Consider the following 123,315-nt stretch of genomic DNA (forward strand, 5'->3'; position numbering starts at 1 on the left):
TGGCCTGTTATCTGGGCGCCTGGGTCAGTGAATCTTTGTTTATTGGTTCCTCCATGCTGAGTGCCTGGCTAGGAAAAAATCAAGCATAAAAGAAAAGGATTTAGCCCTGAGGAGTATCAGAAGATATTATGATAAGTGTCATAAGACATTATGATATTCCCTCCCTCCTCTGTGATGTCATCCTGAGTGCAGGATGGAGTGAGGTGTTCCCTCCTTCAAGCCCGCATAGCGCTTGTTAGATTATGCTTAGGTCTTCACATGTCTCTTTTCCCCACCAGACAAGGCTGTGTCTCATTTAAAAAAAGTATCTGCTGGTCCTGGCCAGTTGGCTCAGTGGTAGAGCATCGGCGTGCAGGAGTCCCAGGTTTGATTCCCAGCCAGGGCACACAGCGCCCATCTGCTTCTCCACCCCTCCCCCTCTCCTTCCTCTCTGTCTCTCTCTTATCCTCCTGCAGCCAAGGCTCCATTGGAGCAAAGTTGGCCCAGGTGCTCAGGATGGCTCTATAGCCTCTGCCTCAGGTGCTAGAATGGCTCTGGTTGCAACAGAGCAATGCCCCGGATGGGCAGAGCATCGACCTCTGGTGGGCATGCTGGGTGGATCCCGATCGGGCGCATGCAGGAGTCTGTCTGACTGCCTCCCTGTTTCCAACTTCAGAAAAATACCAAAAAAAAAAAAAAAAATGTATCTGCTATAACACAGGCACTCAGATGGTTACTGAACCAATGAAAAACTAGCTGTAACTATTACAGGAATTTAATGCTAGAAGGTATTGCTGTGGGAAGGGAGGAGAAAGCAAGATTCATTTTAGCCTTGTTGTCAGAGGAGAAGCCCCCTTGCATACTTGAAAATAATGGACCTGATGCTCCGGAGACAGTTTAGAGCTAAAGCAAAGAGGTAGGACCACTGATGGTCAGGAGTTAAAGAGAATGACAGAAATGGGTGAGATCACTTGAATATAACGTATCCAGCCAAGAAAAATGGCTTGTATACTTTTCTCCATTCTGGTTTGGCCCTGTGGACCATTAAAAATATCAGTTTGAATTAACATACAGAAGTCCATAGCCTTTCTCTATGCCAACAATGAAATATTAGAAAACGAACTCAAAAAAATAATCCCCTTCACGATTGCAACAAAAAAAATAAAATACCTAGGAATAAACATAACAAAAAATGTAAAGGACCTATATAATGAAAATTACAAAGCATTGTTAAGGGAAATCGAAAAAGATACAATGAGATGGAAAAATATTCCTTGTTCTTGGATAGGAAGAATAAATATAATCAAAATGGCCATATTACCCAAAGCAATATACAAATTTAATGCAATTCCCATCAAAATCCCTATGAGATTTTTTAAAGAAATGGAACAAAAAATCATCAGATTTATATGGAACTATAAAAAACCCCGAATAGCCAAAACAATCCTAAGGAAAAAGAATGAAGCTGGGGGCATTACAATACCTGACTTTAAACTATATTATAGGGCCACAATAATCAAAACAGCATGGTATTGGCAGAAAAATAGACACTCAGACCAATGGAACAGAATAGAAAGCCCAGAAATAAAACCACATATATATGGTCAAATAATCTTTGATAAAGGGGCCAACAACACACAATGGAGAAAAGAAAGCCTCTTCAACAAATGGTGTTGGGAAAACTGGAAAGCCACATGCAAAAGAATGAAACTCGACTACAGCCTGTCCCCGTGTACTAAAATTAATTCAAAATGGATCAAAGACCTAAATATAAGACCTGAAACAATAAAGTACATAGAAGAAGACATAGGTACTAAACTCATGGACCTGGGTTTTAAAGAACATTTTATGAACTTGACTCCAATGGCAAGAGAAGTGAAGGCAAAGATAAATGAATGGGACTACATCAGAATAAAAAGTTTTTGCTCAGCAAGAGAAACTGATATCAAAATAAACAGACAGCCAACTAAATGGGAAATGATATTTTCAAACAACAGCTCAGATAAGGGCCTAATTTCCAAAATTTACAAAGAACTCATAAAACTCAACAACAAACAAACAAACAATCCAATAAAAAAATGGGAAGAAGACATGAATAGACACTTCTCCCAGGAAGAGATACAAATGGCCAACAGATATATGAAAAAATGCTCAGCTTCATTAGTTATTAGGGAAATGCAAATCAAAACTACAATGAGATACCACCTCACCCCTGTTAGATTAGCTATGATCAACAAGACGGGTAATAGCAAATGTTGGAGAGGCTGTGGAGAAAAAGGAACCCTCATTCACTGTTGGTGGGACTGTAAAGTAGTACAACCATTATGGAGGAAAGTATGGTGGTTCCTCAAAAAACTGCAAATAGAATTACCTTATGACCCAGCAATCCCTCTACTGGGTATATACCCCAAAACCTCAGAAACATTGATACGTGAAGACACATGTAGCCCCATGTTCATTGCAGCACTGTTCACAGTGGCCAAGACATGGAAACAACCAAAAAGCCCTTCAATAGAAGACTGGATAAAGAAGATGTGGCACATATACACTATGGAATACTACTCAGCCATAAGAAACGATGACATCAGATCATTTACAGCAAAATGGTGGGATCTTGATAACATTATAAGGAGTGAAATAAGTAAATCAGAAAAAAACAAGAACTACATGATTCCATACATTGGTGGAACATAAAAATGAGACTAAGAGACATGGACAAGAGTGTGGTGGTTACCAGGGGTGGGGGGAGGGGGGACAGGGGGAGGGTTGGGGGGAGGGGGAGGGGCACAGAGAACTAGATGGAGGGTGGCGAAGGACAATCTGACTTTGGGCGAGGGGTATGCAACATAGTTTAATGACAAGATAACCTGGACATGTTTTCTTTGAATATATGTACCCTGATTTATTAATGTCATCCCATTACCATTAATAAAAATTTATTTAAATGAAAAAAAAAAAAATATCAGTTTGATATTTTATTGATTTAAAAAACATTATATAGGGCTTGCTAACCACCTGTCCATAGTAAGGTTCTCGAGAATAAATAAAAATCTTGGTTTACACAATGAGATATCACCTCACACCAGTCAGAATGGCACTCATCAACAAAACAACACAGAATAAGTGCTGGCGAGGATGTGGAGGAAAGGGAACCCTCCTGCACTGCTGGTGGGAATGCAGACTGGTACAGCCACTGTGGAAAACAGTATGGAGATTCCTCAAAAAATTAAAAATTGAACTGCCTTTTGACCCAGCTATCCCATTTTTAGAAATATACCCTAAGAACACCATAGAACTTTTGGAAAAGGAGAAATGCACCCCCATGTTTGTGGCAGCATTGTTCACAATAGCGAAGATCTGGAAATAGCCCAAGTGTCCGTCAGAGGACTAGTGGATTAAAAAGCTTTGGTACATATATACTATGGAATACTACTCAGCCATAAGAAATGATGACATCGGATCATTTACAATAACATGGATGGACCTTGATAACATTATACGGAGTAAAATAAGTAAATCAGAAAAAACTAAGAACTATATGAACCCATGCATAGATGGGACATAAAAATGAGACTCAAGAGACATGGACAAGAATGTGATGGTAATGGGGGTGGGGGGATGGGGGGGGTAGGGAGGGGGCGAGGAAAGAGAGAGGGGGTGGGGGGAGGGGAGGGGCACAAAGAAAACCAGATAGAAGGTGACGGAAGACAATTTGACTTTGGGTGAGGGGTATGCAACATAAATGTCAAAATAATTTAGAGATGTTTTCTCTGAACATATGTACCCTGATTTATCAATGTCACTGCATTAAAATTAATAAAAATAAGATAAAAAAATATCTTAGTTTAGATCCAGGTTAGTACAAATTGACCCGGCTCAGCTGGCTGGTCTGCCTTGGATCTCATGGAGGAGATTTTAAAACTGAATTAAAGGACTTTTCAGCCCTCCCATTTAAAAGGCTATCTTGTGGTACTAACCTCAAGAACAGTATTTGCATCAGGTTTACTGTCATTTTGTCCTAGGCCCAGAAAAGGCACCAGCTGCCATCTTAGGACTGGAATGGGTATTAGAGGACACCCACGGTCAGGCGATGGTTGAGTGTCTGCCACGAGCCGGGGCTGGCCAACGTGGAAAAGGACGAAGACCAGCCCAGAGCAGCAGACATGGTTGTTGCACCCACTTCACTCCTCCAGCATCAGCTAGTTTTGCACTAGCTCTGCCTACCTATAGTCTTCATCTGTCAGAGCTGATTGTACTGTCTAAGCAAGGAAAGGGAACTTACCCTAAGTGACAGATCCATCAAATACCTATAGCTGTTAATGTCAGAAATTCCCTTGGCACCTCACCTTTAATTTCATATTTAAATATTACAGTGGTATGTTGGACAGGTAAGTAAAAAACACGAGTTATGTTCAGTTGATTTTGGATCCATTTTTGTCCCTGTAATAGAAACTGCAGTCTTTGGGTGTCTATACTGAAGAATTTTTTAAATTGCAGTAATCCATTTCACTAAAATACTCTGCCTCAAGCAGTAGCATCCCTTTTTTATATGGAGTTGTTTGCATAGGGCCATGTTTGTAGTATCGGTTTCTTTGACATAAGTCACAACAGTCTTTTTCAGCATAAATGCACAAGGCCTAGTTGGCTCTGCAGTGAACAATGTACAGTTCTCATAAAAACACCGATTATTAACCTAAAATCATAACATAACTGGGCCGATAGTGAAACACATGTTTGTATGGTAGGGACAGGGCAGAAGGATGAAAGCTGTATTTCATTTCATCCAAAGCAAGAAGTCATTTTAATGTGTAAAACGGATTTTTTAAAGAAGCCACTAAAATAAAAGCATGACCTAAAAACATACATGCATAACTATTTGGAGACGGACTGCAAGGGAAAGAGAAGGATTGAATACATGATTGAATTAAGGAAGAAGTATTACAAAGATGAACTTGGAGATTCTTGAACAGAAAGCAAGGATGTGGAGATGTGTTAAGAACACAGTAGGCTGTGTGTGGGGTTTGGAAGTGGAGGAATGTTGCTTGCTGTCAGGGAAGGCAAAACCGCACTTATTTAACCCTGAATGGAGTCTGGAGCAGGCAGTAAGCTAAAAGAGCCCAGCGTATTGTTACGAAGGATTTTGTCCACGGGAATGCCTCTTGCCCCTTCACCTCTTCACTGGTAGCTATTCATACAGTGCAAGCTTACCTACTTTCCAACCACAGCAAATTAACAACAGTGGAGGTTCCCTCTAACGGGATGAAATCAGAAAGGATAGTAGTAGCCACAAGCAAATGGACTAACAGCTACAAGAAATGTCAGCTGGCAGCCTGGCCAAGAAAATAACCCCAAAGCACAGCAGATGTTAGAAATTGAACAGTACAGCTGTCTGAGGCTGTTTGGTGTAGAGACCAGTTCATCCAGGTGTCACCAGTGCAGCATAGTGTACCTAATTATCATGAAGAATTTGTGTGTGTGTGTGTGTGTGTGTGTGTGTGTGTGTGTGTGTGTGTGTGTGTGTTAAGCATATCCTAAGATAAAACATCTTTTTATTTCATATTTGTTATATGAAGTATATTTTAAATTTGACTACATTGTCCCTGACTACATTTTAAGAGACATTTGAGAATATTCCCCTCAAAATAATACCCCCCAAATATTTTGTTTTTGTTTAAAAGGGTAAAGTCCTGTGGAATGTTTAGCTGTCCAAAATGTTGCTTTTCCTGGAAGTTTTTCTTTGGAGGAAGAGCCTGTCTTGCAGGGACAAAGAAAATAAGGAAAGGAAAAGATAAGAAGGCGACTCACCATGGATAAGTTCTAGTTGGGGCAGGGTGGCACCACCTAGTAGAGGCCCTGAAAATAGATTTGGAGTTGAAAGTAGATGCTTCTGAGATTGTTTGTTTCTAAGCGAGGTGTTTCTAGCTGTTCATAACACCTACGGAGATGTGGGGCTTCTGAGATTGTTTGTTTCTAAGCGAGGTGTTTCTAGCTGTTCATAACACCTACGGAGATGTGGGGGAGCCTAAGAGCAGGGACTCCATCTTAAGCTTTGGATCCGACAATGTGCTGTGGTAATGGGAAGAGAAGGACAGCACACGGGATGTGAAAAGTCAAAAGCTGTCATGAGTCAGAACTCAAAACGCTCAATCTGGCAGCTAGTGGTGGTGATGTGTTAGTCACATTGCCATTAGCTCTAAACACAAAACAGTTATCTCTGGAGATGGAGTGACATTTCTGAGTGAGGCCCAGTCTGGTAGTTTTCTGCTGATAAAACTGGTTGAGGTCAGAATTAGGGAGAGCTGATGAGATTCGGAATATTGTCAAAAGAAATAGACTCTACATTTCCTTTCCTGCTTCCATTCTTATCCACCCTTGAACTCGTAGCAGGTTAGATGGTCTTGTCAAGCTTCGTTTCTAATTGGCTCCCCAAATCAGAACCATCAGGTGCGACAGTTTTCCTAACTACATCTTTTCCTTCAAAATGAAAACAGTCACAAGCAAAAGGCCCACTGCAAGAAATTGTTCATCAAAATTTTATGGAGTCTAATTACATGACAGTTCTCCATTGTATGACCAATTAGCACATACTTGTTAATTCGAATCTTTAATATTTTGATGACATCAATTATGAAAAATTAATGAGAATATCAAGTCCAAATTGTCTTCAAGAATACTATTTTGTTATTTCAATCATGTTATTACACTTACACTAATAAACCAGAAGACCACTGTGGTTGTCTTTGTGGTCAGTTTGGGGTAAATGTGTTTTCAGACGGACTCGAACTCACTTTGCCAGGCTGAGTACCTTTGAGTCAGACTCTTTGCTGAGGGCTTGGTGTGAGCTAAAACATCCAAAAAGTCGGCGGTGGTCACCGTGTCCAGCTGGATCCCAGGTAAATTGCTGCTCTCTAGATAAAAACAAGTAACAGCACAAGATCGACCTTGTGTGATCAATGCTCTTGAAATGCTAATAGACCCTCTTTCAAGACAATGCATAATGCAGCATTCTTAATGGTTAATGCAGAAGAGGCACGACTAAAGAGGGCTCGGGAAAAAATTCTTTAATGTACAACTCAGCCCCTGAAGTCCAGACAAAAATATGTGACTTAAATGTACCATCAAAGTTTTATTTAATATTTATATAGTGCCTCAGTGTATCCAGCCCAACATCATAGCGTGCCAGAGAAATAAAAGCCCAAGAGCTACGGAGTTTATCTTCTGGGGGAGTTTATCTTCTGGGGGCATAGTTGGTACAAAACAGAACACCAGAAGAGGAAGTGCAGGAAGGGCGATTTGAACAAGAGCATGTGCAAGTGTAAAGAGCTACCAAGAACAGGCACAAGGCTCCATCTGCTGGTGAAAGTTGGATTTTTAAACACAAATTTTCCTCCCAGCAAAGATTCCAGCTTTACCTGACTGGTGATTTTCAAGTGCACTGAAGATCTTCCTCACAGGCCTCATAGCTGCTTCCCTGCAGACCAGCTTAACGTCTGAGCCTGAGTAGCCCTCAGTCTCCTGAAACAGCCACAAACCAGCCCGATGGTGGTGATTACGTCCTTACAGGCAGGACTCAGTATCAGAGCCGATTTAGATTCTATATCTGCCCCCCCCCCCATGGACACTATACAAAGATTCCCAGATAGATATGCTTGAGGGAAGAGAGGCCTCCAATTTCTTTGGGTAACCTAAGAAGCTGGGGATAAACTTCTTAACTCCATCCAAAATTATGTTACAAGATGTTGGTGAAGGAGGAGACCACCCTCATTAGTCTAAATGGGCCCTCGTGCCAAATCCAAGGATCAAAGTTAGTAGATACTTTTGCTCTTGTAAATAAGACTGTAGCTGCTTTTGAGGAACTTCAATGAATGTCAACTTCAAGTGTCCACTTAAATGAGGCAATGAAAGTGACAAAGAGGGCAACAGACATGTACCTAGAGCTTTACTATTTGTGAAAGACTTTCTTGAATCATCACAGTAATCCTTGTGGTGTATCTGTTGTCTGTTTTACAGATGAAGAAGCTGAGCCTTAGAGAGTAAGTGATTCTGCTGAGGTCACACAGCTAATAAGCTGCTGGCAGGGCCAGGATTTGACCATAGGTTCTCCAAGTCTAAACCCTATGCAGTGTCTACCTTACCTTATTCTTTCTCTCTGCTTGAGTACTTCCAAGTGACCGAGTTCATTCTTTCATGAAGAAGAGGCCCATTGCAATGCTGGGAGCTTGGGTCTTTTCTAAGGGACTCAAGGAGGGGCTCTGAACAGCTCATGAGAAGACCCTGCCTAGAAGACTGTCATGTGTTGGCTGCCCGGCCTACGGATGCCCCTCCCCAGGGCAGCTTACTTGGCTGAGCAGGCTGTAGTCCAGGTCTGTGCGCAGCTCCAAGGCCATGCTCTTGCTCACAGGGGGCAGCCAGTGGTGGATCATGACCTGTCTGGCCTCCCGGCTGGGGAGATCAACGAGAATCCTCTTCTCCAGGCGGCGTAACATGGCACAGTCCAGCTCCCTGAAGTCATTCATGTCAGAAACAGAGGAACTGGTTGGGGCAGTAAACTCACTTCCTAAGCAACAAGTACAGTTTAAGAACAATTTTGCACTGCAGGAAGCCATTCTGCATTTTAACTATTACTCTGCATCTATGCCTGAATGGATAGGGCAATCACTTTATGTTGTTTGGGAGAAAGAATTGGTTAAAGAAAAGAAAATACACCCTAAGCATACCTTATGTAAAGAAGGTAATTTTAAGTGACTTAATTTGGGGAGAAATAATCTAACAACCAAACGAGGAGCATTTCCATTGCAGCTGTAACATAAATTATTCAATCCAATCCTGCCAGTGCGTAAATTATTCCTCACAATAACCCGGGCACTCTGGGAAGTACATTAATTCTTCCAAAACTCTCATGCATTCTGGAGCGAATGACTGTCTCACTCCACTGCTCTGGTGAACTCAGAGAGTGAATGCTCTTTCCAGGGTGCCCAGTGCAAATGTGGCTCTTCACACTCCCTCCTGCTCCTTCCAAAACACTGTCAGCCCAGGTTTATGCAGTTTTGTGTCTGCAGGCTATTTCCTTAAGTCTCTTAAAACTTTCAAACAAATAGAAAATAGAATAAAACAATGACTATCCATACACCTACCATCTTGATTAACAACAGTTAATGTTTTGCCATATCTGCTTCATATCTATTCAGCTAAATTATTTCAAAGTAAATTACATCATGAAATCCCACCCCTAAATGCTTCTGCTGGGATTCCCCCCCCCCAAATAGGACATTTTCTTACATAGTTACAGTACTATTATGACACCTGACAGAATGAACATTGATGGCATAATATGTCTAATGTTCATTCCATATTAAAATCTCTCCAATCATGCCAAAAATGTCCTTCATAGTTTTTCCAACTGAAAATCAAAAATTGTGCATTACGTATGGTTATATCTCTTAAACCTCATAATGGAGACCAGTCTCCTTGCTTTGGCCCATTTTTGAAAAAGTAAGGCTAGTTGTAGTATGTCCCACGTCTGGATTCACTTGACGTTTTCCTCATGGTATCATGTAGTTGGGTCCTCTAGGAAGTCAGGTCTAAAAGCTTAGTTATTAGAATTAGGATAAATATTTTTGGCAAGTATAGTGCATAGATGATGATATTTTCATATTTGATATTGGAACCCACCTTTTGGGTTGTCTCAATATTAGTGATGTGGTGTTTAATTACTGGGATCATCTGGTGACAGTGTATCTCTCCATTGCAAAGAACCCTCTTTGTAAATAGTAATAAGTATTTTATGTACAATACTTTGGAACCATGTGAATACTTCTTTCCCTGTCCCTTTCAGTAGTTTTAGTATCTGTTAGTGGTCTTTGAATCAATTATTTTACAAGAGTGGTACAAAATGGTGATTTTAAAATATTTTATTCTAGGTCCTGGCCGGTTGGCTCAGCGGTAGAGCGTCGGCCTGGCGTGCGGGGGACCCGGGTTCGATTCCCGGCCAGGGCACATAGGAGAAGCGCCCATTTGCTTCTCCACCCCCCACCCCCTCCTTCCTCTCTGTCTCTCTCTTCCCCTCCCGCAGCCAAGGCTCCATTGGAGCAAAGATGGCCCGGGCGCTGGGGATGGCTCCTTGGCCTCTGCCCCAGGCGCTAGAGTGGCTCTGGTCGCGGCAGAGCGACGCCCCGGAGGGGCAGAGCATCGCCCCTGGTGGGCGTGCCGGGTGGATCCCGGTCGGGCGCATGCGGGAGTCTGTCTGACTGTCTCTCCCCGTTTCCGGCTTCAGAAAAAAAAAATGTTTTATTCTAAATGTATTATTTGGAATTATTATTTAATATAGAGCTTTCCCTCATTAACTGGGGCTCTTTGGTTACCCTGAATTATCATTCCTATTATTACTAGATTGTTTTGAGTGTAAGTCCGTGAACTCTTTATATGTTAAAATTTCAAGTTCCTAGTAGGAAAAATAACATTGGTTTGACTTCCCAGTATAGAAATTAGAAAATGCATGTGGGTCAGTCCAGCTTAACCGTTAATAAAGACTAACAATGAAAGCATCATTACCAGATATTTCTCATCCATAAAGATACCGAGAATCTCCAAAGCATCCTCCCATTTTTCTTACTGTAATTCTGAATCTATGTCATGACATTTCCTTTTAAATTGAAAAATGAAAGCACCCTTCCAGAGAGCATATGTGAATTATAAATTGGAATTACCAAATTTCCTCAAGGATTGTCTTGTCTTTCCCTGTTATTCTTCCAATCCTGGGCTGAGTCCAGGGGTTCCTTAGCAGCAGTTACAGTTACCTGTTTCTTTATCACCCTCCCTGTGTTGAAATTAATCTCAGGTCAGAGACTCAACCCTGTCTCTTCCCCTGTACAACCACTGCCCCTCTCAAGACCAACATTCATACTCCAGGCAACCGGGTCGAGGAACCTTTGCAGAACTCTTAAGAGATTTATTTTCATACTTGAATATTAATAAAAGATAATGCTTAAATAACACTTACTAAATGGTAGGCACTGTTTTAAGCAGTTTAGAGATAGTTGTTTAATTCTCTCAACGACCTATGAGGTAGGTACTATTATAATCTCCATTTTAAGATGAGGAAACTGAGGCACAGATGTTGAGCAGCTTGCTTGAGGTCAGAAAGCTAGTGAATGATGGATTTGAACCCAGAGAGAGAGCCTGGAGCCTGTGCCTCAGTCACTGGCCTGCAGCCAGCGTAGTCATGGCAGGTAGACTCCTAAGTGGTATCATGGTGAAATCGCAGAACCCTGCGACAAAGAGAGGATCATAAAAGCTTCCAGAGAGAAAAATGCAGGTACATACAAAGAATTAAGAATAAGACTTCTCATCAGCAACATGAGATACTAAAAGAAAATAAGGCAATGCCTTCAAAATTCTGAGAAAAAAATCTTGATCAAACCATGAATTAAGTTGATAGATAGAATGACAATATTTTCAATATACAAAGTCTAAAAAACTTTTACCTCTCATATACCCTTTATCAGGAAAGAATCGGAGGACCAAAGGGAGACAGTAAACCAAACCAATGGGCTGCAATGGGACCCAAGAAACAGACGATCTGACACAGAAATAGAAGGAACTTTCCAGGATGTTGAGGTGGGGTGCCAGGGTCTCCTCTCTGTACTGGGTGAAGCGGGCAATCAGTTCTGTCTGGAGCTGGTAAGAAGACTTTAGAAGAAAAGTCTCCAAGAAGATAAATTTGGTAGACCACCTGGGTGCGTCTTAATGAATCCACGGGTGATTTAGACAGCGGAGAGATGGGGCTGAGTCAGTGGGATGGGAAGGTGAGGTGAGCAGGGGAAAGGAGAGGAGAGAGGGCAGTGGGAATTCCTAAAACTCACATTTTAGGAATTAGTTCAGTTCAGCAAATATTAACCACCTGTCAAATGTACTGTCACTGCTAAGTCTCCAGTATTCAGCAATGATTAAGACAAAAATCCTCCTTATAAGTAAATAAAAGCAATAACAAGGTGTTTTGGGGCTTGAAGTGCAGGACTGTTGGTCCTGTAAACTTCAAAGACAAAATAAGACTTGAGATCACGCTGAAAACCAGGAAGGAAGAGTGAATAAGTTGAAAAAATGGCACAGCTAGTGACCAGCCCTGTTTCCTTCAAGGCCTTTCCTTGGATCGGCTGCCCCCCGAAAGGCAGGGGACAGCAGGAGGAAGGTTCTGTGGGGGCACCTTCCTCTCGGTCTCCCCATTCCATCTAGAGTGACTTCATGCAGAGAGAGGTGGGAAAACAATCCCTCACTGTAGATGTCTGTATTGATCAGCTAATGCCCTAAAGCAAGAGATTTACCTCAAAACTGCCTGTGGGCACAAAATAAGTGCAAGTCCCTGACAGCCAGGCCTGATGAATGCACTTTTAATGACATCAATAATAATAGAATCATACAAGGGAGGAAACAAAGGACAAATGAAATGTACCCAGGAATTATTCTTTATGCCAATACATTTATATGAAAAACTTTAACTTGTGGCAACCAGAAAACACTCCCTTTAGCTCTCATATCTTGATTGGTAACTGGCTATTCGGTTCTCCTGTCTTCTTTATTTTGGTTATCTGGTACTTCCATCACCTCGAAGGTTAAAAGCAGCCAGTGAGAGTGACATGGGACATACAGGGAAGGTTCACAGACTTCAGAACCTGGCCACCGAACATATGCCCACTGCTATCTATAAGGTGGTAAAGTCCACTGGCCACCCAGACAGTTTACATGGGCTATAAGGCCTTGCACCTGAGCTCCTGTACCAAACCTTCCAGAGCCTTCTTCAGCCCCTTGGTTTGTCTCCCCATTAAATCATGTGGCTCCTGGGACAGAGATCATTCCAAATTTTACAAAATTTGGAAACCACACATAATTCTACTTTAGTCATTCAATAGTTCAAACATATTCAGTTCAAACTATCTCAGCATGATTGGAGAAAAGCAAAGTTTTATAAGCAAAGTCTTTGCATTTACATCCATAACCAACATGAAGTGAGTGGTCATGGCAGTTCTTGAAGAGTAGGTTAAGGAGTTGTAGTATTCTTTGGTAGATGGGGAGCCCATGAGTAAGGCTTTGAAGGTTACCTTGTCTTCCACAGTGAGCCCTGTGTAACCTAACTCCTACATACCCTTCCCATGGGGCCAGCTTCTCCCTGGAGCCCAGCATGCACAGAGTTACTGTGGAAAGAACTGGGGTTATGTCTGCTGAGCTCTGCAACCACATGTAGACACTTCTACAGAAATGTCATACCAGAGAGGAGGAGATGCGAATGGGAAGAAGTGGCTTACTAGGTATATTTCTACCCACTCCCAGTGTAGTAGTCTCTTTGATTTTATGCTTTCTTCTAAACATTAGAATTTGGGGTGTGTTTTTTTTTTAATCCAGATTTTGGTCACAGCAGGTGTCTGATTTTTGAGAGGGATAGTGAAATTTCTAGCCCTTTTGCAAACAGGAAGGAAAAAAGATGAGTTTTAACATGCTTTACATATACAGTTTTCACACCTTATTTGTTTAAACTACCATCAAATTAAATAGATAGCTAAAGATGGCATTTGCCTGAATGGCCTTGTTCAATATTGTGTTTCCCTCTGGACTCCTAGGCCTGAGTTTCTGACTACTCAACAATCAGGGTAGGTCAAATTAGCCCTAATTGTGCTCACTAAACATTTCTTATATGGCTGTTACTTTAAGTGGTAATATTAATGATGCAGCATTTGTTATTCTTCTCATTGCTTATTTACACATCAAATGATGTGGATGTGCTGTTATTTCTTGCTTCCTTTTCATTCTATCTGGGACGCTATAGGTCAGGGAAGGTGCTCCTTGGAGAAGCACTGAATAAGCAAAGATGCCGCATGCTATATCACTGCTGAGAAGGGAGAAGATGACTGCTCCTATGAGACAGAATGGGTTTGTCTAGGGAAACTGATAAGTTAACAAGCAGTAAAGGAGAGCCTAGTGCTCTGAAAGATGCTATAGATGAGAACTTCCATAAAGAATTTCTCTGGGGATTTTTTTGGACTGGGTTTAACATTGCTTGAATCAGGTAAGTTTGTTTCCTCTCCTAAGACTCTGAAGCCAATATGAAGATCTGTTCCAATATTCTTGATAAAAAATACAACTACTTCCTCAGAGAAGGAAGTAGGAAATATGTAGCCAGAAACTTAAAAAATATCTAGACCTTTTGATACAGTAATTCAACTTCTAGAAATCTGTTCTGAAGTAATAACCAGATTTTTGTCAAAGATTTTTTTTTCAAGGAAGTTGTCCCAGTGTCATTATAATAGAGAAAAGTTGGGAGCATCATATATGTTCAACAGGAAAGGAATGATTAACTAAATTGTAGTATATTCACATGTGGGAATTTTGGGCAGCCATTACAAAATCCAATTTTCAAGGATTATTTAATGACATTGGAAATGTTCTTACTATAATGTTAAGTAATGAAAGCAGGACACTAGTGGGAATACAAAATGTACAACCTCTATAGAGGGAAATTTGGCAATCTCTGCTATAATTTCATGCACATTAACCCTTTGACCCAGAAATTCTACTTCCAGGAACCTACCCCCAAGATACACTGGCAAATACACAAAGTGCTACACGTACATCATCACTCATCGCAGCACTGTTTGTAATAGCAAAATAATAGGATTAACCCAAATGCTCATTTTTAGGTGACTGTGATAGATTACCATATGCACTGAGTGACACATATGCATCTATAAAGAAAGTAAGGACAGATTTTCTGGATTTATTTGGGAAGATTTCCAGAACCTTTTATTAAGAAAAAATTAAGATACAGAACAATCTATCTAATACGTTTTTGTGTGTGTGTTTAAGTAAATCGAGTTCAGTTATTCTGTGGAGTTCTTTAAAAAAATAACCTTGAGAATTCAGCTGTGGGGCATGTGACAACTTATATCTACATAATGTCTGTCAATTCCTACTGTTAGTCCAGTGAATCTCAACTAGCGATGATTTTGCTGCCCAGGGAACATTTGGTAATGTCTGGAGACATAGTTTGGTTGTCACAACTTGGGGGGTGTTTCTGGCATCTAGCGGGGAGAGGCCAGGGACGCTGCTCAGCATCATACTTAGGACATACAGTGCACAGGACAGCCCTCAAAGCAGAGTTATCTGGCCCCACACGTCACCGGTGCTGAGATGAGAAATCTGATTGTCCCTTCCTCCTCAGTCGGGCTAGGTTGGTACCATATTCCTTATCAAAATGTTATAGGTGGCCTGACCTGTGGTGGCGCAGTGGATAAAGCGTTGACCTGGAATGCTGAGGTCGCCAGTTCAAAACCCTGGGCTTGCCCAGTCAAGGCACATATGGGAGTTGAAGCTTCCTGCTCCTCCCCCCCCCCTCTCTCTTTCTCTCTCTATCTCTCTCTCTCCTCTAAAATGAATAAATAAAAAATAATTAAAAAAAAATGTTATAGGCATGAGAGACTGGCATTATGACTGGAAACACTGTTACACACACAAATGTAAAATAGGTTTATATTTTAGGGAAAAACAATATTAATCATGTTAATGTTATTAAGAACTGAGATTGCCTGACCTGTGGTGGCACAGTAGATAAAGCGTCGACCTGGAAATGCTGAGGTTGCTGGTTCGAAACCCTGGGCTTGCCTGGTCAAGGCACATATGGGAGTTGATGCTTCCAGCTCCTCCCCACCTTCTCTCTCTGTCTCTCTCTCCTCTCTCTCTCCCTCTCTGTCTCTCTCTCTCCCTTTCTCTCTCCTCTCTAAAATGAATAAATAAAAAAATTTTAAAAAAAAGAACTGAGATTTCACAGTTAGAAAAAGCATACAAATATAAAATCAAAGAATTGACTAAAAATCTTGTACTTTTCCATTTGAATGAGAAACTAGTATGGACTCATTACCTGCCTCCTTTTAAAACTATGTACTATGCTGTAGAGCTGAAATTAATACAAAATAATATGGGATGTAAACTATACTTGAAATTTTTTTGTATGACAGAGACAGAGAGGGTCAAATATAGAGACAGAGATCTGTGATAGGAAGGGAGAGAGACGAGAAGCATCAATTCTCGCTGCAGCACCTTAGCTCAATGATTGCCTTCTCATATGTGCCTTGACCAGGGTGCTACAGCAGAGCGAGTGACCCTTTGCTCAAGTCAGTGACCTTGGGCTCAAGCTGGTGAGCCTTGCTCAAACCAGATAAGCCCATGCTCAAGTTGGCAATCTTGGGGTCTCGAACCTGGGTCCTCCTCATCCCAGTCCAACGCTCTATCCACTACACCACCAGTTGGTCAGGCTATACTTGAAAATTTTCTAAATTTAAAATAATAGTTAAAAACCAATGCAGGGAATATTCCAGTCCTTACATGGGATACTGGGTTCATGGATATTATATTTGGTGTTATGCTTCACAATATGACATATTTATATGTATTACATCTTTCCTAATTAAATTTTTTAAATAACTTTAAAAATAAGATGTTGAAAGAATATACACCAAACTATATAGTAAAAGTGGTTATCCTGAGGGCGGGAGAGAGGATTATGGGGGACTTTTATTTTCTATTTTATATACAATTCTAATCATTTAAATCCCTTAGAGTAAATCAGTTACAGGTTGTATTTGGGAAAACAGAAGGGCTAGTAAAGTTTAAAGATAGAAAAAATAAAGAAAGCTAAAAATTAAACTACCGAGTCAGTGACCCATCTGAAAAGAAGCAAAAAACTGTCCACTAAGAGCCCAAGAGGGCTCCAAAAAAAAAGCACTAAAAAGACTGAAACAAGAAGACATTCATCATACAGCTCCACACCCCTGTCCCATTACCAGCCACATTTCCCATGTTGCGTACAAGGAATGAAGTATTTTTTTAAAAAAACTATGTATTTCCTAGCTCTGCCCAATCAAAAGGCCAAGAAGTAATGGTAATCCAGTAGCAAGGATTGTGAGACTAATTGTGAGACCGTGATTCTCTGAATATCATTTCCCATTAAAGGAAACCAGAGCTCTGTGAATCAATGGCTGATTCTAGGACTGGTGCAAAATGTAAAATGGAACTTGGGTCATCTTGTGCAAATAACAAAGGAGCTTGGCCATGGTCACACCTAATGGCAGAAAGACTAAGAAATAGAACCCCCAAATTTTATTTTGGATAAAGTGAACATTGGGAAGCAATTATCAATCAATATCTGTCACAGTGGCATAGAGGCAAATTAGTCTCTAGACCTGCACTCTCCAATATGGTAGCCACCAACCACAAGTAGCACTGGGCACTTGAAGTTGGCTAATCCAAATTGAAATGTGCATAAGTGTAAAATATAATATATGCTAGATTTCAAAGATTTATTATGAAAAATAAAAAGTAAAATATCACAATATTTTTATGTTGATTACATATGGAAATTATAATATTTTAGATATATTGGATTAAATAAAATTTTATTAAAATGAATTTTAGCCTGACCAGGTGGTGGCACAGTGGATAGAGCATCGGACTGGGATGCAGAGGACTCAGGTTCAAGACCCTGAGGTCGCCAGCTTGAACGTAGGCTCATCTGGTTTGAGCAAAAAGCTCACCAGCTTGGACCCAAGGTCGCTGGCTTGAGCAAGGGTTACTCGGTCTTCTGAAGACCCACGGTCAAGGCATGTATGAGAAAGCAATCAATGAACAACTAAAGTGTCACAACGAAAAACTGATGATTGATGCTTCTCATCTCTCTCCGTTCCTGTCTTTCTGTCCCTATCTATCCCTCTCTCTCTGTCTCTGTAAAAAAAAAAAAAAAAATGAATTTTATGTTTCTCTTTATTTTTTATGTGGCTATTAGAAAATTTTAATGTGTATGTGTGCCTCACATTGTACTTCTATTATACAGCACTGCAGTAGAATAACCAGTTATAGGGTCTTCTGAATGGCTCAGGCCTAGGAAGAACAGACATGGGAAGTTGACCAAGGACAGCAAGAGAGAAAGAGCAAAGATGTTTAGAAAGGAAAGAAGGGAGAGAGGACGGAAGGGGAGAGAAAGGAGGGAGGGAGGGAGGGAGACAGGCAGGCAGACACATAGGTGGGCAGGCCTGACTGATGGCCACAGAAGGGGAGAAAATACAGTGTGTCCGAAAGTCATGGTGCACTTTTGACCGGTCACAAGAAAGCAACAAAAGACAATAGAAATGTGAAATCTGCACCAAATAAAAGGAAAACTCTCCAGTTTCATACCTATTCAGTGCAGTTCGATGTGGGCTCATGCACAGATTTTTTAGGGCTCCTTAGGTAGCTATCCCGTATAGCCCCTACAGACTCGTCACTGACTGATGGCCTACCAGAACGGGGTTTCTCCACCAAACTGCCGGTTTCCTTCAACTGCTTATCCCACCAAGTAATGTTATTCCTATGTGGTGGTGCTTCATTATAAAAGCTCCGATATTCACGTTGTACTTTGGTCACGGATTCGAATTTAGCGAGCCACAGAACACACTGAACGTGCCTTTGTACCGTCCACATCTCGACTGGCATGGCTGTGGGCTGCTCCACTGTATACACGGTGTTATGTCATCATCTGCGCATGCGCACATGCTGCCACATCATCCTACAGAAACTGGGAGGATTTTCCTTTTATTTGGTGCAGATTTCACATTTCTATCGTCTTTTGTTGCTTTCCTGTGACTGGTCAAAAGTGCACCATGACTTTACGGACACACTGTATCTACAAATAATATACCTGATAGTGGACTTGTATATATATAAAAGAGCCTATATAAAACAAATCTTATAACTCAGTGATGAAAAGACAAATTTGAAAATGAAGGATTTAAAAAGACATTTCTCCAAAAAAGATAAGCAACTGACCAACAAGTACATGAAAAGATGCTTAATATCATTAGTCATGAGAAAAGCAAGTCAAAACTACTGAGCTACCTCCTCTCATCACTAGGATGGCTATAATCAAAAAGATAATAACAAGAGTTGACAAGGATGTGGAAAATTGGAACCTTCACTTATTGCTAGTAGGAATGCCCTTTGGAAAAGAGTTTGGCAGTTCTTTATGATTAAACACAGAGTTGGCATAACAACTGTAGTGTAGTTGTGGGGATAGAAACAAAAAATAGATTACTGGTTGCCTAGTGCTATATGTGTGTGTGTTGGGAGGGAGGTGATTGCTAATGGGTATAAGGCTTTTTGGAGGGTTAAAGAAAAACTGTCTAAAATTATGGTGATGGATGTACAACTATATACAGTTAAAAACCATTAAATTTAAATGAGTTACTATATGGTATGTGAGTTTATCTAAACAAAGGTTTTTTTTTAAAAAAAACTGATATGGCTATACTTAACAAGTCATTTATCAGAGGGAGAGGGGGAGAGAGGGAGAGAGAGAGAGAGAGAGAGAGAGAATCCTGCTTTTCTAGTATGAACTGTATTTCAGGGTAACCAAATAACCCTATTGGATGACAGGAAGTTCTATTATAGAGAATAATTTCAGCTATCAATCAGAAGGAGTGATAGACTCACCCCCCCCCCCCCAGTGAAATCAGTGATTCAGGCAAAGATCATCAATGGATGCTAAAATTACTGATGGGGACTGTACACCTGAATCCACTGACAGATCTTGTCATTACCCAAAGCTAGACAACCGGACATTACCTACCTCAGGATGCAGTGTGATGTGATGTATGCAGCTCACCTAGGAAGTATGTTTGCCAAAAAATTATATTGATCCTGAATCTAATCCATCTAACTTTTAGTCTAGAGTAATTATAGGGGTAAGAAAAAGAAGCTAAATACTACCATGAGGATACAATGAGCCAAATCCCAAAAGTTTAATAGACATTCTCAGGACAACTCCCTGACAGTCAAGTGGGTGGCAAGAGGGGGAGGGGGCATCTGTCTGTTCTGGGTTAAAAGAGACTTAAGAGAGCAACCAGTTACAAAACTCAAACCTTGTTTGGCTACCAGCTCAGTAAATCAATTGTAAAAAGACATATTTGGAACAATATGGGAAACCTGAATATAAACTGAGTATTAGATAATATTAAGGGATTAATATTTTTATTGATTTAAATTGATTGTGCTTACATAGATTCAAGTGTCCCACCGAATACATCCCCCCACCCCCGTGTCCCCTCAACACCCCCTTTGCCCCCCTTTCCCCAGTGCCCTCCCCCCTTCCCTCCAGGATTTGCTTTCCTGCTCTCTCTAATGCTGTGTTATGTATATATAATTTCACCAATCTCTTCCCTTCTCTGATCCCATCCTCTCATCCCCTTTCCCTCTGTCTTAAGGGATTAATATTAATTTTGTTGGGGGTGATAATGGCATTGTGGTAATATAAGAAAATGTCCTTATTTTTTTAAAAATGTATATTGAAATACATAAGGGAGAAACAACAATCTATGATACAATTAAGATATTTAGCAGAAAAAGGGGGGCAGGAATAGATTAAATCAGTTGGATAAGATTGTTAGTTAAACTAGGAAATGGTGAGTTCATTGTGCTTTTCTGTCTTATTTAGATTTTGGTATTTTTCATAATAAAATGTTTGGTTTTTTTAATCCCAACCATGCTCAAGGATATATGGGTTAGAACGTATTGGTTTCAAGGTACATTGTAACAAAGCAATCTGTGATATAGAAGAATCCAAGCTTAAAAGCATGTATGTATTTGCCATTTGACACGTTGAGAGGCAATTCTTTTAGAAAAACCCTCCTAAACTTCTTTAATTTGACTTTTGATTGTTTAATATCCCCTTCTCCTCTTCTTCCTTCTTTTCCTCTTCCTTCTCCTCCTTCTTCTTTCTTCCTCTTCTGCCTCTCTGAACCATTTTATTTGGGGCTTACCAAAAACTGATCACCTTAGGAAAATTGTGGCAGCACGCCAACTTCCTCAACAAAGTCCTAGGTCTCCCTGGGAGTGGAGAGTTCACTATTCCTCTAGACCAGGGGTAGGTAGTCAACCTTTTTATACTTACCGCCCACTCTGTATCTCTGTTAGTAGTAAATTTTCTAACTGCCCACCGGTTCCACAGTAATGGTGATTTAGAAAGTAGGGAAGTAATTTTACTTTATAAAATTTATAAAGCAGAGTTACAGAAAGTTAAAGCATATAGTAATAATTACTTAGCAAGTACTTTATGTCAGATTTTCGCTAAGTTTGGCAGAATAAATCTTTATAGCCCTGGCCGGTTGGCTCAGCGGTAGAGCGTCGGCCTAGCGTGCGGAGGACCCGGGTTCAATTCCCGGCCAGGGCACACAGGAGAAGCGCCCATTTGCTTCTCCACCCCTCTGCCGCGCTTTCCTCTCTGTCTCTCTCTTCCCCTCCCGCAGCCAAGGCTCCATTGGAGCAAAGATGGCCCGGGCGCTGGGGATGGCTCTCTGGCCTCCGCCCCAGGCGCTACAGTGGCTCTGGTCGCAACATGGCGACGCCCAGGATGGGCAGAGCATCGCCCCCTGGTGGGCAGAGCGTCGCCCCATTGTGGGCGTGCCGGGTGGATCCCGGTCGGGCGCATGCGGGAGTCTGTCTGACTGTCTCTCCCTGTTTCCAGCTTCAGAAAAATGAAAAAAAAAAAAAATCTTTATAAAACAACTTACTATAGTTAAATCTATCTTTTTATTTATACTTTGGTTTCTCCGCTACCGCCCACCATGGAAGCTGGAACACCCACTAGTGGGCGGTAGGGACCAAGTTGATTACCACTGCTCTAGAAGGTGTGTAGGTCTCCCTGGGGTCACAGACCTTGGAAGAGCCAGGCACAGTTACTATGTTCACCAACATCCCCTAGGACATAAGTAAAATGCTATGATCAACTGTGTTTCAACTAGATGAAGGAACAGAGATTATTTCTCTGAAGGAGTCTACAGTTGTATTTAAATGACCCATCTCTGTTTGAACCCCCACTTTAATATTGTCTGTAAATAACCTGTATCTTCAAAATGTAAAATGCTGATCACCTTAACATGTTAGAGAACATCTTATAAATTTGAGGGGAGGTGGAACCAGGTTTAAATTATAAATATATTTTAAATAACAGATTATACATGGATGTCATGATCTCTTTTCAGTGGCATCTGCTTTGGGAGCCCAGATGGCCAGCATGCACTACAGAAAGGTTTCGTCTTTGAATGTGGAAACAAATGGAAGGACAGGGGTGATGAAAGAGTGTCACAAGTTTGAGCTCTGTTGTAGATTCGCTGTTGACTTTGGGTGGATTGACCTGTCTTGACCTTGGTCCCCCTCTGCCAATGGGAAGGCAGCATTGCCTTATCTGTCTTGTGTCTCACATGCATTTCAAAAGAAGTAATGTGCATGAAAATATTCTTGGAACTATAAAGAGATTATAATTATTTTTTTAAATATAATTTCCATGTAGATATTGTTTTTCCCCAGTCAACATCTCTTATTTCCCAATTCCACTTCTAGAACTGTTCTCAAACCGCTCTGGGATACAGTTTGAATAAAAGACGATGGGAGTAGATTTTATTTTTAATTAGAGATTATTTAGCTTCCTATTTGCTGTGCAACATTAAAGAAAATATTTTTGTCCTAACTTAAAAAAAAAGTTTAATTTTAATGCTGTTAAATTCCAAACATATTACTTTGGGAATATTTTTTAGTCCTGGAGATTTTAGCATTTTATAGTTCTCTGCCAAAGTCCTGTTAAAACATAGTAAATTGTCTTTACACTTACAATGCCCATTTTAAATATTGTCAGTGGCAGCCCAGGCCTACGTTCCTTCCATTAAGGCAGATTCTTTCATGGTACAGATAGCAAGGATTGAGGAGAGGAACAGGAAAGCCTCCTAGTTCCTCTTCCAAGGCTGGAACCAAACAATGCAGCACTTGACCTGGAGTGGTCAATCTAATATCTTTGTCTACTCAGTGGTTCAGGAAAATGTATTCAACATGAGCTTCCTAAATCTCTTACCAGGGCAGGTTAGAAGCTGCTAAAACAAACACGAGATCCTCTGAGCGAGCCAGCCCATCCATCTGCACCAGAAGCTCTGTCTTCATCCGAAGGCTCCCTTCGTGCTCTCCCCTGGAGGGAGACAAGGAGGTGAGCGCTCCTGGCCCAACCCTCGCTGCTCTGGCAAGGGCAGCATTCACAGCGCTGACTCCGTGACTGGAATGGCTTCTCTTCTGCCCGCTAACCCCTCCCCTGCCTCATTCTCGGAGCCACTCATACTAGAGTTGGAGGAAACGAGCCTGGGTATTACTTTCCCAAAGGGAGTAATAGAGAGGAGGTAAATGAGTAGAATGATGATATTGAAAAGGACACTAAAGGTTGGCAGCAATCTAGAAAATAACCAAAGGAGAGACAGTGCCCCTGGTACAACCTGGCTCTGTCCGCCTGCAGTACTATTGACCCTTTTTTAAATGGTGAAATTGAGAACAATCCTTTTCATTTACATATATAGCAGGCATAAAAGAACTTTCACAGGAAGTGTTTCTTTTACTATAATTTATGAGTATAAACTATCCAAAAAGAGAGATCAACTAATAGTCTGAATCTGTTTCATTCTCCTTTATAAGAGGCAGAATAATGACATGGGACCTATGCTTTCCTTGCACAGTAGATTGGAGGCAGTATTCTGTGCAAATTCATCCTCCAGTCCTCCCATCACCACTGCCAAGGCTCGTTTCCTCCAACTCTAGTATGAGTGGCTCCTTCTCACCAAGAAAGAGCTCCCTGTAGGGTCTGAACATCACCTAAACTGGCTCTAAATACTGACCATATCCGGCAGGCTCTCCTTCCTCTTCACTTGTACAGATGGACATAAGGGGCAAAAAATGTCTATCTTGGACAACATGACATTCAACTTCTCACCTCTGCCTGTATATGGCGGCAACCCAATGAGTTATGTGGGTTTTAAGCAACTATGCCCCTTACTATGTAACTACCTTTTCCTAAGAGAGAAGAGAGCCTCACAGTATCATTACATATTCATTCAGCATTTGCCCCTAATAATTATTCTAACATAACAGAACCCAAGAAGCACCTGCACCAGTTCCCTGACTATTTGACGTTTCCAGTTTTAGATTTTAAGTTGCAGACAAGGAAACAGACATTCAGTGCAAAACCTGGAGCACACTCAAGGATAGTAGATGAAGAGATTCCGAATGCGCTCAATCAAAGCTCTGGGGGCCCTGGGGATGGAGACAGACAAAGCGAATTCAGTCTGTGCACAGGTCACTGGGGGAAGGCAGACCAGGCAGGCAGGGGCTTTCCTGAGGGAATGACCACTAGGGTGGTCTGCAGGGCTCCCAGCCTGGGCTTAAGTAGTCGCCTGCTCCCGTCAGGCCCTTTCTGGACAGGCCGAGTGCCCCAGCCTGGGGCTGGCAGCATCCAGTAAGCCATGAAATCATACTGTTCCAATCAATGGCAAGTCCCATGGACCTTAATGGTTGTTTTCCCTGCTGGGAAAATGGTTTTCAATAAGTAAAATTTCATAAATTATATTCTAGTTATACTTTCAACAAGCTAATTATTTGCTTTTTATTATTATTAGTTCTGCTTTGTTGATAGACCATTAGAGCCCATTAATAAACACAGTTGTGTTGAAATTTGCCAGAGACCTGTTTTTTTCAAGACAGAGGAGCCAAGTTTAGAAAAAGATTTCAGAAAAAAATACATCTGATCAAGATAGAATGGCATTCTTAAAACACACATACACACGCACACACACGCACACAGAAATCTCGTTACAGTCTGAAAAGTAAACTAGAAATGAATAGTCTTTCCTGCTGGGGACATTAGTGGACACTTAATCTTTAGAGATAACATATGTGACATATTTAAATTCAGACGTGCTGAGCTACAACCTGATGTCACAGAGAAGCAGTGGCTTCCCTGGCCTCACACACCTTGTCAAGGACTGCCCCTCTCGGGACCTGGCTCTATGCAGCCCCGTTCCCCACAGGCAGCCCCTCCGGCTCCAGAGGAGGCGGTCACTGGTGGCTATTTTAAGCCATCAGGACTGTTATGTGATGGCAGCCTGGGACTCTGGGGCTGGGCAATCTTCAGGCCTGAAAACCACTCTGTGGGGAAGGGGGGAAGGGAGGATGACATTTCCTCCGGTTATAAAAACTACTTAAATCAGCTGTTCAGTTAACAGGATCTAATTTAAAGACCGTTCCGTGTGTCTGCAGAAAATTTGTGGGCTTATTAATAGGCTCATTCTGCTGGTAAATGTCGATGGGCTTCCGACCATCAAACACACTTACAAGAGGGGAGAAGTGATGACCAAACACACCCCCCCAACCCCCCCACCCCCGTCTGTTACCCAGGAGCCGTGCCTCTCTGACTCATCACTGACTCCAGCTCATCCAGGAAGATGGTGGATGGGGCGTGATAGCGAGCAAGTTCAAATAACACCTGGGTGGGAGAAAAGGAACCACGTGTTCAAATTCATATATTAAAAGTGCTCAGATGGCCCCAGAGATTAAAAGCTTAAAGTATACTGCACTCTTATTTCACTAACAACGTTAAAATCATTACAATTATTTCTCCCTAGAATACCCCATAGGGTTGGATAGTCCGATCATTTCCATTTATCACTTGGTAAAATTAGAGCCAGAGAGAGTAAGTGGTTATCTCAAGGTTACTAATCATAAATAGGAGAGCTTAAGATAAAACTCAGTTCCTGAGCTTTCCATCTGTTAGCTAATCCCTCAGACCACCTCTCTCCACCCACCCTCTGACCATCAATGACATATTTCTTAGGGGCACAAGAGTCTTGGAATATGCAAAATCATTTGATGGATTTTTTCCTAAACCTTTAGGGACAATGAGAGGGTTATTGCTGGAAGAAAGAATTGCTGGGAAAGGACAGAATTCCATTCATGGGTAAAAAAGACCAAAGAATATTTCCCCTTTCTGCTCCCCAAATTACTCCTGGGGTCCCCATACTGCTCTAATATCGCTGTTTGGTAGGTTCAGGTCCTTGAAGGCACTTCCCAGTTGAATAAGATGTCCCATCCCAGAATAAAATGTTATAGACTGAACAAGAACAGGAAAGCAAGCAGCAGAGGAACAGCCATATAAAAACAAAATAAGGAGCTCTAAAGGGAGAAGTGGTGGTGATAAAATAACATAAAGAACTAAACCTTTTTTTTAACCCTGTAAGTGATCTCTTGAGCACCATATACAACTCTTCACTGGTTGATCGGAGACAGCAGTAGAGATTTAGAAAAGAATAGAGCAAGGGTAGTCAACCTTTTTATACCTGCCGCCCATTTTTGTATCTCTGTTAGTAGTAAATTTACTGCCCACCAGTTCCACAGTAATGGTGATTTATAAAGTAGGGAAGTAACTTTACTTTATAAAATTTATAAAGCAGAGTTACAGCAAGTTAAAGCATATAATAATAATTACTTAGCAACTACTTTATGTCGAATTTTTGCTGAGTTTGGCAGAATAAATCTTTATAAAACAACTTACTATAGTTAAATCTATCTTTTTATTTATACTTCAGTTGCTCCACTACTGCCCACCATGAAAGCTGGAATGCCCATTAGTGGGCGGTAGGGACCAGGTTGACTACCACTGGAATAGAGGCTCTTTAATAGGCAGAGGTGATTTACTCCCATGTCATTTAGCACCAGCAAAGCATCACAGAACAAATAATAAGGGAAGGGCTCAGAAAAGGCAGGTTGCGGTTTTCAGGAGTAAGCAGGTCATCCCTTATAGGGCTCCCTGGCACCATGTAGAAAACTGTTTACATGTGTGATGCATCCATGCTCATGCTCAAACAAAAGCATTTTCCTTTGCAGGATCCTATTTCATTTGGCTGAGATGATTGGCGCAGTCTAAATGAACTGAGAGAACAGCATCAGTGCTGGGACACTCACCATACATGCCTTTTGGACACAATAGAGACCACCTCATTAGAAGCAGGCACCTTGTTCTCCTTGTCACAAAAAAAGTGTCCAAATATACCTGATATTAAGGATGATTACAGTGACAGCAATCTTCCCAAAGAAAAACCGAATAGTAGAACTCTTTATTAGAACCATACATGTTTCTGAGGAGCTCCCTAAGGTTCAGAGAGACCAAGAGGCAAGACAAGACCAAACATCCAGGTGGAAGGAAGACCACATCTGGAGCCTACATCTCTATATAGACCACGCCTGTGCTCTCTCCACTGCCAGAGAATATATAGAATCCTGGGTAAGTGCTCTAAAAGCATTGGTCTAAAATTTTCAAAAGTACTTGGAAGAAGTTAAATCATATATTGGGGGGGGGGGTGTTGAAAGATGTAAGTACCAACAGGTGTGTGCATTTGCTAAAGAGACCACTCAACTATTCAATAGCTTCAACTCCTAAGAGGCATGAACATTAGGAGGGGAGGGAGCAACATAACCCAAGGGTTCTCTATAAATAACTCTTAATTGGAATAGAAAGATAAGTAAATAGTAGGAAAGCTTCTTTAGGGAAGGTCCCAAAGGCTATCTTCATCTGAAAGCTTCATAGTAAAGAGCTTGACAGCATGACCAAGATTTTGCAGCTGAAGATCTTTTCAAGAGCTCAGAAAATAAAGAAGTTTCTGAAAGGATAGAAGGTAAGACCCTTCAAGGTTAGCAGAGTCTCTTTTCCTCTTGAATTATTTTTTTAATATACAAAATAAAAATGCATTTTGAAGAAATAAAGAAACACAAATTCTTCTAAACCTATAAAAACATGCTCAAACTTATTCAGAGTAAAAGAAATGAATATGTGAGCACTGAAATCTTACTTTCATTATCAGATTGGCAAAGATTACATATTTTGGGTACTGCACAGTGTTGGCCTGGGTGTGGGGAAGCAAACACACTCACCATTGGTGGGAGTGTAAGCTGTGTGCCCCTGCTGGCAGGCAGTTTGGCAATCAGTGATGTTCATCCCTTCTAGCCCAGCAATTCTACTTCAGAGAAATTATCCTACATGACTACATATGCAAAGTTGTGTGTATGATAAGACCTTTCATCCTTTCATTGTAGCTTTGTTCATAATTGCAAGAGACTGGAAACAACCTAAATGCCTGTCAAGAAAAGACTGGTTTAATACATTGCTGGACACACCCATGCAATGAAATGTCATTCAGACATATAAAAGAACACGTCTATCTGTCTATAATAGTGTGGAACAATACTGAAGTGAGAAAAACCCTGCAAGATATAGAAGGGTATGGATAGTATATTCCTACATGTGTTTAAAAAGAGAGAAAATTATATATACAGTTGTTGATGTTACTATAGGTATAAACAAGTGTTCTATAATGACATTTATTTATATAAAACATTTATTCATATCTATATTAACATATAGATATATGTGTTATAGTAGTAGTTGCCTCTGGGAGAAAGCTTAGAGGTCTATAAACCCTTTTGTACCTTTTTTCTCAAAAAGATTAGTTACTTTTTAAAATATTTTCAAGTAAAAGGAGAAGTTATGTGCTCACTCTTAGAATTCTAACAGAATAATTCTGAAGCAGAGGAATACTTAAAATTCTCACATGGAAGGAAGAGTTCTAGCTAAATGACTTTTCTGGCTATTCAACATTGAACAAAGAAATCCATTTAGTTCTGATCTTTGTTGAGAATATTCATAAACTATCTCAATTTATTCTTCTGTCTGGGTCAGTCCTGTCCAGGGAATACAGTGTAATCTTTCTTTGAGCACTTTGGCATTTTGTAATAGTTTTGTTGTTCCTTAGTACACAGAAATGAAACTTTAAAAAAAAAACCTTCAGGCTGATAAGGATTCTAATTAGTTGGATTTCAACATATTAAAATCCAGCTAGGCCCTGGCCGGTTGGCTCAGCGGTAGAGCGTCGGCCTGGCGTGTGGGGGACCCGGGTTCGATTCCCGGCCAGGGCACATAGGAGAAGCGCCTATTTGCTTCTCTACCCCCCTCCCCTCCTTCCTCTCTGTCTCTCTCTTCCCCTCCTGCAGCCAAGGCTCCATTGGAGCAAAGATGGCCCGGGCGCTGGGGATGGCTCCTTGGCCTCTGCCCCAGGCGCTAGAGTGGCTCTGGTCGCAGCAGAGTGACGCCCGGGAGGGGCAGAGCATCGCCCCCTGGTGGGCAGAGCGTCGCCCCTGGTGGGCGTGCCGGGTGGATCCCGGTCGGGCGCATGCGGGAGTCTGTCTGACTGTTGTCTCTCCCCGTTTCCAGCTTCAGAAAAGAAAAAAAAAAAAAAAAAAAAAAAACCCAGCTAACTGGAATCACACAGAACCCAGGTTCAGGACCAGCAAAATTCAAGCCCCACCTTTGGATATGGTGAGTTAGACTCAAGATGAAGAACAAAGGATAGAAGATGTTGACTTAGATTTCCATGAATTACAGTCTTGAAGGGGTGACAAAAATTTATTAAAAATGTACATATTTGAAGCATTTTGAGAATATCAAAGTAGTAAATAATAGGTTACTTTAGGTAAATCAATCCTTTAAAATATTCTATTATGCCTTCCAATTAAGCCATAATGTTTTGAAAATGAGTCATCAAAAAAATGTGATTTAAAGATAGTATTTTAGAGTAATTTTTTCAGGAACTATATAATATTTATATTCATTCAGTATTGATTACTTATCAGCTATTCTACAAAGTACAACATTTAACAGGATTTCTGAGAAGGACTCGCCTTACATTGAGGTATAAGTCGTAAACAGGTATTCTCAAAAAAGTAAAATTTAAAAAAAAAAAAAGTAAAATTTTATAATATAAAATATACCATAGACTATGAATGAGATATTATAAAGATGGAAACAATCTCTTAATGAAAGGAAAACAGCTCTGGCCAGTTGGCTCAGCAGTAGAGCATCAGCATGGCGTATGGAAGTCCGGAGTTTGATTCCCAGTCAGGGCACACAGGAAATCACCCATCTGCTTCTCCACCTTTGCCTCTCTCCTTTCTCTCTGTCTCTCTCTTCCCCTCCTGCAGCAAAGGCTCCATTGGAGCAAAGTTGGCCGAGGCGCTGAGGATGGCTCCATGGCCTCCGCCTCAGGCTCTAAAATGGCTCAAATTGCAGTGGAGCAATGCCCCAGAGGGGCCGAGCATCGCCCCCTGGTGGGCATGCCGGGTGGATCCTGGTTGGGCACATGTGGAAGTCCGTCTGTCTGTCTGATTCCCTCCTCCCCCCAACCCCCCCACTTCTCACTTTGGAAAAATTTTAAAAAGAAAAGAAAAACAAAACCCTATAGGCTCTGAGCACTATGGAGGAAAGTTGCCCAGAGCATCTGAACAAATAATTAAGTTTTAAGTTTCCTGATTCTTCCTTTGAGTACCTAGTACAGGGACTAGCATACTATAGTAGCCTCTCAATAAATGTTAACTGAATATACTGCACGTGCTTAATTATAAATGCTTCTTGAATGAAGGAAAAAATAGGCCACTTCAGAGACAATTTTTTCCAGCTTCCATTCCTAAGTTGCATGAATTACAAAAGGGCTGTTGGTCAAATTCCCAAAGGAAGGGAGATCATGTTTTGCTGATGGAGGCATAATTAATATCCACATATAATAGTTAATCCATCTCCTGGGATTTGGGTAGTCAAGATCCAGGATAAAGTCTAACATATAAATCACTTAAAAACAAGTAAGCTGTAACATCATATTGTACCACTGTATTCTGCTGGAACTTGCTCTAAAAAAACAAAATCAGGAATTCCTGTATCTATGAAACTGGTGGTTACCAGAGAGGGAAGGGGTTGGGGGCAGATGAAATAGGTGAATGGGATGAAGAGGTACAAACTTTCAGTTGTAAAATAAATGTCACGGGGATGCATTAGACAGTGCAGGGAATAGAGTCAATAATATTGTATAACTTTGTATGGTGATAAATGGTAACTAGATGTATTGTGGATATCATTTTGTAATGTGTATAAATATCAAATCACTATAATGTACACCTGAAACTAATAGGATGTTGTATGGCAATTATACATTAAAAAAAGAAAGCAAAGAACTCCTACCCGAACAAGTTTTTCTGAATCGCCTCTCCATTTGCTGACAATGGTAGATGCAGAAATGTTAAAGAAGGTTGTTCTGCATTCTGTGGCCACAGCTTTGGCCAGTAAAGTCTTTCCTGTACCTAGGGACACACGTGGAGAAAGTATGAATGGCACTGGAACATCCTTTCTCTGCTTACAGATAGAAGTCAGTTTCATAAGCCAAAAAAAGAGGTTCCTCAGCTCTGATGTGAGGACAAATGGGGCAGCTCATCCTGTACATGCACATTTACTACCAGACCAAACCATAAAGCCTGTTTACCTGGAGGGCCGTAGAGCAGTAGTCCTTTCCAGGGGGAGAGAATTCCTGTAAACAGCTGGGGGTACTGTGGGCACAAGGAACAGTGATGAGGTTTGGTGTCAGTATTTCACTTATGCTTAGCACAGGTGAGCCCGGGAAGCCAGGTTATACACAGCACAGCTCTGAGAGTCAGGCTTTCCTGTAATTAGGACTGGCTGCTTATATACATGCACCTTCTCCATCCCTACTTTACTTTCACACTTGATAGGAATGCATGGCTTACTTTCTGTGGCTTTTTAAAAGAGCAACTTTTTTAAGGAAAGAAAGGCATACGCAGTACTTTTCCTCTCCATTACAATAGTTATTTCTTTTTTTTTAATTTATTGATTTTAGAGAGATAGGAAGAGAGATACAGAGACAGAAACATTGATCTGTTCTTGTATGTGCTCTGACTGGGGATCAAACCTGAAACCTTGGTATATCGGGATGATGCTCTCTGTCTAATCAACTGAGCCATCCAGCCAGGCCAATAGTTGTTTCTTAAATGCACAACATTGTTCCCCCTCCCCCCAAGTTCTATATGCAGAGCACTTGGCAATCTTTTGAAGACCTAGCAGGTATGAACTTAAAGAGACACACTAGAACCAACAACTAAAGGTGTATGTGACTAAAGCACAAAACTATGGTGAAGCCCAGTTTAGGAGATGGGAACATTCAGTGCTGAATGCATTAGGAGACACTGGCTCTAAATGGGACATGCATGGACTTCAGTGAGTCTCTCCCATTAGTTCAAATTCAAACAATCTAGAGGGTGGGTAGCATTGGTAGAGAACCACCAGAAGGAAAGATAAAATTATAACTAGCTATTAGTTTCTTGCTTTGCTGATGTCAAAATCTCTATGCCATCATATACAGGGCTTATAATACCATGGAGATAACACATCCAGAGAGTTTCAGTGAGATGTTCTATCCTTTCCAGAAGTATAGAGCCACTCAACGGATATGGTGAGTAAACGTCTGCTAATTCTGAACATCAGTGTATTTCTTACCCACCTGCCTAACACAAGAAAAAAGGGGGAAAACGTAATACAAATTTATTTATTTTGTCTCACTATAATGGAAGCATCCAAAAATCAGGGGCTGCATGAGCTCTGTAGTAAAAATAAATAGATTATGCAATAAATTTGTAATCCTGACTACAGTAAATTGCAGAAAATGGCCACAAATTATGTGCAGCTTCTTTTACCAAGAGTCAGGGTATATTTTTCCATGACTTGGATCTGGACCTGGCATTGTGATTATGGCCAATGAGACATTAGTAAATATAAGAAGAGACTTAAAAATATAAGACTAGCTAATCTGAGGAATATAAGAAAAGACATGGGTAATGCTCATGGATTGGGACCTGCCTTTTCTTGCTTCTGTCTGGGAACTGTCTGCCACCATGTGAACAAGACTGGGCTTGGCTGCTGGAGGACGAGTGGCACATGGAGAGAGGCCTCAGCTGGCTGTTTATCCCAGCTTTCCCAGCCTCTCCCTCTTTTCCAGCTGGAATGAGGCCAGCTAATAGCACGTGAAAAAGATGAGCCAGCCCAGCTGAGCCCTGCCAAAACAGCCTGCCCACAGAACTGCAAATCAGTAAATGATTCTTGTTTCAAAGGCACTACATTCTGGGGAGGTCTGTTACACATCAAAAGCTATGTAACACACTAACCTTCTCATCACCACATTTGTTAACCAAACAGGAGAGTCTTGTTTCTATTTTTCTTCCTGTCTAGTGAGCTTCTCTGCACAAAGACTTGTCAGGAGAAAACAATGAGCACAACAGGCTGGCCTTACTGGCCGGTGCCCTGGAAGGGGCAGTCTAGTCTTTACAACCAGCCAAAAGCAAAGCCCCAGGTGATGGGGGTTGCTGTGCCTGTTGGGGACAGTGATTGATGAAAACAAAGTAAGTGGCCCTCTCCTATGGAGGTAGTTCTACTATAGTATTTTTTAAGGGGTCAGGCTAATTTGAACCAATCTATAGGACTAACAATCATATATGTTACAGCCTTAGGCCTAATATTACCACTTAGAGCAGACACCTGCCCTGAACCTACATGTAACATTTCAGACTGCCTATAATGGACTGGGCCTTGGTTCTCCAGTATTGACAAAGTATTGTGACAGGAAAAAAGTTAACCTGTAGCCAGAAAATCACCCCATGCTTCTCTCCTCAATGGTGTATGGGCCACCTCAATGGGTGTATGACATACAGTTTGTCCAATGGATAATGAACAGAAATAACCCCCAAGAGGCTTCCCCTCCTTACCCTTATAGGATACACAACAGCTTCTTTGACTAACTGCTTGGCTGCATCAAGTCCAATAATGTCATCCCACTTTATGTTTGGATTATGGAGATAAATGTCCTGCAATGCACATTTGGTCATTTTGTTAAAACTAATATTTTCCTCCATAGCTGTAATAAACACAGGAGCTGCAGGATAGCGGACTTACAACAGGACATAAAGAGCTGGTGATAAAAGTTTTTCGTGTTAGATATATGTATATATATGCACATTGTAATTTTGGATTGGTTCACCAAAGGAATGCCATGAGAATATTAAATGATTTTCCCTGAAGAAGATATTGATAATATAATATCGTACTTTGGGGAGGGGGAGCTCCTAATGATGGACTATACTTTTCTTCAGTCAATAGCAAACCATGCTGATTTATGACCATAACCAAGAAAGCTATACAATATGCCTCCAAATTATATTAGCTTTTACTGCAAAACGTAGTTACTAGCTGGTGCCTGAACTCTCTCTCTTGCTCCTTGTTACAAATACTTTCTTAATTTGTTGCATAAAAGAGATAATGCTCCTCTGAAACCAATTTTTCCTTTTCCCCAGTGATCACTCCCCACTTCCATCAAGAGCAATTGCTCCTACCAAATTCAAGGAAGCCAACAACCAAGCAAAAGTGAGTTTTCCCCTTTCACAGTAGAGCCCTGTTGCAACCACCCAGGGTAATCAATGAAGGTACTGTCTACAGATAACTCATTTACAGTTTCCAAACTTCAATTTCACAGGACGCCTCAAGATTGTCACTCGGGGGCCTTTCTCAGTAGGAGCTGTTTCAGGCAAATGAGATATCTAGAGTGTTACATTAAAAAAAAAAAAAGCCTCCAAAAAAAATAATAAAATAAAAAAATAAAAATAAAAAAAAAGCCTCCTTTCCAAAGTCATTCTGATGACTACACAACAATCTGGAAACTATGTTTATAGTTATTTAATTTTTAGATAAGTAATACATGTACGAGTTCAAAAATATAAAAATATCTTTTTTAAATGCAGGGAAATGTTATGCTCCCATTCCTGTCTTCCCAGTTCCCTTCACCTGCAGGTGATGACTTTTATTAGAGACACTATTCATACAAGTGATTTTGGTCATGCATAATATGCATGGGCCATTCCTGGAGAGGATGACAGAGAAAGGACTCAACCTTACAGGACCTTGGGAGAACCAAGCTCTTCAAAACCTGGGTCTGCCTGCCCGCCATCCAGTCATAGAGAATAGCAGTATTTCTTGCCCTCTTCTAAAGTTGACATTGAATTCCACATAGTAGTGTTTAAGTTCCCAAAAGTAAGTTTTTCCTGATAGCAATCAAACACTATCCATCAGCACTCAACAGGGCTGTTTCATGCAGTAGTGAGCTCCCCATCCCTGTAAGAAGTCAAGCCAAGGCTGAACCACTGTCTATCATGGTACTGTGGAAAGGATTCCAGATGGAATCACTTCAGGCCATTTCACTCTACAATTCTATCATCACTAGTCCTTTTACAAAAACAGTAATGAGACTATTGATCTTTGTGGCCATAAAAAACATTTTCCTCTGCTCTCTTATGCATCCGAATTCTTACAACCTGGCTCAGTCCTTCATCTTCTCTCACTGATAAAAACCTCATAGCTGCTCTCCCTATCTCCACTTTTGTGATATCCATCCATCCATCCACCACACTGTCATTAGAACAGCCATCTAAAAGCACATTTGAATATTCCATTCTCAGTGGACACTTCTGAAAAATTCCCCACCCCCTACAGGCAGGTTTCTCACTGGGGACCCTGTTCACTGTTCCCTTACTCAGGAACCCTGGCCTCTCTCTCTCCAGCCCCATTTCCCAGCATTCCTTGCACCTTACTTGGCTCACAAGAAGCACTGCACAATTGGTACAAATTCACGGGTGTGTACCATTGCCCAGAATGCTCCCCAGCATCTGTCTAATACTTTTTTTTCATGTGGCCATTTCCTGGATATCTTTTTCCCTAACACTTGACCCTCCCTTTGGCACAAAATGTTCCTCTTTTGTGCTCTCAAAGTCCACCTTGCCCATGGGACAAGAAACTCTTGGCACAGGACTGTGTTGACTGGTTCACCTTTGTATTTCCAGCCCCCAGCACACACCTGATACATAGTAGGCATGCAGGGAACAACGGCTGGACTGCAATCCAGAGCTGGGGAGCTGAATTACTCAATCACTGTGCAGTTTTCTGCATCAATTTTTTTAAGTGAGAGGCAGGGAAGCAGACAGACAGACTCCCACATGAGCCCTCACTGGGAGCTACCTGGCAAGCCCCCTACAGGGTGATGCTCTACCCATCTGGAGTTATTGCTGAGCTACTTTAGTGCCTGAGGCTAGGCCATGGAGCCTCAGCACCCGGGGCCAACTTGCTCGAACCTTTTCAGCCATGGCTGTGGGAAGGGAAGAGAGGAAGAAAGAGAAGGGAGAGGGAGAGGGTTGGAGAAGCAGATGGTTGCTTATCCTGTGTGCCCTGACCAGGAATCGAACTGGGGACTTCCACACTCAGGGTCGACGCTCTACCACTGAGCCAACCGCCAGAGCCTCGGTATCATTTTAAACATCTGCCTGAGCCTGCCTAGCTTTTAGTCTTTCGTGAAATACAAGATCATTAGAAATTAGGAAGTCTCCCATAACTCAGGAATCTCTTCTGTTCCCAAGGAACTTGCCCAGAGCCACACAGCTAGAAAAAGAAAGATCTAGACATCAAATCCAGGTCAACCAATTCTAGAGCCTGTGTCATTAACCAAAACACTTCCCTTCCTTTAGATTCTGGGGAGCAGCCTTGAAACATCAGTAGTCTGGATGGTAAGCTCCTTCCTACTAATCTTGTTTTTCATGGAAATTTCCACTTATGAAATCATCAGACTCCTGACATTTCTATTTCTAGGCTCTGACTGTTTAAACAAGACGCAGACGTGCTCTTCCCTTCTCTAGGAGGCTCTCTTTCCTTGACTCTTGGCTCAGATTAAAACCTTTCACCTGTCCCTTACTTTCTAAGTCTTTTTCTCTTTCAGTTTTCTTGGCCTCTATAGTGAGATGGTGGGCTTTTTATATTGTAATTTTATGATTCTATAATTTATTTATCATGCATTATTGTGCCTCTAAACAATATGAGTGCTTTTGCAAGTGGGGGCACTTTATAAATAAATGATCATATTTATTGTTATTAATAAAGAAGCAGCCCGCAATGCTCCAGGAGCCCCAGTCCGCCTCTGTAAATTTGTGAATTGAGTATCAGATCTTACCCGGCTCACTATGGCTGCCAATTCTCTCATCTCACTGTTCATGCCAATAAATGCACTCAGAGGTTTCAGCAATCGTTCCTGACGATGAGAACAGAAAGCCTCATGTTATCATTATTGCTTCGTAATTTAGGAAGAAAAAGAGGGCATGGACCATAGCGACACAAATGATGGCAGGTTGCTGTGACCTTCTACCCAATCTCAAGGTTTCTCTGGACTCAGATTTATATTTCTAAAGTTCTAGATTTTGGCAGTTTACAAAATGAATGTCACATGTTAACCACTTACTGAGGGGTCTGGGTTACATTCGAAGCTGTTCAAGCCAAGGTCACTGGTTGCTCCTTTGATAGCATCTGTGAGCAGCCCTCGGAAGTCAATGATCGGGCGCTGAAAGGGAGCAATGGTTATTTACAGCACTGAAACTTGAGGGAAGACTATCCTTAATAGCTCGGCTTCATTAAACTAGGACACATTTATGTTCCTTGGTGTGTAGGGCAAACTTAAAGTGAAGCTTTAAAAAGAACCTGCACTCATAATGAACAAGGTAATTTCCTGACTGGGGCACTCTAGAAAAAAGAAAAAACAAGTTGTAAATAAATTCTTCAGAATGAAGTTGGTTTGAATAGAAATTCGCAGTGTTTTTCAGTTCCTGACACATACCATGTGCTTCCTTACTGTCTGTTTCCCCTGTACTCTCCTCCCTTTGAAACATTCCGCACTCAGGAAGAACCCATTGGCACAATATTACCTTGTGTTAATTTCAGGTGTACACCACAGTGGTTAGACAGTCATATACTTTACAAAGTGTTCCTTTTCAGTAATCACCTGGCATCATACATTGTTGTTACAATATTATTGACTACATTTCCTGTTCTGTATTTTACATACCCATGATTATTTTGTAATTACCAATCTGTACTTTTGATTATTTCCAATTCTTAAAGCACTTCTGCTAGTCAGGCATAGTGTCCTAGTTTCACAGATGTGGAAGTAAGGCCAGGGAAGTTAAGTGATTTTCCCAGGGCCACACAGCTAACAAGTGACTTTTTTTTTTTCTTTTTTTTTTTTAGGGAGAGAAGGGCAGGCACAGACAGACTCCCACATGCACTCCAACAGTGATCCACCTGGAAAGCCCACTAGGGGGTGATGTCTGCCCATCTGGGGTGTTAGTCCATTGCTCAGCAACCGAGCTCTTCTTAGCACCCGAGGCGGAGACCATGGAGCCATCTCAGCACCCAGGGCCAACTCGCTCCAATGGAGCCTTGGCTACAGGAGTGGAAGAGAGAGAGAGAGAGAGAGAGAGAGAGAAGCAAGAGGGGGGAGGGGTGGAGAAGTAGCTGAGTGCTTCTCCTGTGTGCCCTGACTGGGAATCGAACTTGGGACATCCACATGCCAGGCCAACGCTCTACCACTGAGCCAACCGACCAGGGCAACAAGTGACTTCAGGTGAGAATTCAAACCCAAATACATGTCTTTATACTCCTTCCAATGCCACCTTGTCTTCCCTCTAGGAAGAAGGAAAAAGTAAGGATATGTGCAAAAACAAATAACTGTAGCGGGCATTTATTGAGTGTTTGTTATGTGCTGGGCACCGTACTAGGGCCCTCCACTTATTATGACATTTAAAGAATTTCCATTTTACAGAAGAGAGAAATAAGGCTTGGAAAAATTAAACAACTTGCTCAAGGTTACATAGCTGGGAAGGTCTGAGCCGGGGTTTGAACCTTGGCAAGCTGACTCCAAAGCCATTATCTTTAAGAGCAACACACCTAGCCCTGGCCGGTTGGCTCAGTGGTAGAGCGTCGGCCTGGCATGCAGAGGTCTCGGGTTCAATTCCCGGCCAGGGCACACAGGAGAGGCGCCCATCTGCCTCTCCACCCCTCCCCCTCTCCTTCCTCTCTGTCTCTCTCTTCCCCTCCCGCAGCGAGGCTCCATTGGAGCAAAGATGGCCCGGGCGCTGGGGATGGCTCCTTGGCCTCTGCCCCAGGTGTTAGAGTGGCTCTGGTCGCGGCAGAGCGACGCCCCAGAGGGGCAGAGCATCGCCCCATAGTGGGCGTGCCGGGTGGATCCCGGTCGGGCGCATGCGGGAGTCTGTCTGACTGTCTCTCCCCGTTTCCAGCTTCAGAAAAATACAAAATAAATAAATAAATAAATAAATAAATAAATAAATAAAGAGCAACACACCTACTAACTTTGCAAGGGGACTTGGAAATCCTGAAGCTAGAGGCCCTGCTGTGGCGATGAGAGACACATTTTGGAGATCAGCCCACTGACCATACCCGGCTCATTCAGCTGTGAACATTTGAAATGCTAGGGAGAAAAATCATCTACATTTTACCTTAAGGACATTTCTGCTAGGAGAGAATTTATAGCCAGACTCTTTCAAAGGTTAAGTGCTGGGTTAAATAGTCCCTTCCTGATGACCTAATCAGAAACAACCATTCATATGAACTTGAGACAGTCAGGAGAGAAACTAATGCCACAAAACTGCTAGGCACAAAAGTGACTAAAAATATGATAAAAGTAGTAAAGTTGAACAGGGAAATATTTCTCCTGCAAGGCACTGATTCAAATGGTATCATCTCCAGCAATCACTCATATGATTAAGGCCCTTAAAAAGAGCCAGTTCAGGCCATGAGACAGCACCTTGGATTTCCAAGGAGATGCTCCCAGCTTCCCCTCCAAACACATACAACCCAGAGTTGAGTCTGGCTGAGAAGAGTTGGCTGGAAGTGAGCCAGCAGTCCTGGAGTTTGAGAAAATGGTTCATGGTTCACAGGAAATTATGTCCCAGCTAATGGCATACCTCCAAGGAGAAAGGTGATGCCACTAATCAGCAACCGCTGACAGGGCAGAAAAGAATGAGCATGCGGCCACACCTTAAATAATTTAAAAAGTCATGCCAATGTTCATCATTTTAATCACAGAATTTTAAGCTAAAAGGAACATTAGAAGCTTATTTTAAGCCTGGCCAGGCAGTAGTGCAATGGACAAAGCGTCGGACTGGGACGTGGAAGATCCAGGTTCAAAACCCCAAGGTTGCCAGCTTGAGCACTGGGTTGCTGGTTTATGCATGGGATCCTAGTCATGATCCCATGGTTGCTGGCTTGAGCCCAAAGGTTGCTGGCTTGAAGCCCAAGGTCACACTGGCTTGAGTTCAAGGTCGCTGGCTTGAGCAAGGGGTCACTTGCTCTGCTGTAGCCTCACCCTGTCAAAAGCACATTTAAGAAAGCAATCAATGAATAACTAAGGTGCCACAATGAAGAATTGATGCATCTCATCTCTCTGCCTCCCTAACTGTTCTGTCCCTCTATCTCCCTCTCTGTTTCTGTCACCCACACACAAAAAAGCTTATTTTAATGTAAAAAATGACATTTTTATTTATTTATTATTTTACTTTTTTTTTTTTTTTTTGTATTTTTCTGAAGCTGGAAACGGGGAGGCAGTCAGACAGACTCCCGCATGTGCCCGACCGGGATCCACCCGGCATGCCCACCGGGGGGCGATGCTCTGCCCCTCCGGGGCGTCACTCTGTTGCAACCAGAGCCACTCTAGCGCCTGGGGCAGAGACCAAGGAGCCATCCCCAGCGCCCGGGCCATCTTTTGCTCCAGTGGAGCCTCGGCTGCGGGAGGGGAAGAGAGAGACAGAGAGGAAGGAGAGGGGGAGGGGTGGAGAAGCAGATGGGCGCCTCTCCTGTGTGCCCTGGCCAGGAATCGAACCCAGGACTTCCACACGCCAGGCTGACGCTCTACCACTGAGCCAACCGGCCAGGGCCATTTTTATTTTTATTTTCATTTTTAAAAACCAAAAGAAATTTCCACTTTCAGTGTCAGGTTCCTGGGTTTCACTTACTCTGTGTGGGTGGACATGTCCTTCTCCACTGCTCCTGCCAATTCCTGACACATTTAAGCCAAAGTCAGGACCCTCCATGTGAGCGTTATTGACAACCTCCTGAAGAGAGAGAAAGACAGGTAGAAGTCAGCTATGGAAAGCGACGCAGATGCTGGTTGTCACTGCCCATTCCATCATCCCAAATCAAAATTTGGAGATCACTTCTGTAAATGGGGAACCCCACGTATGATTTGGCCACTTCTGTGCAGCCCCAAGATGAAATAATTTAACATCTGCCTGTGCCACATGGAGGCAGCGGGTCTTGGAAGCCGTGGGGTCTCAGTAGCGTTTCCAATGGAAGACATGGTTGTGCCTCAACTCATCCCCACTTACTGGTTGTCTTTTCCCTGTGACCAGAGGTGTTTGTGACCAGGGGTGGCTGAGTGTGGGGAGGCAGCAGTCAGCCAGCTCCTGTGGGATTCATCCCGCTGCCCCTCCCCCTCCCTTCTGCCTGGGTCAGACTGCAAGGCCAGGTACTCCGTCCACCCTCTCTGAGGCTGACAGAGTCCTTTTGACCAACTGAGTTTCATGATTCTTTCTTTCTATCCCACCAGACATATTTGACATTAATTCTATTTCACAATTTCTGTTGGGTCTCTTTCCTGGGAAACCTGGTATGTTTGTCCTAAACCAGGAGGTTCTAGGCATGGATCTCCTGAGTCAGGGGTTGGTGGCTTCACCCGCCTGCTGGACTGTCTCCTTTTGCTTCCCATCTCCTCTCCCAGAAAGTCTGGTGTGGAGGTCTCAGGTGGGGAACAACCGTGTGCACTTGGAAAAACCTAACAGGAGACTCTGAGGTTCAGCCACACCCAAGACTACCCCTGGCCTCTATTTAGGAACCCAGAGATGTGCTTCAGGACAGGAAGGCCCGCCCACTACAGTCACCTCAAGTGGAGCGCTTGAGCTCGGCAGGCTCCAGGCCCCCCAGCTCTGCCTGGGCCCCGGGCCCACCCCTCGGGGCCTGTCACCCAGTGCTCAGACCCCGGGAAAGGCTGGGGCAAGAAGGAGCCCTCCCACTCACATTTAGAAACAGTAGGAAGACTAGGGATTTGTTTGTGGCTTTAATCTGGCGAATTGGAAGAAAATCTACAATTTAACGAAATCATACAGCAGTTTAAAAAACATAGGTCCTCAAAAAAATAAATAAATGTGACTATTTTCTTGGGGCTACTTCTCAGTCACCTGCGATGTTACTGACACCAAGCAAAGCCATCCTGACCTGTTTAGGATGTTCCTTATGGAGAGGTTTTGCTTCCCCTGGCTTCCCCGCCATGACTTTGGACCATGGCCTCTGCTGACTGATCTTGGGAAGATTTTGACAACTGTCACTCATCATCCTAGGGGAAGAAACAAAGACCTTGAAAAAAATTATTCTAACCACTTAGTTTGAGGTAACTAAACGACTTGTAGAGCACACCTTCTTGAGACACAGTTAGGTGCACCACCCCCCAGCATGTCCACTCAAGCCCTGACTCACTCAGTCTACCTATTGGGATCTTCAAGACTGGGCTGAAGGGCCCAGCTCCTCCTGGAGGCACACCATTCACGCGCTTCATTTCCCCTTTGTGTCCCTTGGTTCTAGTTCTGTAAATAGCTTTATTTTCCCAAGAACACATTGCTTTACAAACATCCTTCCATTGTTTCTTTCCACATTTTTGAAAGAGCAGCACTCAGACCAGAATAGTACAGGGGATGAAGGAATCCTCTACTCAAATTAGCAAGCATTGACCTGTGGTGGCACAGTGGATGGAGCTTCAAGCTGGAATCCTGAGGTTGCTAGTTCAAATCTGTGGGCTTGCCCAGTTAAGGCACACACAACAAACAATCAATGAACAACTAAAGTGAGGCAACTATAAAGTGATACTTCTTGCTCCCCTCCACCTCTCTCTTTCTTCTCTCTCTCTGTAAATCAGTAAATAAAGTCTTTTTAAAAAAAATTAACAAGCATTAGGAAGCCTAGGGTTTTGTCCATGGTTTCAACCCAGTGTTCTGGGTGTACTCTGCCTATTTAAAATACCTCCCATCATGCTGTGTACAATAAACGTCAAAAGGGACTCATGGAAGGAAAGTGACCTTACCTCATCTCTGTTGTCACAGATCCTTCATATTTGTAAAACAAATTTTCATCAGAATTGTGTAGTACTCTGTCTATTTAAAATACCTCCCATCATGCTGTGTACAATGAACGTCAAAAGGGACTCATGGAAGGAAAGTGACCTTACCTCATCTCTGTTGTCACAGATCCTTCATATTTGTAAAACAAATTTTCATCAGAATTGTGTACTTTAGGCAAAACAAATTGATGGGGCTGGAAACCAGAAGAGTGGCTAGCTGAGGTGGAGATGGGAGGTGCTGACTGGGAAGGGAGCCCGCTGGTAGGCAGCCAGTGGTGGTACTTATGAGTATATATGCATTTGACTCTATCTACCTTATACATCAATACAGAGGTAAAATACACTGCTCAAGTAAGTTAGGGGATATTTCAAAATGAATATGAAGCGATAAAAAAAAGAACCACTTGATTTTTTTATTAAACAAGAACATCATAAAAGCAAACAAGTCAAAGAAAGTTGTTCTATTATGCAAATGAGATGTAAAACCAACTTTTATTTCCTTGGTGAAAATGCACTACACAAAAGGCTAAAAGCACTGGAGTATCTGCACGTTCCCTGATCCCTTCATTTTTGTGAGCGGTGTGTATTTTTTCCCCTAATCCTCATAGTTAGATGTAAAATTCAGTATTGAGTAGTTTTAGCTGAAACCCAGAGAGGGGCAGGATTTGCTTGGGGGCAGAACACGCATGCCCACATCATCAGTTGTTCAGCTTTCTCCATTCTCTTGCCCTTACACGTGAGATGCATTTGCAGGGGGTAGTTCTAGAAGATTTTCTCTCCTTGTGCTAAAGGGTCTCAGAGAGCTGCCATTCAACTCCATTTCTTGTGAGAAATAAAAAGTTCTTTATGTCCAATATATATGCATAGCCATTTAGCCAGCAAGACCACCTACGGCCCTACGCCAGCAATACCACCAGTGTCCACACCAGTGTTGAGCCCATTAGGGTACATGTCATGAGAGGTGAACAGCTGTCTGTTTATCAGGGCATCTGTTTTTCATCTGTAAATTAGAAATAAGAGTGTCTGTCCCTCAGGTCTTTTGCTGGCACAATAAAATATCTGTGAAATGAATACCAAGCACTTTATAAGTGCAAACCCTTGCAAACAGCATTGATTTAAATGAAGTAAAGCTAGAAAGATGATAGATAGGTAGGTAGATAGATAGATAAATAGATAGATGATAGATCTATAGAGAGAGTTAAATTTGCCTCCATGCCCTATGAGGCTGTCAGGGAACCTGGAGTCTGTTTTCCCAGCTGTGATTTCCCACTGGGGGCAACTGATACACAGATTAGTGTTAACATGACCAAACACAAGTGCACTAATGTGCAAAGCAACGCAATTTATTTCCAATTAGCTCCAACGATTATAAAATTCTTTCTATTAGGGAACCAGATTCACTGTGCTTTAACTGTAGTCACTAGTCCTAAGTGTGTCCTGTGTAACTTTGCAAAGAAGGTCCAATTCCTCTTTACAGAGTGAAAACAGCTACTGCATTGTTCTAGGGACTACCCTCACCCCGTCTCCTGTTCTTTCAAGCTAAGTGTCTCCAGTTTGATCATTCTTAAGGTCCTCCAGCTCCTACATTCTGACTCATCCTGACACCTCCCCTTTATCCACTGTCTTCTGACCAGGATGGAGCCACCGCCTACTTTCTGGACTAGTTCTATCAGTGAGACCCGAGACCCCATTAGCAACCACACCACACCACTGATTCACGCTGCACCTGCAGTCTGCTGAGATTCCTAGTCTCTGATTCTGTGACAGGGAGATATTAGCTATGGATCTTTGGTTAGAGCTTAAACCATATTTCATTAAATTGCATCTTTTTATTTTGGGCCCATCTCCCAAACTGTCAGGATCTTTTGACATCCTAATTCTGTCATCCGTCACATTAAAGAACCTTTCCTCCTCTGAGTCAGCTGTGCTCTCTGGCGCGAGATGCAAGAATTGGGAAAAGGCACTGTCATTTGTTAATAGCCAGTCTCACGACACAACCTCTCATTTCAGTAACTATCTTTGAGTATGAACTTGTAAACAAACACCATTCGTTATTTTCCTTGTTAGCCTTCCTGACAGCAGCTGTTTGCTTTCCAACCCTCATGCTTGCTGGCATGAATATCTACTCAGAGAAGAGCTGAAGGAAACCCAAGCCCTCATGCTCTAAAGGAAGCAAAGTGCTCCAATGACATTTGCTCACAGACTGCTCTGCCAGGTAAGGAACATGGAGCAACTTCCAAACATGAATGAGTGGCTGAAAAATAATCGGAATTCAAATGTGTTCCCAAAGCTGGCCTCTTAAAATGCTCCTCACTGGTTTTATTCACAAGTAGTTATTTATTACCAGAGTCTGACTAGCTTTATAAAAACTGTAAATAAAAGAATAACACTTTGGGGCCCTGGCCGGTTGGCTCAGTGGTAGAGCGTTGGCCTGGCATGCAGGAGTCCCAGGTTTGATTCCCAGCCAGGGCACACAGGAGAAGCATCCATCTGCTTCTCCATCCCTCCCCCTCTCCTTCCTCTCTGTCTCTCTCTTCCCCTCTCGCAGCCAAGGCTCCATTGGAGCAAAGTTGGCCGGGGCACTGAGAATGGCTCCATGGCCTCTGCCTCAGGTGCTAGAATGGCTCTGGTTGCAACAGAGCAACGCTCCAGATGGGCAGAGCATCGCCCCCTGGTGGGCGTGCCAGGTGGATCCTGGTCGGGCACATGAGGGAGTCTGTCTGACTGCCTCCCTGTTTCCAACTTCAGAAAAATACAAAAAAAAAAAAAAAAAAGAATAACACTTTGGTCAAAATAATAAAACTGTTCCTAAAGAACAGTGCAAAGGAAAGATAGCCACGGGCAGAGGATTACTGTGCATATTACCTTGAAGCATACAGAGGCTTCGCTGCCATTTTATAAGTGATGTCAAGCAGCCCCGTGAGGTGTCTGACCCCTTGTTCTTAGGCTGTGGACCAGGGACTGGAGTCCCAAGAGCAGGGAACTTAGTGGGCCATAAGGAGCTCACTTTTGAAGCCTAATGAGTTACTTCTGATTATAATCTAATTCTTCTTTAATTGCATTCTAAGATATAAAGAAATTTTCTTCAATGAATAAATGGTTGTGGAGCCCTTACTGGAACCCCATTTCAACCCTCTCCTAAGGATTGGGCCTTATTATAATACTAAAAATCTCCAGGCCTTCATGCCCCAAAGCTGTGCCATCCTTGGCAGCGCTGCCTTGCACTCCTGGCCATTTCTGAACAGGTTCTGACAATGGTTGCAGGTTGGGAGAGGGAAGAGGGAATATGGCAGAGGACGCTGAGTGGTAGCACCTTGTGGCTCCCCAGAATGGTCAAAAGACGGAGGGCCTCCATCAGATGCTGCAAGTCTCAAATGAGATTTGAGTTTGAGAAGCTGAAGAAAGAAAGATGTGTGTCAGAAAAGGAGGAGAAAGAACAAACCTGAATATCTTCAGACAGGTCAGAACATGAGTGTCAACAAAAAAATCATGTATGATTTAAAAAGGGGAGATAATATATCTCGGGTGCTCAGTGTATGCTAGGAATGCACTGTATGTCAGAAAGGTGCTCCTAGCTTGTCAGAAGCAGAGCCCAGAATTGAACCCAGGTCATTTAATCTCTGAAGTACATCCAGAAGTACATCCATTTCATAGCACACAGCCTAGAAAGACAGAGCACCAGTGAATGCAACTATTTGCAGGAAAACCAGGAGAACTGACAGATATTGGCCCATGTCCTGGACCTCTGTAAGGAGAGGAGAATGCATGGCTAAGCCCACTAAAGTCATATGGCCACAGCCTGGTAGAGAGTCATGGAGCTGCTCTGGAGAATCTTCTGCAAAGGGTCCCACAAACTCCTAGAGTTGAGTTGATCAAGATGAATTACCCTTCACTTTACCTTTTGGCCTTCCCTCCACTTCTTGGTGGAAAATTGTTTTCTGCTGTGGCAAAACAGATATTGGGAGGAAAGGAAAGAATTTAATTTTTAAGAGAAAGTGACTTTTTCAGGTATGCTTTTCCTTTTACATTGTTTTTGAATTTGTGCTATAGCCTTTTGGAATTTAAAGACTTTAAGCTACTTTTATCAGAGAGACATGAAATTACCAGTGAAGAGAAAGCAGTACAGGCTTCTCAAACATTTTCACATAGAGAAAGACCCCCAAAGTCCCCAGATATTAAACCAGTTGGAGACCATGGACCTAGTGAGAATTCCAATATGGGCTAGCTTTATAGTTACCATTTCATTAGGTTTTCATGAACTTGACAGCATTTTGCTGTGGTCTGTGGGACACGAGGACAAGTCCATTGAGTCTGGCAGGGAACACTTACCAGTCATACTCTTCCAGTTTACCTTCATAAAGACAGTGTCCATATTCCTGGAGAATGTGTTTCCAAGCTAGATTAGAACTAGCAATTCAGAAATCAGATCATGTCGATGATAGTTCTGGTGACCCAGTGGTTAGGACTCAGTGCTTTCTCTGCCAAGACCCAGGTCCATCAGCCAAGGACTCTAAGCTCTGAGTCCTGCACTGGAAAGGAGCTCAGATAGAACTCCTCTCTCTCAGACCCCTTCCAGTTCTGAGATTCAGCCCTGGCTATTTTTAATTGACACTCCTTTTGGTTTCCTGGTCCCCACATGAAATGTTAACATCTGTGGCTTAACAAGTGCCTTGTAAACAGGACAATGATCTCCCTTGGTTTATAATTACTTCCCCCACTTACAGACTTCTAAGTCAATGTCACTGCAAAACACAGGGCCCTCAGTTTAGATCTTTCCTCCAGCCAGCCTCCTTGACTGCTAACCTATACTGGGTCTTTGCAAAATATTGATCATTATCTGGATTGATGGCTTTCAAAAGCATTTCATTATCTATACATGAGCTATTAGCTTTCCCAATACTCATTTTCATGTTATTTTCAAGATAGGTAATAGGTCTTCCTACCAAGAAAAGAGTCTTCTGTCATTTATCCTCTTCTAACAGCTCTTTCCATCTCTAAAGAAATCAAAGTAATGTTGGTCTTCTAAAAAGTAGCTGTAAAGATTATGATTGTCTAACCACTATGCTGTATACCTGAAACCAATACAAAATAATATTGACTGCAAACTGGAATTGAAAAAAAAAAAAAAAAACAGGCACCTGTGACTCACTGGGGTTTGCTTTCATTGTCTTAAGAAACATGTTTCTCAAATAAATGCCAACACAACGAAAGGAATGTCCTTGTCTAGAGGAGCAAATGTAAACTGTCTGCACTGAATCTAAGAGAAGCTACAGGACCTTTTCGGTCCATTCTTTCAGTATTGTGTGAGGGGCACCCTCTCTCTGGGAATAAAATGAGGAAGAACTGCTAATCTTAAAAATGAGATAAAGTTTTACTTCTAGAAAAGAGCCATGTACCTGTGTCTGGTGCCTTTTTGACAATTTTAGGGTATTTCTGAAATTTTATAAAATAATAGCTCTCATATTCCATCAAAATAGTTTCAAGATCAATGTTGTCACAAACTTCAAAGCGTCGTAACCCCAGTTTAGTTTCTTGCTCCAAAGCAGTGGCTGCATCGATATATCTGGCCATTTCACAAAAGAAAAACAAGAAGATTAGTTCTGGGTAGAAAGAGTAAAAGCAAACAGGCATTAAAAGTCCAGGGTCTTCATTATCTAAAATGTTTCTGGAAGTACTTAGTCAAATAAGTAAGTCAACTAAGAAAATGTCTTGTGATTTACTTTTATTTGTTTGTAGCCAAAAGTGGGTATTTTCCCAACATGATTACCTCTTTATTCATTTTAAGTAACATTTGGCAATTTATAAAACCCAAAATCAGCCCCAACAGACAAGATTTGCTATCCTTGAGGCAATTCAAAGGAATTCTTTTATGAATTCAGTGCTTTTATGTCATGAGGTCCAAAGGAAATGCCAGTGATATATGTTGATCAACATTATCAAGGAAATTTAGTATAAGAAGACGTCATCCCACTAGATGTATTATTTCTGGTAATTTTTTCATCATTACACATTACAACTTCTGGGTTTAAGTAGCATCTTCCCCATGGGTTCTTCACTGTCATTTTTAACCTGTTTAGTTGTAAAGCTATCTCACTTAAATGGTCTTAGCAATAAAAATAAGTGCCTTGTCTCACAATCCTCTAAAAGGGAGACTCTCCAGATCTTATTAGTTCTTAGCTTCTTTTTATTTTTATTTATTTATTTATTTATTTATTTTGTATTTTTCTGAAGTTGGAAACGAGGAGGCAGTCAGACAGACTCCCGCATGTGCCTGACAGGGATCCACCCGGCATGCCCACCAGGGGGCGATGCTCTGCCCATCTGGGGCATTGCTCTGTTGCAACCAGAGCCATTCTAGCACCTGAGGCAGAGGCCATAGAGCCATCCTCAGTGCCAGGCCAACTTTGCTCCAATGGAGCCTTGGCTGCGGGAGGGGAAGAGAGAGACAGAGAGGAAGGAGAGGGGGAGGGGTGCAGAAGCAGATGGGCACTTCTCCTGTGTGCCCTGGCCGGGAATTGAACCAGAGACTCCTGCATGCCAGGGCGACACTCTACCACTGAGCCAACCGGCCAGGGTCCTTAACTTCTTTTTAAAAACAAGGACTCTCTCCTAGAAAATATGCATATATGCACAAATTAGCATACAGTTCAGAGATTTATCCAAGGACCTCAGATTAAGAATTCCTGCTACAGCCTGACCAGGTGGTAGCACAGTGGATAGAGCATTGGACTGGGACACAAGATACAGGTTTAAAACCCCGAGGTCTCCAGCTTGAACACGGGTTCATCCAGCTTGAGTGCTGGGTTGCTGGCTTGAGCGTGGGAGCATAGACATGACACCATGGTCGCTGGCTTGAGCCCAAGGTCACTGGCTTGAGCAAGAGGTCACTCACTCTGCTGGAGCTCCCCCCACCCAGTCAAGGCACATATGAGAAAGCAATCAATGAAAAACTAAGAAGCCTCAATGAAGAATTGATGCTTCTCATCTCTCTCCCTTCCTGTCTGTCTGTCCCTACCTGTCTCTCTCACTATCTCTCTCTTTCTCTGTCAAAAAAAAAAAAAAAAGAATAAACTCTGTGTTTCAAGTACACACAACTGTAAACGCACTTTTGCCTCACCCTGTATGTCTAAGTCTTTGTGTCAACTTAAAATTTTGTTTACTGAGAAGTGGACTCCCTGGTCATATGCTAGGTGTATGCTTAACTTTTAAAGAAATTATCCAGTTGTTTTTCAAAGTGGTTATACTTTTATATTTCTACTAGCAGTGAATTACAGTTGCTCATAAATCTGTTTTCAGATGTGTGGAAAAAAGAAAAAAAAGAATTCCTGCTACAGATTAACGTTCTTTCTGTTTGACTTGAATCTGGAAAAGAGAAAACTTTTTTTTGTGTGTGTGCTTTTTTGTATTTTTCTGAATTGAGAAGCAGAGAGGCAGAGAGACAGACTCCCAAATGCGCCCCACTGGGATCCACCTGGCATGCCCACTAGGGGGCGATGCTCTGCCCATCTGAGCCATTGCTCCGTTGCAACTGGAGACATTCTAGTGCTTGAGGCAGAGGCCATGGAGCCGTCCTCAGTGACAGGGCCAACTTTTGCTTCAATGGAGCCTTGGCTGCGGGAGGGGAAGAGAGAGAGAAAAGAGAGGGGGAAGGGAGGAGAAGCAGATAGGTGCTTCTCTTATGTGCTCTGACCAGGAATCAAACCCAGGACATCCACATGCTAGGCTGACACTCTAACACTGAGACAACTGGCCAGGGCTGAGAAAACTTTTTAAATCATGCTTTCTTCCCTGCCCTAGATTCAGGCCAATTACAAGGCTGAAGTTTCTTAAAGGAGGTTGCCATGATTATTTCCATTGACCTTGCTAATTTTAAAGAACGTGCAAACATCAACTGGCTGTAATCGGTCAGCTTCCATACCTACTGATGGCTCACCAGGCTTCTGCATTATGTCCCCGTTTTACAGAGAGAAAAACTAAATCCATTTATAACTAATAATATTTGTTTAGTTTATAGTAACATATGTTAATTTAAGAATGAAAAACTAGAAAATACAAATGTCAAAAGAATATTCTATCACTCAGAGATAATGACTGTTAACATTTTCTTTATACTTCCAAACATTTTTAATGACTAAATACACATATATTTACTTATATGCACTTATAAAGCAAGGGAAAAAAGATGAAAACATATATTATAGATTGCTTAGTCTTTTTTTTTTTTTTTTTTTTTATAGACACAGAGAGAGAGTCATAGAGAGGGACAGACAGACAGGAACGGAGAGATGAGAAGCATCAATCATCAGCTTCTCGTTGTGCATTGCGACACCTTAGTTGTTCATTGATTGCTTTCTCGTATGTGCCTTGACGGTGGGGGCTACAGGAGACTGAGTAACCCCTTGCTCGAGCCAGTGACCTTGGGTCCAAGCTGGTGAGCTTTTGCTCAAACTAGATGGCCTGTGCCCAAGCTGGCAACCTCGGGGTCTCGAACCTGGGTCCTCGGCATCCCAGTCCAATGCTCTAGCCACTGCGCCACTGCCTGGTCAGGCCCAATTGCTTATTGTCTTTACTGACATTGTAGTATGTTCTAAACTCTTTCCAGGATCATAAGGTTTTGACTTCAAAAAAATTATATAGATGACAGCGAGTACCATGTTTCCTAATTAATAGATCAAGGGAACAAAATTGCTTCACTGTGTTTCTGTTACACTATTTGAGCTTTTATGAGGTCTGAACTTGATAGGGTTGACAGAATCCATTAGAGGTTCTTAACTACTAGAGTGACAGGACAGGACAACAGGAAGAGGGGTGAATAGTAATGAGCAAGACACAGCAGGAGAGATGGGGGGGGGTTGTTATGGGCACCAAGTCCCCATTGTGATGTGTGTGTCATGTGCTACAAGAGCCTGTACCCATGACCCTCCACTGTCTGATCTCACCATTTCTCCCTCATGTATTCAAACTCTGGTTTTTCTGTTTCCCTATCTGTTTCAATTATGCCATGCCCCTTCTTCCTCTGTGCCCCTGCCTAGAATGTCCTTGTCCATCACATCTGTCTATTGTTCACATCTTTCATTGTATGTCACCTGTAATTGAAAAATAAAAAAATATTTTAAAAAAAGACCAGCTCTCACCATCTTCTCTACAAAGCTTTCTCTGATGTATTTCAATCCACGGTAATCTATCCTCTTTGCTGAATTCTTAGTATTTTGTTAAAGGCAGGTCTACTTTTCTGACACTGATATATCCTTAAAAGTACCTACACTGTAGTTCACTTTTCATCTTGATAATCCACTCACAAATCCTTTTCTCAGCAGGTCTCAGGGAAAATGATCAACTCTAAGTAGAATTTTCATTGATTCGAGATGCAAGTGGCCATCTCATGGCAGAAAGGGGAAATGCATGCTTTGTTAATACACAGTCAAGTCTTCAGGCCATAGCAGGTAGGTGGCCAAGGTGCCTCGCCCTGCCAGCTACAGGATGAGCTTTGCACAGAAAAGAGCTGCGCACAGGTCATTCAGGCAAATGCAGTATTTTTAATGAAGCATTAAAAGTGTTGTTTCTGTGTACATAGGCAGCAGTGGGGACTCCGAGAAGTTCACTTGAATGGCCTATGCTAGCTTCAAACCTGACCGGGAAAAAGTGTATATCACGTAAACCGGGTAGCTTTGTTAATAAAATTTTCAAGTGCATAATGAGGAAAATATTTAGGCAAATGAGGCAACAAAAGTCTAAGTTACTGGGGATGGGGCAGCGACAGGTAGATCACAGGAGATTTTTAAGGCAGTGAAGCTATTCTGTAGGATTCTCTAGTGGCAGATATGTGACATTATGCATTTGTCAAAACCGACAGAATTTTATAGCGCCAGAGCAAACCCTGATGTAAACTACGGATTTAGCTAATAATAACATACCAATCTACAGCACTGGCTCATCAATTGTAGCAAACGTACCACACGAATGCAAGGTGCTCATAATAGGAGAGACTGGGTGAGGCGGGGGCGAGGGGGGGGCAGCATGCGGGTACTCTCTGTACTTTCGGCTCAAGTTTTCTGTAAATATTAAACCGCTCCAAAAAGTAAAGTCTATTACTTGTATCTGGGAAAGGAGAGGTCAGAAAAAGAGAGGAATTATCTCTGTAAACACTTGTAATGTAACATACCCTTCTTCAGTTAAATAATGCAAAATCAAAATAAGAAGGTTTTTTCGTCGTGCTTCTGCCCTCTTCTCGCACTGTGAACAAGAAGGAAAATTTAGATGAGAGGACAGTGAGATATAGCACTCCTTTTAGAGAACGATATCCTGGAAGGTGAAGGTGCTCTGTGAAAACCCAGAAGCATGGCTTGAAGGCTGGAAGGTGATTGGACGTTTCTCAGGATATAAAGTTGTTTCCATTGTTCTTTTCCTACTAGCGCTGAATAGTAAACCGAAGGTACCCTGATTAATATTCATAAAATACTTCCCCTATTTGAAAATAACTTACCTAACATCTTTTTCTAAGAAGAACACAGATAAGAACTGAATAAAAGCAAAAAAGGCCCCTGAGTGATCCAAATTATGTCATAAAATCTATGGACAAACATACACTCCTAACACATGTAAAAGCTTTTCATGCATTCATCCAAAGCGTTCTAAAAATCAAATAGTACTGTCATTTTTTTCTTTCTATGTTGCTTTTTAAATATATGCTTTTAAAATATATGTAACAAAATTTACTGTTTTAACCACTTTTAAGTGTACAGTTTAGATAATGACATTAAGTACACTCACATTGTTGGGCAACCATCCCTACCATCCATCTTCAAAATGTCTTTTCTTCCCCAAGTAATACTCTGTATTCATTAAACAATAACTGAATCCCTGGAAACCACTGTTCTACTCTCTGTCTTTGTGAATTAGGCTGTTCTAGGTACCTCATATGTGAACTCATAGAGTATTTGCCCTTTTTGTATTCAGCTTATTTCACTAAGTATAATGTCACTGAGGTTTATACATGTTACAGTTGTATCAAAATTTTCTTCCTTTTTAAGGCTGAATAATACCATACTGTATATTTTTAAAGAAAAATTATAATCGCCTGCCCTACTCTACTACCCACTCCACCCTTCAATCCCTAGAGATAACAACTTTAATTACTTTAGCTGTGTCTTCTGTTATTTATCACCATATTTCTAAATATATCACTGTGTTTCATGATATATGAATAGTAGACATTAACTATTTACTTTCTGTTAAGGTAGATGAGGATTGAGCTGTTTTACACACTTCTCATTCTGCCTTCTCCTTACAGTTATATCAATATTCCATGATTGGACTATCATCACCATGTAAATAATGTTCTCTGCTGAGTCAAAAAGTATCATACTATAGTTACGTTTCTATTTCTGTACATTTTTTAAAAATGAATCATTGCTTCCTTTTAAAAATTTGATTACTTTTCTATATACCTATGGCTAAATTTCAAACACCAGCACACCTCTAAAAACCCCCCCTCATATCACATTCCACTTCATCAAATACATCAGGTGATGTGTCAGTTATACTCTCCCCTTCCCTTCCCACTCCCCTCCAGATTGTTGACTCAGGATGGGCGCTCATCAGGGGATTTCTCTTTGAACCGTTTCCTGCATTAGATCCCCTAGGAATGGAATCTTCTTCTTTCCTGGTGACTCACTTGGTTTAGGAGCACACATCCTCTTGCATGGAGATAATGTGGCTGAGAATTTGCATGCCTGGAAGTGTCTTTATTCTACTTTACACTTGAGAGTTTAAAAGGGCATAACATTGCCATTCTATTCCCAATTCTTTTTATGTAATGTGTCTTCTTCCCAGGAAGCTTTTAGGATCTTATTTTTAACGTTGGTTTTCTGAAATTATACAACTTCCTTGGTACGGATCTTTTCCATCCACTGTGCTCGCCATTGTCAAGTTGGACATCCCCATGCTTCCGTTCTTGGAAAATTTCTTTGGTAATTTACTCCCCTTTTCTTTCTGGTTTATTTTTAAGAACTCATACTTATTTAATGGGGAATATTCTGGGTTGATTTTTTAAAGACTTTTTTTCCCCTATAGTGTTTCATTTATTTGTCTCTTTTTTATTTCCTGAGCAATCCTTGACCTCTTTGAACCATTCCACAGAATTTATTTAGACAATAATATTCTTTACTTTCCAAGACTTCCTTCTTATCTCTGATTGTCCCTTTTCTGTAACATTTTGTTCTTGTTTTTTGAATGCACTATTCTCTTATAATTCAAAGTTATAATGAAGAGGTTCAATTATGGTCAATATTTGCTGTTTAAGTGGGCAGGTAAATTTCTTTAACGACGGTCCTCCAAAATGATTCAAACAAAGGGTTTTTTTTGTTTTTGTTTTGCTTTTCTTTTTCTTTTGCTTAAAGGGATAAGCTTTTATTCACATTGCTAGAAAACAGCAAATAGAGGAATTTCGGGGGTTTTGTTTGTTTTGTTGTTGTTTTTATTTACAGAGACAGAGATAGAGTCAGAGAGAGGGACAGATAGGAACAGACAGACAGGAAGGGAGAGAAATGACAAGCATCAATTTTTTGTTGTGGCACTTTAGTTGTTTATTGATTGTTTCTCATATGGGCCTTGACCGTGGGGCTACAGCAGACGGAGTAACCTCTTGCTCAAGCCAGCGACCTTGGGTCCAAGCTGGTGAGCTTTGCTCAAGCCAAATGAACCCACACTCAAGCTGGCAACCTCGGGGTCTCAAACCTGGGTCCTCTGCATCCCAGTTCAACATTCTATCCACTGCGCCACCACCTGGTCAAGCTAGAGGAATTTGTGTTTTAAAGAGCTTGTAAGGAAGCAAAGTATCAACCAAAATTTATTGTGTTTTCTACCATTCAGATGGTAGTTAGTACTTTTAAAAAAAAATGAATCTACATTTTATTTATCACACAGCTTTGCACATACTTTTTGTTGTTGTCAATGAAATGTTTTGCTTTGAATTTAGCCTAAAATACAGAGTAGGACAAAAGTAGGTTTACAGTTTATTCTTGTATTATATTTATTAATTATTATATTCTTTTCCATATGAACAACTGTAAAGCTATTTTTGCCGCCCCCTGTAAATAAATCAGGGCTCTCAGAAGTTCAAGAGAAAAGGAGGTTAAATGAAAATTATAATCTTGAAGTAGGCCCTGGCTAGGTGGCTCAGTGGATAAAGTGTCATCCTGGCATGCCATGGTTGCAGTTCAATGCCTGGTCAGGGCATGTATCAGAAGTAATCAATGAGTGTATAACTAAATGGAACAACTAAGTGGAACAATGAGTGGAGGCTTGTCTTTCTCCCTACCCGTACCCATCTCCCTTTGTCTCTCTCTCCTTCAAATTAATGAAGAAAAATTTTAAATAAATAAATAATCCTTGAAGAAATAAAATTTATAACATAAAAAAGTAATGACTGGGAGAAAGTATTTACAAAAGACATATCTGATAAAGGACTGTTATCCAAAATATACAAAGAGCTCTTAAAACTCAATACTAAGAAAACAACCAACCTAATTAAAAGTGGGCAAAAGACATGAACAGACACAAAAGAGATATACAGATGGCAAATAAACACATAAAAAGATGCTCAACATCGTATGTCACCAGGGAATGGCAAATTAAAACAACAGCAAGATACCACTATACAGCGATTGAAATGGTGAAAATCCAAAACATTAACAACATCAAATGCTAATGAGGATGTAGAGAATTCATTACTGGTGGGAATGCAAAATGGCACAGCCACTTTGGAAGACAGTTTGATAGTTTCTTACAAAACTAAACATTCTCTTACCATATAATCCAGTAATCACACCCCATGGTACTTACCCAAAAGAATTTGTATGTCTACAGGGAAAACTACATGTCGATGTTTATAGCAGCTTTAATCATAGTTGCCAAAAGCAACCAAGATATCCTTCAATAAGTGAATGAATAAATAAATTGTGGTATATCTATACAATGGAATATTAAGCAGCACTAATAAGAAATGATTTATCAAGCCATGAAAAGACATGAGGAAACCTAGATCCATGTTACTAAGTGTGAAAAGCCAATCTGAATAATGTATTATTCCAACTATATGACATTCTGGAAAACGCAAAACTATGAAGACAGTAAAAGACCAGTGATGGCCAGGGGCTAGGAGAGAGGGACAGAGGCAGAACACGGAGGATTTCAGGTGAGTCTATTCTGTATGATACTATAATGGTGAATACACATCATTATACATTTGTCAAAATCCATAGAATGTATGATAGAAAACGTGAACTCGCCTGACCTGTGGTGGCGCAGTGGATAAAGCATCGACCTGGAAATGCTGAGGTCGCCGGTTCGAAACCCTAGGCTTGCCTGGTCAAGGCACATATGGGAGTTGATGCTTCCAGCTCCTCCCCCCTGTCTCTCTCTCCTCTCTCTGTCTCTGTCTCTGTCTCTCTCTCTCTGTCCTCTCTAAAATGAATAAATAAAATAAAAATTAATCCTGCACACCAGGCCAATGACTCCGACGGGTCTACCATATCATGCTTTTTACTTAAAAAAAAAAAAATTTACATTTCTTTTGAATGCTGATGAACAGGAGACACCAAATCTTTTTCGCCTGCAAACTACTACCTTCTTTATTAGATCTAGTTAATAACACTGTTCTGTCTTTTTTCCAAATAGCTCCAGATATATGGAAAAGATTTATATAGGCGGATGGGGATCCTCAAACCCCTCAGCGAGATCTTCTGAGAATGGCTTTTAAGATACCTAGAGGCAGAAAAAGCCCAATAGAGATCAGGGGAACTACCAGCTTTTAGGATATACCCTTAAAGGCTCCAACGCCCCAAAGGGGTCTCATAGGATGCCATCTGGGTCCTGCTTCAATAGTGGAAAGGAAGGTCATTGAGCTATAAAGCCTGCCAGGCTTACACGCCTCTGCTGTGAGGAAACAGGGACACTGGAAGGTGGGCTTCCCCCTCGCTCCTCTAAGGGAGAGTTCAGTCTCTTCCAGCCCTGCTCCAGCCACCTATGACCTAACCTTGCCCAGAAAGCTGGGGTTTGCCACTGAAGGTTGAAGGTGCCCAGGGCCGGTGGCCCCATCTACGACACTGTGGACGAGCCTAGGGTATTTCTTCCAAGAAGCAGGTAAACTGATCTCATTCGCACAAGGGCCACTTAACTATGTTTTGCCTGAATAGTCAGGTTTTTTATTCTTCCCTCAAAGATCTCTGTTGTGGGTGTTGATAGTCCTATTTTCTGCTGCTTTGCTTAATATATAGTGTTTCCTTTATCCCTCCTACCTCAATGCCCCACTCATATTTCAGGCTGGGACCTACTCCTAATTTAGAGCTTTCTTTCCTCCTTTTGCCAACTTCTATTATGAATTTACCTTTGCCACCCAGCTTAGTGTATCCCAAGGTTCTCTTTACCAGGCCACAGTCACAGAGCTCCAGGGAAAAGCAACCTGGTCTCAACTCTCTAGGCAGAGTAGAACAGAAGCTCCATATCCATGCATGCTGCAAATGGCTTTTTCCAGTCTACCTGAATCATTATCAGCTAGAAGCAGCAGTCATTGGGACTTGGACATGAGCTGCAAAGTATAGAATGGTGACAGCAATTCCAGTGCCATGCAGACTTTTCCTGTGGGGAACTTCCTGGACTCCTGCTCCCTGTGACAGCTCCTAACAGACTGAACTGTGGTTGGGTTGCATTTTTCAGGGATTTGGCATGGTGATGTGGCCAACTTGGACTTGGTGAACATGTTAAGGACACTACTCTTTTAGGGATTCTTGCTGTGTTGGCCAAGAGTTTGCTTAAAGGCTTTTAGTCACTGTAAAAAAAAAAAAATAGAGGACTGGATGAAGATGGGGCACATATACACCATGGTATACCATTCAGCTAGGAGAAATGATGACATCGGATCACTTGCAGTGGAATGGTGGAGTCTTGGTAGCATTGTGTGGGGTGAAATGGGCGAATCAGAAAAAAACAGGAACTGCAGGATTCCATACATTGGTGGGACATAGAAGCGAGACTAAGAGGCATGGACGGGAGTGTGGTGGTTACAGGGGGTGGGGGGAGGGAAGGAGGGAGAGGGAGTGGGAGGGGTACAGAGAGAACTGGATGGAGGGTGGCGGAGGATGATCTCTCTTTGGGTGATGGGTATGCAACAGAACTAAATGACAAGATAACCTGGAAATGTTTTCTTTGAATGTGTGTACCCTGATTTATTGATGTCACCCCATTAAAATAAAAATTTATTTAAAAAAAATTAAAAAAAAAAGAAAACGTGAACTCTAATGTAAACTATGCACTTCAGATGATTACAATGTGTCAATGTAGGTTCATGCGGTGCCGGGTGTTCCTAGTCGGGAAGTCTGTGCATGTGGGGGCGGGAGGATATAAAATTCCTCTGTATTTTCTGATCAACTTTTCTGTGAACCTAAAACTTCTCCAGAAAAGTAATGTCTATTTTTGAAAGTAGTGACTTATTTTTTTAATAAATATATCAGACTGAATAATTTAAGTGGAGCCACCCTCTAGAGCAGTCACCTTGGCAAGTCATGCTTTTATTCCATTGCTTAAAACATTTCTGAAATTCCTCTATTTAAATTGTCATCAATGTAGAAAAATGACCACAGTCTTACTTTAGCCCACATTTACAGAAGTAGTGTGTAGCAAACTGAGACAATGCCTAAAGGCAAAAGAAAAAAATAAATAAAACATTTTAGTCACATTCCCCACTCTTCTTACAAAATAGGCCTCTTCTGTGTTTTGATAACCTATGGTTTTCTTTTTTCTTAAAACCATTTGGTAAATACAGGGGTGGGCAAAAGTAGGTTTATTGATGACAATAAAGAACTCTGTGCTGAAGAGTGCTTGAAAAGAGCAAGTAGACGGCAAGAATGTGTGAATAATGAAGGCCAGCAATTGGAACACTTACACGATTGCACCTAAGTGCACTGTGCCTTTGTGACATTCTTTTCAGTTAATAAGCATAAGGATATGAACAACTGCAAACCTACTTTTGCCCACCTCTGTATTTTTCTAAGACATTAAAAGTATTTCTAACACATAACTTCTAATAACTGCGGAGAATGAACCATAACTTAACCCTCTGCTGTTGGACAGTCCTGTCATTTGCTGCTATTTGAAGTTATCCAATTTAATAACACACTTTATTGGCAGGTTTAACTATTTCTAAAATCTGAAGTCAACCTGAAGGACAGAGCTTTACAAGTATATAACAGGTATTCTGAAAACAGGACTCTGGGTACGTTTCAATCTCTGTCCTTGAAGAGACCCCGGTAGTCAAGGAGGGTTAACAAACCAGAAATCAAATTACCAAGAAGATATAAAGAATCAAGAAGCAATTACGGTAATCTTCTTTGCTATTTTTATTTGTTATCATAAAATATATAATTCATACAGAAGAGTGTAAGAAACACCCATTTATATTTAATAATAGTAGTAATAATAATAAAAACAAATACTACCCTGGTTAAGCCCCAGAGTGACTTAGAAACTCCCTGTTGTGTTCCTTACAGATGTTTTCCTCTCCCCCCACCAGAGGTAACTACCATTGTGACTTTTATGATAATTCTTTTTCTTTGTGGTTTTACTGACTATGGTTTACTGACTTTGTGGTTTTTTACTCTAAAAAACATATTTTAGTTTTCACATTTTTAAATTTTATATGAATGGAATATGCATTTATTTTGTGACTACTTTTGTTCTACAGTATGTAATTTTCCCAGCAAAAGTTCATATCAAAGTAAAGGCTGCTACTTTACTTTGATATGATCCAACTACAACATAAAATCTACACTTAAATTATCTGCTTCCACTGATATTTTCAGGGCTGCTATCTAGTATCTTTCAAGATAACTAACTATTCCCTTTGCCAAAACACAGATGTATCATTAAATATTTCTTTGTTGCCCATAGTACCCGCCATGGTGCCAAATGCTAACTCGAGTCTGGTGTTTCTTGATAGACTTACTAGATAATTGTTTATTTGTTTTCAAACTACAGGTCATGAAACCAACTTAATGGGCTACAAGCAGCATAGTTTACAATGCAAAAGAATTGTCAAAGAATGTATAACAGTTAAGAAGGCTTACTACTGCTTCGTGAAACTTCTGTTGTGTTTGCCCATATGTATGTGTTCTGGATCTCAATCTAAGAGGTTTTCGTTAGTTGATCACAATAGAAAAGTTTGAAAGCCATTGTAAAAATGACATTGTCTTGATATGAAGTTGCCCAACACTGACAGTTTTCATTCATCTTTCTGAAGATGTTGACACAACAACTCTTGGTGCAGGCCTTTCTAATTTACCAAAATTAGTTTTGGTGGTCAGTTTCTTCCTTTTTTTTTTTTTTAATTTGATTTGCCTCGCCTGTAGTGCCATCTAGTGTATTAGGAGAGGAAGCACTTCATGAAATTTAGGTTGTTCCAAATTATTAGTTCCATAATAATAAAGATGAAAATCATCACAAAATTTAACCCAAATCAAGTTTGCAAAATAAAAATATAACCTCATATGAACTATACAGTAATAGGATTGACGGTATATGTTTTTAATTGTACAAATTCTCAAACTCATGCTGGGGGCTTTGATTCAGAATATTTAGGTACCTGGAGGTCATTGAGTCTCAGGAACCTGAGGTCTAGAGAAGTTGAGAGGTTTCCTCAGAAGCATGTCAAGTTGGGAGCAGAACCCAAGTCTTCTAGGGCCATCGCTCTTCCCTCCATCAATTCTTCCCGTCCTAATCCCTCCTCATCAATTTCCACTCTCACCCCAGCACATTGACTTAAGACCAGAGAGAAATTGCTGTTTTAATTTGCAAACAAACAAACAAACAAAACCACAGAAAAAGAATCTGTGTTCTAAATTTTCCAAAATCAAACAACTGATGTTATCCGTCTTTTTTTAATCTTATGACAGCAAAGTGAAAAGAAATATAGTTTCTTTTAAAGCAGGCAGCATTGAATTAGTTAAACACTGAACAGTAGGGCAGCAAAGAGCAGTGATGACATGTAAATACAACAAATATCATTTCAAAAAAGGGTGTTTGTTAAATATTTCTACTCTCTGCCTGACCTGTGGTGGTGTAGTGGATAAAGCGTCGACCTGGAAATGCTAAGGTTGCCGGTTCGAAACCCTGGGCTTTCCTGGTCAAGGCACATATGGGAATTGATGCTTCCAGCTCCTCCCCACCTTCTCTCTCTGTCTCTCTCTCTCTCTCACTCTCTCTCTCTCTCTCTCTCTCTCCTTTTCTCTCTCCTCTCTAAAATGAATAAAAAAATTAAAAAAAAAACTTTTTTAAAAAAATAAATATTTCTACTCTCAATAACCCTACTCTAAAGTTGTATGACAAGGATCAACAAAACTATTTGCAGTCTGACCTATGGTGGTGCAGTGGATAAAGCATCAACCTGGAAACACTGGGGTTGCTGGTTCAAAACCCTGGCTTGCCTGGTCAAGCACATATGGGAGTTGATGCTTCCTGCTCCTCCCTCTTCTCTCTCTCTTTCTTTCTCTCTCTCCCCCCCCCTCTAAAATAAATAAATAAATAAATAAATAAATAAATAAATAAATAAATAAAACCTATTTGCAGTGTTTTCCTTTATTCCTAACCCTGTCCACGATGGGTAAACTGTTCTCTTTTAAAGTTGGGTCACTTACTAAAGAAGTCACAAGTCTCAATGTAGGACTGATGGTCATGTGTCCAATGTAGGACACGTGAAGACAGGGTTGATTGATACCTACTAAAGACGGTGAACTGAGCCATTAAGTTACCTTATTTCAAAGAGCCCCAAATGTCTGGTCTATCCTCAAAAAATTACTTTTCAGAATATGAATTGTATAAAATATACACACAGAATGTGAATAAGTTTGACTAGGGAAAAATAATAGTGACATTAACTAATCTCAATAGCTCAGACACTCATTCACAGAACTAGAATTGTCTGAGCTCTTTTTGTGTGTGTGTGTGTGTGTGTGTGTGTGTGCGCGCGCGCACGCACGCTCGCGCAAGAGAAAGAAATGGGGGAGTGGACAGATACGGACAGACAGACAGAAGGGAGAGAGATGAGAAGCAACAATTCTTCACTGTGGCACCATAGTTGTTCATTGATTGCTTTCCCATATGTGCCTTAACCAGGGGACTCCAGCAGAGCTAGTGACTTCTTGCTCAAGCCACAGGCTCAAGCCTGCGACCTGGGGCTCAAGCCAGGAACCTTTGGGCTCAAACCAGCAACCATGAGGTCATGTCTATGACCCCACACTCAAGCCAGCAACACCACACTCAAGCTGGATGAGCCTGTGCTCAAGCTGATGACCCTGGGGTCTCAAACTTGGGTCCTCAGCATCTCAGGCCAATGCTCTATCCATTGTGTCACTGCCTGGTCAGACATGAGCTCAGTTTTTAATGAATCTAAGAGACTTTCCTTAAAGTTTTACCAGCCTTTTCAACTAACCTCACATAGTGGCAGGTGAATGATGTTTCTTACAAGTTCTCAAACCAAATATCCTACAATTTTAGTGACCATTTCAAAGCAATTATTGACTAGAACTTCAAAAAGTTAGATGCCATGCTGTACCAGGAGTAGTGTGTCTTACAGTAGATTATGTCTTTTAATGTCTGAAGTCACAGTCCTACTGTAACTGAAGCAAATCCATCTCATTTGTATGGAAAGCACTTCGAGAACAAAAATGTCAAATTAAAGAGCCATGAAAGCCATGAATGTTTTCAAAGAGACTACCCTGGACACAGACTAGTGCCTTTCTAAGTGCGCGGTGCTTTGCAAACCGTGGGGTGCAATGCAATACCAGAGTCAGTGAATGGTGGGTGCTCAGCAGCTGTTGGTTGCTTTGTTCATGTATTTCAGTCTCTCCTCCTTTACTCTGGAAAGTGTGCTTCCTCATCCAAACATGCACAGATGCAAATATTCTCTATGATTAGGATGCTGAGAAAAAAATAGCCAAGGAGTATTTTGTGTGTGTGTGTGTGTTCCTCAATACTGCACACTCTGCACTGGCTTTGGCTTATAGCTCTGAATTTTGTAAAGACGTAGAACCAGAAAACTCAGTAGAGGAACAGAAAAAGGTCTTGAGAGAGATATTTTTAAAAAGGAAGGGGAGGAAAGGGTTTGAGAAGGTGATGGGTGTGCAGTTTCATTTTGGGGGTAGTAAAAATGTTCTAAAATTAATGTAACGGTTATATAGCTCTGTAGATATACTAAAAGCCACTGACTTGTACACCTTAAATGAATGATTTGCTTGGTATGTGAATTGTATCTCAATAAGGAAGTTTTAACATGCAAACACGGGGAGAGGTAGAGAAAAGAAGGCTAAAAGGAGTGTAAATAATTTGAGTAATGTTTTTGCCCTAATATATAAAGTAAATAGTCTAAGAATAGAATTAATTTCATGCAACATTTTGAAGTTATTCAAAGTAGAAATGGTGGCCAGAGCTGCTTGTCACCCACACCACTGTGAGGGCTGCCCAACCACCCTGATGGCAGAGCCTGGTCACATCTTGAGATGTGGCAATGGTGCGTCTTTCTTTCCTCGCTTTGATGAGTAGGCTCTAACAAGCTGGCTACATCAATGTGACCATGGGACCGGACAGGAAGAAAACGCACAAAATCATCTAGGCAGGCATCTCCCTCTAAGCTTTTCCTTTTGGTTTTTATCATAAGCTGAAAGGCACCTAAAAGTAGAAGAAAACTTCTTAAGTATTGTTAATATTTTTTCAGTTCATTGGGACAAAAAAAAGCTTCTTTCAATAAGAATCATAAATATTAGCCCTGGCCGGTTGGCTCAGTGGTAGAGCGTCAGCCTAGCGTGCGGGGGACCCGGGTTCGATTCCCGGCCAGGGCACATAGGAGAAGCGCCCATTTGCTTCTCCACCCCCCCCCTTCCTCTCTGTCTCTCTCTTCCCCTCCTGCAGCTGAGGCTCCATTGGAGCAAAGATGGCCCGGGCGCTGGGGATGGCTCCTTGGCCTCTGCCCCAGGCGCTAGAGTGGCTCTGGTCGTGGCAGAGCGACGCCCCGAAGAGGCAGAGCGTCGCCCCTGGTGGGCGTGCCGGGTGGATCCCGGTCGGGCGCATGCAGGAGTCTGTCTGACTGTCTCTCCCCGTTTCCAGCTTCAGAAAAATACAAAAAAAAAAAAAAAAGAAAAATCATAAATATTTTTAAATGCAGAAAAATTTAACCATCTTTTTCTTGGAGTTGTGTTAGTGTCCAATGATCATGTAGTCAGGGCAGTACTGCTAAGGCCTAAAACACACTCGCATCAACTGGACCCCTTCATGCAATTTTTGGAAAAAAGAAAATAAATGCAGAAAAGTTTAAAATTTTATCCAGCTAATATCTAGAGTTGGCAGGGTATAAAAGAGTACACACTTAGATGTAGTGGAAGTATAAACTAGTACAACCCTTTTATAAAGGGCAAATTGACAAAATCTATCAAAATTTAAAAATGCATATACCATGAACCCAGCAATTCCACTGTTAGCAATTTATACTATGGAAGATCAGTTATACTATATTACAGAAATACTCCAAGTATGCACAAGGAATAATGTTCAAAGATTTCTAATACAGAATTATTATTATTATTTTTTTCTTTTTGTATTTTTCTGAAGCTGGAAACGGGGAGAGACAGTCAGACAGACTCCCGCATGCGCCCGACTGGGATCCACCCGGCACGCCCACCAGGAGGCAACGCTCTGCCCACCAGGGGGCGATGCTCTGCCCCTCTGGGGCGTCGCTCTGTCGCAACCAGAGCTACTCTAGTGCCTGGGGCAGAGGCCAAGGAGCCATCCCCAGCGCCCGGGCCATCCTTGCTCAATGGAGCCTCGCTGTGGGAGGGGAAGAGAGAGACAGAGAGGAAGGAGAGGGGGAGGGGTGGAGAAGCAGATGGGCGCTTCTCCTGTGTGCCCTGGCCAGGAATCGAACCCGGGACTTCTGCACGCCAGGCCGACGCTCTACCACTGAGCCAACCGGCCAGGGCCCAGAATTATTTATATTTGCAAAAAGTTAGAAATAGCCCAAATGTCCATACATGTTAAATCCATCACGGTACAGCCTCACTGTGAGTGCTATGCACCAATAAAAAGGATGAGGTGGATCTGTATATAACGACGAGGAACGATTGTGAAGAATCATGTTCTCTCTCCACCCACTTCTGAATGGTATGTCACTCAGGGAAAGAAAGCTTGAATTGAAAGTGATACTTACGTTTGACAATAAAAACCTCAATTAGTACAAAAAATTTTTAAAGTTTTTCTCTTCACTCTACCCACCATTGTTAATATCTTGTGTAATAGTTCTGAAAGAGGGTTATAACTATATGCACACACTTTAAAAAACTTACATAAATGGAATCATTTTGTATATACTGGTGGGCATTATACTTTTTCCCTCCACTTAATATCTTTCTATATGAGCATATGCAGTCGACCTAATTCTAAGACATATTATATATGAAGAGAAAACCCACAAAAATAGACTTACACTCTCACTCAATAGAAAAGGAAGGAATAATAACCTACATTTGTAGTTACCTCTGGGTAGAGGAATCCGATGGGGGCATAGCAACTTAAGTTTTAACCCATATACTTCTAATTGTTTGAATTTAATACTTTGGCAAGTAAAAAGCCAGCAAACACCTCAGCTTGGTTTCAACCCTTCACGGGTCTGAAATTTACTAGGCCAAGTAATTACATCATCACCTTGGCAGACGAGTCACTCTGAGATCGGGGTTCCCTGCCCGAATCTTAGTAGGTACAGAGTGGGGGTCAGGAAAATATCCTGACACTGATGCTGACCTGAGATGTTCTCAGTCACTAGGAAGGAAAGAGCCATATAAAGGCCCCTCCTCCTTCATACCCCACTTCTGACCACCCTGACGCCCACCCTCACCCCACCTCCCTCCCTTCCTGTGCATTTACACAAAGGCGGGGAAAGCTGGGGTCTTCCCTTCCACTATCCAGCAGAAGAGCCTGAGGTTTCACAGCAAACAAAACTGGAGCCGGGCCCTGGCCGGTTGACTCAGTGGTAGAGCGTCGGCCTGGTGTGCAGGAGTCCCAGGTTCGATTCCCGGCCAGGGCACACAGGAGAAGCGCCCATCTGCTTCTCCACCCCTCCTCCTCTCCTTCCTCTCTGTCTCTCTCTTCCCCTCCTGCAGCCAAGGCTCCATTGGAGCAAAGTTGGCCCGGGCACTGAGGATGGCTCCATGGCCTCTGCTTCAGGCGCTAGAATGGCTCTGGTTGTGACAGAGTGACGCCCCAGATGGGCAGAGCGTCGCCCCCTGGTGGGCGTGCCGGGTGGATCCCGGTCGGGCGCATGCGGGAGTCTGTCTGACTGCCTCCCCGTTTCCAACTTCAGAAAAAATACAAACAACAACAACAACAAAAAACTGGAGCCGAAGATTTACCAGAATTATCTTCCTCAAATTCCTTTTAGAATTCTTGGAGAGCCATTGAAACAGAAAGCTACTAACCTAGTGAACTCACAGTAGATCAGGATAGGAAGGCAAAGCTCCGGTTCTTGCGATGGAAAGATCTCTGGATCTTAAGCTTATCCAAACAATCTTGACCATATTCTTCAAAGAATATAAATAACCTATCACCCTGGCCGGTTGGCTCAGCGGTAGAGCGTCGGCCTAGCGTGCGGAGGACCCGGGTTCGATTCCCGGCCAGGGCACACAGGAGAAGCGCCCATTTGCTTCTCCACCCCTCCGCCGCGCTTTCCTCTCTGTCTCTCTCTTCCCCTCCCGCAGCCAAGGCTCCATTGGAGCAAAGATGGCCCGGGCGCTGGGCATGGCTCTGTGGCCTCTGCCTCAGGCGCTAGAGTGGCTCTGGTCGCAACATGGCAACGCCCAGGATGGGCAGAGCATCGCCCCCTGGGGGGCAGAGCACCGCCCCTGGTGGGCGTGCCGGGTGGATCCCGGTGGGGCGCATGCGGGAGTCTGTCTGACTGTCTCTCCCTGTTTCCAGCTTCAGAAAAATGAAAAAAAGAAAAAAAAAGAAAAAAAGAAAAATAAATAACCTATCAGAGAGGCATGTGCAGGGTTTTGATTACATTCTTGGAAAATGGTAGCTGTCCCAACTCCAGTCATGAGTCTTTCCAGGGTTTATTTTGGCTGGAATCACAAAGTCTGGAAAATAGCCCTGATATCTATGGCAGATGATGAGAACTGAGGGACATCCTTTGGCTCAGTGATTTAGAATTCTGTTTGATAATGAGGCTGCTTTACTATGCAGATTGTGAAACAGCTTGTGCTTGAGGTCTCCGGGCCTCGAAATAATAATGCAACTTTTTCTTTGAGACATGCTTGATGGAAATTCAGAATTTAGTAAGATGTACTGTTACTTGAAAAGTAGAATGTGGACTTATAAACTTGTTAATTAAAGTGTAAAGTTTGCCAGATCTGTAACATGTTTCTACTCATGCCATTCAAATCAGCATAGAAAATTATCTGCTGAATTAAGAAACTAAGAATGGGCCACCAACAAATGGTCAATTTAAACTGGAAAAAAAGTGTGCTCCTAAAATGGACACTATTAGATGCTCAACTAATTTCTATCTACCAAGAAAAGGCAGCCCAGAAGTGAGCATTTACCAAGGTATCTCATTTGTCTCTGCTTCATGAATCTGTTTTCTTCTTCATTTCCTTTGTGGGCTATTGTGCAACAAAAAATGCCTCCATTATCAAATTCAAAATTGAATCCTATGATACTGTAGCCTGAGGAAAAGGAAGCATTGAATATCATTCCTAGTTTTAGACCCAGAAGATATTTAGGAAATGTTACTGTATATACACCACATGCAACATTAGTGCTTTTAATTTCTTTTTTACGGGTGCAATGGAGATTAATTTGCATGAGCTTGTTTCAATTTCTGTAATAAGATCCAAATTTTGCATTAAGCTTTCCATCTCAATAATAAACGGTTAAAAAGGACACATTTCTCCTTTGAAATGTTTTTTATTATAGTTCTATTTTACAGTCCCTGCATCTAATATTCACTTAAAAGCTTGTATATATATACCCGTAGGCTCTAATTTGTTTTTTTGTTTGTTTCCTGATTACCTCCTGTTTCTACCAGGAAACTTCCTAAGTTTCAAATGCTGCATAACTTCAAAAAACACTAGAACTTTCCAAAGAATGTCTACATTTATTGTACTTAATTCAATAAATTTAAAGTCAAGACTGGTCCACTCTGCTCGGCAACAGTACTCCACAAAGAGGGGCATTTGTTGTTGATCCTGATCATGAACTGGTTATAAAATTTGAAATTTCAAAGAAGTATAAAAATCCACTGAAACATGGAGGACTTTCCATTCTGTGCCATTGTTATTAACATTGAACTAGATATGGAATCATGATATAGATATGTTCTTTTCATAAAGCTCATGCTAACACATGCTACTTTTTGGCTGCAACAGAGCTGGAGGTTGCAGAGATCAGACTGCCGTCACAGTAAGGCAACACCACAGTCTCCTGATGTCCTCAGTATCACCTGTAAGGTAAGCTCAAGGATTAACTTCAATCCATTAAGCCTTTAGGACAAACTTCCAATTCAGCAGGGATGGGCAGCAAATGAGAGCTCAAGGAAGTAATCACACAAATCAAGAAAGGGATAAGTTCGCCTGACCAGGCAGTGACCCAGTGGATAGAGCATCGGACTGGGACACGGAGGACCCAGGTTCGAAACCCCAAGGTCGCCAGCTTGAGAGCAGGCTCATCTGGTCTGAGCAAGGCTCACCAGCTTGAACCCAAGGTCACTGGCTTGAGCAAGGGGTTATTCCATCTGCTGTAGCCCCCCAGTCAAGGCTTATATGAGAAAGCAATCAATGAACAACTAAAGTGCCGCAGCGAAGAATTGATGCTTCTCATCTCTCTCCCTCCTCTCTGTCTATCCCTATCTATCCCTCTCTCTGACTGTCTCTCTGTCTCTGTGAAAAAAACAGGGTGGAGGAGATAGGTTCTGCAGAACAATCTTCATGATTTTTTTAAAAAGTCAGTCAGTGTCATTGAAAATAAAAATAGAGACCAGAGGGGCTAAAAAGCTATGTTCATCCAAAGAATCTTAACGGATACAAACACCAGAGGCAATGCATGATCCTGGATTGGATGCTGGTTAGAGAACTAGGTGGTTAAAGAACGATATTTACAATATAATTTCAGTTTGGATTAAAAAATATAGTGTGGCCTGACCAGGCGATGACACAGTAGATAGAGCGTTGGCCTGGGATGCTGAAGACCCAAGTTCAAAATCCAAAGGTTGCCAGAGGTCACCGGCTTGAGTGTGGGATCATAGACATGACTCCATGGTTGCTGGCTTGAAGCCCAAGGTTACTGGCTTGAGTCCAAGGTCACTGGCTTGAGCAAGGTGTCACTGGCTTGGCTGAAGCCCCCTGGTCAAGGCACATATGAGAAAGCAATCAGTGAACAACTAAGGTGCCGCAACGAAGAGTTGATGCTTCTCATCTCTCTCCTTTCTAGCCTGTCTTTCCTCCTCTTTCTTAAAAAAAAAAAAATCCAGTGTGTATGCATGTGTGTGTATATACACACACCCAAAAGGGTTTGGAAGGATACATGGATATACACTGGGGTTCACCCTTGGTTAACACATCAGTGGATTGTGGGAATGTGGTGTTTTTATTTTACTTATTTTGTTTGTTAATATCCTTTTCTTAAAACTGATTTATGACTCAGAGTAATCATGCAATATTAAAACCACCAATTGATACTACTGAGAATACTACAAACAATGATAACTGTCAGGAATTCTCAGATCTCATAAATTCTAAGACTTGGGATATCCTTAAAACCCAGATAGATGGCCCTGGCCGGTTGGCTCAGCGGTAGAGCGTCAGCCTAGCGTGCGGAGGACCCGGGTTCGATTCCTGGCCAGGGCACATAGGAGAAGCGCCCATTTGCTTCTCCACCCCTCCGCCGCGCTTTCCTCTCTGTCTCTCTATTCCCCTCCCGCAGCCAAGGCTCCATTGGAGCAAAGATGGCCCGGGCGCTGGGGATGGCTCCTTGGCCTCTGCCCCAGGCGCTAGAGTGGCTCTGGTCGCAACATGGCGACGCCCAGGATGGGCAGAGCATCGCCCCCTGGTGGGCAGAGCATCGCCCCATGGTGGGCGTGCCGGGTGGATCCCGGCCGGGCGCATGCGGGAGTCTGTCTGACTGTCTCTCCCTGTTTCCAGCTTCAGAAAAATGAAAAAAAAAAAAAAAAAAACCCAGATAGATGGGGGAACTATAGACTGCTCAATAAATAACATTAAGACAACTGGAATAATATGAGGAAAATGTTGAACAAAAATTTACTACAGAATTGTTCAAGAGGTCAAAAAATGTCCACATAAAAAAATCAAGGAAGAGCAGCCACTGAGCTTTCCTGAATTGGGCAAGGGGTCAGGCCGGGTGCATTCCTGGTTAGGATCCCCCAGACCTGATCTAATCAAGGAGAGGGAGTCAGTGCTGACATTGTCAGTTATGACTATGAAGTAATCACAGTAACAATGAAATCGAGTCCTTGTAGGCTGAGAGTAAATGTCCTCAAGGACATTTGGAGTGTCAGGGCCTTCTGCTGATGTTCAGGTGATCAGAGCAAATGGCTATTCAGTCATTCATTTGAAAGGAATTGATGGATACCCAGGTTAGACACTGCTCTGCAGCAAACCAGATGCAGGAGCTATTATAACTCTCTGGGGGTAAGCTGTTTGACTTTAGACAGATCCCTTTCTCTCTCTAGACTTGCACTCCTTGCCTACTTCAGAAGGGTATGCTCACACTGGACCTAGACTTCTTAAATTCCAGCTTGCCTCTACCAGTTTTGTGACCTGCATATGCAAATTAATTTGATTTCCCTACACCTCAGTTTCCTCATCCAAAAAATGGGGATAATATAATGGACCTCATAGGTTGGCTCCCCCACATGAGGGAAGCTGAGCCAGGCCTTCCAGGGGCCAGGGGTGCCTGGGACTCCACAGGATGCACCAAATGGCCCCTAGCACAGCCCAGGGCAAGGGGGCAGTGCCATTGCCCCAAATTGTGCCCACCTGGACCCACTGCAGATAGAAGGAAACTCTGCCAGGCACTCATGGCCTGGTGCAAAAAGCTGGTTCCCATGGAAGAAACTCTGGTACGTTAGATGCTCTATTGCTAAAAAGCCATAGAACTTGAGTGTCTCATTAAATATATATATATATATATGAAACTCTGGGCATGAGAGGGCCTCAGAGGAGAGCAAGTCCTGAAAGCACCCAGGGTCTCTCTTCAGAAGGAGGAGATGGAGGGAGACCGCCCAGCATCCCATGGCAATCGCACAGCTCTGAGCGCCCACAGAGAAAGCACTGAGGCCCCTGCAAGGTCCCCCTTTTGTGAGAAGAGAGGGGAGAAATGGACCGGCCATCGAGTTCCACCAGCTGACTCTCAGCAGGAATGTTCTGGCAACAGCCGGGCCTTTCCATTCGGAGCAGGTTCTCATCAGATGTCTGGGAGCCATTACAGGGTTCCTGCTCAGGCCCACAAGGAACGCCAGAGGCCTGACAGCCACCTTGCAGCCTCCTGGGACAGACAGGAGCTTGGCCAAGAATGACACCTGGGGGTGTCCCAGGGGAGAGGCTGTGAGTCAAAGCGAGAAGCACCCACCATCCCAAAAGGACACCACCAGGTGGGTGCCAATGGACGGAAGTCCTCTGCTTTGATCAGTCAGAGATCACACCGGGCCTTCTCCAGAGAGGAAAGTCCAAGGCCTCTCCCTAGACAGGTACCAAGGAAAATCTGTCTTTTCATGGTGTCAGAAAGGGAAAGGAAAGAGAGGGCCGCAGCTTGCAGTTTTCCCCTCCATCAGAGGTGGCCTCAGACAACCCCCTGAAAAAGTGAAAGTACTACTACTCAGAGAAAACCCAACCCCACAAAGCCAAGCAGTATCTAGACCACTCAGATGCAGAAAGTAGGGTCCGGGGCCTGCTTCCCAAGCTGAAAGGGAGGGTTGCCAACAACCTCAAGACTCCTGAAGAGAAAGTCAAAACTTCTCCCTTGGGTAGGAAGCCAGCAGTTCCCTCTCTGGCCTGGAGGAGGCAGATATGGATGAGGAATTCAAGCCGTCCACCCTGTCTTTTGAGGCATACCTCACCTAGGACCAGCCTCCTGAGAGGAAGAAGAGTGTGAAGACTCCAGCCACTGTGCTTGAAGGAAAAAGATTTAAGAAAAAGGATTCTAAAAGTGCTAGTGATAACTTGGACTTGCGTCAGTAATTACCTGAGGCCAAAGCAGACCAGTCTGAGACCCGAGGCCATCTGGAGCCCACGGGACCGAGTTGATAAAGGTCACCACTATGTGTCACCCATGCTGCCAGACTTCCTGTTACCCAAGGTCCAGCCCAGTTACCATCCACTTCCTACCTTCGAATTCATGTCCTCCTTCCAACCGAATTAAAGAGCACTGTCTTCACCTCAGGAAGAGGAAGAAGCTGGGTTTACCGGGCTCAGAATGAACTCTAAGATGCGGGTGTTCTCCAGGTCCAAGCGTGCCCACCTCTGCAAGATGGTGACCTTGCGCCAGCAGTATAGCGAGGTCCTTAGCAACAGCATCAACTTACTCTTCCCAGGGAGAGGAGTGCCGTATTCTGTTCTCCAACCCATTTTGGAGAGCTGCACACCTGATCAGCTATGTCACCTAGAGAAATACTATTGAGTACGAGCACTGACACTGAAAATTGGATCTGTACATGCCATTAGGCCCGAAGGCCAACGAGTAAAGATGATTCTTTTCAACTCATTTGAAAGAGGAGCAGCTGTTCAGGAAAAAGACTGTGTCAGGCCCACACCTCACACAATAAGTGGCCACACTCCCTCTAACAGTGTTAGTGTTACAGCTTTCACCCCACCCCTGGATAGCTGGCATATGACTGCACAAGCACCTCCAGTGCCCACCTGGGGCGGGTGGTCAACAGCAGCTGGAAGCCTGCGAAGCAGATTGTTCCAGTGATGGCCAAGACCATGAAAGACATCAATAACAGAGTCTCCCGATGATGAACCCCCCACTCGCCTTGGATGTGGAATCTGAAATGAAGAGTGCAAGGACAGTGAGGGTTGGCAGTGGCACTTCTACAGGAGACTAGAATCTTTGGCTTCGTGGAAACTTTTGCACTCTGACAACTGTAGTTTTCAAGTGTTAGACCTGTGAACCCTCGTGCCACAGATTTCAGGAGAGTGTGATGCCTGTGTGTATATACACTCATAGAAAAGGACCTGGAAGTATATATGGATATGTACTGTGGTTCAGTTACGTATGCACATATGTCAAATACACACATATAAAAACTCTTTGATATAACAATTTCAACTATTAGACTTTTATCCTTCAGATATACCTGCTTGTGTATGTGCGTATTGTGCGTGTGTGTTCATTAATGCACACACATGAGTGTGGCATTTGAAGCCACTTTTCTCCAAGGACATTTACCTGTCTCTAGGAGGCAAAGATGCTGAGTAGTACATTGGAAACCTCAAGGTGATACAGGTACAAAAGTTGAAGTCTGAAACCTAGCAAGATACAGGACCTGTAGGGAACCATAGGTAAAACCCATGAAGGGCTCTATCCTAGGAATAAGGGCAGAGGAGAAGTTAAGTTGCCCCAGATCGGGCCCCAGTTCTGTATATTACCCAGAAAAAATGTTCAGTTTCTGAAATTGGACTGAGATGTTCCTGGATTACTAGTAAGCCCCTGCAGGCACAAGGTAGAAACACACTTAAATCACCTCTACAGGAAGATAACATCATCCTTTATTACAAATTATTTCCAAAAACAAATTATCAACTACACTGCCCTGCATAGTCTAAGATAAGTACAACATAATGAGAAACCTCAGTAATAATGACAATTGAAGCATCCACGTGGGACTCAAGATATTGTAACTATCAGACACAGACTTTAGAAAAACTATTTTAACCAATGCCATTTAGAGTAGCACATAAAAATCAAATAGAAACAAATTTAACAAAAGAAGTTTAAGACTTTTTTGAAGTCTGAATTGTATCCACTTCCCCAATTTATATATTGAAGCCCTAACCCTGTATATTTTAGGGTGTGACTGTTTTTGGAGATAGGATTCTTAGGAATTGATTATATTAATATGAGGCCATAAGGGTGGGTCCTAATCCAGTCTGACTGGTATCCTTATATGAAGAGAAAATTTGGACAAAGAGACACCAGGGATGCTCTCCAATATAGGAAAGACCATATGATGGACCACACAGCAAGAAGGTGGCATTTGCAAGCCACGGAGAGAAGCCTTAGGAGAAACCAACCTTACTGACACCTTGATCTTGGACTTCTAGTTTTCAGAATTGTGAGAAAATAAAGCCACCAAGTCTGGTATTTTGTTATGGCAGCCCTAGCAAGTTAATTCAACCTCTCTGTTAAAAATGACAAAATATAGCTAAGAGAAATGAAAGAAAATACAATGTTTATGATAGGGAAAATAAATATTAAGATGTTAATTCCGCAAATTATTTTACAGATTCAATGCAGGATCATCAAAAGCTCAGCAGGCCTTTTCAATAAACTGAAAATGTAATTCTAAAATTTATGTGAAAATTAAAAACTAATTTTTTATGTGAAAATTTAGAATAACCAAGGCAGCATTGAAAAAAAGCTAAGTCAGAGGATTTACACTATCAATTTTCAATGCTGAACATAAAGGCATAATAATTAAGATAGTTTGATGTTGGCATATAGACAGACAAATACATCAGTGGAACAGAATAGAAAATTCAGACATAGGCTTACAAATATATAGTAATTTTATTTTTTACAAAGTTGGCTATGTAATTCAAATTTTTTTAAAAAGGTGCTAAAGTAACTAGATTTTCCCCTCACCAAAATGAAACTCTGCCCCCATCTCACATCACACAAATTAATTGAAGATAGCAATCCTAAATTTTTAGGTACCTAAAACTATAGCATCGAAATAAATAAAGCAAAAGTTGACAGAAGCAGGAGAAATAGGTAAAAAAAAAAAATCAGCCTGACCAGGCAGTGGCACAGTGGATAGAGCGTCGAACTGGGATGCAGAGGACCCAGGTTCGAGACCCAGAGGTCACCAGCTTGAGCTTGGGCTCATCTGGTTTGAGCAAAAGCCCACCAGCTTGGACCCAAGGTCGCTGGCTCCAGCAAGGGGTTACTCAGTCTGCTGAAGGCCTACGGTCAAGGCACATATGAGAAAGCAATCAATGAACAACTAAGGTGTTGCAACGCGCAATGAAAAACTAATGATTGATGCTTCTCATCTCTCTCCGTTCCTGTCTGTCTGTCCCTGTCTATCCCTCTCTCTGACTCACTCTCTGTAAAAAATATAAATAAATAAAAATTAAAAAAAATCACAGTGAGAGAATTGTCTTTCTTTCTTTCTTTCTTTCTTTCTTTCTTTCTTTCTTTCTTTCTTTCTTTCTTTCCTTCTCTCTTTCTTTTTATTCAGTGAGAGGAAGGGAGGCAGAGAGACAGACTCCCACATGTGCCCCGACCGACCAGAATCCATGCTAGGCAAGCCCACTAGGGGGCAATCCTCTGCCCATCTGGGCCATCGTTTCATTGCTCAGCAACCAAGCTCTTCTTAGCACCTGAGGCAGAGGCCATGGAGCCATGCTCAGTGCCCTGGGCCAACTCACTCCAACTGAGCCATGGCTGCAGGAGGGTGGGAGGGGGTGTGTGGAGAGAAGTGAGAGGGGGAGGGCTGGAGAAGCAAAGGGGTGCCTCTCCTATGTGCCCTGACCAGGAATCAAACCTTGGCCATCCACACGCCAGGCTAACACCCTACCACTGAACCAACCAGCCAGGGCCACAGTGAGAGAATTTTATATGCTTTCCTCAGTAATTGATAGAAAAGAAAAAAATCTGTGAGGTATAAAATTTGAACATCACAATTAATAAACTTAACCATACACTGAGCCATAAAACAATTCTCAACAAATGTCAAATGACTGAAATCACATAGAATATTATTGTATGAACACAATATACTTAAACTAGAAAACTGTCAGGAGAAGACAAGATGGCAGTGGAGTAGGTAGACATACCAACTTCCACCTCCCAGAACCAAAGTGGATTACAAACTAATTTTAAGAACTATCATCTGGAAAAAACAATGCTGGACTAAACTAAGAGGACTCTTCAACCAAGGAACACTAAAGAAGGCACACTGAGATTGGTAGGAAAAGCGGAAATGCGGAGAGGGCTGCCTAGCTCCCCGGAGTAACGGCAGCCAGGAGAGACTGGCATGGCGGGAAGTGAGTTTAGCAGAGAGGGGAGGGTCCTGAGTCCCAGGAACAAAGCCCCAGCCTGCAGCCCCAGAGCCTAGAAGAGGTGTATGGACAGTATTTAGCTAGAAACAAGTCAGGATACTGTTTGTGAGAAAGAGACTGATTTCTCAGATGCAGGATTCTTCTTAAAGGGACCGCACAGAATACCTCTCTCACAACCACTCACCCGGGGCTCCGGGGGACGGGGAGAGAGGAGAGGACTAGAGTAGCAGGAAGAGAGTGTAATCTAGGAGGCACAGGGAGAAACATTTTGAGAGACAGCCACCCTAAACTCTGGGACAAATCCCTCCCCAAATCTGAAGTGAATATTTCCCCTGGAAACAGCAATATCAGCAAAGGGAAGCAGGACACCAGCCAAACAGGCTCTCCCACGGCACTCAGAGCAGAGTTGCTTAGAAGGAGGGAGCTTTCGGGACTGCAGTAGTGAGTGTTAGGGTCTGAGCTGCAGCACCCCCACCCACACGGCTGAGGGCTCGCCTAGGGGTGGGTGGCAGCAGGACGCGGAAGCGTGGTTCTGTCGGCAAGGGCGGAAGCTGGCTGGCCACCATTGAGGCTCAGGTGTGAGCTAAGTCTTGCCTGGCTGGGGAGGAGGGGAGTGCAAAAGTGCTCAAGCCCAGCTGTGGCTGCCTGCAATCCAGCCTTCAGGAGAAGGGTAGGAGCCATGGATGGGGCGGAGACCCACCCTAGAGCAAGGGTGCAGGAGCACAGCCTTGCCCCGCCCTCAGAACCAAGGCTTGTGGCCTGACTTGGGAGCCGGATCCTCCTGTGGGGGTGGAGCCAAAAGTCCAGAACAGGTGGAGTCCCACTACTGAGCTTGGGCACGCAGGCCCACCCCACCTGTGGAGCCAAGGCTTGCAGCCTTCCCACAAGCGGGATCCTCCTGTAGGGGTGGGGCAAAAGCCCAGAATCAGGCTGAGACCCGCAGCTGAGCAAAGGTGCTCACCCCTGCCCTCAGGGCCGAGCATAACACCACCTGCAGGGGCGGGGTGAAGGCCAAGGCCACCAAGGCTTGTACACCCAAGCACGTTATCACAGCCACTCCTGTGAAAGAGAAGTGAAAACCACAGCAACAGCCTCAGTGGGCAGGCACCAGCAATGCCCATACCCTAACACCCTAGGCAGCAACAGCAGAGGGGGTGGCAGGCCTACAGACAGACCACACCAAGGGAACAAAAAGGCTACACCCAGTGGACTCCAGTGGCCAAATCTTTCTTTTAAACAGACAAAATGAGAAGGAAAAGAAATGCAACATAAATGAAATAAGAGAAATCCCCAGAAGAGGATCTAAATGAGTCAGATATAACCAAATTACCAGATGCGGAGTTTAAAATAATGATTGTTAGGATACTCAAAGATATTAGAACAACAATAGATGGTCATTATGAACACCTAAATAAAGAGATAGCAAATATAAAAAAGGACATTGAAATAATAAAAAAGAATCAATCAGAAATGACAAATACAATATCAGAAATGAAGAACACGATGGAAGAAATTAAAAGCAGGATGGATAAAACTGAGAATCAAATCAGCAAGTTAAAGGACAAGATAAATAAAGGCACAGAAGCAGAGCATAAAAAAGAAAAGAGACTCAGAAAGTCTGAGGAAACTCTAAGAGAGCTCTGTGACAACATAAAGAGAAATAACATCCGCATCATAGGGATTCCTGAAGAAGAGGAGAAAGAACAAAGAATAAAAACTTTGTTCAAACATATCATAGCTGAAAACTTCCCTCAATTAAGGCAGGAAAACATCTCACAAGTTCAAGAAGCACAGAGAACTCCATTAAAGAGAAACCCAAAGAAATCTACACCAAGACACATCATAATTAAAATACCAAGCTAAGTGAAAAAGAGAAAATATTAAAAACTGCTAGAGAAAAAAAGACTATCACCTACAAAGGAGTCCCCATAAGGATGACTTCCAACTTCTCAACAGAAACACTTGAGGCCAGAAGGGAATGGCAAGAATATTCATCCCTGGCCGGTTTGCTCAGTGGTAGAGCATCAGCCTGGAGTGCAGGAATCTCAGGTTCAATTCCCGGCCAGGGCACACAGGAGAAGTGCCCATCTGCTTCTCCACCCCTCCCCCTCTCCTTCCTCTCTGTCTCTCTCTTCCCCTCCCACAGCCAAGACTCCATTGGAGCAAAGTTGGCCGGGCACTGAGGATGGCTCCATGGTCTCTGCCTCAGGCACTAGAATGGCCCTGGTTGCAACAGAGCAATGCCCCAGATGGGCAGAGCATCGCCCCCTGGTGGGTATGATGGGTAGATCCCGGTCGGGCACATGCAGGAGTCTGTCTGACTGCCTCCCCATTTCCAACTTCATAAAAATACCAAAAAAAAAAAAAAGAAAAGAATAGAAAGAAAACAGGACCCATACATATGCTGTCTACAAGAGACACACCTTAAAACAAAAGATGCACATAAACTGAAGATAAAAGGATGGAAAAAAAATATTTCACGCAAATGGAAATGAAAAAAAAGCTGGGGTAGCAATACTTATATCAGACAAAATGGGCTTTAAAACAAAGGCTATAGCAAGAGATAAAGAAGGTCACTACATAATGATAAAGGGAGCAATCCAACAGGAAGATATAACTGTTATAAATATCTACACATCTAATATAGGAGCACCTAAATATATAAAGCAGACTTTGATGGATTTAAAGGGCGAGATCAACAGCAATACTATAATAGTAGGGGATTTCAATACCCCACTAACATCACTAGATAGATCCTCAAGAAAGAAAATTAACAAAGAAACAGCAGACTTAAAGGACATACTAGATCAACTCAATTTAATAGATATCTTCAGAACCTTTCACTCTAAAGCAGCAGAATATACATTCTTTTCAAGTGCTCATGGTACATTCTCTAGGATAGACCACATGTTAGGGCACAAAAGCAGTCTCAACAAATTTAAGAAGATTGAAATCATATTGAGCACTTTCTCTGATCACAATGGCATGAAACTAGAAATCAACCACAACAGAAAAACTGAAAAATACTCAAACACTTGGAAACTAAATAGCATGTTATTAAATAACGAATGGGTTAACAATGAGATCAAAGAAGAAATAGCCTGACCAGGCGGTGGTGCAGTGGATAGAGCATCGGACTGGGATGCAGAGGACCCAGGTTCGAGACCCTGAGCTCGCCAGCTTGAGTGCGGGCTCATCTGGTTTGAGAAAAAGCTCACCAGCTTGAGCCCAAGGTCACTGGCTTGAGCAAGGGGTTACTCAGTCTGCTGAAGGCCCGCAGTCAAGGTATATATGAGAAAGCAATCAATGAACAACTAAGGTGTTGCAATGCGCAATGAAAAACTAATGATTGATGCTTCTCATTTCTCTCCGTTCCTGTCTGTCTATCCCTGTCTATCCCTCTCTCTGACTCTCTCTCTGTCTCTGGAAAAAAAAAACACAAAGAAGAAATAAAAAAATTCCTAGAAACGAACAATAATGAGCATACATCAACTCAAAATTTATGGAACACAGCAAAAGCAGTCCTGAGAGGGAAGTTCATAGCATTACAGGCACACCTTAAGAAGCTAGAAAAAGCTCAAATAAACAACTTGACCCTGCATCTAAAAGAACTAAAAAAAGAACAGCAAGTAAAGCCCAGAAGCAGTAGAAGGAAGGAAATAATAAAGATCAGAGCAGAAATAAATGACATAGAGGCTAAAGAAACAATACAGAGGATCAATGAAACCAGGAGCTGGTTCTTTGAAAAGGTAAACAAGATCAATGAACCTTTAACCAGACTCACCAAGAAAAAAAGAGAGAGGACTCAAATTAATAAAATTAGAAATAAGAATGGAGAAATAACTACTGACACAACAGAAATACAAAATATTGTAAGAAAATACTATGAAGAACTGTACACCAAAAAACTAGACAACCTAGATTAAATGGACAAATTCCTTGAAACATATCATCTTCCAAAAATTAATCTGGAAGAATCAGAAAACCTAAACAGACCAATTATAACAAATGAGATTGAAACAGTTATCAAAAAACTCTCAAAAAAGAAAAGTCTTGGGCCTGATGGCTTTCAAAGTGAATTCTACCAAATATTCAAAGAACTAACTCCTATCCTTCTCAAGCTATTTCAAAAAATTCAAGAGGCAGGAAGACTTCCAAGCTCCTTTTATGAGGTGAGTATAATTCTGATTCCAAAACCAGGCAAAGACAACACAAAGAAAGAAAATTATAGGCCAATATCCATGATGAATTTAGATGCTAAAATCCTCAACAAAATATTAGCAAACTGGATCCAACAATATATGAAAAAAATCATACACCATGATCAAGTGGGATTTATTCTTGGGACACAAGGCTGGTACAATATTCACAAATCAATCAATGTGACTCATCACATAAACAAAAGGAAGGAGAAAATCCACATGATAATTACAATAGATGCAGAAAAAGCATTTGATAAAATCCAGCACCCATTCATGATCAAAACTCTCAGCAAAGTGGGAATACAGGGAACATACCTCAACATGATAAAGGCCATCTATGACAAACCCATAGCTAACATCATACTCAATGGGCAAAAATTAAAAGCAATCCCCTTAAGATCAGGAACAAGGCAGGGGTGTCCCCTTTCACCACTCTTATTCAACATAGTCCTGGAAGTCCTAGCCACAGCAATCAGACAAGAAAAAGAAATAAAAGGCATCCAAATTGGAAAACAAGAAGTAAAACTATCATTATTTGCAGATGATATGATATTGTATATAGAAAACCCTAAAGTCTCAGTCAAAAAACTACTGGACCTGATAAATGAATTCAGCAAGGTATATTCAGCAGAATATAAAATTAATACTCAGAAATCAGAGGCATTTTTATATACTAACAACAAACTGTCAGAAAGAGAAATTAAGGAAGCAATCCCCTTCACCACTGCAACCAAAAAAATTTAAGTACCTAGGAATAATTTTAACCAGGGAGATTAAAGACTTGTACACGGAAAATTATAAAACATTGATAAAAGAAATCAGGGAAGATACAAACAAGTGGAAGCATATACCGTGCTCATGGCTAGGAAGAATAAACATCATTAAAATGTCTACATTACCCAAAGCAATTTATAAATTCAATGCAATACCAATTAAAATACCAATGACTTACTTCAAAGATATAGAACACATATTCCAAAAATTTATATGGAACCAAAAGAGAACATGAATAGCCTCAGCAATATTGAAAAAGAAGAATAAAGTGGGAGGTATCACACTTCCAGATATCAAGTTATACTACAAGGCCATTGTACTCAAAACAGCCTGGTACTGGCATAAGAACAGGCATATAAATCAATGGAACAGAACTGAGAACCCAGAAATAAACCCACACTTTTATGGACAACTGATAATTGAAAAAGGAGCTAAGAGCATACATTGGAGTAAAGACAGACTCTTCAACAAATGGTGCTGGGAAAATTGGACAGCTACCTGCAAAAAGATGAAACTAGACCACCAACTTACACCATTCACAAAAAGAAACTCAAAATGGATAAAAGACTTAAATGTAAGCCGTAAACCATAAGCATCTTAGAAGAAAACATAGGCAGTAAGCTCTCTGACATCTCTCGCAGCAATATATTTGCTGATTTATCTCCATGGGCAAATGAAATAAAAGACAGGATAAACAAATGGGAGTATATCAAACTAAAAAGCTTCTGCACAGCTAAAGACAATAAAAACAGAATAAAAAGACAAACTACACAATGGGAGAATATATTTGACAATACATCTGATAAGGGGTTAATAACAAAAATTTATAAAGAACTTGTAAAACTCAATACCAGGAAGACAAACAATCCAATCAAAAAATGGGCGAAAGAAATGAATAGACACTTCTCCAAAGAGGACATACAGATGGCCAATAGGCATATGAAAAAATGCTCAACATCACTATTCATTAGAGAAATGCAAGTTAAAACCACAATGAGATATCATCTCACACCAGTCAGAATGGCGCTCATCAACAAAACAACACAGAATAAATGCTGGCGAGGATGTGGAGAAAAGGGAACCCTCGCCTGACCAGGCAGTGGCGCAGTGGATACAGTGTCAGACTGGGATGCGGAGGACCCAGGTTCGAGACCCTGAGATCGCCAGCTTGAGCACGGTCTCATCTGGTTTGAGCAAAGCTCACCAGCTTGGACCCAAGCACTGGCTTGAGCAAGGGGTCACTCGATCTGCTGAAGGCCCGTGGTCAAGGCACATATGAGAAAGCAATCAATGAACAACAATGAAAAACTGATAATTGATGCTTCTCATCTCTCTCCGTTCCTGTCTGTCTGTCCCTATCTCCCTCTCTCTGACTCTCTCTCTCTGTCCCTGTAAAGAAAAAAAAAAAAAAAAAAAAGCTTTGGTACATATATACTATGGAATACTACTCAGCCATAAGAAATGATGACATCGGATCATTTACAACAACATAGATGGACCTTGATAACATTATACTGAGCAAAATAAGTAAATCAGAAAAAATTAAGAACCTTATGATTCCATACATAGGTGGGACATAAAAATGAGACTCAGAGACTCCACCCCTCCCCCTCTCCTTCCTCTCTGTCTCTCTCTTCCCCTCCCGCAGCCAAGGCTCTATTGGAGCAAAGATGGCCCGGGCACTGGGGATGGCTCTGTGGCCTCTGCCTCAGGCGCTAGAATGGCTCTGGATGCAACAGAGCAACGCCCCAGAGGGGCAGAACATCGCCCCCTGGTGGGCATGCCGGGTGGATCCCGGTCGGGCGCATGTGGGAGTCTGTCTGACTGCCTCCCCGTTTCCAGCTTTGGAAAAATGAAAAAAAAAAAAAAAGTGTGGGGGTTACGGGGTGGGGAGGAGGAGAGGGTGGGTTTGGAGGAGGGGAGGGGCACAAAGAAAACCAGTTAGAAGGTGACGGAAGACAATTGGACTTTGGGTTATGGGAATGCAGCATAATCAAATGTCAAAATAACCTAGAGATGTTTTCTCTGAACATATGTACCCTGATTTATCAATGTCACCTCATTAAAATTAATTTTAAAAATGTAATTAAAAAAAGATATCGGTAGATTTCCTATATGCGAGTAATATACTTCTAAATCCTTGTGGGTCAGAGAAAAATCCCAATAGAAATGAGAAAATATTTAGAATTGAGTGAAAATACTACCTATTAAAATGTTGGAAACAGGCAAAGTAGTGATTAGAGGGAAATTTAAGTCCTTAAATACATTTGTTAGAAGAGAAAAAAGGTAATAATATTAATGAGTTAACCATCTGAAGAAATCAGAAAAAGAATAATAAACCCAAGAAAAGTAGAAGGAAAGAAGTAATAATTAAGAATTAATAAGTAAATATGAAAATGAAGTAGAAATCAAACTTCCAGTAGACAAGATCAACAAAACAAAAGTTGATTCTTTAAGAAGACTAACAAAATTAATAAATCATTGGCAAGACTGATGAAAAAAAAAGGCACAAAGAAACAATGTCAAGAATAAAAAGGGCAGATGGTTACAGATTCTGCATATATTTGGATAAAATAACATGATATTGCCTGACAGGAGGTGGTGCAGTGCATGGAGCATCGGACTGGGATGCGGAGGACCCAGGTTCAAGACCCTGAGGTCGCCAGCTTGAGCACAGGCTCATCTGGTTTGAGCAAAGCTCACCAGCTTGGACCCAAGGTGGCTGGTTACTCGGTCTGCCGAAGGCCCACGGTCAAGGCATATATGAGAAAGCAATCAATGAACAACTAAAGTGTCGCAATGAAAAACTGATAATTGATGCTTCTCATCTCTCTCTGTTCCTGTCTGTCTGTTCCTATCTATCCCTCTCTCTGACTCTGTCTCTGTAAAAAACAAACAAAAAAACAAAAAACATGATATTCTGAACAATGCCAATAAATTTAAAATTTTAGATGAGATGGACAAACTCCAAGAAAAGACATTATACCAGACACCAAAAAGAAATTTAAAGGTATCAGTAGTCCTGCTGAAATGAACTTAAATTTGTTGACTGATTTTCATGCTGGTTTAATCACATTTTCCTGTTTCTGTGACCACTAATGATTTTTTTTTTTTTTTTTTTGTATGTTTCTGAAGCTGGAAACAGGGAGGCAGTCAGACAGACTCCCGCATGCGCCCGACGGGGATCCACCCGGCACGCTCACCAGGGGGCGATGCTCTGCCCATCCGGGGCATCGCTCATTCACCACCAGAGCCACTCTAGCGCCTGAGGCAGAGGCCAAGGAGCCATCTCCCAGCGCCCGGGCCATCTTTGCTCCAATGGAGCTTCGGCTGCGGGAGGGGAAGAGAGAGACAGAGAAGAAGGAGAGGGGGAGGGGTGAAGAAGCAGATGGGCGCCTCTCCTGTGTGCCCTGGCCGGGAATTGAACCCGGGACTTCCGCATGCCAGGCCGACGCTTTACCACTGAGCCAACCGGCCAGGGCCCACTAATGATTTTTTTTTTTTTTTTTTTTTGTATTTTTCTGAAGCTGGAAACAGGGAGAGACAGTCAGACAGACTCCCGCATGCGCCGGACCGGGATCCACCTGGCACGCCCACCAGGGGTGGCGCTCTGCCCACCAGGGGGCGATGCTCTGCCCCACGGGGCGAGGGGGGGTCGCTCTGCCGCGACCAGAGCCACTCTAGTGCCTGGGGCAGAGGCCAAGGAGCCGTCCCCAGCGCCCGGGCCATTTTTGCTCCAATGGAGCCTCCGCTGCGGGAGGGGAAGAGGGAGACAGAGAGGAAGGAGGGGGGGTGGAGAAGCAAATGGGCGCTTCTCCTATGTGCCCTGGCCGGGAATCGAACCCGGGTCCCCCGCATGCCAGGCCGACGCTCTACCGCTGAGCCAACCGGCCAGGGCCCCACTAATGATTTTTTATTGAATGCTAGCCTTCTTGAAAGTTTCGATTTTATTGTTTTCTTTTTAAGTGTGTTGAGTTTTATTTTGGCAAATAGTTTAGTTATTTGCAGGTAAGTCTGATCCTATCAAGGCTTATTTTTAAGCTTTGTTAGGTAAGATATATCTAAAGTAAACTTTATTCTAGGGCTAGTTTAGCTTATTCCTAATGCACAGCCATCCTGAAATCTCTAAATGTTGTCCCACAAGATTTTTCCACTCAGGTTGTTTGGAATTCAAATGTCTCTCCTTGTTATATGAGTACCAACAGTTGTTGAGCCTATAGTAATTGGTCTTTCCTAAGCTTCATTCATCTTCACTGTATATACACATAGCTTAATATTTAGCCAAAAAGTAAGAATTATAAAGCAATTTGTTTGTATAGCTCCCTTCTCTCTGGTCTTCTTCCCTCCCAATTCTATTTTTCTTAAAGATTTTATTACTGATTTTAGAGAGAGAAGAGAGAGAGAGAAAGGCAGAGGGTAGGAGTGGGAAGCATCAATTCCTAGTTGCTTCGTGTATGTGCCTTGATCAAGCAAGTCTGGGGCCTTGAACCAGCAACTTAAGCACTCCAGGTTGACGCTTTATCCACTGATCACCACAAGCCAGGCTTCCCTCCCAATTCTAATCACCTGAATCTTCCCAAACTCTACTCTTTATTTCATCAGCTGTGCTCTGCTGAGATACTCCCTCATGTGCCAGAATCCAGTAACTGCTTCCAGGCAGAAAGCCTTCTCTTATCATCACATTGTCCAATGGCTGAAAACAGATTGTTCATATGATATATTTAGCCCAGTTTTCTAGCTGCATAAACCAGGAACACTAATTTGGTACCAACTACACTATCATATTTGAAAGCAAAAGTCTATATCAATCTTTTAAAAATGTTTCACGATTTATCTGGGTGGTCAGATATATCCTTTTTTGTGTGTGTATTTAAAAATAAAACCTGTTGTTTTTACAAAAGAAAGAATGTTTTTAACACAAAAATATCAAATATACAAATCCATCTCTACATATTCTCAGTTAGTGGTTAAAAAGAAAAAAACAAAGAACACGTCTCCAAGAGTAGGAGTGTGACATTAGCAAAGTGTTCCAGGTTGTCCAATCAGTCTGCCTTTCCTGGTCCAGGTACAGAAAGAATGTGATTCAACAGCAGCCACAGCATTTTAAACGATGCCCACAGGCTGCAGCCGTGGTCAGTACTGAAGTGGTTAATCTTCCTTATGTAAGAGCAGAGCACTTAAAATATAAGTTATTTAAAATTCAGCTTAGCTTTATGGTGATTTAGAGTTTGTTTAATTAGTATTTAGAATTGCTCATTGTTTATAGCTATTGGTATTTCAATAGATGCTTAAATGTTTTAACATTTAAAGTTTAATAAGCCTTAGTTCTTCAAAGAAAAAACATTGATGTAATTAAATTTTCAATCACTCTGTTGTTGCTTTTTTGGGGGGACCATGCAATTAATAAAAGCTAAGACATTTAACAATACTCATTTAAAAACCTAGTCAACCATTTAATTAATTAGCTAACACTTATAATAGATATTTTTTATTATAAAAGTCTCACATAGGCAGTCATATTTTTGAAAAGTACATATAAAGACCCATGTGAATAAATGAAAGTATCTTTGTTTCAAGATTATTTTGTGTGTACACATGAATGTGTGGATCAATTATGGCTTTCCCAAAACCATTCCTATGCACTGGTACCAATTACCATTTGTTTTAATTCTGTTCAAATTAAAAAACACCGAAGCAGTTGTTCCTCAGAGCTTCCTTGCCCTTAGCACATTCTAAATGATATTACATGCAAGTTGATAAAAAGAAACTAGCAGAGGTTTCTCACATTGAATATAGTCTTATTTTAATTAAACACTAAATTGAAAGTGAAATGGGAAAAAATTCTCCATTCCCAGATCTTTGCTACCCAAAGATCAGCAGGGAGCTTATGATACGTCCCCACCCCAGAACTACTGAATCAGAATCTGAAATTTCAAAATGCCCTGGTGTTTAGTGTGTACATTAAAGACTGAGAAGCCTGCAAAAGCATGATCAGTTTACTAGTTCATAAAGAAACCTGCCAGAGTCCACTTGGGTCAGGGGAAGGAAACATAAAGGAAAAGGCCAATTCAGATCCTGAAGAACAAGAATTTAGGAGGCAGAGAAAGAGAAGCTCATCAAGGAAGCCGGAAAGTAAAGTGGAACACCAGGAGACTATAGTATGAAAACCAAGGGAGGGCCCTGGCCGGTTGGCTCAGTGGTAGAGCGTCGGCCTGGCGTGTAGAAGTCCCGGGTTTGATTCCCGGCCAGGGCACACAGGAGAAGCGCCCATCTGCTTCTCTGCCCCTCCCCCTCTCCTTCCTCTCTGTCTCTCTCTTCCCCTCCCGCAGCCGAGGCTCCATTGGAGCAAAGTAGCCCCGGGCGCTGAGGATGGCTCCATGGCCTCTGTCTCAGGCGCTAGAATGGCTCTGGTCTCAACAGAGCGAAGCCCCGGATGGGCAGAGCATCGCCCCCTGATGGGCATGCCGGGTGAATCCCAGTCGGGCGCATGAGGGAATCTGTCTGACTGCCTCCCCATTTCCAACTTCAGAAAAATACAAAAAAAAAAAAAAAAAAAAAAAAAAGATATGATGGCGTTCTCCAAAAGATAAGTAAAAAAATAAAATATAACTAAAGTGTACCATATGGCTCAGCTCTGAATAATGTTTACATAATCAGATTAATATAAATATTGAATATTTATTTAACCCAAAATTATAACAGAAAAATGTTGGAAGAATACGGGGAAAGAAGGATGGACTAATGATAGAATAAGGGGAAAGAGTGAGGTAAGTAGAAGAAAATCAAATTCTCATTTTCAATAAAAGTGAGTGGATTTACATTTGAGAATGAAAACCAAAATTCAGAAGTATAAACTTTTATTTTGAAGATGTTGCTAAAAGAGGGGAAAGTGATTGTTTCTGGGGAGTAATACTTGAAGGCAGGGTGTGGTGAAGCAGGAGACTCTTAATTTGTAGAACTATTATAAATTTTAGCAATGTGTGACTACTTAGTTAAAAATAAAAATTAATTGAAAAATATATAAATAAACAATTTAAAACAACAATAAAAATCAAACAAATAAAAAGGAAGTATTCTGGAAATCCTAATACAGTAATCTCTATGAAAAAAATTTTTTGTGGGTACCCAGTACTGTTTATACTAGTTCACCAGGTTACCACACCCACCTCTACCTTATTTCCTTCTCCAGACCCCTAATCAGCACAGTTCCTTGCAGTCAGATCCCAAGAGATGAAGCCATCGGTGAGCAAACCTAAACATTGCTCTCGGCACTGTATAGGGAATAAAACAAGAAGTGAAACTGGGTCTCTGCCAGTTTTTACATAAATTCTGTTTGAGAGGATATGTTACAGGCAGGAAACAGATAATAATATAAGTGAATCACAATTAAATACTAATTTGTATGGTACAGAGTATATGGAGTTCAGAGATGTGTCAGATTAGAGAGAATGACCCTGGAGCAGTAGAAGGCCAAATGGAAAGTGGAAGGCAGAAAGGAAGAGGCTGGATGTGGAACTTAGGCCACCTCACTGCAGTGCTCTGGTCAAGGTTTGAGGGGCTTTTATCCCAAGTGTAATGGAAAGCCAGTAACAGGATCCCAGACAAGAAGTGACACAATTTTAAGATCCTCTGATCATTGGCTGAAACCAATAGGGGAATGGTTAAGAGGCTATTAAAGTGGTCAGTTAAGAGTTTATGGTTGCCTGGATCAGGATCATGGCTATGGAGATACAGATGATTCAAGACTCAGTATAGAAGCAGAATCAATAAGATTTGCTGATGTCTTCCTTATGTAGAGGACAAAGAAGAAAGACTACAAGGAAGAAACAGCTAGGAGAAATAAACCAGATGGAGACAGACTGGAAAAGAAAGGTACATGTTCTTTTTGGGGTTTTTTATTTTTTTTATTAAATTTAATGCAGTGACATTGATAAATCAGGGTACATATGTTGAGAGAAAACATCTCTAGATTATTTTGACATTTGATTGTGCTGTATACCACTCCCCCAAAGTTAAATTGTCTTCTGTCACCTTCTATCTGGTTTTTTTTGTGCCCCTTCCCTCCCCCAACCCCTCTCTCCTTCTTCACCCCACCCCCCCTCCCCCCACCCCCCACCCCTGTTGCCATCACAATCTTGTTCTTTTTGTTTTGTCTTGTTAATTTATTGACTTTAGAGAGGAAGGGGGAGAGACAGACAGACAGAAACATCGATCCGGTTCCATATGTGCCCTGACTGGGAATTGAACTGGCAAGCTTTCTTTCCCAGGACCATGTTTTAACCAACCAAACTATCCAGCCAGAGCGAAAGGCACAAGTTTTAGACAGGAAGGTTAAAAGTTAAGTGTTAAACAATTTAAGATGCAGATACTTGAGATACCCCACTAGATTTGTCAAGTGACTAGCTGATTCACTGTCTTCTCTGTAGTCTATCCTCTTAGAGTCTAGGATACCTCAGGGTTTGGGCTCAGCAACAAAGTCCAATCTAGAGTCATTTTAGGGGAATGTTGATGTATAAATGGCATTGGAAGTCCTGAAAATGTATGAGACCATTTAGGGAAGTAGTTTTCAAACCTGGATTGTGTGTTTACAATGCAATTTTCAAGACCCCCATCTCAGAATGTTTCTGATTTTCTAAGTCTTGGTGAGGTCCAGGAATCTACTTTTTAAAAGCCAGTCTAGCCTGACCAGGTGATGGCACAGTGAATAGAGCATCGGACTGAGATGCCGAGGACCCAGGTTCAAGACCCCGAGGTCACCAGTTTGAGCGCAAGCTCACCTGGTTTGAGCAAAGCTCACCAGCTTGGACCCAAGGTCGCTGGCTCAAGCAAGGGGTTACTCGGTCTGCTGAAAGCCCACGGTCAAAGCACATATGAGAAAGCAATCAATGAACAACTAAGGTGTCGCAATGTGCAATGAAAAGCTAATGATTGATGCTTCTCATCTCTCCATTCCTGTCTGTCTGTCCCTGTCTATCCCTCTCTCTGACTCTCTTTCTGTCTCTGTAAAAACAAAAAACAAAACAACAATAAAAGCCAGTCTAAAAGGTTCCAATGAAGGTAGTTCAAGCTCAGATTGGAATGGTTTAAACTCAATCCAAAAATGAGGCAGTAGTAACAAAGTGTAGCCAACCTTGTTCCAAGGTTGGAGAGAAAAGGAGGTTGTTCATTAAAAACCTCCCCAAAAATAAAAGTCCAGGCCCAGACGGCTATACCAGCGAATTTTATCAAACATTCAAAGAAGACTTGGTTCCTACTCTACTCAAAGTCTTCCAAAAAATTGAAGAAAAAGCAATACTTCCAAACACATTTTATGAGGCCAACATAACCCTCATACCAAAACCAGGCAAGGCCCTGGCCGGTTGGCTCAGCGGTAGAGCGTCGGCCTAGCGTGCGGATGACCCGGGTTCGATTCCCGGCCAGGGCACACAGGAGAAGCGCCCATTTGCTTCTCCACCCCTCCGCCGCGCTTTCCTCTCTGTCTCTCTCTTCCCCTCCCGCAGCCAAGGCTCCATTGGAGCAAAGATGGCCCGGGCGCTGGGGATGGCTCTGTGGCCTCTGCCTCAGGCGCTAGAGTGGCTCTGGTCGCAACATGGCGACGCCCAGGATGGGCAGATTATCGCCCCCTGGTGGGCAGAGCGTAGCCCCTGGTGGGCGTGCCGGGTGGATCCCGGTCGGGCGCATGCGGGAGTCTGTCTGACTGTCTCTCCCCGTTTCCAGCTTCAGAAAAATTAAAAAAAAAAAAAAAAAAAAAAAACAGGCAAGGATGGCACAAAAAAAGAAAACTACAGACCAATATCTCTAATGAATACAGATACTAAAATACTAAACAAAATACTAGCAAATCGAATACAACAACATATTAAAAAAATAATACATCATGATCAAGTGGGATTCATCCCAGAATCTCAAGGATGGTTCAACATACGTAAAACGGTTAACGTAATACACTACATCAACAAAACAGAACAAAAACCACAGGATCTTATCAATAGACGCAGAAAAGGCTTTTGATAAAATACAACACAATTTTATGTTTAAGACTCTCAACAAAATGGGTATAGAAGGAAAGTATCTCAACATGATAAAGGCCATATATGATAAACCATCAGCTAACATCATATTAAATGGCACTAAACTGAAGGCTTTCCCCCTTAAATCAGGAACAAGACAGGGTTGTCCACTCTCTCCACTCTTATTTAATGTGGTACTAGAGGTTATAGCCAGAGCAATCAGACAAGACAAAGAAATAAAAGGCATCCATATCGGAAAAGAAGAAGTAAAGGTATCACTTTTTGCAGATGATATCATCCTATACATCGAAAACCCCAAAGAATCCACAAAAAGACTACTAGAAACAATAAGCCAATATAGTAAGGTCGCAGGATACAAAATTAACATACAGAAGTCAACAGCCTTTCTATATGCCAACAATGAAACATTTGAGAACGAACTCAAAAGAATAATCCCCTTCACGATTGCAACAAAAAAAATAAAATACCTAGGAATAAACATAACAAAGAATGTAAAGGACTTATATAATGAAAACTATAAACCATTGTTAAGGGAAATCGAAAAAGATATAATGAGATGGAATAATATTCCTTGTTCTTGGTTAGGAAGAATAAATATAATCAAGATGGCCATATTACCCAAAGCAATATACAAATTTAATGCAATTCCTATCAAAATTCCAATGATATTTTTTAAAGAAATGGAACAAAAAATCATCAGATTTATATGGAACTATAAAAAACCCCGAATAGCCAAAGCAATCCTAAAGAAAAAGAATGAAGCTGGGGGCATTACAATACCTGACTTCAAACTATATTATAGGGCCACGACAATCAAAACAGCATGGTATTGGCAGAAAAATAGACACTCAGACCAATGGAACAGAATAGAAAACCCAGAAATAAAACCACATATATATAGTCAAATAATTTTTGATAAAGGGGCCAACAACACACAATGGAGAAAAGAAAGCCTCTTCAATAAATGGTGCTGGGAAAACTGGAAAGCCACATGCAAAAGAATGAAACTGGACTACAGTTTGTACCCCTGTACTAAAATTAACTCAAAATGGATCAAAGATCTAAACATAAGACCTGAAACAATTAAGTACATAGAAGAAGACATAGGTACTAAACTCATGGACCTGGGTTTTAAAGAGCATTTTATGAATTTGACTCCACAGGCAAGAGAAGTGAAGGCAAAAATTAATGAATGGGACTGCATCAGACTAAGAAGTTTTTGCTCAGCAAGAGAAACTGATAACAAAATAAACAGACAGCCAACTAAATGGGAAATGATATTTTCAAACAACAGTTCAGATAAGGGCCTAATATCCAAAATATACAAAGAACTCATAAAACTCAACAACAAACAAACAATCCAATAAAAAAATGGGAAGAGGACATGAACAGACACTTCTCCCAGGAAGAAATACAAATGGCCAACAGATATATGAAAAGATGCTCATCTTCTTTAGTTATTAGAGAAATGCAAATCAAAACTGCAATGAGATACCACCTCAAACCTGTTAGATTAGCTATTATTAACAAGACAGGTAATAGCAAATGTTGGAGAGGCTGTGGAGAAAAAGGAACCCTCATCCACTGTTGGTGGGAATGTAAAGTAGTACAACCATTATGGAAGAAAGTATGGTGGTTCCTCAAAAAACTGAAAATAGAACTACCTTATGACCCAGCAATCCCTCTACTGGGTATATACCCCCAAAACTCAGAAACATTGATACGTAAAGACACATGCAGCCCCATGTTTATTGCAGCATTGTTCACAGTGGCCAGGACACGGAAACAACCAAAAAGCCCGTCAATAGATGACTGGATAAAGAAGATGTGGCACATATACACTATGGAATACTACTCAGCCGTAAGAAATGATGACATCGGATCATTTACAGCAAAATGGTGGGATCTTGATAACATTATACGAAGTGAAATAAGTAAATCAGAAAAAACCAGGAACTGCATTATTCCATACGTAGGTGGGACATAAAAGAGAGACTAAGAGACATTGATAAGAGTGTGGTGGTTACGGGGGGAGGGGGGAGAGGGAGAGAGAAAGGGGGGAGGGGGGAGGGGCACAAAGAAAACTAGATAGAAGGTGACAGAGGACAATCAGACTTTGGGTGATGGGTATGCAACATAATTGAACGACAAGATAACCTGGACATGTTATCTTTGAATATATGTATCCTGATTTATTGATGTCACCCCATTAAAAAATAAAATTATATAAAAAAAAAAGAAAAAGAAAAGGAGGTTGTTGTTGGGGAAGATGAGGGCAGGATATGAGGTCAAACAGAAAATTATATATTTTTTGGTTTTGGTTGGGTTTTTTTTTTTTAAAGATTTTATTTATTCATTATAGAGGGGGGAGAGAGAGTGAGAGAAGGGGGGAGGAGCAAGGAGCATCAACTCCCATATGTGCCTTGACCAGGCAAGCCCAGGGTTTTGAACCGGCAACCTCAGCATTTCCAGGTTGACTCTTTATCCACTGAGCCACCACAGGTCAGGCGGTTTTGGTTGGGTTTTTTGTTTGTTTGTTTGTTTGTTTGTATTTTTCTGAAGTTGGAAATGGGGAGGCAGTCAGACTACTGCATGCGCCCAACCGGGATCCACCTGGCATGCCCACCAGGGGGCGACGCTCTGCCCATCCGGGGCGTCGTTCTGTTGCGACCAGAGCCATTCTAGCACCTGAGGCAGAGGCCACGGAGCCATCCTCAGCGTCCGGGCCAACTTTGCTCCAATGGAGCCTCGGCTGCAGGAGGGGAAGAGAGAGACAGAGAGGAAGGAGAGGTAGAGGGGTGGAGAAGCAGATGGGCACTTCTCCTGTGTGCCCTGGCCAGGAATCGAACCTGGGACTCCTACATGCCAGGCCGACGCTCTACCACTGAGCCAACAGGCCAGGGCCTATATATTTTTTGTACTATTAGTTTTAGTATTTCTTTTTCTTTCTTTTTTTTAATTTTTATTTAGTGAGAGGAGGGAAGGCAGAGACAGACTCTGACATGCACCCTGACCAGGATCCACCCAGCAAGCCCATTAGGGGAAGATGCTCTGCTCCTCTGGGGCCCTTGTTCAGTTGCAACCAGAGCCATCCTCAGCACTTGAGGCCAACTCATTGGAATTGAGCTTGGCTGCTGAAGGGGAGGGGCGAGGGAGAGAAAGAGAGAGAGGGAGAGAGAAAAGTAAGGGGAGAGGGCTGGAGAAACAGATGGGTGCTTCTCCTGTGTGCCCTGACCAGGAATTGAACTCAGGACATCCATACACCAGGCCAACACTTTACCACTGAACCAACCAACCAAGGCTTTTCTTTTCTTTCATTTTTTTTTTAAGGTGGGAAACACTAGAGCAGTTCATAACCTTGGCTACACATTGTAATCACCTGCTAAGCTTTCAAAAAAATATCAATGCACAGTCCTGGCTCGTTGGCTCAGTGGTAGAGCGTCGGCCTGGCATGCAGAAGTCCGGGGTTCGATTCCCGGCCAGGGCACACAGGAGAAGCGCCCATCTGCTTCTCCACCCCTCCCCCTCTCCTTCCTCTGCTCTCTCTTCCCCTCCCGCAGCCGAGGCTCCATTGGAGCAAAGATGGCCCGGGCGCTGGGGATGGCTCCTTGGCCTCTGCCCCAGACGCTACAGTGGCTCTTTTCGCAACAGAGCGACGCCCGGAGGGGCAGAGCATTGCCCCCTGGTGGGCAGAGCGTCGCCCCCTGGTGGGCGTGCCGGGTGGATCCCGGTCGGGTGCATGCGGGAGTCTGTCTGACTGTCTCTCTCGGTTTCCAGCTTCAGAAAAATACAAAAAAAAAAAAAAAAAAAATCAATGCACAGACTTCATCCATCCCAAACCAGTAAATCAGAATCTCTAGAGGTGGGGCTCAGATAGTATTATTATTATTATTATTATTATTACTGTTTACTTTAATTTTATTTATCTTCCACCTACTTCCCAAGCACTGATTTTACTTCCTCAGTGCCTGGCATAGAGTGTCCTCAAGTCATATTCAGTGTTGTAAAAGTATTGTTGGCTAATTAGCAGAGACAACAGGAAACCACTGTACGTATTATAAAATTTATGTAATCTTCATGAAAAGGAGCACAGTCCAATTACCTTTCAAGTGGGGTAACAAAAGCCCAAAAATGGAATTCCTAAAGTCCCTCAGACGCGTAGTGGTGAAACGGGACCAGAATACAATATTCCAACCATCAGGTCACACTGTCCGGCCTTTCAACAATCTTCATTTTGGCCACTCCCAAACCCATTCACCTATCAAGACTCAGCTTGTCTAACAAATACCTCCTCCTCGCCGCTCCATTCCCTCAGCCACAAACAGACTCTGCATTTCCTTTCAGCAAACCCGTAGTCACTTCCAAACCCGCCTCTGTCCCAGATCTATCCTATCAGCATCATGTGATAACCTCAAGCCCGGCCCCAGGACTTTACCAATGGTACCTAGAGGCCTTCCATGCGCTTGCGCCACTCAGCGGAGGACTCTGTCGCCATAGTAACCGGCAACACACAAATAGGGCTGCAGAAAGAAGGGGAGATGATTTCCTGATACAGTTCTTTTCGTATTTGCTTTCCTTACCGCTTCCCGTGCCTGATGTTTGACTTTTAGGGCCTGGTAAGAAAGCTCCATCAGACACTGTGTTTCGGCCGGAGAGAAGCGAGAAAAGGAGCCACTTGCTGATCCACCAGTAAGTACACCCGAGAAAAGCGGCTCGGAGAAACCTGACGCTTAATCAGACCGCCCCTTTCAGGATTGGCCAGAGCCTAGACAGATCAGCCAATCAGTAGGCAGAGATGGAATCTTTATCATGCCAATCAATGTTAAAATTAGCAAATGTAATCTAGAGTATTTGCATAGCACTGACCAATCAAGAGACCGAGAGGGGATGATTGGCAGGGCTTGGGGCGGGAATTGCAACTGTTGAACTTCTCTTAATTCTGTCTCTGAAATGCAAGTTAACCCAAGTTTATGTACCATAGAATTTGTCCGTGATTTTGACAGTTGTTCAAGGCCTTTGTGACCAAATGCTTATGTTCCCAAGACTACTGTACTTCTGACATCCCTTTTTGTCTGGGCCCGGCTCCCCTTCCCCATAAAGGTTTGGAAGTTCCTGCTTTACTTTAAAATGGCCTATAAGTGGTCCATCTAGGTTGGGAAAAAATCTGCTGTAGACTTTTTTTTTTTTGGTTTGTTGGTTGGTAGGGGCATTCTGGGATGCTAATTATGTATCAAACTTTCCCTTCTCCAATTGCCTCCACATCAGACCTACTCATTAAAAGTGAACAAATAGGGGCTATACATTTTCCTCTGCTCCATTTTCCTCATGCATTAATTACAGTACTCTGTGTCTTCAGTGGCTTTCCCTTCTGCCTCTCTTGCTGTGAATTTTATTCTAAACCATACCCTATTCATTATCTTCAGCCTTAGTCACTAGTTCTCTCCTCTCAAAAAGATTCATGTCGGCCCTGGCCGGTTGGCTCAGTGGTAGAGCGTTGGCCTAGCGTGCAGAAGTCCCGGGTTCGATTCCCGGCCAGGGCACACAGGAGAAGCACCCATCTGCTTCTCCACCCCTCCCCCTCTCCTTCTTCTCTGTCTCTCTCTTCCCCTCCTGCAGCCGAAGCTCCATTGGAGCAAAGATGGCCCGGGCGCTGGGGATGGCTCCTTGGCCTCTGCCCCAGGCGCTAGAGTGGCCCTGGAGGGGCAGAGCATCACCCCCTGGTGGGCAGAGCGTCGCCCCCTGGTGGGCGTGCCGGGTGGATCCCGGTCGGGCGCATGCGGGAGTCTGTCTGACTGTCTCTCCCCGTTTCCAGCTTCAGAAAAATACAAAAAAAAAAAAAAGATTTATGTCTTCTTGATCTAAAAAAAGCTCTCATAATTGCTGAATTGAATCACCTCTCTCCCATTTACTTCAAGCTTTGTGAAAGGATTAGCTGTCCTGTCTTCTTCACTCACCTCCCCATTCATTTCTCAGCACTGTCTGTCCCAACTTCTTTGAAGCTGTTCTTGTTAAAGTTATCAATAACTTCCTAACTAGCATATCCAATTATAGATTATTTTACACTCTTTATCTTATGTAAACTTAGCACCATTTGAAATTGTTGACCATTCTCTTATTAGTAACATAATAATAATAATAATAATAATAATAATAGAGGCACTGTTCTGCTAAACAGATAAACTTATCTTTACTTCTGGAAGATATTTCCATGTCCCATTCCATGTCCTCTTCCTCTCAAGGCCACTTGGATTTTCAGATTAGCAGCTCTTCCCCAGCCAGCCCCTGAGCCTTGAGTTTTCTTTTTCGTGCTCTTTAACGTGGGAGCATTTTTCAGTGTGTTAGACAAGATCAGAACGTGGATCTTGCTGTCATGGATGTACCCTGCTCCAGCTGTGCCACTCAGCATCTCTATAGGGGACTGTGATGTTGGACATCTGGCAGTTACTGTTGTCCATGTCCACCATACGCCTTGCTGCTGTCTGTCTTATATTCATAAAGTGGCCCGCTTTCAGGTGCCACGAGGATTCCAGGGACTGCAAAAGCACAGGTGAATGAAAGGCAGGCTTCGTGCTTCCAGAATAAGATTTTAAACTGTATCAATGTGTTACTTGCTAAACTATTAATATCTACGAGGGGGGGGGGAATCTCCCCTCTTTCTAAGAAAAAATTATTTTCTCTCCTTTTATAAAACATTATAATTTCTTAGGCTTGAGTTTTAAAACGTTTAAATAATTAGGAAAGAAACGGAATTGTGTCTGGTGTGCACACTAATGATGCTTCCAAGGTGTTGGTCAAATAAGTTTGTAAATATGATATATGTTTGCTCGCTTCTAGTTTGTATTGGGTGTGGGGGACAGGCTGTAAGTGGTCCAAGTCTTTATAGCCTAAGGCTTAGTTTTAAGTCTAAGCTTTCCCCCACACCTTTGAATCTACACTATAAAGTGGGGCAGACTGGGAGCTTACCCTCTCTCAGTTCCTGAGATTAGCATTAGAGGGGAAAGCAGAGAAAAGCCACATGGAGGAGAAGAGAGGCAGCCAAGATGGCAGAGTGCTGAAGGAGAAGCCAGTTTGTGCAGAGTTTGTGTAGAGAGAAGGAGATGGGAAACAGAGGTGAATAAGTCTGGTGAGCTAGAAACTTTTGATTCTAGGAAACTTGGATAAGTCAGTGGCTTTGGGAGCCCTGAATGGAAAGGGAAGTGTTGTCCCAGTAGAGCCCAAGCTCTACGTCGATCAGGCATCCCTGATTCGACTTCCTCGTGTAGTGGGACACTCCTGCTTATTAGCAGGCTGGCAGCCTCTTCGAGACTACTCTTGAGGCAGCTATGAGGATGCTACTGCTAAATGCCACCAGAGGAAAGACACGACCGACACACAAATTAGTTGCAATAATCACACAGGCAATTTATTACTCACAAATCCTTTTGGCGTGCCTGGGTACAGCTTAAGGGGGCCCCATCTGCGTGCTCCTCTCGGCTGGCTTTGGTCAGAGCTCAGAGTGGCGTGGAGACAGTCCACATCAACGTTGGAGTCTGGGCGACTACTGCAGCAGGGGGGCCCTCAGCTTTAGTACCTTTTCTGGCCAACGCCTTCTAACAGGTGTCAATCTACAGAATTATCACCTCAAACCACCTTTTTGGGAGTTCCTCACAGGGAACCCCCTTTATGTCAATCTACTGAAATGTTTACATTAAACCACTTTTTAAGATGTTATTTTCATTAATTTACAAAGTTAATGTAAATAACACCAAGCCACTTCTTATCTATGTATAACTTTACACACACATACTAACTGGGCTCTGCTTGAAAGTCAGAGTCTGTTTATCACATTACAGAGTTATGGCACTAAGCCACTATATTAATTCCTATCCAATTGGCATAATTTTACTTAATTTTAATAATTATTTTTAATATCCTTTTAATTACTTTTATATATCTTCCACATTTTTATATTTCTATATATTTAATTACTATAACCTTATATTACTACAACATTGTTTTCCCACTGTGTGTATTTTTTGCCCGCCAGGTGCAAGCTAGGATTAAAGCTAATGGCCCACCAGTTCTTGGCTCCGTTGTTTCATTACCAACTGTTCGAATCAAGTGCGAACCTGCGTGGGCCAGGCGGCTGTGATGGTGGCCATGGCTACTGGCTTTACACAAGGTGTGTTATTTGAGGTATATGTGTTTTAAAGTACCACACCCCAGATTCTGAAAGGCATTGTACCTCATTTCAATGAGTTCATGTAGAGACACCCAGTCCAGATGAATTTTGAAGAGTTTTATTAGAGGAGGAGATTTATTAAATATGCCGGCCATATATGGCTGACACAGGGCATCTACAGGCCAAAATCATGCAGTCCCAAAAATAGTTTAGGGACTGCTTATATACCCTTCAGCACACACGGGCGGGCGGGGAGACCATGACCTCACGGTACAACTGGCAACGTTTGTTTAGGGCAGGGGTCTCAAACTCAACTCAGCATGTGGGCGGCAGAGCAAGATCACAGCTGTTCGGCAGGCCGCACTAGGTCTACAAAAGGCAACTGTTACACAACACTTTTCTCACTGCAGTTGAAAACAAAAAAAAATCAGTACAACAAGCACAATCGTACATGCAGTTTACTCAGTGTCACAAAACGACCAGAAACTGTAGTTCGCATCACAACTGCTGTTAACTAAGCTAATATCTAGCTAGGATGCTAGAGAAATTAAAAATACAAGTAGGCCCCTAGGCTTACTTAATTTTATCCAAAATATTTTGAACTTCGTGGATTCGTCTGCGGGCCGCACAAAATTGTTCGGCGGGCCGCATGCAGCCCGCGGGCCGCGAGTTTGAGACCCCTGGTTTAGGGGATACACAGAGACATTGAGATTTGCAAAGTAACACAATCAAAGATGTTTACAAATCATTCAGGGTTCAACTTCCCTCACTAGCCTAGAGGTATTTTACCCTCAAGATTCCAGGAAGGGGGAAGAACTACAATCAATGCAAGGTGGTATGTAAATTCTGTCTCCCATTGAAAGAGAAGAAGTTTCTAGGCAGGACAGGGCCAGAACTTCCTGTAAAAAAATTGGGGTTGGGGCCCTGGCCGGTTGGCTCAGCGGTAGAGTGTCGGCCTGGCGTGCGGGGGACCCGGGTTCAATTCCCGGTCAGGGCACATAGGAGAGGTGCCCATTTGCTTCTCCACCCCCCCTCCTTCCTCTCTGTCTCTCTCTTCCCCTCCCGCAGCTGAGGCTCCATTGGAGCAAAGATGGCCCGAGCGCTGGGGATGGCTCCTTGGCCTCTGCCCCAGGCGCTAGAGTGGCTCTGGTCGTGGCAGAGCGACGCCCCGCAGGAGCAGAGCATCGCCCCCTGGTGGGCGGAGCGTTGCCCCTGGTGGGCGTGCCAGGTGGATCCTGGTCGGGCGCATGCGGGAGTCTGTCTGACTGTCTCTCCCCATTTCCAGCTTCAGAAAAATACAAAAAAGAAAAAAAAAATTGGGGTTGGGCCTTGGGGTCCTGCAAACCGGTGGAAGAGCCAATGGCAGGCCTGACCAGGCAGTGGTGCAGTGGATAGAGCATCGGACTGGGATGCCGAGGACCCAGGTTCGAGTCCCCGAGGTTGCCAGCTTGAGCATGGGCTCATCTGGTTTGAGCAGAGCTCACCAGCTTGGACCCAAGGTCGCTGGCTTGAGCAAGGGGTTACTCGGTCTGCTGAAGGCCACAGTCAAGGCACATATGAGAAAGCAATCAATGAACAACTAAGGTGTCGCAATGAAAAACTGATGACTGATGCTTCTCATCTCTCCGTTCCTATCTGTCTGTCCCTGTCTATCCCTCTCTCTCTCTGTAAAAAAAAAAAAAAAAAAAAAAAAAAAGCGCCAATGGCAGGCTGAGAATGGCCTGACAGAGGAGGGGTTTAAGAACACAGTGGAGCCTAACCAGGCGGTGGCACAGTGGATAGAGCATTGGACTGGGATGCAGAGGACCCAGGTTCAAGACCCTGAGGTCTCCAGCTTAAGTGTGGGCTCATCTGGTTTGAGCAAAGCTCACCAGCTTGGACCCAAGGTCACTGGCTCGAGCAAGGGGTTACTCAGTCTGCTGAAGGCCCGTGGTCAAGGCACATATGAAAAAGCAATCAATGAACAGCTAATGTGTCGCAACAAAAAACTGATGATTGATGCTTCTCATCTCTCTCTGTTCCTGTCTGTCTGTCCCTATCTACCCCTCTCTCAATAAATAAATAAATAAATAAATAAATAAATAAATAAATAAATAAATAAAATTAAAAAAAAAAAAAAAAAAAAGAACACAGTGGAGAAGGGAGGGGCTCCTGGCCAGCAGGGGAGGAGAAAGAGAGAATTGTATTTGCAGGTGAATAAGAAACAGGATTCTGTGAAGGAAGGGGGCTCTCTGTAGGAAGAGACCCAAACGAAAGAGGTCCACAGAGGGACCAGAGAGGGGTCCTGAGAGAGGGGCAGCCCTGGGGTCAGGTGGGAGGGGGAGTGAATTGGGTGTCGGTGGAAAAGGAAAGATTAGGAGTGGAGGTTTTAGGTGAGGTTTCTCTGGCCAAAAAAAGGCCTGCGTGATAGCAGGCGGCACAGAGATTTAGGACAGGAGTGCGAATAACTAGAAGCCCTGAATGTAAGGGATCTCTAACCAGTTCCCAGCTTTTTTGACGATAGTTAAATTGGTGAGGGTGTTAAAACTGAAAGTCCCTTCAGGAGGCTACCTGGTCCGATTATCCAGTGGGTTCTGTGGCCTGGCCACAATGGAGAAGAAGAACAGTTTCTTCTTATTTAAGGGAAGGAGAGATTTTGGATAAGGCAACTCCAGGAGTGTTTTTGGATTAGGTTTAGATTTCTGTGCCCCCACGACTGCCCTCAGTTCTCAGAGTGGTCAGAGTTGAGCAGTGGTGTCCCGCAACTCAATCTCTGGCCACCGACGGATAGGTCAAGTGGATGTGCTCAGGACATCTCCATGGGCACACACTCACTCGGAATGGAATGGAAAGAGGTTCCTGATGCAGCTGCGGTTTTGGGCAGGGAGTCTCAGCGGAAAGAACTGAGGGGAGTTTGGAGGCAGGGAACTTACTGCACTGTGCGCCAAAGTGGGTGGAAGGTCGGAGGTCCTGGTTCTTTCTTGGAGGGGAAGGGAAGAGGAGTGGTCCTTGCAGACTTCAACTCCTCCCGGGTTTTCAGCACCAAAATGTAAAGTATATTTCCCTGCCAAGGAAGAAGGAAGGGGCCGGAGCGTGGAATAATAAAAGGCTTTATTGAGTACAGAGTGCATCCCGCCCGACGAGGTTCCCTGGTCCTGGGAACATGGAGGCCAGGGAAGTCACATGAAGTGACCCACGTGGGAGATATTTAAAGGGTCCCGTCTAGGGTGGTCGAGCTAATATGATGTGGTGAAATCTCACTGACTGGCAGACGGTCGCTTTTTTCCAAAGGGCTCCTGGGAAGTTTCTTTTGGCGTGCCTGGATGTGGGTGGACAGTTCTAGCCAAAGTTCCCGCGTCTGGTGTCTCACGTGACCATCCCCCATTGCTGACCACCCCACAATTGTAAAGCCAGTAGCCATGGCCACCATCACAGTCGCCTGGCCCATGCAGGTTCGCATTAGATTCAGACAGATGGTAATGAAACAATGGAGCCATTAGCTTTAATCCCAGCTTGTACTCGATAAGCAAGAAATACACACAGTGGGAAAACACTTCCCATTCCATTCAGGGCTCCCAAAGCCACTGACTTATCTGAGTTCCCTAGAATCAAAGGTTTCTAGCTCACCAGACTTATTCACCTCTGTTCCTTCTCCTGCACAAACTCTGCACAAACTGGCTTCTCCTTCAGTTCTCCACCATCTTGACTGCTTCTCCTGGCCTCCTCCACGTGGCCTTGCTCTGCTTTCCTCTCTAATGTTTTTTGTTTGTTTGTTTGTTTGTTTTTGGTTTTTTTTCCTGTATTTTTCTGAAGCCGGAAACGGGGAGAGACAGTCAGACAGACTCCCGCATGCGCCCGAGTGGGATCCACCCGGCATGCCCACCAGGGGGCGATGCTCTGCCCCTCCGGGGCGTCGCTCTGTTGCGACCAGAGCCACTCTAGCACCTGAGGCAGAGGCCACAGAGCCATCCCCAGCGCCCGGGCCATCTTTGCTCCAGTGGAGCCTCGGCTGCAGGAGGGAAAGAGAGAGACAGAGAGGAAGGAGAGGGGGAGGGGTGGAGAAGCAGATGGGCGCTTCTCCTGTGTGCCCTGGCTGGGAATCGAACCCGGGACTTCTACACGGCAGGCCGACACTCTACCACTGAGTCAACCGGCCAGGGCCATTGGCCATTTTATTTTTTTTAAGTTTATTTTATTTTATTTTTTACAGAGACAGAGAGAGAGTCAGAGAGAGGGATAGATAGGGAAAGACAGACAAGAACAGCGAGAGATGAGAAGCATCAATCATTAGTTTTTCGTTGCACATTGAGACACCTTAGTTGTTCACTGATTGCTTTCTCATATGTGCCTTGACCGAAGGCTTTCAGCAGACCAAGTAACCCCTTGCTTGAGCCAGCGGTTGGGCCAAGCTGGTGAGTTTTGCTCAAACCAGAAGAGCCTGCGCTCAAGCTGGTGACCTCGGGGTCTCGAACCTGGGTCCTCTGCATCCCAATCTGACACCCTATCCATTGTGCCACGGCCTGGTCAGGCTCTCCTCTCTAATGTTAATCTCAGGAACCGAGAGCAAGCTCCCAGTCTGCCCACTTTATAGTAGAAATCAAAACCTTTAATCCCATATACAAACAAGGAAGTCTCTGATACAAAGTCACTTATCTGAGACATAATGGGATTCCTCATGAGAGTGCACTACCCCACATCAAAAAGGGTGGGAAAGGCTTAGTCCTAAAACCAAGCCCCAGGCTACAAGGATCCTGCCTGCCCACAGCCTACCCCCAACACACATTAATATAATCACACCCATCCCAAGCAATTAATATTATCACCTGGGCAACGGGCTTCCACGTGGGTAGTGCCATCTTTTACAAAGTGAGCATAATATATTTTATCTGCCCAACAGTCATTTTCTAATCCACCCCAAATGGTATAGAAATGTTTTCCCTGTCTTTCTAACTTTATCTCTACAACAGTCCTCTTGCTGCCTTCCTACAGCCACACGTAGCAGTTCAGAGCCCCTCTCGAGAGTCACCCAGGCCAGGATTGGAATATTTACTCCTCTGTGACTTTCGGAAAGGTATTGGACCTGTTCAGGCTTTGTCTCTTCATCTGTAAATAGAAACAGTGATACACCTCTCATATGTTAAGCCAGAAGCCAAGGCCAGGGCCACTATCACAGCAGCCCGGCCCATGCAGGTTCGCATTGGATTCGGACAGTCGGTAAAGAAACAACGGAGCCAAGAACTGATGGGCCTTCATCTTTAGTCCTAGCTTGCACCCGGTGGGGAAGTAAAAACACACACTGGGCTCCAAAACTCAATCACATTCAGTGCTCACAAAGCTACTGATTTATCCGAGTTTCCTAGAATCAAAGGTTTCTAGCTCACCAGACTCACTCTCCTCAGTTCCCCATCTCCTTCCTTATCCCAGATACAAACTCTGCACAAACTGGCATCTCATCCAGCACTCCGCCATCTTGGCTGCTTCTCCTGGCCTCCTCCACGTGGCCTTTCTCTGCTCTCTGCTCTGCTCTCTCCTCTAATCATCCAGGAACCAAGACCCAAGCTCCTGTTCCACCCCTATTTTATAGTGTAGAAATCCAAGCCTTTAATCCAATATACAAAATAGGGAAGTCTCTAATACAAAGTCACTTCTCTGAGGCATGATTGGATTGTACCACCCCACATCAAAAAGGGTGGGTGTTGGGCAGATAAAATGTATTATGCTCACTTTGTTAAAGAGGCCGTTGCCCAGGTGGTATTAATGTGTGTTGGGATGGGCTAAAGGCAGGCAGAATCCTTGTAGCCTGGGGCTTGGTTTTGGGATTAAGCCTTTCCTACCCTTTTTGGTGTAAGGTGGTACAATCCTATCATGCCTTAGAGAAGTGACTTTGTATTAGAGACTTCCCTATTTTGTATATTGGATTAAGGGTTTGGATTTCTACACTATAAAATGGGGATGGAACGAGAGTTTGCCCTCTTGGTTCCTGAGGTTAGCATGAGAGAGCAGAGAGAGTAGAGCCAGCAGCTAAAGGAGGCCACGTGGAGGAGGCCAGGAGAAGCAGCCAAGATGGCGGAGTGCTGAGTGAGATGCCAGTTTGTGTAGAGTTTGTATCTGGGATAAGGAAGGAGATGGGGAACTGAGGAGAAGAAGGCTGGTGAGCTAGAAACCTTTGATTCTAGGAAACTCGGATAAGTCAGTGGCTTTGTGAGCACTGAGTGTGACTGGGTTTTGGAGCCCAGTGTATGTTTTTACTTGCCCGCCGGGTGCAAGGTAGGATTAAAGGCTATGGCCCATCAGTTTTTGGCTCCGCTGTTTCTTTACCGACTGTCCGAATCCAATGCGAACCTGCATGGGCCGGGCTGCTGTGATGGTGGCCCTGGCCGTGGCTCCTGGCTTTACAGTGGGAAAGGCTTAATCCCAAAACCAAGCCCCAGGCTACAAGGATTCTCAACACACATTAATATCACCTGGGCGATGGCCTCCATCTTTAACAAAGTGAGCATAATACATTTTATCTGCCCAACAATCCACCCCTATGCTCACTTTACTACCCACAATCTATACCACCGGCATCCCTGTGCAAGGAAATTAGAACATTACACAAATTACAACAGCAAAAATCATACAGTTTCAACAATTACAAAGGTACATTTCACCAGTCTCTGAGCACTTTGCCAAAAGCACAAAATGTCCTCAGCCTTCTTTCTAGCCATGGGAAAAGCTTCCCGGGGCAGGGGAGTGCTTCCAACAAAGCCATCCCCCACCCCCATCAGGATATTTCACATTGTCCAAAATCCATAATCCGTAAGTCCATCCAACAAAGGAGCCAATGCCCACTCCGGTCGTAGTCCAGGAAATCAGTCCACACACATGGGTCATCAGCCACCCCCCTCATTCCTGCCGTCCTGGCAGGTCTTACACTGTCCCAAAGAGGGGCACGTGGCAATGGCAGTCAGCATTTCCATCTCTGCTCCGGAAAGCATGTCCAGCCCTATGTTCCCAAATCGCAGACCTACCGGGGCCATAGTAGGTGCTCCTTCCAGCTGGGCTCTCATCTTATGGAGACTGCGGATTGCAACTCCAGCCCGATTCTCCTCATCCTCCAAAGAGGAACTGAAAACACCAACTCTCGCTGCCAGGCTCAAGCCCCGGGCTGCCGCCACCTTCTGCTCCGCAGAAGTTGCAACTCCGGACCCGGCCTCAGGCTCAAGCTCAGCCCCGGCCTCAGCTTCAGCCTCAAGCTCAGCCCCGGCCTCCTGCCGCTGCTGGCTGTCTGCAACATCTAGGGCAAGCTGCAACTCACGAACCTCTGAATCCTCCTCCAGCGTTTGCTCCATTTCCAGGCGAATCTCACAAACCTGGTCGGCCTCCTCCTCCAGCGCTTCCTCCAGCTCCAGGGTCAGGATCGGTTTCTCCTGCGTTTGCTCCAGCTCCTTCCACTGCTCGGTTTGCAGGTCCCGGGAAGCCTCTTCCACAGAGCTCTCAGTTTCCTCACGCATGGCTGTAAAAGTCAGCCAGCCAACAATCCCCAAAAGGACAGCCATGGGGAACCCTAACACTAGCCAGTCCTCTATTCCACCACTCAAAGGCTCCTTGCCGATCTGTATCGAATCCTGCCACAGACTACGCCAAATGTAAAGCCAGAAGCCAAGGCCAGGGCCACTATCACAGCAGCCCGGCCCATGCAGGTTCGCATTGGATTCGGACAGTCGGTAAAGAAACAACGGAGCCAAGAACTGATGGGCCTTCATCTTTAATCCTAGCTTGCACCCGGCGGGCAAGTAAAAACACACACTGGGCTCCAAAACCCAATCACATTCAGTGCTCACAAAGCTACTGATTTATCAGAGTTTCCTAGAATCAAAGGTTTCTAGCTCACCAGACTCACTCACCTCATAGTGTTGCGTGCAAAGACTACCTTAGTCAATTTTCCTTGATTATCAATTGTTTGCCTTTTTGTTTGTGTTTAAGAGAAACAAAACAAAGGAACCTAACCATATTAGTTTTCTTTTCAATTTTTCCATTGATTTGAGAGAGAGAGAGAGGAAGGGGGAGAGGAAGGGAGAGAGAGAGAAAGAGAGAAGCATCAACTCATTGTTCCACTTAGTTGACTACTCATTTATTTTATTTTATTTTTTTTTTCATTTTTCCAAAGCTGGAAACGGGGAGGCAGTCAGACAGATTCCCGCATGCGCCGACCGGGATCCACCCAGCATGCCCACCAGGGGGCGACGCTCCGCCCCTCTGGGGCTTCGCTCTGTTGCGTCCAGAGCCATTCTAGCGCCTGAGGCAGAGGCCACAGAGCCATCCCCAGCGCCCGGGCCATCTTTGCTCCAATGGAGCCTCGCTGCGGGAGGGGAAGAGAGAGACAGAGAGAAAGGAGAGGGGAGGGGTGGAGAAGCAAATGGGCGCCTCTCCTGTGTGCCCTGGCTGGGAATTGAACCCCGGACTCCCGCACGCCAGGCCGGTGCTCCACCGCTGAGCCAACCAGCCAGGGCCAGTTGACTACTCATTGATTGCTTCTCCTACCTGCCCCGAGGAGGGATCAAATCCTTGACCTTGGTGTGCTGGGACAACACTTTATACAATAAGCCACCCAGCCAGGGCCCTTATTAGTTTTTAAAATGAAGGAAGTGGGTTTTAGTGGAAGGATAGCTGGTAACTTACTTCATTAGGCCAAGGAGACATTGAACAGCAAGGTCCGGAAAGGGCAAATACCAGCGCACTTTTAAGGACCTCTGCAGCTGTTCCCTTCACTCAAAAATGTCCTGCCATTAACATGACTCATCTTCAAACTTCCTTAGCCTGCACATCTCAGCGCAAATTTTCAAGAAAAAGAACCCAATTGCTTCCTCTTGGCTAACAGATGGGCTTTTCTCAGCCAGTGTTCCATCCAGATCCAATCAGTTATGGCTAGGGAGGAGGCTCCCATGACAAAGATAGGTTTGCAGGGCTTATGAGGAGAGTGAGGCTGACATGCACTCCAAAAAGTACCGATATGCTTTCAACGCTTAGAAATGCCTGGACATAATAAACATTTATGTCGCCTGACCTGTGGTGGCGCAATGGATAAAGCGTCGACCTGGAAATGCTGAGGTTGCCGGTTCGAAACCCTGGGCTTGCCTGGTCAAGGCACATGTGGGAGTTGATTCTTCCAGCTTCTCCCCACCTTCTCTCTCTCTGTCTCTCCCTCTCTTCCCTAAAAATGAATAAATAAAAATAAATAAATAAATAAATAAACATTTATGTCATTGCTTATCGATAATGTTGATAGAGTACTGTATAATTTGCAACCTCCATGCATTTTATTACACTATTTTCTTTTTTTTTTTTTTACCACTGAAGTGTTATTCCTTCCCTGTTTGAATGAAAATGAAGTCATTCACTTATTCTTTCATCTAGAAAATATTTATTTTATACTTAATATGAGTCAAACTGTGTTTTTGGCAATGGAGATATACTAGAGAACAAAGTATCTGCCTTCATGGAACTTGTATTCTAAGAGGGCTGGGGACTACAGGAAAAATTGTCCATATGCCATGCATTAATATAATTTGGGGTGGTGAAAAGTTCCCAAAGGAAAGCAAATCATTTTGAGGAGATAAATACTGATTGTGGAGGAAGATTAAGGGCTAAATGTGGGCAATAAAACAAAGAACTGTGGACTGTCATAAGGAGTTTGAGTTTTATTTTCAGAGTGATGTAAACCTGTTGAAAGGTTTTGAGTAGGGGGTTGATGAGATCGGATTTATATTTTAAAAATATCATTCTGACTGTTATATGGAAAATAGTTGGAGTGGAGCAAGATAGAAGGCAAGGAAATAAATCAGAGACTACTGCAGTCAGGACGATGATGGCAGTAGCCATGAAGGATGTATTTTGTGTTTTAGTATGAAATCTTTCAAATATGCAAATATAGAGTGTAATAAATTGGTATATCCAACTTCTTTTTTTCTTTCTTTAAGTGAGAAGAGGGGAGATAGTGAGACAGAATCCCGCAGGTGCCCCCACCGTGATCCATCCCCCTCTGGGGGCCGAGCCACTGGCTGTGGGAGGGGAAGTGGGCAAGAAGGGGAAAGGGGAGGGTGGAGAAAAGCAGATGGTCACTTCTCCTGTGTGCCCTGACTGGAAATCGAACCTGGGACCTCCATACAACAGGCCAATGCTCTATTCACTAAGCCAGCCAGCCAGGGCTGGTATATCCGACTTCTAATTCTGTCATATCTCAACATTTTGCCATATTTGCTTTAGATATTTTTTTAAGAAAGAAAACGTTCTTAAAATATAGTGAAATCTTCCAGAATAGCCCATAGATCCCATTTCTTTCTTCTCAGAGGTACCCCTGTCCTGGGTTTTTGTTTTTTTTGTTTTTTTACAGAGTCAGAGAGAGAGTCAGAGAGAGGAATAGAAAGGGACAGACAGGAACGGAGAAAGATGAGAAGCATCAATCATCAGTTTTTTGTTGTGACACCTTAGTTGTTCATTGATTGCTTTCTCATATGTGCCTTGACCGTGGGCCTTCAGCAGACCAAGTAACCCCTTGCTCAAGCCAGCAACCTTGGGTCCAAGCTGGTGAGCTTTTGCTCAAACCAGATGAGTCCGCACTCAAGCTGGCGACCTTGGGGTCTCAAACCTGGGTCTTCCGCATCCCAGTCTGGTGCTCTATCCACTGCGCCACCACCTGGTCAGGCCCCCGTCCTAGTTTTTTTTGTTTGTTTGTTTGTTTGTTTTTACAGAGACAGAGAATCAGAGAGACGGATAGACAGGGACAGACAGGAATGGAGAGATGAGAAGCATCAATCATTAGTTTTTTGTTGCACATTGCGACACCTTACTTGTTCATTGATTGCCTTCTAATATGTGCCTTGACCGTGGGCCTTCAGCAGACGGAGTAACCCCTTGCTGAAGCCAGCGACCTTGGGTCCAGCTGGTGAGCTTTTGCTCAAACCAGATGAGCCCGCGCTCAAGCTGGTGACCTCGGGGTCTTGAACCTGGGTCCTCGGCATCTCAGTCTGACGCTCTATCCACTGCGCCACCACCTGGTCAAGTCCTAGTTTTAATATTTATCATTCACATGTGTTTTGAACTTCTATCACGTATGTTTAAGGTATTTTTCCCCGCCGAGAAGGAAGGAAGAGGGCCGGAACCGCAAAGTGTGGAATAAGTAAACGGCTTTATTGAGTACAGAGCGCACACCCCGCCCGGCAAGGTTCCCTGGCCCCAAGGAAAGAAACATGGAGGCTAGGGAAGTTGCAAAGATTAAACCGCGTGGCAGATATTTTAAAGGGTCCCTCTAGGGAAGTGGAGCTACTATGACGTGGTAAAATTTCACTGGCTGGCAGACGATTGCTTCTTTCCAAATGGTTCCTGGGAAGCTTCCTTTGGCGGGCTTGATTGTGGGCGGTCCTAGCCAAAGTGGGCGGGTCTGAGTTCTCCACATGACCATCCCTCCATCCACCGACCTTACATTCTGACCTTTTGTGTTAAATAGAAAAAGGGGCGCCGTTTGTTCATCTGGCTACTTCCTGCTGAATAGGGGCGTCGTGGGGAGGGGGAGATCAGAAGGTGGTGGCTTTGAGGGGTGTTAAGAGGAATATCTGTGTGGCTGTGACTGGAGAAACTTTGCAGATGCGGTCCTGTAAGGATTTAAAAAAAAGGAGGAGTAATAGGGGATTTGCAGGGTCCAGCCTTTTGGTGAGCTGGAGATGGATGGAGTCCAGTGGTTCTGACTGCCAGAGGTCCTATAAGGAGGCAAGCTTGAGGCAAAACTGCATGTCAGGAGTGGCGTAAAAAGGGGAAAGGAAGAGGGTCCCATCCATTCCCATAACCAAAACCTGTGAGGGAACTAGAGGTCCAGAGTATAAAGGCAAAAACAGAGAAGGCAGCCCCCATGTCCACAAGAAATGAGATGGACTTACCCACTTGTTGCAGAACCCTCCGAGTCCAGGCTGTGTCCTAGGAGTTCGAACAATGCACCCACCTGGCTGGATTGGCCTTCCATTTGGGCAGCTTGTCCTCCACGTAGAGGCGCTGAGGAAAAAACCTGTTGCCCAAAGGGGCAATCTCTCTGCCAGTGACTGGGCTGCTTGCAGTCAGGGCAGGGCTCAGTGGGCAGCCACTGGCAGGGGCCCTGCCGGGACCAGTGGTCCTGCTTGCCACAGTTAAAGCAAGCTGCTGGTGGCTCTGCTGGTCTCAGGGTTGCCACAAGAGTTTGGGTTTGGAGCGTTACCTTCTGCTGCATGGGGGCCTGGTGAAACAGGCCTGTTTCTACTAGTTGGGACCGTTAAAAACTTTAAATGCCATGTTCACAGGTTCCGGATAGGAGTTTGAGGGTTTGGGAATAAGAGGGGGGCTCGTGCGGAGCCCGGCATCCAGATCCTGCAGGTAAAACGCTGGAGCCAAAGGCAGGACAGGGCAGGAACTTCCTGTAAGAAAATTGGGGTTGGACGTCCTGAAAACCGGTGTAAGAGCCAATGCCAGGCTGAGAAAGGCCTGACGGAGGCGGGACGAGAGAACACAGTGAAGGGAGGGGCCCCTGGCCAGCAGGGGAGGAGAAAGAGATGGTAGTAGATGGTGAATAAGAAACTGGTTTTTGCGAAGGGAGGGGAGAGAGAGTTTGGAGTCCACGGAGAAGGAAAGATTAGGAATAGAGGTTTTAGGTAAGGTTTCTCTGGCCAGAAAAAGGCCTGTGCGGTGGAATAGGCAGCACAGAGATTAAGGACGGTTGCGCAAATAATTAGGAGCCGTGAATGTAAGAGATCTCCAACCAGTTCCCAACTTTTTTGGTGATAGTTAAATTGGTGAGGGTGTTAAAACCGAAAGTCCCTTCAGGAGGCTAATTCAGTGGGTTCTGTGGCCTGGCCACAGTGGAGAAGAAGAACAGTTTCTTCTTCCTTAAGGAGGGAGATTCCTGTGCCCCAACAGCTGCACTCAGTTCTTGGAGTGGTCAGACCTGAGCATTAGCGTCCTAAAAACTCAATGTCCAGCCACGGATGAAAGTGGATGTGCTTGGGGAGGTCTCCACAAGCACAGGCTCACTCGGATGGACGGACGGACGGACGGAAAAGACTTCCCTGACGTAACTACGGTTTCGGACAGGGAGTCTCGGAGGAAAGAACTGAGAGGAAAGATGGAGGTAGGGGACTTACCGCACCGTGCGCCGAAGTGGGTTGGAGATCGGAGATCCTGGTTCTTTCTCGGAGGGGAGGAGAAAGGAGCGGTCCTTGCAGACTTCTAACTCCTTCCCAGGTTTCGGCACCAAAAATGTAAGGTATTTTTCCCCGCCGAGAAGGAAGGAACGGGGCTCGGAGCCGCAAAGTGTGGAATAATAAACGGCTTTATTGAGTACAGAGGGCACACCCCGCCCGGCAAGGTTCCCTGGCCCCGAGGAAAGAAACATGGAGGCTAGGGAAGTTGCAAAGATTAAACCGCGTGGCAGATATTTAAAGGGTCCCTCTAGGGAAGTGGAGCTACTATGACGTGGTGAAATTTCACTGGCTGGCAGACGATCGCTTCTTTCCAAATGGTTCCTGGGAAGCTTCCTTTGGCGGGCTTGATTGTGGGCGGTCCTAGCCAAAGTGGGCAGGTCTGAGTTCTCCAAGTGACCATGCCTCCATCCACCGACCTTACAGTATGTACAATGTGTCTGTAAAGTCATGGTGCACTTTTGACCGGTCACAAGAAAGCAACAAAAGACGATAGAAATGTGAAATCTGCACCAAATAAAAGGAAAACTCTCCCAGTTTCATACCTATTCAGTGCAGTTCGATGTGGGCGCTCACGCACAGATTTTTTAGGGCTCCTTAGCTAGCTATCCCGTATAGCCTCTACAGACTCGTCACTGACTGATGGCCTACCAGACGGGGTTTCTCCACCAAACTGCTGGTTTCCTTCAACTGCTTATCCCACCGAGTAATGTTATTCCTATATGGTGGAGCTTCAGTATAAACGCGCCAATATTCACTTTGCACTTTGGTCACGGATTCAAATTTAGCGAGCCACAGAACACACTGAACTTTCCTCTGTACCGTCCACATCTCGACTGGCATGGCCGTGGGCTGCTCCGCTGTATACACGGTGTTATGTCATCATCTGCGCATGTGCACATGCTGCCACATCATCCTACAGAAACTGGGAGGGTTTTCCTTTTATTTAGTGCAGATTTCACATTTCTATCATCTTTTGTTGCTTTCCTGTGACCAGTCAAAGTGCACCATGACTTTACGGACACACTGTATATATCCATAAATATGTACAGCATTGTTGGATATTTTTGAAAAAATTATATAAAGGGTCTATACATTTTTTTCAATTTGATTTTTCATTTTACGTTGTTCTTGGGATTTGTCCATGTTCTTATACTTAGTTCTGGCTTATTCATTTTTTTTTTCTTATTTTATACATAGCATTCTTTTTCAGGAATACACCACAATGCATCTATTTACTCTGTTCTTGCAAGACAAAATGTTATTTTTTTTCTATTTTTACTCATTTTTTGTAGAGAATTTTTAATTTTTATTATTTTTTTATTTGATTGGATTTATTGGGATGACTTTGGTTCGCAAAACCATACGGGTTTCAAGTACACAGCTCAACAAACCACAGTGTGCCCACTGCATCCTTCACACTCTGCCCCTAGCAACGTCTCTTTCTGTTCTTATTTTCTCCACCTCTGCCCACATCCACCTAGGCCCCACCCCCTTTCCCTCTGGTCATTACCACACTGTTAACTGTCTGTTATGTATGTATGTTTTTGCCTAACCCCTTCATCTTTCATTCAGTCCTCCAAACCCCCCACCCACCCCACAGCTGTCATTCTGTTCCATGTGTCCATCCATGCCTTTGTTACTATTTTGTTCATCAGTTTATTTTGTTCATTAGATTTGACATATACGGCCTGACCTGTGGTGGCGCAGTGGGATAAAGCGTCGACCTGGAACACTGAGGTCGCCGGTTCGAAACCTTGGGCTTGCCTGGTCAAGGCACATATGGGAGTTGATGCTTCCTGCTCCTCCCCCTTCTCTCTCTCTCTGTCTCTCTCTCTCACTCCTCTCTCTCTAAAAAATAAAATAAATAAATAAATAAAATAAAATAAAATAAAAAAAAGATTGCTTTAAAAAAAAAAAAAAGATTTGACATATACATGGGATCATGTGGTATTTGTCTTCCTCTGACTGGCTTATTTCACTTAGCATAATTATCTCCAGGTCCATCCATGTAGTCACAAAAGGAAAGATTTTCTTCTTTTATTTTTTTTTGTATTTTTCTGAAGCTGGAAACGGGGAGAGACAGTCAGACAGACTCCCGCATGCGCCCGACCGGGATCCACCCAGCACGCCCACCAGGGGCATCGCTCTGCGGGGACCAGAGCCACTCTAGCGCCTGGGGCAGAGGCCAAGGAGCCATCCCCAGCGCCCAGGCCATCTTTGCTCCAATGGAGCCTTGGCTGCGGGAGGGGAAGAGAGAGATAGAGAGGAAGGAGGGGGGGTGGAGAAGCAAATGGGCGCTTCTCCTATGTGCCCTGGCCGGGAATCAAACCCCGGTCCCCGCACACCAGGCCGACGCTCTACTGCTGAGCCAACCGGCGGGGCTAGATTTTCTTCTTTTTTATGGCTTATAGTATCCTATTGTGTAGATGTACTACAGCTTTTTTATCTATGGGCACTTGGGCTGTTTCTAGAATTTGGCTATTGTAAATAACACTGCAATGAGCATAGGTATGTGCATATATGCTTTTAAATTAGTGTTTTGGGAATCTTAAGATATATTCTCAGAAATGAAATCACTGAGTCAAAAGGCAGTTCCAGTTTTACTATTTTGAGGAAATGCCATATTGTTTTCCACAGTGGTTGTACCAGTCTGCATTCCCACCAACAGTACACAAGTGTTCCCTTTTCTCCACATCCTCACCAGTACTTGTTGTTTGTTGACTTTTTTTTTTAAGTGAGAGAGACAGAGACAGAGAGAGGGGTAGATAGGAGCAGAAAGACAGGAAGGGAAAGAGATAAGAAGCATCAATTCTTCATTGCAGCACCTTAGTTGTTCACAGATTGCTTTCTCATATATGCCTTTGACCCGGGGGCTTCAGCTGAGCCAGGCCAGTGACCCCTTGCTCAAGCCAATGACCTTGGACACAAGCCAACAACCTTGGACTTTAAGCCAGCAATCTTTGTGCTCAAGCCTGCCACCATGGGGTCATGTCTATGATACCACACTCAAGCCAGCAACCTCGCTCTCAAGCTGATGAGCCCAAGCTCAAGCCAGATGAGCCCATGCTCAAGCTGGCGACCTTGGAGTTTCAAACCTGGGTCCTCTGTGTCCCAGGTTAACACTCTATCCACTGTTCCACTGCCTGGTCAGGCTGTTGTTTGTTGATTTATTGATGAAAGCCATTCTGGCAGGTATGTGGTTATAACTTATTATGGTTTTAATTTGCATCTCTCTGATGAGTTATGACATTGAGTATTTTTTCATATGTCTACTGGCCATCTGTGTATCCTCTTTGGAGAAGTGTCTATACAGGTCCCTTGCCCATTTTTATTTTTATTTTATTTTATTATTTTTTACAGACACAGAGAGTCAGAGAGAGGGATAGATAGGGAAAGATAGACAGGAATGGATAGAGATGAAAATCATCAATCATCATTTTTTTGTTGCTACACCTTAGTTGTTCATTGATTGCTTTCTCATATGTGCCTTGACCATGGGCCTTCAGCAGACCAAGTAACCCCTTGCTGGAGCCAACGACCTTAGGTCCAAGCTGGTGAGCTTTGCTCAAATCAGATGAACCCATGCTCAAACTGGGGACCTCGGGGTCTCGAACCTGGGTCCTCTGCATCCCAGCCTGACGCTCTATCCACTGAACCACTGCCGGGTCAGGCCCTTGCCCATTTTTAAATTGGATTGTTTGTCTTCCTGGTGATGAATTTTATGATTATTTATAAATTTTGGATATTAACTCCTTGTCAAATATATTGACAAATATGTTCTCCCATTCAGTCTTTTCATTTTCTTTTTTTTTTCTCTCTCTCTCTCTTTTTTTTTTTTACAGAGACAGAGAGAGAGAGTCAGAGAGAGGGATAGACAGGGACAGACAGGAACAGAGAGAGATGAGAAGCATCAATCATCAGTTTTTCGTTGCGACACCTTAATTGTTCACTGATTGCTTTCTCATATGTGCCTTGACCGCAGGCCTTCAGCAGACCAAGTTACCCCTTGCTTGAGCCAGCGACCTTGGGTCCAAGCTGGTGAGCTTTTGCTCAAACCAGATGAGATCGCATTCAAGCTGGTGACCTCAGGGTCTCGAACCTGGGTCCTCTGCATCCCAGTCTGACTCTCTATCCACTGTGCCACCGCCTGGTCAGGCTCTTTTCATTTTCTTATTTATTTATTTATTTATTTATTTTTATTTATTTTTTTACAGGGACAGAGAGTCAGAGAGAGGGATAGATAGGGACAGACAGGAACGAAGAGAGATGAGAAGCATCAATCATCAGTTTTTCATTGTGACATCTTAGTTGTTCATTGATTGCTCTCTCATATGTGCCTTGATCATGGGCCTTCAGCAGACTGAGGAACCCCTTGTTCAAGCCAGCAACCTTGGGTCCAAGCTCGTGAGCTTTTTGCTCAAGCTAGATGAGCCCACGCTCAAGCTGGCGACCTCGGGGTCTCGAACCGGGTCTTCCACATTCCAGTCCGATGCTCTATCCACTGCGCCACCGCCTGCCTAGGCCATTTTCTTGATGGTTTCTTCTGCTGTGCAAAAGGCTTTTTAGTTTGATGTAGTCCCATTTGTTATTTTTTCCCCTTTGTTTTGCTTGCCAGAGGAAATGTATCAACAAAAGTATTATTACAAGAAATGTCTGAGATTTTACTGCATATATTTTCTTCTAGGACTTTTATGATTTTACAACTTCCATTTAAGTCTTTTTTTTTTCTTGTGGGAGAGACAGAGAGAGTCAGAGAGAGGAACAGATAGGGACAGACAGGAAGGGAGATGGATGAGAAACATCAATTCTTCATTGCAGTTCCTTAGTTCTTCATTGATTGATTTCTCATATGTGCCTTGACTGGGGGGCTACAGCGGACCGAGTGACCCCTTGCTCAAGCCAGCAACCTTGAGTTCAAGCTGGTGAGCCCTGCTCAAACCAGATGAGCCCGTGCTCAAGCTGGCGACCTCCGGATCTTTTTTTTTATTATTATTTATTCATTTTAGAGAGGAGGGAGAAAGGGAGAGAGAGAGAGAAGGTGGGGAGGAGCTGGAAGCATCAACTCCCATATGTGCCTTGACCAGGCAAGCCCAGGGTTTCGAACCAGCGACCTCAGCATTTCTAGGTTGACGCTTTATCCACTGCGCCACCACAGGTCAGGCCGACCTCCGGATCTTGAACCTGGTTCCTCCACACCCCAGTCTGATGTTCTATCCACTGCGCCACCGCCTGGTAGGCCCAATACCATTTATTAAAGAGTCCCTTTTTACTCCATTGTATGCACTTGCCTCCTTTGTCAAAAATTAATTGACTATAAAGGCATGTTTATTTTGGGGCTCTGTGTTCTGTTCCATTGATTTATATGCCTATTCTTATACCAGTACTAGGTTGTTGTTGTTGTTTTAAATTTTTTTATTTATTCATTTTTAGAGAGAAGAGAGAAAGGGAGAGAGAGAGACAGAGAGGGAGAGAGGAGAGAGAGACAGAGAAGGTGGGGAGGAGCTGGAAGCATCAACTCCCATATGTGCCTTGACCAGGCAAGCCCAGGGTTTCGAACCGGCGACCTCAGCATTTCCAGGTCAACGCTTTATTAGGCTGTTTTGATTACAATGGCCTTTTCATATAGTTTGACAAACTATAAGTTTGTCAAACATTATAATTAATGGGCAAAAACAAAAAGCATTTCCATTAAAATCAGGAACAAGACAGGAATATCTGCTTTTACCACTCTTATTCAACATAGTATTGGAAGTCCTAGCCATAGCAATCAGACAAGAAGAAATAAAGGGCATTCAAATTGGAAAGGGAGAAATAAAGCAGTCATTATTTGCAGATGACATAATACTGTATAAGACAATCCTAAATATTCTACCAAAAACTACTATAATTGATAAATGAATTCAGTAGTAAAGTGGCAGCATATAAAATAAATATCTAGAAATCTGTTGCATTTTTATACATCAATAATGAACTATTTGAAAAGGAAACTAAGAAAACAATCTCATTGACAATTGCTTCAAAAAAGAATAAAATATCTAGGAATATATTTAACCAAGGAGGTAAAAAAAACCTGTTCTCAAAACTATAGGACACTGAAGAAAGAAACTGAGGAAAATACAAATAAGTGGAAGCATATAACATGTTTATGGATTGGAAGAATTAACATCATTAACCCTTTGCGTAATACAAACATTCATGTACGTCTTCGTGCCTCCTGACCATCCAGATGATCGATTTATTTTAGAAATGTGTAAGGCAACATTAAAAAAAAGGCAAATGTATGTTCTTCTTGTCTCCATAAATTGGTTATCAAACAAACATGATTTTAAGTTAATAAAACTGGAACTGGAACTAATTTCATTTTTTGGAAAAAAAACCCTCACAAAACTCATTCCTGGGGGTCAGTGAGCATGAAAAAAACTCACTATTCAAAGGATTAAAATGTTCATATTCCCCAAAGCAATCTATAGATTCAATGCAATTTCCATTAAGATACCAATGGCATATTTCACAGAACTAGAACAAATATTCCATAATTTTATATGGCCTGACCTTTGGTGGCCCAGTGGATCAAGTGTCAACGTGGAACGCTGAGGTCACCAGTTCAAAACCCTGGGCTTGCCTGGTCAAGGCCAAGGCACATATGGGAGATGATGCTTCCTTTCCCCCTTCCCCCAAATGAATAAATATAGTCTTAAAAAATTTTATATGGAGTTTTAAAAAGACCCCAGAGAGAGAGGGAATGGTAGGGACAGACAGACAGGCAGGGAGAGAGATGAGAAGCATCAACTCATAGTTGTAGCACCTTAGTTGTTCATTAATTGCTTTCTCATATGTGCCTTGACTGGGGGGCTCTAGCCAAGCCAGTGACCCTTGCTCAAGCCAATGACCTTGGGCTTTAAGCCAGTGAGTGACCTTTGGGCTCAAGCCAGCTCCCATGGGGTCATGATCCCATGCTCAAGCTAGAGATCCCATTCTCAAGCCAGATGAGCCCGTGCCAAAGCCTGCAACCTCGAGGTTTCAAACCTGGGTCCTCGGCATCCTAGGCCAATGCTCTATTTACTACACCACCACCTGGTCAGGGAAAGTAATTTGATTTAAAATTTTCAATATTATACACAGTGATGTAATAAATATCCCTGTATACATCTTGTAATGCACATGTACATGAATTAGAGTTTCTTTGGGTTAGTGTGTCCTAAACTTTTTCAGGTCATAGCACACAAAGAAAATGACAAATATATTGTGGCATGTTAATAAACTGGAGGGGATTTACAAATATCTGTATGCAGCTTGGTGAAAAAAGCTCACTATTAATTATAGGAAAGATGGGAACACTGTAGTATTAAGGAAAATATAAAATACAGTGGTACCTTGAGATACGAGCAGACCAACACACGAATTTTTTAAGACACAAGCTGTGACTCAATCCCTATTTTTGTTCGCGATCCAAGCAAAATTCTGAGATATGAGTCGTGATTTCGGAAGCTGCTGCTAGTTGGTGCATTGGCACAGGGGTCCAGTATCGGCAGCACAACACCAGCATCTCATTCTTTCTCGTGTGTTACCCACAGAATTAAGTCGAATCTCATGCGCTGTAATATGCAAAAAGGCACGTATTATTTATGGCGACTTGAAGAAAAAAGAACCATCAACCTCAAAAGAGGCAGCAGAAGATATGTTTAAGGCAAGTCACGGCTGGTTTGAAAATTTCAAGAAGAGATCTGCATCCACTGGGTGGTGAGGCATGGTAAAACTGCGAGTGCTGACGTTAAGGCAGCTGAGGAGTACATCGCAGGTTTTGCTGCGCTTATCGCAAAGGAAGGCTACATCCTTCAACAAGTGTTCAACTGTCAAGAAACAAGATTGTTTTGGAAAAAAAATGCCCCGGAGGACTTTCATCACCGCAGAGGAGAAGAAGCTGCCAGGCCATAAACCCATGAAGGAACATCTGACCCTTGCATTGTGTGCAAATGCTAGCAGTGACTGTAAAGTAAAGCCACTGCTAGAGTATCATTCCAAAAATCCTCAAGCCTTTAAGACTCACAAGATTCTTAAAGAAAAACTTCAGGTTATGTGACGCGCCAATGCCAGGGCATGGGTCCTGCGGCAGTTTTTTATTGAATGGGTAAATCTCGTCTTTGGCCTGCAATGAAGCAATATCTTCAAGAAAAAAACTCCCAATGAAAGCATTACTAATCCTTGAAAATGCTCCAGCCCACCCACCTGGTCTTGAAGATGACATTCTCGATGAGTTCAAATTCGTGAAAATTCTCTACCTCCCACCCAACACAACTTCAATTTTGCAACCTATGGATCAGCAAATCATTTCCATCTTTAAAAGCTATACACAAAGCACTTGTTCCACAGCTGCTTTGTGGTGACTGAGAATAGGAATCTAACCCTTCCAGAGTTTTGGAAAGATCACTACAGCATTGTGATATGTTTACGCATTATTGACTTGGCATGGCAAGAGGTTACAAGAAGAACCTTGAACTTGGCATGGAAAAAGTTATGGCCTGATGTTGCATACAGGGACTTTGAAGGATTCGAACCAGAGTCTGAGACCGAGGTAGAAGCGTTGGAGGAAATTGTGTCCCTCGGAAAGTCGATGGGTCTGGAGGTAGATGAGGGTGATGTAAATGAGCTCATCGAGGAACATGAGGAGGAACTCTCAGCTGAGGAGTTGAAGGAGTTACAGATGATGCAACATACTGAGCTTCTGCAAGAGATTAGTAGTGAGGAGGAAGTAGAGTCTGAAAAAGCGATCTCTACAAGTGAAATTAAAGACATGCTGGCAATGTGGGAAAAGCTTTCAAGTTTCATTGAGAAGAAACACTCAGAAAAAGTTTCAACTGCTCATGTTTCAGCACTTTTTTAATGACACTTGTTTGTCACATTTCTGTAACAATTAAAAGGCAGGCAAAAGTAAACCTCTTTGGATAGATTTTTATTCAAAAGTCCTGCAAGTGAAAGTGCCAAAAGTGCAGCCAAAAAGGCAAAAACAGGTGAACAGGTGATGATTAAATGAAAAATACATAATGTTAAGCTTAGGTTAAGTTTAAAGTTAAGAAACTGCATTTTTTATTTTATTTATTTATTTATTTTTAAAATAATTTTTTAAATTTATTTATTCATTTTAGAGGGGTGGAGAGAGAGAGAGAAAGAGAGAGAGAGAGAGAGAGAGAGAAGGGGGAGGAGCAGGAAGCATCAACTCCCATATGTACCTTGACCAGGCAAGCCAGGGTTTTGAACTGGCAACCTCAGTGTTTCCAGGTTGACACTTTATCCACTGCGCCACCACAGGTCAGGCGAAACTGCATTTTTTAAAAAAAAATTTTCTTGTATTTTTCTGAAGCTGGAAACGAGGAGGCAGTCAGACAGACTCCCGCATGCGCCTGACTAGGTTCCACCCTGCACGCCCACCAAGGGGTGATGCTCTGCCCATCCAGGGCGTCGCTCTGTTGCGACCAGAGCCACTCTAACGCCTGAGGCAGAGGCCACAGAGTCATCCCCAGCGCCCGGGGCCATCTTTTGCTCCAGTGGAGCCTCGGCTATGGGAGGGGAAGAGAGAGACAGAGAGGAAGGAGAGGGGGAGGGGTGGAGAAGCAGATGGGTGCCTCTCCTGTGTGCCCTGGCTGGGAATCGAACCCAGGACTTCTGCACACCAGGCCAACGCTCTACCACTGAGCCAACTGGCCAGGGCCCGAAACTGCATTTTTTTACAATTAAGTTTTTGTGGTTTCATTTTAAATAAAGAAAGTGCAGTTTTAGTTTAATTTTGTTTAAAGTAAAGAAAATGCCGTTTTAGTTTACATTTAGTGTTGAGAAAGTGCAGTTTTGGTTT

General features: G+C 42.9%; 1 protein-coding gene and 1 non-coding gene across 3 annotated transcripts; one reads left to right on the forward strand and one right to left on the reverse strand.

Annotated features, from left to right (window-relative positions):
• Window positions 1-5,955: 5,955 nt before the first annotated feature.
• KATNAL2 (katanin catalytic subunit A1 like 2) lies at window positions 5,956-96,819 on the reverse strand. Of its 2 annotated transcripts, XM_066352598.1 has the most exons (16): window positions 96,704-96,819; window positions 52,951-53,021; window positions 48,185-48,351; window positions 46,687-46,729; window positions 41,894-42,011; window positions 40,636-40,734; window positions 37,071-37,169; window positions 36,786-36,863; window positions 33,505-33,603; window positions 31,215-31,278; window positions 30,917-31,035; window positions 25,251-25,342; window positions 22,895-23,005; window positions 8,319-8,481; window positions 7,392-7,494; window positions 5,956-6,887 (listed from the first exon to the last, which is right to left on the reverse strand). In XM_066352598.1, the coding sequence occupies exons 1-16, from the start codon at window positions 96,752-96,754 to the stop codon at window positions 6,748-6,750; spliced, it is 1,617 nt and encodes a 538-aa protein (XP_066208695.1). In that variant the 5' UTR covers window positions 96,755-96,819; the 3' UTR covers window positions 5,956-6,747. The 2 variants fall into 2 exon arrangements, with proteins under 2 accessions (XP_066208695.1, XP_066208696.1); XM_066352599.1 differs by lacking the exons at window positions 46,687-46,729; window positions 48,185-48,351; window positions 52,951-53,021 and having other exon boundaries at window positions 96,704-96,744.
• LOC136383671 (U4atac minor spliceosomal RNA) lies at window positions 65,005-65,119 on the forward strand. Its single transcript, XR_010747481.1, has one exon. It is a non-coding gene; the product is annotated as a U4atac minor spliceosomal RNA (small nuclear RNA).
• Window positions 96,820-123,315: the final 26,496 nt, after the last annotated feature.

Source organism: Saccopteryx leptura, chromosome 11 (genome assembly GCF_036850995.1).
Source record: "Saccopteryx leptura isolate mSacLep1 chromosome 11, mSacLep1_pri_phased_curated, whole genome shotgun sequence".
Classification (NCBI taxonomy): domain Eukaryota; kingdom Metazoa; phylum Chordata; class Mammalia; order Chiroptera; family Emballonuridae; genus Saccopteryx; species Saccopteryx leptura.

What these genes read in the sequence shown, in the direction of transcription:
- KATNAL2 (XM_066352598.1), bottom strand. Translation starts at nt 96,754, where the DNA reads ATGGAGCTTTCTTACCAGGCCCTAAAAGTCAAACATCAGGCACGGGAA. An exon ending in ATAAGGAACATCCTAAACAG is followed by an intron (nt 40,735 to 41,893) that starts GTCAGGATGGCT and finishes CTCTCTCTTCAG; the next exon opens with GAGGTTGTCAATAACGCTCA. An exon ending in ACTGCTCTACGGCCCTCCAG is followed by an intron (nt 31,036 to 31,214) that starts GTAAACAGGCTT and finishes GTGTGTCCCTAG; the next exon opens with GTACAGGAAAGACTTTACTG.